Below are 121,896 nucleotides of genomic sequence, written 5' to 3' on the forward strand. Positions count from 1 at the left end.
CTCGTTCACACGGGGAGTGCTTCCTTTAGCATTTGTTGGATGGATTGCCCCATTGCATACAAGTGGAAAAATCAGAACAGCTGAAGCAAAGTCACCGGTCGATAATGGACGATATTTCTCGAAGCAGGAAGGAAGGATGAACATGCTTGATATACCATTGCTTTGGTATGTGGGTGTAGAATAATGGTGGGAATAAGAGTGTGTGTGTGGGTGCATATGTCAATGTAGAGTAGACAGATGTAGATGGCTGAACAGGGAGTTTCTGTAAGAGAGATTAAGGCTCGACTGTGTATGAAGCAACAGTTTCATGGTGACTGCAACTTGTGGTTTACCATTGACGATAGAGCAATAAAACAGAGCCGGACATGGGCAGTTAAAGCTCACACATTTCACACATTTTCCCCCCTATACTTGTGAAACTTTTTGCTTGCATTATACATATTTTAATTAAATTATTTTTCGGAGCCTCGCCTTCCTCCTGAAACGAACAAGCCGTTTTGCCATTCAAAGGTCAGACCTTAGCCACGATTGGCTAACAGTGTTTGGAGTGACCGTGTAGCTCTCCGCGGCTGCACTGCAATGTCACTCCAAAGTTGTAGAAAACATGGCTCTAGGATTGGTTATCCTCATATGTACGAGCCAGAATCACCAGGAGGTATCGGAACGGTAAGTTGAAATCTTGAACGACAAGCTTGTGCAAGAAGGCAGCTGGAGGTGAATGACGGTGAATGACGATTGGTCGATTTCAGCGAAAGCAAGGTTCTACGTAGAAACCTGCAGCTGTTCTGAACGGCCCATTTCAGAGGGCATCTCACTGTGTGTAAACTACAGGAAAAGATCAGGCATTTGTATATACCGTATTAACATGATTTGAAAAAGCTGCCGAAAAAATTGTCGAAGATTAGCCAACAACAGGTTAAGAAAAAGTAAATCGTCTGGCATTTGACTTGTTTTTGTGTGCAGGTTTAAATACATGTCATGCTTCTTTTGGCTAACACGTTAGCTTCCTAACAATTTCCAAGAAGGGAACTGATATGTCGCTGTCAAATCAAAGGAATGTTCCTGGAAAGGATTATGTAATTCGGTTCTGATAACAGAGAAAGTAGAGAGTAATTCATTCCAAATATGTCTGAGTTTAAAGCAGGTCCACTGAGCTATGAGCTTTCCAATCAAGATATTAGCAGTTATTACAAAGGAATACCCCTAAAGATGAGCCACTGCTTGTAAACTCAATGACACTAAGTAAACTTACCAGAGGATATTGTCCTTGTGTACCGCTTCTGTAGGGCTGTTGGCTACTGTACCAAGAAAACCATTCACAATATGTCACTGATCTCAAACCACTCATTCAGATTCATTATTTTATTTAGTCAATCCGACACTTTTTATTTTAGCTGAGACATGGCACATAGCTTTTAAGTGAAATGGCAAACATGTTCCAGAGTCGGCTCTCTGTCCTGCATGCTTTGTTTCTCTAGCTGTCTCACTGTGCTTAAGACCACCCCTTGTGTTAATGTAAACCTGTCTCCTCTGTCTTTCTCAGCCATTCAACCTCTTTTCTTGCATCATACCAACACTACACTACTATGTAGTCATCAGTTAATACGTGATCATAATACATGTTGAAACACGTGTATACTCAATAGCCATCAAATGAATGGAACTGAAATCTTAACTGTAAACTGGTGTCAATGCGTCCTCAATCAAACATTCAGTGATACAGGCTGTACCTCTGAACCACCGACAGACACTGGATATTCTCAATGTGAGGAGCTAGTGGAAGCTTGCAGTATCACCATAGAGTTCATTACACGTATAAATGTTATCCCAAACTAAACTGGTCTTGTCTGTGTGCTCGTTGTCCGGTGATTCCCAGTTTGTCTACGTGGCCTCTTCAGCAGATTCCATCTCCTTTCTTACATCGCACACACACTCACACACACACTCACACACACACACACACACACACACACTCGCGGATAGGGAACTGTCTGTCAGTGAGTGAATGATTTATTATAAAGCCATTCATTGAAAATATTCAGGATTTTAGGATTACAATTAATGTTTTTTTTTGCGTACAAAATCAGGAATCACGAATGATTATATGTAATCTGAGCTTTTCTTTTCTAAACCCAAACATCTGGTTATAGGTACATAGAGATGGTGCCTATCCCAGCATGCACTGGGTGAAAGACACCGTGAAAAGACTGGCAGACACATTCACACTTGCAGGACCTTTGAGCTGTGGGAGAAAAGTGTGAACTCTTGACAAGCTGCTGTCCTGCAATGAATTCACCTATATTTCTGTTGACCTCTTCTGCTTCACCCACATGTACATGAAACAGCCCGTGGTGTTTTTCTTATTGAGTCACCATACGACACACATGCATAAGTAACCGGGTCTCTGTAGAGAGGCTTTATCACCAAACGCACAGTGTATCAGTGTACTACAGCAGAACCCTGAAACCAAAACCAGACCTCGGGTTACTCTCAATATCTGTTCCAACTGCGTGCGTGAGATGTTCCTGATGAGATGATAACTTAATACCGTCCAGACAGCCAGAATGAGCCTCTTCCTGAGTGCTTGGCTCTGATGGACCGCTGTTAGAGGGATAAAAGTGTAAAATCGCTGGTTGTTTCCTCTTCGGCGGATCTGACTGGGGTGTCAGCGGGAGGCTTATTCTCTCACTCTGCCAAAGATAACAGGAGGCTGTTGTGCAGAGCTCACTTCTTTCTTCTGGTACACAGCTGGTTCAAAGCAGCATCTTTTCTGTCTCCTATACAAACATTCAAACACGGAGCCAAAAATAGAAACCGTGTACTGTATATATTTAGTTCTGCTACTGTAGGTTAGTGTGGGAAGAGGGATGTCATGAAATATTAAAACATACTGTCAAAGTAGTTCAGCTGTTTCTATACTGAGCCCTGACCTATTCAGTGTGACAAACATAAACATCTAGGTTGGGGGATTTCCTGGATGAAATTGTTGCACAGACGAGAAAAACTCTGGATCAGAACTATAGAAATGTAAATATTTCCTATCGCATGACAAGTGGCTTTAAGACAATAGTAGGCATTATATATATATTTTTTGGCTCTTTGCCTTTAATGGACGGGACAGGTGAAGATAGACAGGAAACCTTGGGAGGAGAGAGTGGGGGACGACATGCACCAAATGTTCGGCAGACCGGGAGACAAACCTGCTATCAGTACGACGAGGACTGTAGCCTCTGTATATGGGGCGCCTGCTCTACCACCTGAGCTAAACCAGCGCCCAGTAGCCATTATATATTAAAAGAACATTGTCATTATTATGACATCATCAAAGCATTGAGCATTATCTCAACATCCTGTACTTATAATCTCATAGTTAAAGGGGTGGGGGGGTTATTATGTTTATTCATATATATGTTTATTTGCTTCATTTGTCACTCTGTGATACCTGTGAAGTAGCTTAGCTTAAATGACAAAACTCATTGTAAGAACATTTTTCTCACACAGGTGCTCTGTGGAGGCCCTCATACAGTCTCTGAAACAACTCAATCAGCTCTGTCCCTTTAAGAAACCCGGCCCCTACAAGCCCACTTTCTTCTGGTTTTCCAGCTCTCCAAAGCCTGCTGAGGCTGCACTTTGTGACATCACAAAGTGCAGCGTGTAGAAGAAACTGTGTGAAACCTGGCGTTCACAGCAGCCTGCAGACTGAGCTGGGAAGCCTGGGGATTACTCCAACAGACTTTTACCCTACAGATTTGAAACGTCACACACATTTAGTATGGATATCCAACATTGTAACATTACCCCCTCTTTAAAGCTCCTGTGAGGAACTTTCGGTTTGTGTTGATTTTGGCACCCCCTGTGGACAAAGCCGTACCTCTTATTTCTTTGCTTATTTGGTCTTGTACATGCTTGTATCATTCACTTTAAATATCAAGGCAGCGTGCAGTTAACCACTTCCTCTGACACCTACCCCCCGCCAGCAGTTTCAGGCCTTTAAAATAACTATGTTGTCGCTGATGGTCTGGTTTGCTTTTGTAGCTCGTTACTAATTGCAATTAATTTCAGTCTGTTTCATAACCATCGAAAAACTCCTCACAGTAGCTTTAAAGCACAAGTGTTTTAGTGTTTCATTTGAAAAAAATCCCCAAAACTAGACATATGTTGAGTGTTTTAGCTCTCAACTTGTAAAACATTTGACTGTTCTGGCGTGTGTCACATCTTGCTGTTTGTTTCCAATATTCTCTGCATTTCTCACCATCTGCAGTCAAATACTGTATAACCCAAACTGGCATAAACACAAACAGGGACATTCTTTATATGAAACACAATAAACTAGAATTATGTCTGGTTTCAATAATGTATTGAGATGATATACAGTTAGATTGAGTTATTTCCCAGGCCTAGCTTTTTAAACAACTTCTCAATAGCATTAAAGTAAAGCAGACCTCTATCTGAGCATATCGGACGTCCTGCAGTCACCATGTGGGATCTGATTTCTGACTTTGACTGCCAGCCAGGTGCATTTGTTATGTATATGCATGTGCTTGATTTCAACATATTACAACAGCACATAATCAGTCCATATAAATGTTTGCATTGGCTTATATATCCATAATGTGTGTGTGAGTGTTTGGGTAAGTGTGTCGGCTGAAACAAAAGGCCGGCCTTATCTGTGCCAGACATTCTTGAAGAAAGAAGTCATGCTCTGTCCTGCAGTTAATAGGAACAGTGTCTCCTTGTGCTTAGTTAAGCCCGAGGAATTCAGCCTCAGCTTACCTGTAAACCTGGCTGTTAATATCTGTGTTACGTTATTATGTCGACATTTTAAAAACCGGTCGGAAACACTAGTGGTGCTGACTCATTTGATTTTGACAGGACTGTAAAGTAGAGTCATTCCTTCCTGTATATTCGCCAACGCAAGTTTTAACAGGAGCTCTGCAGAGGTGGCTCTAATCCAAATTCTTGTTTATTTTCATCAGAACTTGTGAAGTTTGTATCTGACTACTGTTGTTTTCAGTGAAGACTACCTCATGCTAGCATCTCACATGCACTATATCCTCTAATGCTTGTTGTGATGGAGGGAAAGGGCTGAAATATCCTAAAGGACTACGTGCACTTTCATTCTGATTTTAGCTTCTCTCTCTGGTTTCAGCTGCGGGCGTGTGGGGGATGTGATACATAGCTGGGTTAGTCATTGGCATCACAGCATCATAATATCTCTTTAGTTCTAGCAATGTAGAATCATCCCACAGTGGTGATAACATGAAGTGTGTGTTACACCATAAAACTTTTGGATGATATGAGCAGCAGGAAGCTAATAATGAAAGTGATAATCGTCCTTTTTCTGCAGCATTTGTTTGTGTGTGTTCCTGTGTGAGTAAGCTGACAAAAATAGGAGAATTGATGCCTCCGATGTGAAGAGGCAGCTGGATATAAATTCAAAAGACACACTGACTTCAATTCATGGCTCAGCTTTTACACAGATACTGATCCTGTTTAGAGCCGCTGAACCGTTCTTCTTCTGTGTTAACAATAGCCAATAGTGGGCGACTGCATCCGCTAGATATAGCCTCTTGTGTCTGTCTACTTGTAGGCCTATTTGTCACACATTGCCTACATTCATTGCCTCCCAGACTAATACACAGATGTGATGTCAAAATTAAGCTGTAGCCTCAACAAAAGAAGATGCCCAAGTCAATGATCGCCATGTTAACACAGCGCCATTTTCCTCCAAGTTCATGCTCTAATGCTGTTTGGTTTTCAGATCATATAATCATAGCATTTGTCATATTTCTATAATTTCTCTTCTTCCTGATTGATCATCAACTGAAAGGAACAATGGAAAGTCAAAAAAACAAAGAGACGCCATATCTTGAGGCAAAACAACTTGTTTCATAACTCATTAGCTTACGTCAGACAACTGCTAATGTTAGCATTCAACCATGTCCATGCTAACGTTACAGTTAGATACAGGGGTGGAAATGGCCAGTTTACTGGGGGAAGCATACTTGGTGATGGTGGTCTGGTTAATACTGTTGCATTAACTAGAATAGATGGGTAAAAGTTTCAGTCAGTCCTGGTTAGTTTTTCCACAGCTACCGGCATAGGCTACTTGTAGTCGCACAATGACAAGGCTGATAATGTTTTCACGCCTTCCCATTGGCTACGTGGGCTGTCGCAACACAAATGTGTTGCATTCAGGCAAAACCAATTGTGTCCAAAAAATGAATACGCTTTAGGAACAGTGTAAAACAGCTATATGCGATTTCCCCATATTAAAAGGAACATTGAACAGATTTTTGAAATCCCGAATTTTACAGCATTCCTGTGCGTTCCCCTCGTATTTCCACCAGTTGTTTGATAGTATTACAAAATAGCATTGGAAAAGAGTAATAGCTAAGATAAATGTTAGCTAGCTAATAGAACTGTTAGATATGTTACTGGTCTAGCTGTTAGCTAACAGTATTGTTAGATATGTTACTGGTCTAGCTGTTAGCTAGCAGTACTGTTAGCTAACGTTAAAACGATTTGTAAACCAGGACTGCAGTGTAACATTTAACCGCATTTACGCTTCCCATCCTCAGCATAAAGTCAGAGTAACATGGCCGCTGAGTAATTATAGTGAATGACTTGTTTCCTTTCACTCTTTTGCCTCCAGTATCTGTCTAGTCTTGTATTATCTTCCATTTCTACGCTCCACCACTCCTCCGTCGTCCTTCACTGTTGGTTTGCTGGATGCAGGACGTAAAGAGGACAGAAGCAAAAGAGTCCTGGGAACAAAATGCTTATGTACCACAGGGGGTCTTCTTCCTCCCCTGTGCTTCTCATGCCGGCTGCGTGTGTGTGCGTGTCGGCTGCTGCTTATATCCCACTGAGGGGTCAGCGAGGGTTAAAGAGGTTGGAGTTTGGGATGAGCTTGCAGTCCCACTTTCATGCTGTCCTTTTTGGCTTCCTGCTGCTTTCAGTCTGAGGGTTGAGCTTTGCTGTGTCCTTTAAATTCCTCTCAATTATGAACGTTTTTTGGTTTGGTTGCGCCTAATGGTGCTTTAAAATAGACACAGGGGTTGTTGCTGTCTTAATAAGTTCACTTTCATTTTCTTGATCAGGGTTGTAAATTCACCATCTGTCTGTCTTTCAACTATTTCTTTAACCCCCTAATTTAAGACTGAATTTCCCAGAGGGAGTCATCCCAAAGGGATCAATAAAGTTGAGTCTAAGTCTAAGTCTAAGAAGGTGAGGCCCGTCATGCACACTATGTGGGTAGTGAGTTTTTGAATGTACATTCCTCAGAGTGTGAGTGTGAGCAGGAACAAACATGCCCACAACTTTAAAGGGTTCAACACCAAAACCTCCAACTCCACCCAGGCCACCACTCTCTTCCCCTGGGAGCATAGACTGTATACAGCAAGTGGACACAGCCCCTGTGGCGTCACCCATTGATTTGTGAACCCCCTTTTAAAGGCACGAGTTAGGCACTTGGTTGTATTTGAAGCGGAAGCAAATATATTTTTGGACGATAAATGGTATACGCTTCGTCACGTCTCCTGATTGATAGGTCCCCGGGGAAGTGTCTTTGGTGCCGTGGAAACAGAAAAGACTCCAACTCCTTCATATTCAAATTTAACAGGGACTTTTGTCATTGTTATCATCATCATTTTTCACACACCTTTAGAATAAGCATGACATCACCGGTGTGAAGGTTTCTGTCTGCGTGTATAAACTTGATTTGAGATAAGTGTTATCGCGGGTTTGTCAAACCCTCTGTTTCTTTCGCTCACACAGGTTTTAGACTTTCTGGCGACAGAGCAGCCACGGTCACTTGATGATGATGTAACTCGCAATGCATTTCTCTAAGTCAGCAGAGTGGCTTCCTGTGGAAAACAGTCGCTGCGTTTTCCCTGTTTTACTCCCAGCCCCTCTCTCTTGGCAGGAGAGGGGAGAAAAAGTCCTACTTTCCGAGAGAAAGCAGTTCCACCTGGCTCGGTTTGCGGTTACAATACATGAGAGAGACATAATTCTGTCTGCTTCGCACTCTGAAGCTTCCAGCACACTTCCTGTTGGCCTGCAGCTGGAATGTACTCTGGAATGATATGATGACGTTTCCACATCACAGACCGCTCTACTAGAAATATTTATGGATGCGTCGTGTTTATAGAAAGTGGTGCAGAAGAGGGCTGCAGATGAGTAATGATAACAAAGAAACTTTATGTTTGGACTAATGTTCTGCTTTAGTGAAGCCAGCAGGCAGGTGGTCTGACAGCCGCGGGGAAGCAGAGAAACTATCTTCTTTGTAGTAGCGTGTTTGTGGAGATGCTTTGTTGGTTATAGCTACTGCACAGACAAATGTGCAGACACAGTAAACTGTAAGATTTGAACTTAACTACGTATCTTGGACGAATGCCCCTGCCTGTCTATTTAAATAGACAGTTAAGTAATACATTCCCCTCTGTCAAGGATCACATCTGTTTGTTTAATATAACACTACATCCGGCAGCTTGTTAGTCTAGCTTATTTTAAAGACCAGGAACAAGCTCACTAATTAGGACATTATATTTTGTTTGTTTAGTCTCTACACATGCCCAAAGTAGAAGGGCGACACTTTGTAGGGGAGTTGTTATGTGTGCGACTGTTGCTTTGTGGGTTTCATCACTTCCTGAAGTCTCCCCTGGTCTCCTGGATAATTAGTGAGCTTTAGAGGTGCCGGTAGGTGGATTTTGTGACCCTTGGGCAAAGCCAGGCTAGCTGTTTCTCACATTTCAAGGCTTTATGCTATGTTAAGCTAAAATAAGCTAACTGCCCTCTTGTTGTAGACGTATATTTAACGGTATGAGAGTGGTGGCCTATCAATCTTTTTGTCAAACTCTAGGCAAGAAAGCTGGGAGGTGCTGGGAGGTGGATTACTTTTGGGCAACCCACCTTTCAAGGCTTTATGCTAAGCTAAGCTAAGCTAACTGCCCTCTGGTTGTAGACGTATATTTAGCTGACAGATGTGAGTGGTATCAATTTTGTCGTCAAACTCTAAGCAGGAAAGCTGGGAGGTGGATTGCCTTTTCGGCCATGCCATGCTAGCTGGTTCTCCCCTTTCAAGGCTTTATGCTAAGCTAAGCTAACTGCCCTCTGGTTGTAGATGTATATTTAGCGTACAGATATGAGAGTGGTATCAATCTTTTTGTCAAACTCTAGGCAAGAAAGCTGGGAGGTGCTGGGAGGTGGATAACCTTTGGGCAAAGCCGTTCTAGCTGTTTCTCCCATTTCTAGGCTTTATGCTAAGCTAAGCTAACTGCCCTCCTAATGTACACGAATATTTAGCATACAGATATAAGAGTGGTATCAATCTTTTCGTCAAACTCTGGGCAAGAAAGCAAAGGATGTTATTTACCACAATGTTAAACTATTACTTTTAAGTATCATTTAAAGGAGTAGTTCCGAAAATGTACCGAGAAACCTTCCGACTGAGACTCGAGGACACAAGTATTGGTTGTCCTTTTCCTTAGCATCATGTTTGGTCTCTTTGTCTGATCAGCCGTTGGCGCAGTCAAATGTTTTTTCAGGGAATGAGTGTGATGTTTGTTGTGTGTAAGGAGGGGGGTTTAACGGGGAAGCAGTGAAGGCGTCTTTGTTAGCCTCACATAAGATACCAGTGTTTGGCTTGCCTTGTTGTTGGTGTGAAAAGGCAGCCTGTTTGGGCAAGTGTGTGTTTTTTGTAAGGAGATCATTTACTGAGGGATCTTTTTTAATAGAGTTTGCCACGTGCATGTTTAAATAGTGGCACAGAGACGCTAATCAAGTTGCCTTTAGCTTAAAATACATCTGGACAGCTTTAAGTGCCATGAAAACTGAGCTTAGAATAGTGTAGTGTAGTCGTAAACTATATACATAATATACATATGTATATAACCTCACCTAATTATTGTGATTCTTTTTGTTTGTGCTTTTGTGTGCATGTAGACAGACAATCCCTCTCAAACACACACACAAACACACACACATACACATGCCTGTTTCATGCCAGCAGCTAATGAAGGAGGGTTGCAGACAGACAGCAGGCAGACAGAGAGACTGTCAGATGGACAGAAGGAGGCGTGCACACAGGAAACAAAGAAAGATGGTGGAATAGATGATTTATGGGGGAGAAGGCTTGCACGGAAAACATTTTAAGGAAAGCCTGAAGATGATTTGAGAATATGATGGCGCGAACTCTTATTGAGAGACCTTTGACAGTGCAGAAGATCAATATAAACGTGACATACGGTACATTGTTTGCTTAGATTTGGATCTGCATGCGTGTGGTATGGGATGTTAGAACAAAGAAATGAGGGATTGGCTGCTGTTACTGTCCCCACCCTGAAACCACCTGCGCCTGCTCGCTGTCAGACAAAGCAAAATGAGCCGTCCTAACGAGACGTTTAATCTGCGGCTTTATTTTGAAATCTCCTCAGGAAACACAGAGAGACGGTTCTACATTTTCCATATAGTTTCCAATAGTCACCTATTGAAAACTGTTAAAAACTATTAAAAATAAGGGGAATAACACAAAAAAATCGATATTAATCAGTAAAATTAGAAAGATGTTAAACCAACTTGTTTTGTTTTTGCAGCGAGCAGGACTGACCGCAGAGACTTTGTCTCTTGCTTGGAGGGATCAGAACTCAAGGGCACTTTGCCCGTGGCAGCAGGCTCTGCAGATGTACAACAAGCTACAAACAGCCACACACCTCTGTAACACGCTGGCCTGTCTGTGACTAAGATTGTATCAGCAGGTTGTTGTCTGATTTTGAGCTGAAAGCACATGAATAGGAAAATGAGTATTTTGTCAAAGGAGGGAGCAGGTCCGACAGAGAGAGAGATGTTCAGGGACCGACACATCACACAAAGAGGAAATTGGTCAGTAAAAAAAGCGTGAGTAATGCTGATGCCTGTTGCCATGGTGATTGGGGTCAATGAATGGTTGCCATGGAGCTCGCTACTTGGAATTCTGGGAAGGGGATATTTTGATGTGAGTGTTTGTCTGTGCGTGTGTCGTCTGAAGATGTGATGATGAAAGAGTGTCTACATTATAAATGAGACTGTACAGTTTGGATCTGTGTGTGTGTGTGTGTGTGTGTGTGTGTGTGTGTGTACACACATACAGTACAGGCTGCTTATTAAGAAGAAGACTTATTCCCTCTCCTCCTTTTGACAATACATCCTGCAATAATCCTTATTTAATATCATATTAAATAATATTTCATATTACCGAAAGTTTAAAGTTTTAAATTTGCGTCAAATAAGCCTGAAATCGTACGATATTTAGATGTGTTGGATGGAAACCTTTAGACCTTCCAGAAACTTCTTTTCAAACATCTTATCAGCCACTATTGGCTTAGAATTTTGCAACAAGAGTTAATTATATGTGCGTTTCATGATACTACATTTCATGGTGTGAGTGATGTGCACATTTTGAGAGTTATAACTGGAAATAAATAGGATGATCAAATTATTTGTGCAAAGCCTTTTTTATACTTTTTTATCTGTGATCTGGAGAAATTTGTTCACAGTCCAAAGACATGCTCGTTAGCTTCATTGGTGACTCGTAGGTGTGAGCCTGAAACTTTGTCTGTTTTTTGTGTCAGCCCTGTGATTGACTGCCGACCAGTCCAGTTGCACCCCGCCTCTCGCCCAATGACAGCTGGGATAGGCTCCAGCCCCCCTTGCGATGATGATATTGTTATTACATTTCTGGACACTCCAAATCACAAAAACATTTAATGCTTATTACTGATACAAAACTCTCCCCTGTAAGACGGGAGACACATTTGCATAATTCTTTGCATAAGTCACGCTGCACTACATGTCTGACTATACTCAGTGATGGCGTGACTTACAGAGTCCAATAAGCCTATGTGGACTGGGGGCCATTAAGGATGCATGCATGCATAGAGACACCCGTAAGCTGTTGTTATTACAGTAAAATGCATGATGATCCTTTAAAGTAACTTTATTCATGCTTTTCCGCTCACTGCCGTTCATCTTCCTGGAAGCATGTCAGTGTTGTTTCAGATAAATCATCCAGCTGTCAGTTTGGCATATTGTACCTGTGTGTTTGAATGGATCTAAATTTAGCAGATTGAGTGTTTTACACATAATGTAGTTTTGGCTTTTGTCCCAGCACAGTTTTCTGATGAACCCATGTATTTAGTAGGTTTCTGGGTCAGTGTGTGTGCGTGTGTGGCCTGTCACATCCCGCATGTGATTCATTTGTTTGTTTCTGTCTGTCTCTTTGTGAGCACGCTCTGTCTGTCACATCCACATCTGGATCATTTGCAGACTTTTGATTATTTGTCTGTGACTGTGTGTGTTCGCGCGTGTGTAACTGCACACGAGACAACGGATTTGCTTTCTTTCCACTTGATGTCGGTATAAAATGAGGTCATTGCTCTGCACAGCCTGTCGTGCTGAGTCAGCTCACGAAAATAATGTAAAATAAGATAAAAATGCTGCATTTTTGGTGATTTAAAGCAGGTGTTTTCCACTTATAGCTTCTCCGCTGTGGCTCAAGCCTCCTTCCTAAACAGGTTGAGTTTCATGTTAGTTTTACTCGAGGCCCGTAATGTCTAACAGACATGTATCACGTCGTTTCCAGTGAGGATCTTTGCTAATGTCTCCCTGCATGTGAGTATTTAAGCCGCTGGGTCCAGGCTCGTCTGGTATCAGAGGACTTGTTGTCCCCTCGGCTGCTGTCCCTCTGGTCCTTGACGTGACGCTGATGTGGATGAGATGCCGTGTGACACATTGAGTCTGGAGGACATGGTGAGGGGGCTCGGGTCTTTGTGCTGTGTGTGTGTGTGCGCACTTCCCTCTCGTGTGAAGAGATGCGGGAGGAAAGCCACGCTAACTTCATGCTAGGGTAGACACACAGCGTGGGAGACGAGAATAGACTCCAGTATGGAGGGATGTTGGGGCTGATGGGAGTGCACGTGGAGTTTGTGCACGTGAGGCTCCCCTCCCCCGCCTCTGTCGTGATGTCAGACCTCGTACAGTATGCCACCACTGGCATGGAGTATGAGCCCATCCCCCCCTCCGGACTGGGAAACATCATCAGTGTCGTCATGGGTGGAGCGGCTTTAGGGTGTTCCTCCAGAGTTTAGACACACTCTGAAAACACACACACACACACACACACACACACACACATCTTCATGCAGCTCAGCGTCTTGCAGCATCACCCATAATTTAATAATCCTGTAACTCTGTGATGCACTCTGGAGGGAACACATTAAACGCTGATATGCTGCACTCTGTAGAGGGTATTGAAAGGGACAAATAAGGACAAACACACACTGGCACGCTCTTAAACGCACACACATGCCTCTTGGGTGCCATTTTTTTTAGTTTTTAACCTTGCAAGATTGATTGATTTTCAAAGCTCTGCACGCACAAACATGCATGCAAAAAAATAGTCCTCCAACATGTGCCGGAAAGCACCAAATTCCATCCCTTTTTTCAGGACCCTGCTCTGAACTTGCACTCTTGCATGTGCTGCACGAGACCCGACACGCCCGTAATGAGCTTATCCTCCACGCTGAACAGCTGTTTGACATTCAGCGTGTTTGCTTCAGAGTGACTTAATGGAGAACATGACGCTGCTGGGAGTGAACCTCGCACGTGTAATGTTGTATTTTTAATTGACACGCAGTAAAAGAGCAGAAACTCTACCTCAGTGTGATGGATTGCACTTTGCGTGCAACAACAACACTTCTAAGTGCATCAAATGACTCCGACAGCTTCATGAAAAGTCTGCGCTCCCGTCTCCTCCTCTCCAAGACAATATAAATCAGCTTTCCTCTGCGCAGACCACACACGCGCTGCCTGCTCAGTCAGTGTCATGTTGTGGTGGAGAGGAGTGCGGTCTGTGTAAACAGTGCGTGTTCTGGATGAGAGAAGAAGAAGACAAGACGGACGTAGCTGAACATCTCCCAGCTTTGTAAAAAAGCTCAGGAGCAGAAAGGAATTCTGGGAATGTTGTTCTCCGGAGCAGGTGCTAAAGCTGCGGCCCAGACATCTCAGCTGCCCCCTCCTCACTGAGCGCGTCAAGCAGAAACAGACCGAGTCATGACCTTTTCAGAATAAAATGTTTAGATGCTCGTCAGCTCAGCTGGAGGCGAGGGTGGGGTTGAGATTGTATGATGAGGTCATCATCACCTCCCAGGGTTTTTGGGGTTATGGTCAACATTTTCCAACACATGCAGGGTGTGACGCTGATCCTTGGCTACATCATCAGCAATGAGCTCCAGCTGAGTGCAGCTTCTGTTGCCCACATACAATGAGTAGCCATAACTACTAACCCGTGTTAGTACGGACATGTTTCTGCGTGTGTGTGTGTGTGTGTTTGTGTGTGTGTGCTTTCAAGCTAATGGAAGAAGACCCTGAGGGCAGGGGCGGTGAAGGCGCCTGCCCACCCAAACCACTTGCACACACGCCCTGCTGAGGACCCTCAAGTCCCATTATGTTCATATTAAGTGCACGTTTAAATAGCATGAAGTTACACCTAAATCTACTTTTATGCACTTTTGACATTGTTGTTTATTAAATTCACAGTTGCAGGTAGACAACATAAAACCTTTTGCATCTAACAGCTCTCCTTATGGATACTTAAGCAGCAGTCTGTGTCTCTGCATGATGTCATCCATTGATTTTGCAGCTCGGGCCGAGCTCACTAATCTTCCAGAGAGATGCGTTTGTCGATGCAGTCATCAGACTGTGATGTCCGCTGACTGATCGCTGTTTGATTTTCAGAGGGGGTTAAATACAAATACTGTAAATGCTTAAATGTACAGTACATTACACTTTACATGGCCGTCAGTTTGCACCTTAAAGATATAACCTTGAAGATTTTCATTTAAATAAATGTCTGTTAAGTCCGCTGAATGAGGGAACACAAGTGGCGCCCAGTTAGTGACGCGTTTTCCATCACCCAGCAGTGGTTGGTCTGCCAGAGAGGGTAGGCGGAGCTAAGCGGCTGCTCTCCCGGTCTCTGCAAGTGTTGCGAGTAAACAGTAATCTACTATGGCTGAACAAACAAAGAAAAGATCGATGACTACAGATACAACTTCAGAAATAAGTGAAAATCCAAAGAAAAGAAACATATTTGACGCTCAGATGAAGGCAAACAGTCTGAAAAGGAAAGCGACCGTCAGCGAGGAAAATCAAGAGTTACAACCGGAGCCAACCGTGGACGTCACACATGCAACACTGTCTGGATATCTGGGAAGTGTGCTCCCGCAATTAGTTTATCGCCATAGGTGCCGCCAAAGAGAACGAACCTGAGATCTTCGAGATTATAACTTTAAGTGTCTCACTCCCTTTTGCGTGCTTTGCATTTTATTTCTGCTGTTCTTCAAAGTTAAACGTTTTAAATTCTTTCATTGTTTGTTACTGTGTCATTGTGATATTGTGGTTCACCACTAATCCAAGAATCTAGTCCAAACAACAGCTCGAATCTTGTTGTGACTCTGATTTAAGAGCTTTTAAGCCAAATGTCTGGTTCCTTCCCTCGTAAACGGCAGTCTTCCTGGTTTTTACAGCCTCCGGACGAGATCTGATTAACTGTGGTTTTGTGTTTCTCTCTGCAGGGCTGGCATCGATGATGTGGAGACTGACGTGGTGGAGATTGAGGCGAAGCTGGACAAGGTATGAATCATGCTAAAACATTTCATTCTGTGTTTCTTCCAGCACGTTTCTGGTAAAGAATCACTCACAGACAAACATTGCGCTGTTAGAACACTAAAAGCTGTCTGGAATTGATTCACATTATCTGAGTGTAAAGAAAAAGAAAATAGGCTGATGTTGTCTAAACACTTCTTTAGACACAGCCTTTGTTTATCTCCTTCTGCCTGTCTGTCTCGCTCTCTCTCCTTAAATGTCAGGGCTATTTAAACCAGGAAACACTGCAGACAGGAATTATTATATTTAATGGGTTCATGCACTGCTAGATAACATACACACACGCACACACACACACACGCACACAAGCACACACTTAGCAAACACTGACTATTGTCACAGAGGCAGTTTTATATTCTGCAGCATGAAGCCTCACACAGAGCCGCTCTCTGTCAGTCGAGCATGTGATGTCTTTGTTTGACCTGCTTAAGCAGAGAAAAAGCTACATGCAAAACAACAACAACTTATCATTGATCATTACTGTGTGTAAGATAAGCAATCTGGGGTTCATTTTACACCAACAACTGTGGAAACACCATCATTTTTTGAAGGGTTTTGTTACTCTGAAACATCCATCCATCCACTGTCAGCTTATTGTGTTCAGGGGGTCATTGGACGAGAGGCGGGGTACACCCTGGACTGATCGGCAGTCAATCATAGAGAGACAGACAACCTTTCACACTGCCAGGAAATTTAGAGTCACCAATGAGCCAAACGAGCATGTCTTCGGACTGTAGGAGGAAGCTGGAGTAACCTGAGGGAGCCCACGCATGCACGGGGAGAACATGCAGAAAGGCCCACCGGGGTTCAAACCGTGAACCTTCTAGCTGTGAGGCGACACCCGATGTTTTTTTAAAACTGACCACAATATTCAAAAACAGCAGAATCGTATCTATTGAAACATGTATTCCATGTTAATAGTCTTCTAACCTTTCATAGCTACACATCCAATAAACATCCTAACTAAAAATAATACAGTTTGATTAAAGGCACTGTAGCCAATAGGAATGAATTTCCTTCTTGCATCTTTGTCCATTGTTCCCATTTCGAGAGAGCGCTGCAGGCTAACTGCCTCCAGGGAGAGTATGAGGTGAGATAATGCCTCTGTAGATAAAGTGATAGACTTGTGTGTCAGACGGCTTTTAGAGGATGAGATAGTGTTAAATTAAATTACACGATGACCGCACCTTCTTTCTTCTTCTCTCTCCCCCTGATTCAGTTTATTCTGTAGTTCTTTTTTACATCAATAAGATGTTCAGATTGAGGTCAGTTACAAGCGTACAGGCCATCTTGTGCAGGATTTAAAACACAATCATGTCCGTTGTATGTGGTTATTAAGATGACTGTTTCTAAGTTTATCAGACTTTGTTACAATCACATCTCTCAAATTACGCACATACCACATAAAACACACACACGCACACACACACAGATTGCTCCTGCCCCCAACAGGTCAGGACCCTCCGTTGAACTTTGAGCTCCATTTGAACAGCGCTGACAGATGACCGGGGGTTGGGGAGGGAGAGGTTTCCATCAGGGTGATTTGTTCTGTTCGGCAGGGGTCCTCGCGGTGCGTTGTTAGAACGCTCTGAAGCTGCCTGAGGACATTTAGCAGCTATGACGGCGAGAGGAGAACATTAATGAGATGAATGACAGCTGAACCTGCCTGCACAGCGTCGTTTCTACAGTACAGACATTTGTTTTATTTGCCAAATATTAAGAGCACCCATCCTACACTTCATTACCCAGCAGCACCTCTTTATTAAACTGTAACTGATTCGGTCTGTTAGCACAGCGAGGTCCTTCATGTGGTACCAGATGTGGCATTTTGACTCCGAGCGGACCCCCGCCGTTCTTCCAGCCCATTTATCAACAAACCCTGACACATATACTGTGCCTCTAATAGCCGTGCTCAGGCCCCGGGGGCTCGGTACAGCACTCGATGAGATCAGATTTCCCATATCAGCCAATTTGTTGACAGATATGTTGTCGGACCGGCCTGGGAGGAGCAGCAGCAGCGCAGGAATCATGCTGCCGTGTGTTTTGTGCGGATTGGTAACAGTGTCCGTCATGTGTACATGTATGATGCACATCAGAATAACTTGACATCTACACAAACTCACTTTTCACCATGCTGAGTTAAAAGTCTTACTCTCAGCCACCCAGAAAACCGCACTCACACGGCGACAACCTTGGGAACTTCTGCACCAAATGTGATAATTAAAGGTTTACTGCACTCTCTCTCTCTCTTCTGCACAACCCCTCACCAACACACACACGCACATGTTGTGGTTCAGTAGTACACACAGCTGCATCAGTGCGTTGGTAATGACAGTGTACCGCTCTGTAGCTGATCATATAACCCGTAAAGTTGGAAAGTATAGCGGCTGCCAGTTCATGTGGTGTTTAAAGGAGTACATACCATCGCTGTGAACTGTCTGCACCTGGTAATATGTATGTTTACAATTAGGCTTTTACTCTGACATCACACCCTGCTTGCTACATTACCTATTATATACAGTATGTCGCCTATATATCACTTCTATATTCTTAATATATACACTCTACAGCAGTGGCTCCCTCTTTAAAACAACACTTTAGCTTTAGTGCAGTGTGTCTGCAGGGATTCAAACACCTCAGCTGTTCGATGAATCCCCTTTAAAAATGTGTCCAAACATTCATGGTCCTCAGAGGAGGCCGCTTTGCCTCAAATTGTGGTTTTAATTAAAATGGGATGAAAGAGGATGCAGCTTTATGACTTTGGGGATCCTGACCTTTAATCTCGTGCCGCCATGAGGTTTGTGGTGAAAGGTCAACATTGAAATGGGATTTGATGCAGACATTTACATTCCCCTCATGATAATGAATTCTTGTTACTTTGTAAATGCACTGTAATTATAAAGCGCTTTTACACTACATGTCACATTCACCCATTTACGCACTGATGGCAAAGGCCTAAGTGCCAATCTCCAATCAGGATCTATGCATATTCATACTGCACACCTGCAGAGCAATTTGGGATTCAGTGTCTTGCCCACACACTTCGACATGTGACTGTAGCAGTCAGGGATCAAACCCCCAACCTTCTGATGAGAGACGACCGACTCGACCACTGAGCCACAGTCGCCCCCTGCTGTGTTGATCCCTGTACTCTTCAGTCCGTACAGGAGACGCAAATTTAAAAACTCATCATCTTATTTCCCCGCTTGTGTGAAATCAATTATTTCACCAAACTCGCTGTTTTTTAAATATCTTTGGGAAGCTGCATGCTAGAGATGCACTTATTGTTTGCTGTGAATCAGACAGCTATACCTAATCCAGCCTCCAACTACAGTGTCCTTAAGGAAACTTTAAACAGTGAATCCATAATAATAAATCCAACACCCTGTGTCCTCTTGTGATTATTTAACCATGTTTCAATGCTGAAAACTGTTAGCCGTCCACTTAGCCACTTACTGATGTCTTCTGTTGTCTAATGACCAATCAGAGACAGTGTTCTTGACTTTCCGCTAACCAGAGGCTCTGTTACTGACGTGTGTGTCAGCGCTGATCTTAAAGAGTTATTGTACAGTGAGACCGTAAAAAAAGTAACAGCTTAAATGTGATAAAGATTAGATTCTCCTGTACACACACACACATTTGGACAGCACTGAATGTGCATGTGCAGTGAGAAAAATTTCATGCCATTTACTTTATACACATTTTATTTGGCATCTTGACACAGAAATTGACCGGAAGTGATGTCAGAAGACAAACAGATGATGGCTTTATTGGAGCTTTATTGTCCCTGCTGCTTGCCGGAGAAATCCTGGAGGGACTAACTTTTGATGAAGTGCAATCATCAAGCTGAAATCAGCTTATGCTTTATTTTTCATGGACAAAAAACACGTCATGTATTAATTCTGTTTTCCTCCTAGTTGCTTTTAATATTGCTGCATAAGAAAACGTTCCTGCAGATGAGGCATTCTGGCATGTTTAACAGGGCTTTTATTGTTTATTGCTTGTTTTTTTTGTATTAACATGTACTTTTACATGTAAATTCCCTCAATTTATCTACAAAAAAAGGAAAATAAACTAATGTTTTTGAACCTTTGGCCAGTCAGGATTCAGTAACACCCACTAAAGTCTCTGCATTATGCTCAATACTTACATACTATACTGATTCCTACTTATACCTCGCAGTGAAGGTACAAAAAGGCTCATAAGTGTTAATGCTCACTGTTTTAGTAAACATCTGAGAGTCGAGTGAGTACAGGCTGAAAGAATTGGGACACAGCTCAAGTGAAAGTTAAAGGTCTGATGTCAAATGATGGAAGATAAAAACTCCTCGTTTGGAGACCAGACGCTCTCAGCTTTAATAACGCCCACAGCGTCCTAGAAACAGACACAGACAGCAGGATTGTTCTAAATTTGCTGCATGCTGCATGTGACGATCAATTCTTTGAAGCTTTGTTTCATCTACGTCATCACTGTACCTATTAATAAGCCAGCGGCGGCATTGTCTAAAACATGTGACTCTTTAAATAGATGCGTTTTTGTTTTGTATCTAAAGTGAGTGTTTTCATGCCCCCCACCTCTCTAGCTGGTGAAGCTGTGCAGCGGGATGATCGAGGCCGGCAGAGCCTACGTCAGCGCCAACAAGCTCTTTGTTAACGGCATCAAGGACCTGTCCCAGCAGTGCAAGAAGGAGGAGACGATATCGGTGAGCAGAAGTGGTCAGAACTGACCTCAGGTCGGGGTCTCAACAAACGCCAGCTCGTATCTGTCTCTGCGTGGACGTTCCTGCGATTCCCCTCAGGAACAGCGGAGCAGCATAAACAGGATTGTCCAGACACAGAGTCATGCAGCTGTTTTAAAGATGACAGATGTGACTGCATGCAGGCTGGAGATGTTTATGCTGATAGAGATCTGAAGCCTGCTTTATGGTTTTTTAAAGGAAAACATTTGGACTAGATTTCCTGCTCAGTGTCGCCCTGGTTGCTTTGGGATGAAGATGTAGGGACGAAAATGTGTCACACTCCACATCCGGATCTAGATCATGTTGAATGGACAGTAAAATACATGTAGAGACAGTTTAGAGGTATTTTAATGACTTATTTTTGTCTACGTGCTTAAATAAATGTGTGTGTTTGTCATCCACCTCGCAGGAATGCCTTGAAAAGTGCGGAGAAAGCCTGCAGGAGATCGTCAACTACCACATGGTAAGACACTTACGCTCACGAGTGTTAGCCACAGGCGAGAGGTCGAGGTGGAGCTGCTGCTCCGACACGCCCGGCTCCTCTTGGCATGTTAACGTCTCTCAGACATCCAGTCCCTGCTGGGTCCAGTATTGCACAACACACACACAACACACTCCGAGTATGACCTCACTGTGACGGTGAATCTGTCCACACAGGCCGCTCCACATGCGTGTGTCTGATTCAAACCACATGCTTCCCCTGATGTGAGCGGCAGATATTATGAACACACATACGCAGGTTGTATCGTATGACTCTCTCTTTAAGGCGAAGCGTGATTCAGAAATTCCCGTTTCTGGGAATTTAGAACCGGTTTTGAAGCCTTCAGGGAATTCCACATTAACAGGAATATTATGACACTTTAAACTTTTGGATGCATAAGGGTTTTAATTAACATGCGAGAGTGTGTTACAGTTGTGACGAGGTGTGAGGGTGCGGGGTGTTTTGAGCTGTTTGATTGTTTGTGTGAGTGTGTGAACAAAAATAGCAAAAAGGGAGTGTGATTAGGATTAAGAGCCAAAAAGAGGACCGATGTCATGAGTTATCATGTTTAGTTTATTTATTCTGTGTTTCTGTCATGATGTAGTTCTAGTCTAAGTTTGGTTTTGATTTGTATTTTCTGGTTCACATGTCCTTTCCTGGCTACTTGGTCACCTCGCCTCTGGTGTTGATCCACTTCCTGCCTTTGTGTGTTTTCCCGCTTGTTTGATAATGTGCCCTGCCCTTATTGTTTTCACCTGCTCCCTTGATTGTCTCACCTGTGCCCGATTAGCCTCGCCTCCCAAGTTTATTGTGTTCCCCTTTTTCTTTGTCGGTTTGTGGTATGTCTTTCATGTCCTCCGTGTGTCTTTTGTCCTCGCTCCTCGTGGCTCCCCGTGTTTTTTGCCCTGTCCTTTGGATTATTTGTTTCCTGTTTCCTTTTCTGCACCTCTTGAACTCAGCAAGCCTTTTTGTTTAGCATTTTGCCTTTTGTTAAATACATATCTGCTTTGTCTGCATATGGGTCCTCTCTCTGTTTGTTGAAACCCTCAAATGGTGACACAGGAGGGAAGAGAAGAAGAAAAGGGAGGCAGGAAAGGAAGGGACACAGTTGCGACAGTCTCTAGTTTCCCTTTTAGAGAAAATTTTCAGGATTTTCAAAATAAAAGCGTTACATCTTTCAACAGTTTTCAAAGATATATGGGGGGACATTTTAACAAGATTATATTATTTTCCTAAAGAGCTCTGGTACCAAATATGCAGGCTGTAATCCTGTTTTTGATATAGAAAGGTTGAATGGCTGCTGGACTTCTCCTTCAGACAGTGCAAAGGGAAGACTCTTATCTTCCTCTTTTTACCTGTCCATTGTGCTATGACCTCATTAGAGACAATCAATCTTCCCCATCTCCTGTCATTCTGAAAATTGTTTAACGCAGGCTCTCTTTTTCTATATTTCTTCTGTTTAAAGGACCAACATTTGACTAAACAAATACGCAGTACAGCACCCTGACTTAAGTAGTCGAAGGGCATTCAAACTCGGCCTTCAACGTTGGTCAAATAGAGCAATAATTCACGCACACAACATATAACAAAAGTTGATCCTTTGATATGCCCCTCTAATCCGTCTCCTTCTTTTCCCCGTGTATTTCATTCGTGCCGGTACTTCACTGACCCGCTCCATCAAGGTCAAGCCTGTTCAACTTTAAATCCCTTTTTAAATCAAAGCGCTACACACGAGACGGGATCCGTCGGCTGCATCTATCCAGTGAAATCGTCTCCTGTCTCTTCTAAAGGCCACCTTCTCCTTTCTTTCCATCACTTTTAAAACTCCAGATAATACGGCTGATCGGCTCCAGTCTGCGTTGTGTTTTCAGCACTTGTTTTTTTCCTCTGCCCACCAGCAACCTCTCCATCCATCCATCCATCCATCCATCCTCCTCCCTCCCTTGACATACCCTTCACCACAGGCGTCCCACTCCTCCACTCTAACACCCAGGAATTACACTAATAGCTTGTCTGGCAGACAGTATGAATGAAAGGATGGAGGGAAGAGGAGGAGGAGGGGGAGACATAGTGGAAGAAAATCTATCTTTGTTCGACCACCCGCTACAGGCCTGTTACTCCACCTTCAGGTCTCCGTCAGACACAAAAGAAAGCATCCAAACCATCTCCCTGTAAATCCCCACGATGAGCAAATGTGTGCAGTTTAAAACAAGCATGAATCCAACTCTTAATCTCAACAGAGCGAGAGTGATATCACTGTAGATTTTGACTACCACTTTCTCTGCTGGGGGGGAATTTGTCCTGTGAAATCACCTACATACTCGTCTACAGGAGAGGTGCATGATGGGACTTCCCCAGCAGCAGAGGTATAGCATCTTGTAGACACTAAAGAGTGCTGGGAAATGAGTGTAGACATGCTGCAGGTCGGGTTGGGTCAGACCCCGGGCACTGTAATCCAGAGCAGGTTTGGGTGGAACATTTGGATTAGTTTACATGCGGGTCTAAAGTCGATCTGATGGAACTGATTCAGTCTTTAATTCTTTCCTCTTGAACTGGATTTCCACCCTGGAAAGTACCAAACAATCACTTTGCACGACACACATTGTCCGCAGTCTGTTGACACAATTGGCAGAGTCATATAAATATTGTAACAACTAGCGACTGTTCATTGTTTGCCAGCTTTCAAAACTGTGATCACAGTGTATTTGTGTGAGGAATACTTAGACATAAAGAAGAGGGGCGCTGGTTTAGCTCAGCTGGTAGAGCAGGCACCCCATGTACAGCGGCTACAGTACCCCACTCTCTCCCCCCCATGTTTTCTGTCTCTCTTCAGCTGTCCTATAAAATAAAGGCAAAAGCCAAAACTTAAAGTTAGTGACTTTCTTTTAAATGCTGCTCAATTAAAACGTACATATTTGTTCATCTTACATTTCTAATTGCGTGTAAACAAAATCATTTTGGGATCTTTAGCTTATTAGCTGAAAAAGCTAGCTTTGCATTTAGAAATCACTTGGTATCATTAGTGTTCTGGTTTCTGTTTGTAGTGCGTTTGTAGTCTGAGTAGTATCGACCAATCACGTATCAGCTGGCTCATGTTGCATTCAGGAAAAGTTGTCTGTTTGGAGCGCAACAAGCGTAACGGCATCCTATTTGTGGTCATTTTAGGATGATTTAGCTTCTTATTAATCCCTGTTGTGCAAGTGTAACTAACAATCCGCTCTCAAACATCGTATCTCAACTCCATTCTCTCTTCTCATGTTGCTACTCAGACTGTAAACAATACAGCACACAGATCAGGAAGTCTTGGCTGGAAGTCCTTTATCACTAACCGCTGGCTGCACCGGCAGCCCTGAAAAGTTGGCCGTTGCTCCCAGAGGCTGTATCATCATTACATTTGTTGTCATTTATTTCTCGGGACATGGTTGTTAACACGAACATGTAAAGTGTCACCAATAAAAGGGGGGATTTTTGTCTGATGATTACATTACATTAAGAATAAAAGGTACAGGCTTTATAGAGAGGGACTGAATCTGAACAGACATATATGAAGGAGTTACGTGTCTGATATACCACTTGTAAATTAGTGAACTGTGATCTGAAGCAAAGCAAGCAATCTGAAAGAACCAATCTGTGATGTCAGCAGGCTCTGTAGGAAGGTCATATGGATGGAGACACACACACACACACACACACACACACACACACACACACACACACACACACGCCCAAAGACTAAGCCTGTAATCCTCAATGTGTATGTTTATTAACTACGGATTCTATAGAAAGTTTAATCCACAGGCGGCCAACATTGGCTGCTATATACATTGTTTGTGTGTGCATGTACACACACAAACAATCACAGTCTAATCTCCCTGTGTGTGTCTGTGGTTGTGTGTTTTTAATGTGCATTCACTGACGTATATCCATTGTCCATTCACACACATGTATCAGTAAAGAAGAAAGCTTTCTGTCTGTTGAACAGCAGCCAATCTTTGGTCATTGTATCTAAAGTGTGGTCAGAAAATATAAGATATAGGAGGGGGAAATACAGAGGTGAAAGAAAGAGGAGTGTGAGATGAGGGGAAGGGGGAAGAGGAAGAGCGGGAGTCCCACTGTGAACAGGAAGAGAAATCTAGGATCCTGTAAGGCTAAAAATCTGTTGAGGCAGCAGATGAGTGTAGGCACATGTGTGTGTGCATGTGTGCCCTCATCCTTCTTTTCTTTCTCCTCCTCTGCCTGTGGAGTTATCTACAACAGTACTAATGTTAAAGGGCTCGCGCTGCCATCTTGTGGTCAGATGTAGCAACTACAGATTTAATCCAGTCCGTCTCCATGCTGTGGCTCGTGATAAAAACAAATGTCCATGTTTCACACCTCCGCCTCCCTCCCTCTGTGTGCACAGATTCTGTTTGACCAGGCTCAGAGGTCGATCAAGCAGCAGCTTCACACCTTCATTAAAGAGTGAGTATCTCAATAATGAAATATATTCCTCCTGCTTTTAAAGAAGAACGACATAATGCATGTTTAGGTTTGCAAATGATGAGTAACGTCTGGTGCAGTGGTGAAGATGGACTTCTTAGACAGATCACATGTGCCAGAAGGATTAAGTCTCTTAATTGGTCTGTTGAGTAACATTTTGTAACCACATGCAGAACAGACAGACATTATTTGACCTCTGTGTCTCTATTTCACTATGCCTCCTTCAGGGACGTGCGTAAATTCAAGGACACAAAGAAGCAGTTCGACCGGGTGCGTGAGGACATGGAGCTGGCTCAGGTGAAGAACGCCCAGGCACCCAGAAACAAGGTGCACGAGGCCGAAGAGGCCACGCAGGCCCTCATCCTCAGCCGCAAAGCCTTCAGGCACCTGGCCCTGGACTATGTTCTACAGGTGAAATGACACAGATTATAGTAGGGTTGTCTTTTTCGATGCCATATGTTTTTAAATGATACAATCTCCGTTATTTAACATTCGATAGAACCAAAAGGTGCCGTAGCTTTAAAACAACAGCAGATCTACAGTCAGATTTTCAACCCAAAGCTGCTGAGAGCAAAAGAGAGGGATCAGCTGTGGTCGAGCATCATGGACAGGAAGTGAAGAAAGCACGCGCCGTTAATGTAAATAATTGTTACACGCTAAAGAACAAACTAACAAGTCTACTCCTCTGTAAAACAGGAACAAGGAGGGTACATGATTTTGTTTTTATAGGCCAGAGTCACGCTTCATCCTGCCGACTGTGTGTCTGTCTGCTCCGCCCTCCGTCACACTTGGAGCTCTCATACAGCAGCGACACAGCAGACTGCTCTCTTCTCCCTTTCACGTCTCATCAGGATGCAAAAGTTACGATAGTTTCTATTGCAGACAGACAGAGCCATGTCAACTTGGCGCTACGTTTTCTTTAGTCCTGTCCTGCTGGCTGTTGGCTGAGCTCCAGATCACTGCCCAGTGATGGACGTCCAGAAATGTCCCAAACACAGACACCACCTCACACTTCCACTGGATTATTAGAGGGAATATTTTAATATGGGTGTATAAAATATTTTCATTAAGCCTTTCATTACTATGAACAGTACAGCAATGACTTTTTCTGCACCAGCAATGCGGGAATGTGCAAAATAAAAACAAGGAATTTACCTCGTTTTTTGTTCCTTGGACTTCTGTTTTTGTTGACGTGGTATTAAAACTGGTATCGTGTATCAAAGTTTGAAATCACAGTACTGTGACAACTCTAGATTAGAGTACGAGTGTTGTCCAGTAGATGGTGCTGACACTCAACAGAAGCAGAATGACACACATTTACTCAGAATGCAGGTAAACAAACACACAAACATGCTGTCTAATATCTGTATTTTCTTTTTCTTCTCTGATTTTCTCAGATTAATGTGCTTCAGGCCAAGAAGAAGTTTGAAATCCTGGATGCAGTAAGCAACACAAACATGTCCACTCTTATTTCTGACTGACAGCTCAGCACTGATGTATATATTTTGTATTGTAACCATCGTTGTCTCTGTGTGTCTCCTGCAGATGCTGTCCTTCATGCGAGCTCAGTACACTCTCTTCCAACAAGGCTACAACATCCTGGACGAGATCGACCCCTACATGAAAAAACTGGCTGCACAGGTGAGATGGAACAAGGAGAATCATGTGCCGACACACGCACCAAACACGTGCACATTTTCACATGCAATCGTTGCATTGTAGTGATGCTTTTGTTACTGTATTTGCCTTGTGAACGCCGACTCTTTTGCAAATAACACACACATTGTTTGTTTATTTAACGTAAGACAGAGTATTCGATTATTTTTCATTACGTGAAAATACAACAAAAAACTGGGACTTTGTAGAAGTTATCTTGTAGGGTTTTTTTTATCTTAAAAGAAATTGTTTCCCTTGGACATAACAATAAATCTTCACCCTTTATTGGCCTCCGAGGTAAAATTGTCTTCTTCCTATGAACACGTTATCTCAGTGGTCATCTGTTTCCTCAGAGTTAACTCTATTTCTGTGTTTGTTTTATACCTCATAAAGTTGACTCTGCTGTCGTTTGCTCTCTGCAGCTGGATCAGCTGGTCATCGACTCGGCCATGGAGAAGAGGGAGCTGGAGCACAAACACGCCATCATCCAGCAGAGGGTGAGACAGCAACACAACCTCTTTACATCCCCCTCTCATTGCCGTCAACCCTTTTATGTGCAGCAGTTATAAAATAGGAAAGAGAACACTTCCTGGTGCTTTTCACGTGTCCCAAATTAGATCAAAAGTGCCAAAACCTTTTGCAGATTTTGCAATTTTGATTAGCACAAAAAAGAGCGAGCAGTCGTTACTTTATGAAACTTTCAGTAAAGAATGATTTAAGTTTTTCTTCTCAGATTCAGGTGACTGAGGCGCAGTTAAAGACTTCGGCCTAGATTTATGGTTACACACATGACCTTAACTTACTTTACCTTGAACTACAGGTCTTTTGAGTTCACTAAGTGGTTGCTGAACTACATTTTTCTCCTTGTTCAGTTCCACTTCGCGTGACAAGTTCCTGGTTGTTCAGGTATCAAATAGGCATAATGGAAAGGGTATTTTTCTGTCTGTCTGGAATCACAACAAATACATATCTTTTGTTATCATTAATCAAATTCCTTTGTTGGAAAACGCTTTACATGGAAGCTTTTGAATTATTTTTATGTCAACTTTGTTTTTTTTGCCTCAAGCTTGGCGTCTATTCCTGCTTTCTTCAGTCCATCTCGGCTCGAAGAAAGCTTCTAAAGTAATAAAAACAACTTTATGGGCGAACTGTTTTCCCTTCAGGCTCAGAATAAAGACAGTTTGATGGATTTACTGTATGGGTCATTCAGCTGTATAAAAACAATTATTTCAAACCTTTGCCCTGCTACACAGTCGCACCCATGCGCAGATGCGCGAAAGTAATCCATCTGTTACCTGAAGGGATGCCAAAAATGTTATCTGCCAACAGCCCATTCCCTCAGAGTGCTTTACTTGTCTGGTGCAACCGTCCTGGCAGATACAGCTCAGGGCTTTGTGCTCAACCTAATGACCTTACAGCAACCAAATCTTCAATCTGAGAGCTCAGAGTGACGTCACCTGACTGTATTTTCAACACAATACAAGTCTTAGGTGCTTAAGCTATAAAATAAAAGGGACCCTCTCTTAGGATAAAGATACTTCCTGGACGTCTTGTGTGTTTCTGTCCTAAAGGTGCTTTTTGACCAAAAATACCACAAACTTTTAGTTCCAGGAACTTCTCTGGGAACTAAATGGTTGCTGTGGCCCTATTGTTGTCTGCGTTTCCACAGCGGCCTAAAGTCCTGGGATGATGAAAAAAATCAGGTTAATTACTTATGAAGAAGCAATAAAAGTAAGTGCACTACACCGCCAGTGCAGTAGGTGACGGTAAGAAGAAGATGAAGGCCATACAACAAAGATGACGCCCTAAAACGCGACCAACGGGCCGGTATCATTATTTGTGCGACACTACAGAGAGCCTGTTAGCATGGAGGAGATTCAACTTGTGCTGTTTTTGATCGCGCTTTATTGCATTGCATTTTTGTCTGCTCCATCTCAAAGCACGATGATAACAGTGAGCTTGCCGCTGCAGTCTTTTTAACATGGCCGGCGAAATAAAACGCTGCGAGTACTCGACCAATCAGAAACGATCAGCACTGCAGGCCCTGCCCTGAAAGTTCCTGGACCTTTGGAAAGCAGGGACTTTTCGGGGGTAAATCAATTACCCCTGAACTTCATCTAGACCCTGGTTCCTGCTATTGAAACGCACAGTTCGTCAAAAGGTTCCTAGTTCCTGGGGAAAAGTTCCTTCTGTTGAAAAGCACCTTGTTAAAATGAAAGACACAATGTCTCACTTCAATTAGTGTTGATTTTGCATTAACACTTTTATCCCTCTCTCTCTCCTCCCCTCGCCTGACCGTGTTCTTCCTCCAGACTCTGATGCAGGTGAGTTCACATTTTTCATTCATCTGAACCATTACATTCAGCCACAACCTGCACAATACACGCACTGTACTGCTGTAAAAACACACACATCTTTTGTTTCAGAGGTTCGAAATGATGAGTATAGTGCTGAGTTGTGAAATAATGGTTAAGGTGAAACTCGGCAGCTTTTGGGATGATGTTTACCTAACCTGCGCTGGTAGTTAGGTTGGATTTCTTTCTTTCTTTCTTGAGATGATTAGATTGACAGATGCTGATGTTTCATGTGCTCTGCTGTCAACCTACATCACAAGATCTGTAAGCAAAGAGCACTGCACGCAACAAAAGCACAAGTCTGTTCATGTTTTTTAACGCTTCTGTGTTGACATCAAACATCCTGCCTAAACTTGAATATATGATCGTACCTCATAAAATGTGGACCTGTTTGTGTGTGTGTGTGTGTGTGTGTGTGTGGAGTAGTTGTATGTCAAAGTACAACAGATTGAGTGTCCGATGTATGTAGAGCAGTTTTATGGTCATCACATGCTGACTCCTGTTGCAGGAATCAATAGGCTGTTTGGACGGTGTGTGTGTGTGTGTGTGTACAATGAGCCCTTCTGCCCCCACATTAAAGTATAAAGGTGTGTGCGTGTGAAGCATCGCAGGAGGTAGCAGACAAAACATTGTCCTCTAATGTTACTCGGCGCCGTTGTGCGTTTCCACTGAACTTGTGTGAGTGTGGCCTTGTGTCTGCCTCACTAAAGCTTGTGCCCTTCATCTCTCAAATCTTGTCTCCCTGATACTATTCTCCACACATTCCTGAATTACTCATCTAAGCAGCTTATTTTTATCTCTTATATATAGTTGTCTCTTGTCCTGATCTCTCTTCCTTTCTCTTGTTTTATTTTTCTGTTTTTCTCCATCCCTCGCATGCACAGAGGCAACCACACTCTTGTTTATTCCTAATAAAACACACGCACGCTTGTGCCTCTCTTCAAAGAATACAGCTCTCCCAAATATCCTCGTTATTTTTTCTTGTTCTAATTTGTTTCATCTGAACCCTTAAGGGTTTTCAACATGTCAGAAAGCAAGTTATGAGGATATAATTGTCAAGAAGAAGCCTTTAAATAGTTTCCTCGCTGTGATGTCTTTTATTATCATCTTGTCTTGTTCTTTAATTAACTGTAGATGTTCTTGATCTTATTTAAATGGAAGTACTTCCTGTTTTCTTGCTTCCTCACGTAAATATAGACATCTAAGCTTTGTGTGGACACTTTCTTACTGTAACATGTCACATTTGTGTGCGCTACTTGAAGTAAATAACCACAGCTTGCTCTAATATTATATATTAGATGCTAAAGTATTTAAAACTAACCAGAATGTCCGATAACATTTTATTTTGAGTTTTATCCTATTTAAAAGTATGATAACGGAAATATTAATTTTATCCAATGAAGTTAAAGTAAGCATTAAGAAGGGGAAGTAAGATCATGTGAGCAGAGCGTACATGATGCCAGCCTCCATACTTCTCTCTTCTCCGACCGCTGCCAGCTCCAGCCAGTCAACAGATGGCATTACGCTGCACAGTGGTTGGTTTATTGCGAGGGCGAGAACCAGAGAGGACAAAGAGCAGACAGATGAAGAAGGAGGAGATCAGACACAGAGTATGAAAGAGGATAAAACTATGATTTACCGATTTAATATGTTATTTGTTTTAAACTACATGCGCAGAGTGAAGCCACTGAAGGGAGATACACTTTATCCCATTAAATCACACAGCTTCTTTCACAGCAACTTTTTATGCATTACGCAAATTATTGTAAAAAATTAGTTTCAATTTAGGATAAATTTAGTCTTTGTCTTTTTACATAACTACGTGCACCATGAGGGGAAAAAAGCACCACAGAGACTCATTAGCAGGTGAAACTCAGCACACAGGTTGGCTGGAAGATTATCAAAGCCGATCATTGATAATGCACGCGGTCACTGCGTCAATAAGATAAAGGAATTCTTCTGTATCCAACCATCTTACCTGCTAACAAAACATTTAACAAAGTATGCCTTTAAAATGAAAGGAATGAGTCGTCGTCATCTATTTTCACATTCTCCGGGCTGTATGCAAATGTAGCAGAGAGGAAGCAAAGCTAGAGACAGCAGAGATAGTGAATTATAGATGGTGTACATGCTTTATTAATTGGACATTAAGTAACTGAAATAGTCACACTCACAAGAGAGAATAAGATACCTTTTTAATGAATGTGGTTTAGGCCAAATTGGATATTACTTTGGACAAGTTATTTTTTAGAAGAATGAAGATGGATTGATAGTTACATTTAAACTCCCAACATTACAATGTCATCTATAAGAGCTATTATATTGTAAATCTGTAAACACATCCCCATCCAGTGTCCTAGTTTTTCGCTCCTCTTCCTCTTTACTCTCAGTTTTTCACTATAAATATGCAACCCCCCTCCCTCCACAGATCACACGCTCCCTCTTTCTCCCCTCTCCTGTCTTTCACAGGACTCTTTCACTCTTTTATGTGTGCAGGACTTCATTGTGGCTCCCTGGGGGATTGTTTCCTCTGCTCTCTCCTCCTCCATTGTTACAACATTTGGCTGTACAACTTTTTTGAGACGTAAACAGAGAGGGACAAACACAGAGAAAAATGCGGCAGTGATGGGAGAGAGAATATTTATAAACTAAATGTATTACAATGGAGATTATGTTCAATCCAAATTATTTAACCAAACTATAACCTTAATCTGTATTCACAGTACCCTGATTGTAGTGTGTAAAAATATGATAGGCCAAAATATGATTGAAGCTATGGTAGCCCAACAGAATCAGGGCTTTTAATGCCTTTGCATTCAAACATGGCAGCTACAGAGGCATCCCTGTGGTCTAGTAGTACAAACATATATTTACAACATCCTTAGTTGTATTCAGTGTGAGTACCTTGTTGCATGCAGTCACCCTTTGGTCTCCTCAAGTCTGTTTCTCCAGTCGAATATGCCAAAGATACTTTAGATATACTGTATTCCAAACAGAAGCAGCAATCTCACTTATATTTCACGTTCTTAAACTTAAAATGACTAGTAATAGACACAAAGGCACCTGTAAAACGTGCCGTAATTCAGTGCAGCACATAGGCTACCAGTGTTAGCGTTGACGTTTCTGGCATTAGACTGCAGGTGTGTCATGTTTTTCCACACAGTGCGCTAACTAACAGACACCTTGTATAAGGCAACATAAACACGTTTTGTTGGTCCCTGGTTTTTATACAGGCACTTATTCAGCCGCCTGTGTGCTAAAGTCCTCCATGGTCCCGGCTGATTTAAGGTGGGAAGAGGGGGCTCCGGGCTGGTGTTTGGGGAGCAATAATGTCAGCTTGATTAAGCAGCAATAGTGTCCAGACAGATGGAAAGCCGAATCCTCTAAACTGAGGATGAAACCCCGGGCTCCTGGACAGCTCGAGGGGAGCCTTAAATCGCGGTGTGGGACGGGGAGGAGGCACGGTGCTGCAGTGAAATGAAATGTTTGATCTTCGGCAGCCGCGGCGGGGTCAGCGGGGCACGAGGACCCTGTGACAGCTGTATGCTAATGAGGGCTCGCGCCACATCCGAGATGCCGGGGGTGTAAAGCAGGTGGCGATGAGTGAAGGAACGCCACGAGCGCGCTGCTGCTGATAGTCTCATCTGGACTCGCGTGGGATGCGCGTGTTTCTCTAGGTTAACCTGTTCGAAGAGATGCTCTCTTCTCTCTAAAGATAATTATTTATTTATTTATTTATTTATTCTTCCGTTTTTAATATTTTATTCTCGGGTTAGAGATGCTGTTGGATATCAGTGTGGTTAAGATGAAGATATTTGGCAGACTGGACTATACACTGGTGAGGAACGGTATTTCTTTCGTTTTCTCCAGCCTACATCTGTTTACCTGAATGCCTTAGTTGGACACTGGTCGCACTTAATAATAATACTTTTAAAATGAATTATTATTATTATTTTGCATATGAGTTTTTACATAATTAGTGTACAACAACTGAAATGCTAAAGGCTCAAAACAGAAGCATATTACCACCAACTATAAGACACCTGACAGGGTAGTAACAGCCTGTATGTATTGCTTTGTCTGTCTACATGTTGACATTGCTTTGTTAAATAGTCTCCAGATGAAATTTGACACAGAATTAATCTTCATATTTTGTCTTGTCTTCTTGAAATGAACTCTACAGGCTTGTGTATCAACTTCATTACATTCTCGTATAGCAGTGTCACATGTTGTTACTGTCTGTAAGACTCTAATCATTCATATTGATCTATATCAAGCAGTCAGTTTGATGATCAATATGAATTTAAAGTTCTTGTAGACATTTGTTGTTTTTGTGGCATCTACGAGGATCAATGAACAGGCATTGATACTTTGTACATGATGACATCAGTGTGCAGTTATACAGTCATTTATCCTTGAAAAGGAACACACAGAAGTATTCATTGATAAGGGAGTGCAGAGATCCAGCACAGACAGAGAGCATGGTCCTGTGTGCGTGTGTGTGTGTGTGTGTGTGTGTGTGCATAGTCATGTGCCATATGCCCAGTATTACCTTGCCCCAAACCAAAGGCCTCCTTTACAATAGTGAAACCTAACCTCAGCCTCTGCTCTCATTTGAATCTGTGTCCTTGTGTTTTTCACCTCGCTGAGCAGATGGCACCTGGCTTTCAATGTCTTTTTGGGAAATACAACTCTGTCTGCACAAAACTGATAAGAAAATGGAGACTTTTTTTTATCTGCCAGGTAGAGAGGTGATGTACTCTTTAAAGGCAAACTAAAGAACAGATGGCTGGCGTGGAGAGGAAGAGATTGAATTTAGTGGAGTAAAAGGTAAACACAACAGAGGAAAAGTTCAGCAGGAGCATTGTGTCGGAGCTGCTACTGCATGTGGCACTGATAAGGCGCTATCTCCGTTTCCCCTTCTTATGTTTAGATGGACTTTTACACTGTCAATATTCCCCGGCTGCTTACATTGAAATCACAGTTAGGACAGGAGGAATGATTACAGCGACCAATAACTATCTCACTGTACATATGAGCATGTTTCAAGACAGATGTGAGAAAGGTGGATAGAAGAGAAAAGTTGATAAGATGACAGCCATTGTGTTTGAAAATGACACTTTTTTTCACACAGAAGCAGCACAGCAAAGGAACAAATAAAAGCTTGATTTACAGAACATTGTATAAGGCCATTCGTATCTATTAAAAATCAAACAAACAGAGCCTCACATTGATCTTGTGCACTGATGTCATCCCCCTGCAGGACTTTTCTTATGATGACCCTAAGCTGGAATTCAACGTGGATGCACCCAACGGTGTGGTCATGGAGGGCTACCTCTTCAAGAGGGCCAGCAACGCCTTCAAGACCTGGAACAGGTAAAAGAGAAGTGAAGAGGGGGAGCATAAAAGAGAGCCAGAAGTCTGTCTATTTAAAGAGTATGAAACAACTAGGACACATGCAAACACACACGTGCTTGTTTGTTTGTTATATCTCTTCATACCTTCTCTCCTCTTCCAGGCGGTGGTTTTCTATACAAAACAGCCAGCTGGTCTATCAAAAGAAACTCAAGGTACTGTTTGATGTTCTTAATTAAATATTTGTGTTTTCTTTGCCAAGATTTCTATTATCTCTGACACTAATAAAACAAAGCAGTTTGTATGACAGTTAATTTATATTGCCCTCATTATTGATCGTTTTCATACCTGTGCCATGTGCTGACTTGTCCTCAACTTACAGTCATGAGCAGATGAACCGGTTTTATGTCGCTACCAATAAATTACTGTATGATAGAGTTGTTGTGACGGTGCTCTCTGCCAAAAGGACTCATTGACCGTGGTGGTGGAGGACCTGAGGCTGTGCTCAGTCAAACCATGTGAAGATAACGAGAGGAGGTTCTGCTTTGAGGTGGTGTCACCCACCAAGTAAGTGTCTTTGTTTGTCCCGACACAACATCTCTAAAAACGTCAGCTGTTTAATTGTAAATTTTTTTCACTTCTAATTAGTCGTTATATTACTGACTAATATGTTTGGAATATACAAATTAGCCAAACAACACGTCTATTTATAGCATTAGACAGTTATTGGCAGGTGTAATATAACCGTCATCTACCTGCCTGTAGGAGCTGCATGCTGCAGGCTGAGTCTGAGAAGCTGCGATCGGCATGGATCCAGGCCGTCCAAGCCAGCATTGCCTCTGCTTACAAAGACATCACCGACAATTACTACATTGAGGTACGAACCCACAAGCAAACACCTACAGCCACACCACATGAAAACATGCTCCTGTGTAGCCTCACTATCTCTGACCTGTCCGCTCGTCTCTGCAGCGCTTGGACCGCACAGCGTCGCCCTCCACCAGCAGCATCGACTCGGCCAGCGAGCCCAGAGAGAAGGGGGAGAGGGCTGACAGAGGAGTTCGGGCAGGAGGTGGGGAAAGCCTCCTTCAGAGGGTGCAGACCCTGCCGGGAAACGAGCTGTGCTGTGACTGCGGCCAGACGGCTCCCTGCTGGGCCTCCATCAACCTAGGGGTGCTGCTGTGCATCGAGTGCTCCGGGATTCACAGGTAAACTACACCTGTACAAGACATGTTGTTTGGAGGCAGACATAAAACAGAGAGAAATAAAGACATTTTTCTATAGTGGGTTCTTCCAGGAAATCAGCTCTACTGTGTGACAATATCCAAAACATTTACTCAATGTAGAAATGAGAAGAAATCTGCAGAGTCTCTGGACTGAAAGTTATAAGACAGGATGTTTAAGTCATAAGACAGGATTTTTTTTAGCTTTCTCTTGAGACTTTTAAGTGAAGAGAAATTAAATTCTCCCCCCTAAGGCAGTTTTGATGAAAGGAGAAAAAGTGAAAATGTGCTTGTAGATTTATAAAAAGTCTTAAACCATTTTCCTTCTTCTTTCTTTCAGGAGTTTAGGCGTCCATTGCTCCAAAGTGCGCTCACTGACGTTAGACTCATGGGAGCCTGAATTGCTCAAGGTGCGCCTCCTCAGCACTTTTGCTTGCAGCTTCTCCTCCCTGTGATGTGCTTTTTACAACCAGAGCCGCATTTATAATTCTTTTTTCGAGCTTCGCTAAAACGTCCGTCTCATGTCTTTGTCCTCCTTCCCTCCTCTTGTTCAGCTGATGTGTGAATTGGGGAACACTGTGATCAATCAAATTTATGAGGGAACCTGCGAAGAAGCGGGAGTGAAAAAACCCGGACCGTCCAGTTCAAGGTCAGTCTTTAACTCCTGCAATGGACTGATATTTAGTAGAATTATTTGCATCTCTACAATTATGTGAAATTGTTCGTCACTATCTGCCTCCAGACAGGAGAAAGAGGCCTGGATCAAGTCTAAATACGTGGAGAAACGCTTCCTGAAGAAGATGAGTGGGAGCGAGGCCTTGGTGGAGGGTGAGAGGAAGTCTCGGCCCTGGACGGTGAAGAAGTGCCAGCGACACAACAGCTCCGTTCGAGCCCCAAACAAAGCCCGCAGGAAATACCATCGCTACGAGCCGGGCAGCGCTTCACCTGCAAACCTCTCAGCAGGTCAGAGCAGAGAATTAACTCCTTATAGTCCTACACATCGGCACAGAGCTCAAGCAGTTAAGATACACAAAGACTGTACGAATAGCTCAGACTTAAATCTTGTGATATTTTGTCGTTTGGCAGCAGCTGCAGCAAAGTTTCGCCGGGACTCCCTGTTCTGTCCAGACGAGCTGGATTCACTATTTTCCTACTTTGACACTGGCTCTGGTCCTCGCAGTAAGTCCACAACAACACAGTCTGCACATACGAGCACATGTTTACTGGAGACTTTCAACAACTCAAACTGAAATTCATATTCCAACTTCTGACATGTTTGCTGTTAATGGTACAATCCTACCTGTCATGCTGGTGTGTGTATGAGTCGTACAGTATGCGTCGTGTAATGATTAACGTGTCCGTGGCTTGGCGATGCTTGGCCCCGCAGGTCTTAGCAGCGACAGCGGCCTGGGAGGAAGCACAGACGGCAGCACAGACATCCTGGTGTTTGGCTCAGTGGTGGACAGTGTTACAGAAGAAGGTATAGATCATGATCATAGATGGTGGAGAAGAATACCTGTGTCAATAACCGCGCTCATAATGAAATTATAATACATCCATCAAGAGAGTTTTAAAAGTTAAAAATGCTAAACAAAAGTGTTCACATCATTCTTGTTCTTTACGTACCTGCAGAAGAGGAGTCAGAGGAGTCCTCCAGCGGCGAGGTTGAGATCGAACAGGAAGTGTCTTCAGACCCCGAAGACCCGAGGGAGCTCCACCCCGGGGCGCTCCTGCACCGCTCCTCCCGTCTACACAACCTGCCGCTCATGGCCGAGGCATTGGCACACGGAGCTGACGTCCACGCTGCGAGTGAGGAGGAGGGGAAAACGCCCCTCATCCAGGCCGTTGTGGGGGTGAGAGACTAATTTTCACTGTGTTTAGATTTGGCAGGAAGTGAACAAACAATGACTGATATACAACAACAATATATGGTTTTAATCAGATACTACATCATTGTGTTAAAAAATAATAAGAGATAAGCTGCTGAAGGTGCCAGACCGAGGTGTTATGGAAGCAGTAAGAGAGCTATAAACTCTCCATTAATGATCAAAAACGAGGCACAATCTTGTCCCTGAACATATTGTCCAATGTTATGCATTGCTTGACTTCCCCGAGAGACTAATTTCCACGGTATTTAGATTTGGCAGCAAGTGACGAAACAATGACTGATCCTTTTATTTGATTTTAATCAGATAGTACATCAATATGTTAACTATCCATGTTAAAGATTAATAAGAGATAAGCTGCTCAAGATGCCAGACTGAGATTTAAGAGAGCTATAAACACTCACAGCCATAAATGATTAAAAATACGGCATGATCTTGTCCCTGAACATACCGCCTAATGCTATGAACTGCTTGACATCCTCTTCCCTTAAAGTGTTGGGGGGTACTTTTTTAAACTAACCCAGACGCACACATTTTTTAGTTATGTGAACATAACAAATAAACTGCTATAAACAGCCCTCTCTGTCTGTCTGTCTGTGTCTCCATCAGGGCTCTCTGATCGCCTGTGAGTTCCTGCTACAGAACGGCGCCGACGTGAACCAGAGGGACATGAGGGGCAGAGGCCCGCTGCACCACGCCACCTACATGGGACACACCGGGTAAGAAACACCTGCAGAGCGTGAGGAACTTTCCATGACCTGTATTCATGATTCCGTTCATGGCAGTTGACATGAGGAATTTTATAAAATAACTCACCTGCGACAGATGAGGTAACCGTTTCTCGCTTCAATACTAACTGAAACTACTCACTGCCAATTCTTTTAGCAGCAACACATCTTGATCTTTGTTGGGTCGTAAATGAAGCATGAAGCCTAACAACAAAAAAACCACAAAGCATGTTGGCGTTGAGAGAAACAAATTATTTTTTGAGACGCTTTTATTGAATGCCACGTATTCTTGTCTTGCTGACAGCTAAGACAGATCATATCTCTCACTTTATTCTCCCATTATACAGTGTCTTTCTTATTGTGTCAATAAAACAAAATCCCAGGTTCAGATTGTTAATTGTTAATTCACCCTTCATCTCTGTGTCTACATCTTATTTTTGTACAGTCAGGTGTGTCTGTTCCTAAAGAGAGGAGCATCACAGACGGAGGTGGACGAGCAGGGTCACGACCCCCTCAGTATCGCTGTCCAGGCTGCCAACGCAGACATCGTCACACTGTGAGTGATCTGGATTCTTCTAAACTCACTTTTTAACCCCTTAAGAGCAAGTTATTTAATTGCAAGACATTCTTGCTGAAGAAATGCTGGTTGAAAGGACTCGTGTACAAAAGTAGTTTTCAAACAGAACCAAATATTCTGCTGTGACTTTAATTCTATTCCATGATGTAAAATATCTGGGGCTGTCTGATTATCTGTTCTGTTCAAATATTAAAGTCAACATCCATTGTTATTGCATGCATGGGACATGTCCAGACATGTTATATCAAATGCACTCAGATAGAATTAAATAGCAGTCCTAGGCCTTTACTTAACGTCTGCTTACAACCTTTTTCTGGAGCTTAGCGGAGATGTGCATGAGAGCTCTGGAACTACAATTTCCATGCTCAAGAATTAACTTTCTTACTTTAAATATATACATTATATATATTTGTTAACAAGGCATGTGGTGTTTTTTTTAATTGTGTGAAATGTAGTCCTAATTGTTGCTTTCACTCTCTCTCCTCCTGACCACCACACCACACTTTCATCCTCACCGTCTCCTCCCTCCTCAACATCTCAATCCTGTATCTTTCTACCTATTCTCATCCACCTTTTGTCCTCTTATTATCCCATTTCTCATCTCTGCTTCCATGTCTGTCTTTTTTCCTCCTCTCCTCCAGATTGCGTCTAGCGCGGATGAACGAAGAGATGCGAGAGGCGGAGGCTCCCTTGGGTCAACCAGGTCAATACTCCAGCAGCAGCCCCACTGAGCAGCAGTATAGGAAGTGCATCCAAGAATTCATCTGCCTCAACATAGACGAATGCTAGTGGCCACTTCTGCACCCCGAGCGTAGCTTGCACTCCCTCTTTACATATAAATATATAAATATTCCTCCTGACTGGGAAGCTAAAATACCTGGGATAGGATAGAGGAAGTTGCCCCGAGACGTTGATCTCAAGTTACTTTTAAAGATCAACACATACGGGCAACTTCCTGTGATAATCTGAGGAGAGAGGAGCGTACCACTTGCTCATTATGGGGGTGTTTTGTGTCATAGGGAGACCCCTGATGGACTTTTTTAACTCTACTGACAATGCAGTCACCACCTCCATTTTTCTGCATCACCACTCTGTTTCTGCTCGCCATTACTTGGCACCACCCATGCTATGCTAGCTACATGACACACACAGTAAAATGACATCTGCTTTTTGGTGTTTTGCTAACAGGGTCATACTCTAACTTATCATAACCTGGTGTAACCTCATATTTGAGGGTGTGGGTTTACTGTTGCCAACAGCTCTTACCTCTGAAGAATCCGGCTGCATTAACCCCCCTTACACCTCATATTTATCCAGACCACCTGTATAACATCCAGCTAAACCCGTCTCTTCTTAATCAGAGATGTAAATATACACATGTAGAAGTTATATGGGTAATCTTTAAACTATGTGCTGTGGCATGAGGTGACAAATGGTATTTGTTCCATTACTAAAAAAGAGTAGCAGACACGCTGCAGTAGAGGTGAGCGAGGGTGTTTACTGTGTATAAAGAGGAGTCAGGAGGAGAAATTAAATGTAAAACTGTGACATGAATACTGAAGGGCTTTTGGAGAAAAGACCCTCGCCTGCTTTGTAAGATACTTTGTGACATGATGAGTGAGTGTGTGAGTGAGCGAGTGAGGAGAGTAAATGAGTGCATGTGTCAGAGAATACTGAGCGACAGAGTTAAATCATATGATATTATGATACATTATGTAAAGGAAAAAAAGAAACTGTGCACTTTTCCCATTTACAGTATTATTATTTTGTTTATTTCGGTTAGTTAGTCTTTACATTGTTCATGTCTAGTTATTGTCTATCTTTTGTCTATTTTATTTATGTAATCTCCCCAGAGGATCAGTGCAATGCATTCTTGGATGCAGTTTACTTCTGCTCTGCGTAACTGTTAATGATTGTCATTTTAGTCTAAAAGCATTACTTGGAATTTATGACGCAAAGTCTTTAGGTTACATCATGTAATAGCACTCATGAAGACATTTTGCTTTCATTTTCCCTTTGGAATGGCCTTACATTGCTACGAATATGATTATTGGCATCAAAATGCACCACTGAAAGAGATTTACAAGCTTATTTAAGGAAATTATTGTCACAATGTTCAATTTTTTTAGATTAATTGTTGTCATCTGTTGTTTACTTAAGTTGTGACAAACCAGAGCAGGAAGTGCAGCGAGGGAGTGTTTCAAACTGGATTTATTCGCTGCCTTTTCCAGAACATAGGTGACTCATGACACCTCCATTTAGTTGTAAATACTCATCCATGTTACAATATCTGTGGTGAGATAAAAGGGGCACATTTAAGGACCGTTTATACACTTGTGGGGTCAAAGGTCGTATAAATATCTGGCTTCCCTCACTGGTCAATGCTTACAGTTTTCTCTGCATGCTTTGCCAGAAGTATTTTTTGGCAGGTTCAACATCGTTTGCATTCTGAGCATGATAAAAATATCTTTCTATAGTTTGATCACATTGTGCCGTGCAGTCCCGTGGAGTAAGCATGTACCACCGTGACCCCTCTGGTGTCGGATATACTTCTTACTTTTTGCACCTCTGTGCCATTCTTCTATCCACGGACCAAATCTGTGGCAACTTCCTCATTCCTGTATTTTAGTTCTCCACAATAACAGTAATTTTATTCTTATTTTTTTAATGTTGTGGTTTATTTTTCTCTGCCAAAGACTTTTTAAAGGGAAAGTGTCTGACATTGTATGATATCACCGTTGTTTTTTTTTTAAACTGTTCAGAGTAGATACAGCATAGTCTTACCATACTTTGTGAAGTGACAGAGTGGTAGAAACACTGTTGGTGTACTCACATGTTCAAAAGAGGTTACAGAAATGTGACAGACCTGAGAGATTTTGACATGGCAGGTGATATTCTGCGATAGTTCAATGTGTACTGCAAGTAGAACCAGTCTAGGGGGTGACGTGAAGCTACTGTGACCAAACTGTAAAGGGCCCTCGCCCTAGCGAAGTATTAAATGTTGTGTCTATTGTGTGTATTGACATAGGAGTGGTTAAAGGTGCTGTTCAAAGCAAACATGCTGTAAATAGTACACTTGTGTATTTTAACTCGACGCAAACTGCCTGCCTCTCAGCGTTCAATCACGGATCCTGACTGTCTGATCTGTTTTATGTTTGTCTTTTTATTCTCTCAAAAAAAAAAAAACCTGTCAGGCAGAACTTTAACACACTTCTGCATTACTCTGAGGTGTTCTTCTGTTCACTGACATTTGGATATCTTTGGAATACTTTCTTCCTTGTCTTAAGAAGCACTGAGGAGAAAAAAAAGAGAAGACGAAATGCATACAATAAAACTGAGAAACTCTTGATGAACTAACCCTGCTTACTGCTTGTTGCTCTCATTTCTGTTTCCTGTCTCATCTCTCGTGCATAGCATTCTCTCAACATCGCAGCAACATATCTGAAATTTTTCAAGAAAATAGTTGCTTTACGCGGTCAATTTTCAAAGTAAAAGTATGCGTAGACATTGTCAGATGTTGGGAGAATGCTATTTTTACAACCCGGTCTGGTATGTCTTCTGGTCTAACAACTTTTGGGTAGCACTTGGCTTATTCAAAGCAACAAAACAGTTTCCTTCATCAACACAATTAAAGAAGGTGTACACATGGGCTTCTCCAGACTGACAGGTCAATGTTTAAACATTTTTGAACAGTGACGTTATTGTTTTAGGGTTCTTACACTTTCCAAAACAATACCTTAATTTCTAGTCTGCAGGAGCAACACTGCCTTGAATAATTCATTGTCTCCAGGGTTTAAAACATAACTGTTATTGAAACACCATCACTGAAATGTCTTCTCACATGCCATAAATGTCTTATTACTCACAAACGGCACATGTCGACTTGGTGAAATAAACACTGACCTACATATCACTGCTTCTGTCACCACAGGGGTTGCAGCAGGCAGCAGGAGAGTTAAACCCAAGGATGCTCGGGATAGAGTGAGTGAAGCATCCTGGGCCGTCTTACTATAGGGGATCAGTTCAATACTATAATTCTCTCTGCTCTGGTGTTTGTGGGTGATCTTTAAGGTGTCTGGTTCTCTCTGGGGATCTTTTTTGGCTCTTGGGGAGAAATTAAACACATAGACGCACTCAAAAATCTTTGGTTTAGAAGTGTTGTTTCCTGAAAAATTATGTCTTAAGCTTTAATGCAGCTTTATATTTGGGAAGGTGTAGTTTTTATGCCCAACATAAGTATGGTAGTTTCCAGGACACAGAGGGCGGGTAAGTAAAACAAACTCAAGACTGAGAATATTAGGGTAAATAAATCCATGTATCATCACTTGATATGTAAGAAAGGCCAAAGAGATCCCAGGATAATGTACAGGAGTGACATGGACAGGATGCTCACCTCTCTTTTAGTGCAACTTCCTGAATTTTCTATTCTGCAAACTAGAAGAGTAGTATTTAAAAAATGTGCATAAAATACAAATTTAGTTTATGGTTTAAAAAGTAATTTACATATAAAAGAAATGATGCTTTAAAGAATTATGAGTCACTTATAGGACCCTGAAGGGATATTTATATGTACCACTGAGCTAGGAGCTCCTCTACATCTTGGGGCTACACGTTCGGGCTTTGCTCTTCCGTGCAGAAGTCTATCTGCTCTTTACTATACCTCTATATACCTGTCTGAATACTTAAATATTGGTTCCTGGAGATTTCAACATATGCTGGCTTGCTCTCACTTACGTTGAAGCAGAAACCAGCAGTCTCCACACTGCCCTGCCGCGGGACAACACCCCCCTCTGATTTTAGTGTCCCCTGTTGCAGGTGACATCTCCAATGTTGATGTCTTTCGCGAGTTTTCTATCCTGGCGTCTCTCCAGCCCGAGAAGTTGAGGAGAAGAAGCTTACAGTTCAGCCGCCGTCAGAAGTCGCACTGACCAAGGACCAACACCTTTTCTGACCAGTCCTCTGTCACTTTGACAGCCACGTGCCTGTAAAAAACAAAAAAAAAGACTTTTAATGATTGGGAGTGAGTGCAACAGGTGCTAATTATCACAAACCTGCAGGAACGTGTTAAAGCTATTTTTAAATAAAGGTTTGTAAATTCATTGCTATTTTATACATGTTTGGTTAGTCGTTGTAGCATGTCAGTTGTTTTAAAGGGGCACGCCAACAATTAAATATTGCACTTCCATAAATAGGGAGACTTTAACTCTTAATGTTGTTATTAAAACATTGATTCCTACTCTTACAACAATGTAACATAATCGTGTATTTTATTGTATCCTTCTTGAAGGGTAAATACCTGTCTTTCCAACTCCATAGCCCCAAATGTTGGTGGTCCCCAGGTCCAAGTCAAAGCAACCCTGATGACATCATCTGGGTTATTTTTAAGACAGAGCTACAGAAAATATTCCATTTGTTTCCATAGGCTTCATTGTACTCTCTATGATGAGTAAAGTAACTATTGTGTTTAAAATCAGTGAAGTGCCCCTTTTATGTTTTGTATAATTTTATTTCGTCGAACCGCAAAACTGTTATGCAGCTGTGGCTGAAATAAAGCAAATAGCCTAAAGAAAAAGGCCTTATAGAATGTTTTTGAGCATTTCAATCTATATTGTCTTTTAAACGTTGGCGAACAAATACAGTAACGAGAGAGCAACACCAACAGAAACATCTTATTCGTTGTGGAGACTGCAGATGCAGAAGAGGTCCTCAAAACAGACACAGACGACTTCGTAGTGTGTTGGTGATTAATAGGTCATAAACGTGAGTATGGATATAATGTGTAAATATAATTGTATTCAAGTGTAACAATATTTTAAAGACACAATTGAACTTTTGAGAAATTACAATTGACGAGATATGCTGATGACAGTAGAGTGCTTTCAATATCATTTTTCAACCGATATAACACAAACGAAGAAGAAAACCGGAAGCGTTGTTGTTCCTCCTGCTGGCGATAGCTAAAGCTACGTTGGTGACATCGTCTTATCGGTCTGGGGTTTGACAACAGAAACAACAGCCTTATTTCGTGTCCAGCCACGAATACCTATTTTCACTGGGGTCTCTGGAGAGGTATGTCTGTACTACTCGCCCTCTAGTCATAAATGGTTGAGTTGTGGGGGTCAGCTGTCGTTAGTAACATAACTGTCCATGCTAACGCTATGTAGCCAAACATAGCTGCGGCCTACGTTAGCTAATGTTAACCCTCGGTAGCTAACACAGTACACAGGGATTCTCACTAGCTGACCTGCTACAGTTAGCTTAGGCTAGCCATCGTCTCAGGTGAGCTAGCCTGGGCGGACAGTATTGATACATTGTGATTTTTGTAAATGACAACGCATGATGTCATGAATCCGTAGTTTTATATTAATAACACTCCAATATTGAGCTAGCTTATCGTGCTGTTTAGCTAATGAGAGATTTAACATGAACGTAGCTTGCAGAGTAACGTTAGCGGATTAGCCTAAGCTAACGTAAGTTGATTTAACGCCAGGTAGCTTGTTATTTATAAGGAAGCGGGGCTGACATGATTTCAAGACTGTTACAGTTCACTAATTACTGGTGTATTATCAGCTATTTGATTCATAACACTGGTTCATTAGCCAGTGGTGCAGCTGGTGGGAAGAGACATAATATAATTGAGATGAAGTGAAAGTACATTTAATTCCAAGTCGTTTTGTCCATATTAAAGTGCAGTCTCAAAATAAGTGTACTTCATGTGTTTACCCTTTGATACTTTAACTCCACTCAGTTTTTGATTGTATATGATGTTCCATTTGTATTATCAATACATGGCACATTTATTTTTAGGGCTCCAGTCAATAACAAAGCAATTCAGGATGATATGACTTAAGGACTTAACAAGGTTAAAATAGACACACATTAGTTGGATTTTCAAAGAACATAAATTTTAACATGGAATATAATATAAAATAGATAATATTAGAAATGGTGAAGTTCAGATGCAGATTCAAGAGAGGGATAAATAAATAAATAAATAGCCTCACGTTTTAAATACATTTTGGGCCAGCTGTTATCATTTTACAACTTTGCAGATTTTAATTATAAAGCTTCAGCTTTTGCTGGGTACAGCCTCTCACATTCAAGAGGTTTAGGTATATGGTTGTTGTATTATTGTTAATTGACTGTTTTTGTGACTTTTGACTCTGGCTCAGACATTGAGTAACACCGCTAAACCGCCCAGGCTAAACAATTCACTGATCAATTAAATGCTTATCATAGGGCTAGGCTATATGGCCTAAATCCTATATCACAGATTTTTCATATCTCGATAAATCACGATATAGCATACTTTCTGGTAATTTAACAAATAATTAGTCTGAATGAAATAACCACATGGTAAAGCCTATTTTTGGATAATCTTGTGTGAATTAAATACTTGACAAATAAAAAGTACTGAGTTTCCATTGTTGCTTGTGTTGAGCCTGAGCTCTTTTCTGCACGTTAATGTCCATGTTAATAAACAGCGCCTCCCTCTATGGTTCACTCCAGGTTCTTGCACGTGCAAGAATAAGAAAGTAAAGCATTGTCAAAATGACGTTAAAATAGCCGTAAATCAATTCGGCCGCTGGTTTTGTGACATCACAATAGAGATGATATAGAAAAACACATATGATAGACATTTTCATATTGTTTTAACGATATGTATTGTCACATTGCCCAGCCCTATAGAGGGCATAAGTTTGTGGTTCTTGTATCATTATTAATTGACTGCTTTTGTGACTTTTGACTCTGGGTCAGACTCCATTTATTGTCATTTTACAGGCTAAACAATTCACTGATCAGTTAAAAGCTTATCAATGCAGTAGTCATTAGTTGCAATCTACCTTTACAATTAAAATGTCTCTCTCCTAAAGGGAAGAGGAGTATTCAGAATGAGATTATGTATTTATATAAGTACAGTTTCTCTGTGATCTAGATAATTCACAGCTCAACATGTCAGTAGTTTTCATCGAGAACTAGGTCAGGGACAATTGCAGTGTTACATCAATACTGTGGTAAAATTATCCCTAATTGTTATTATATTTATGAAGTTTTTAAACCACTGTATTGACCGTGCACCCACTTATCTTCCATAACAAACTGTCCCAGCGCTGAAATGTCTGCGGTAAACAAAGGTTACACTTTGACCTACTATTGGAAGGGAATGTATCCACACAGACACGTATCACTGACTGTGGATCAAATTTAAGTAGACAAAATCAAGATGCATTTCAGTGTGTAACTTTTCCTCTAAATCATCAGATGAACAACAACGGGAATAAGAGAGCTCCAACCACAGCCACTCAGCGACTTAAGCAGGATTACCTCAGGATAAAGAAAGACCCTGTGCCTTACATCTGTGCAGAACCTCTCCCCTCCAACATCCTAGAATGGTAAGATCTCATCCTGGCAAGACGCACAGCCGCACAAACCTGTTCATTATCATTATCATTAAAGGTGCTCAAACTTGTATAGGTTTAAGTTTTGAACAGATTAAACAACCAACACCTTGTCACTAAGTTAATTGAAATCTCAGGTTAAATTGTTATTAGTCAAAAAGAGGAAGCAAAAAAAAACAAACATCATTTCTGGTCATAAGAAACAAACAATTTGAACAAATATTTGAGTCAGTGGTTTCCCACTAATTAATTTAAAGCATAACAAAAATTAGAATTTTATGTAACCTATTGTTTTTGTTTATATTCCAGCTACTTTTCCGTGTTAGTTTTCTTTCCACTGAACAGTTACACAATGAAATTTACCACCAACATGTTTTTCCAGGTTGAGCACTTTTAGCTGTGTATGCAGTTTCCTTGTAAGAGAGCGCTCTGATGACTCTGTGGACTGTAACAGAGGCATTGTTCATTGGTATTTTAAAACGTAACTTAACTCTGCCTCTTACCTCCCTCAAACACAAACCACACATTAGTTGTTAAACTCTAACTAGAACTTGTCAGGCAGTAATATTTCAATCCTGATCAAGTAATAAAGATAAGCCGAAGTTAAATATTTAGTCAGGTGATGGGGAACCTGGCAAACTCAGTAAAACGATGGAGAGAACAACAATAAAGATAAACCTCTACATAAAATCATTTGAGTGGGCCAAGAACTGATTTGAGCAGTTTAACTAATAACTTTGGAGTCGCTTATGTCTTCAAATGTCACATTAGTAACAGTAATAATTTTAAATATTGTTACCACGCCCATGTGTTATATGAACATGTGGTGTGGAGCCAGAGTGCAGATGTTTTTTTTCTTTTTCATTGTGCCTTTTTCCAAATAGCCTTCCATGGCTCCAAAACATGATCTGCATAAAATAAATGTTTCTATTTCAGGTGTCTAGAGCAGAAAACATAGTTGTGTGTTATACAGGAAACTGTCACTATTGTTAAATCTTGTTCAAAATGAAACCTCAGATCCTTTGTTCGTAATATAATGCCGTCTGTTTTTCTCAAAGTTGCGGTCAATGACAAATCTTCCTGTCTTCTCTAGGCACTACGTAGTCAGAGGTCCTGAGAAAACCCCATATGAAGGTAAAAGTACTACACACAGCATTGCAACATATTCACATTGTTCCAGTTAATGACGCCATTATGACAAGTTGATTCCTGCTGATCAGTGACATACTTAACAAAGGCACAGTTTCTGTTTCAGTGTTAAGGTCACGATCATATAGAGCGAGAGAGTAAAAAGAAAAAGAGCAGCTCATTGCGCCTTTTTCTACTGTTTTCAAGGCAAACACCTGCTCATTAGCTGTCATTAACTAACCCTTATATTGTAAGCTGACAGAAGGCCCGTCTCTACATTCATCCAATTGGACAATGAGAACAAACCCGAATGACATTTCTCTGCTTTGAGTGGACGTTTTTTCAACTAGAGCCACACCCAGCTGCTAAAACGCGCTCTGTCTGATCAGACCCTACATCCTGCTTTTTTTCTTTCTAAGGCATGTGACGTCATTATCTGCTTTTCCTAGGAGGATATTATCATGGAAAACTTATATTCCCTCGGGAATTCCCCTTTAAACCACCGAGTATATACATGATTACACCAAACGGGAGATTCAAGTGTAATACAAGGTACGAGTTTAGTTTTAATTAACATGTTTTAGAAAAATACATTTTCCACCTCCTTTATTATAATGTCGCCTGTTTCCTCCACAGGTTATGTTTGTCCATCACAGACTTCCATCCAGACACGTGGAACCCCGCCTGGTCCGTCTCCACCATCCTCACGGGTCTGCTCAGCTTCATGGTGGAGAAAGGCCCCACCCTCGGCAGCATTGAGACCTCCGACTACACAGTGAGTAGAGACAAAGTGAAAGTACAGCAGTGCGTGGTGATAGACCACCTCTGATGTCTCAAATATCTTATTTTTCCCCCCAGAAAAGACAGCTGTCAGCCCAAAGCCTGGCCTTCAACCTCAAGGACAAAGTGTTCTGTGAGCTGTTTCCTGACGTAGTCGATGTACGTATGAGATGATCTGTAACTTTGATTCATTCTTCTCTCTACTCTTTGTTGAATTAATATTCTCTCATTTCCACCGCCAGGAGATGAAGCAGAAACAGAAGGCCCAGGAGGAGTTAAGCGCCCGCACTCAGCCTCTCCCTTTACCCGACGTGGTGCCTGATGGAGACCCTCAACACGCCCACTACGGCCTCCCTGCCCTCAACGGAGGTCCCATCCCTCACGGGGGAGCCAACCCTGCGCCCGGCCTTCAGCAGGCCAACCGCAACCATGGACTTCTAGGTGGAGCTCTAGCCAACCTGTTTGTGATCGTAGGCTTCGCGGCGTTTGCCTACACAGTCAAGTACGTGCTGAGGAGCATAGCCCAGGAGTGAGAGGAGAGAGAGGAGCGGGCGTTGTAGGGCTACGCTCCCCCCTGCAGGTGAGCCAGCTAGTGGACTCCACATTCGACAAAACACACTACGTGGGGGAGGGATGTTCAGTCCTGGGTTAAACCCCTCCACGACCACCACCACCACAACCACCACCACCATGGACTTTGGCAGACGGAAACTCAAAGCCGACCCACCCAGGAAGGACTGAGAGCAGGTGGAAGAGGAGGAGGAGGAGGTGGGGGTGTGGACGGGAGTGGCAGTAGGGCCGGGGGATTGGAGGGGCTTATTAAAAAACGGTTGTGATCCACTCTGTGCTTCAGTGGTTTATGTCAGCAGTAGGAACAAACTTGGCTCATGGGTTGTGGAAGTTAAGGAGGTCGGAGTTTGCACCATCAAATATCAGATAAAAGCTTTTGTTTTTAAAACATTTCAGAGTCTGTTCCTCTGCCCATCAATGCTAAGAGAAGTGTCCCTCTCTCCGGTGCTCTCTGTCACAGAGACTCCTCAGGGTGGACTGGATGCTGCTGCAGCCCCAAATGGCTTTAAGTCAAAAGAGAGGAATGCAACCTGTTTTGTGCTTCCCCTCATGATTGCACATGCAGGGTCTACAACTTAATTTAAATAACAGTTGTTGGCAATGGAGTAACATTTTTTTAATAGCATCAGGTTAGTCACCCTATGTCTGCGGCTGCAGGAACCTGTTTCTCTACCTTTAATTTTACTTAGTCACACGTTGCATTCAGTCGGTTTTCTTGGAAATGTGTTGATGGAAAAGAACGCTCAACCAGACGTACCACAAACACACAGGATATTGGCAGAGATTGGCAGGCCTGCACTCTTTGACTTTCCATGTGTGCTAAAATGTGTTTATCTGCTCCGCTAATGGGACTTCAAGGGAGCTGCCTCCTGGACCACGTAGAGGAAGAGGAGAATGACCTAATGTTGGTCCTTCAGACGTCACTAAGCTCGTTGGAAACAGCTGACGAATATCAATCAGTAAAACTTGTATAACTTCATGTATACAAAAAGGACAATAAAAAGTAATAAGACCAAAAACAGTAGGCAGAAATGTGCAATATATAGAACCTTATCAGTACTTGTGAATTTCATCGATGGGGACTACTTTTTGCACCAGAGCTTACATCACCAAGAAAGTAGGTTTCCTGCAGCAGAATATGGACGTGTGTTTATTTCTGGTTTTATATAGAAATCAAAGAACCAAATACCAACTTAGCGTGTTGTAACTGCTGATCTATGGTCAGTCTGATGCGAGTCCAAACGTTCTCTCCCGTCAACCCATGAGCCAAGCAGTCTGCACAGGCGTCAACAGAGACCTTTTTAAATTGGCTAATATGACCAGTATAGCACCACTATATATAGGTCCAAGTAAGGAGACACGTGAAGAGAACCAACATTTTGTTTCTGTATATTCTTTTCTTTTTGATATTTTTTTCTTTGTGTTGTTCTCTTTATTTATAGAAACGGCCTCGGCTTGTCTTAGTTCGGAGGAAACGTTGAGTGTTTGCTGAGCCCTTCAGTGCGAGCAAACACACAGACAGGCCGCGGCCCAGGCTCACATAATTGCTGATAATTTACTGTTGTGCATTGCATTTAGTACAGATGGTTCTACTGTGTATCTAATGTTTCAACAGAAAAAGGTCTGAAAGCGGAGGAGTCGCCTCTCTATTGCTCTTTTCTTGGCACCATCTTTAAAAAAAGACAAACTGCTGATAATGGGAGTGCGTTTGTGTGATTATACAGCAAATGCCCAAATTTCCATGCTTCAGTTAATCTTGTGTGACATTGTATGTTTTCATAGTAAATGCAAATAAATTACCCTGCTTTGCAGGGCATTTTAGCAAACCTTCCTTTACATCTGCTTCTGTGATCATATTCATATTTTCACATGTCCATAAACATGTATTGAGTTGTGTTATAAAATAGGTCAACGTTTCACTTTCTTCTGAATAAAAATGTTATTCAAATGAAATCTAGATTGCTCACAGAAGCTATAACCTTTTGATTAGATAATGTGCTCGTGCATCCTGTACTCATGGAATTCCACAGAACGTTGTTTGATGGAGGACGGTGCTTCCTTGGAATTCTTTGTTTCGACACGTGACAGGTTCACTCTTGTCTGCGGAGACAGCTTTTAAGAGCGCGGCTGTTGAGCAAACAGTCACAACAGAGTTCACTCAGCCTTTGGCACAAACTTGACCTTCAGCAGTAAAGCCCGGGAATATAAATCCTCAAAGTGAGTATTGTTCTGAAAGGCCTGCTAGATGCTTTTATTTAGTAGATAGATTTAGCTGTTTGATGCTTTATTTCTTTTTATTCCACTTTTTCTGATGTTTTTGTCTACTTCATGTTGTGTGTTGCAGCTCGTCTCTGTCAACGTTCCTCTGTCAACATGTGCATAAATGAAGAGCTGGAGTGTGTGGTGTGCTGCTACGAGTACTCCCGCAGCGATCGGGTCCCTCGGCTCCTCCACTGCAAACACACCTTCTGCGCTCTCTGTCTGGAGAAGCTGTCCAAGCTGGACGGCATCATCCGCACCGTCTCCTGTCCTCTGTGCCGCTGGATCACCGTCACCAAAGCCAGCCTGACCCTCCCCGGGGCACTGTGGGTCAACACCGAGATCTGGGACCAGATCACTGAGACGCAACAGAGAAAGAAGAATTCATCAGTGGAGGATTTAAACGACGCGAAGACCCAGATCATGACCACAACACTGTGAGTTACCCCTCAAAACCACCTCTGTTAGATAAAACCTACCCTGTTTGTCATTTATTTATTTATTTATTTATTTATTTAAGCCTAAAATTAAACTGCTCTCTTCCTCTCTCTCTCTCTCTCTCTGGGTGTACCTGGGATTGCAGACCATCTGGTTTCATGTCCGCATTCCACAAAATGTTCAGCTGTGTGCCGCTGCAGGGACGACAGAGAGCGAGCTGCTGACAGTTTAACTACACAAAACCTGATTTTCTCCTCCTTTTTTTACTGCCGTGCGTCCACAATGCAAAACTCCTGCAGTTTACATCAACAGGGCTGCATGAAACGGACAGATGACAACACTGGAAACACTGTGTGTGTTTAAAGTTGTTTTGTGTTAGATTAGAAAGTGGTTTTAAAAACACTGAGCAGAAGGTTTGAATTGTGAACTGTGAATTTGTACTGTACATATATATATTTTTTACTACATTAAAAGTTACTGTGAAATATCAACCTATCTACTTTCAGTCGATTCGACCCAGCTTAAGTTTCATTATGAAGATTTAGTACAAATTTCATTTCTTGGTGTATGGGGCATTCAGTTTTTATAATGTGTTGTAAAACATTATGAGATTATTTATATTTATATCTTTTTTCTCAGTGTGCCATCTTTGTTTCAGAACAGCTGTTGTTGTTTTTTAATGTTAAAGATCTGAGTGTTTTGACTCTATGCATCTTCAACACGAAGGATACAAAGTCTCATAGTTCCTCCTAATTCATGAGCACAATTTCTTTTTTAAACTTTGATAAAGTTTAAAGAATGAAATGTATTATCTCAGACATCTGCAAATGTCCATGTCAATAACAATCTGTGAAATGTCGCTGAAGATGAATCTTATGTTTTAATAAAAGTTGACATCCAGTGTTCATAATTTGCAGTCATCTTTTACTCTCTCTGTCTGGTTTAAATATTGATTTATTTACACCTTTACATTTATATTATATATATATATATTTTTAAAGTTACCTCATGAAGACCAAAATTACAAGAGCCAGAGAGAGACTGACTTCCCGCACTGTTTAAAAAGTGCAGCTTAAAGCCTTTCTGAAGACTGTGCGGCTGAAAATGAAGTTTGAATTATTTGCAGTGTGATAAAAAGATCAAGAGAAGGAAAACATTTGGGTTTTTTTAGTGGAAAATGTTTCCCGCAGCTGCTTCATAAGAAAAAAAAAAAGTAATCTTGATTATTTTTTAAAAACATGATAAAGCAGCAATGACATGAAGTGTCGGGTTAAACATTTTACAGAGAGCTATTAAACCAGTTTTCTTTTGAATATATTAAGTGATGTGTGAATATCAGAAAACCTGAAAGAATACAGTATATTCAACTTTCATACAACTGAAAAAGATAAAGAAATTATTATTGGAAAAAACATTAAAAACATTTGTACATTTTTTGCACACCATTATTTAACATTCAAGCAAGCCGTTTTATGTTCCATGATCTGCTTAAATATGATTCTTAAAAATTGAATGTTAAATGTAAAAATTGTTAACAGTCAAATTAGGAAATATTTTCTTATTTAACACATATTAATTAATACGCATGCACCAAATAGCAATAAAACATTCCGCAGCCTGTCCTCGTAACGTCTAAAGCTGCTGTGAGGAACTTTCGGTTTGTGCTGGCGCCCCCTGTGGACAAAGCCGTACCTCTTATCGCTATGCTGATTTTGTCCTGTACATGCTTAAGTGGTGGTTTTTAACAACCAAAAAAAACTCTCTTATCCTGTCTTATGTATCACTTACTACAAATCTTTTTGCCCTGGAAAATGTTAACAAACAGTTTCAGGCATTAAAATAACTATATAGAAATACACGACATGCCTTTTTTATGCTACATTTAGCTGCTCCAAGTGCGACAGAGTGGTAGAAATGTGAGTAAATAGCGCTACAGTAATGCGTACAGTAGTTATGATAACGTGTAAACTATACTATCTTACTTTTTAAATCGATAATAACAGTACAATTACTTTAATGAAATATGAGTTAAATTTGGTTTGCTGTAATTTTAAGATTATACTTCTGTATACCTGTAGCCTAGTTCGGCATTCATCTACAGCCGGGTGGGTAACTAATAATAATATATATACAGTACCGTGCACAAGTTTTAGGCAGGTGTGGAAAAAATGCTGTAAACTAAGAATGCTTTCAAAAATATAAATAATAATTGTTTATTTTTTTTATCAATTTACATTTACAATAATTTCACATGTAGGTTGAAACACAGTCATTATCTGAAACAGAAACAGCTGTGTCGGAGGCTTAAAACTCGGTGAGGAACAGCCAAACTCTGCTACCGAGGTGAGGTTGAGGAAGGCGGTTTCATGTCACATGTCATACACCATGACAAGACTGAGCACAGCCACAAGACACAAGGTAGTTATACAGCATCAGCAAGGTCTCTCCCAGACAAAGACTTCAAAGCAGACTGAGGGTTCAAGATGTGCTGTTCAAGCTCTTTTGAAGAAGCACAACGAAACGGGCAAAGCTGAGGATCATAGATGAAGTGGTCGGCCAAGGAAGCTTAGTGCAGCAGATGAAAAACACATCAAGCTTATTTCCCTTCGAAATCGGAAGATGTCCAGCAGTGCGTTCAGCTCATAATGAGCAGGCAACGGTGAAGCACGGTGGAGGTTCCTTGCAAGTTTGGGGCTGCATTTCTGCAAATGGAGTCGGAGATTTGGTCAGGAGTAATGGTGTCCTCAATGCTGAGAAATACAGGCAGATACTTATCCATCATGCAACACCATCAGGGAGGCGTATGATTGGGCCCAAATTTACTCTGCAGCAGGACAACGGCCCCAAACATACAGCCAATGTCATTAAGAACCATCTTCGGCGCAAGTCCTGGAAGTGATGGTATGGCCCCCACAGAGCCCTCGTCGCCTCTTTTTCTCTGGTAATATTTACTTGTGGTGTTTTTTCTTATATATTTACACTATGACAAAGATGATGTGAAACGTGTGTGCTTTGTTAATCTTTAACTTAATCTTTAACTTAGGTTCAAAAGGTAAAACTAGTTTCTCTCTATAAAACAAGACGACCCAACATAAACACTCCCAGGTGTGTTCTGCGTACATTTCTTAGGAAGTGCTTTGTTTCGTGTGCAGCGGATAAATATACTAACAGTTTATGTACCCTGGAAAGACCTAAACATCCTTTTATGTGCAGTTTTATCGTCTTGACTGTGCCAGACTGATAACTCAAGGACCACGCGGCACCGCTATCGGCAGTGGTAGTTAAGGCATCATTTCATGCGTAACTGTTGGAACAGGGGAATGACAACAAACCATTTTGAGTTTGTGGTTATTTTATTGAAAACAGTGACAGTGGATTATTTGAGTTGAAACCTTTTTCCCTGAATTAGTTCTACCAAATAGCCTCTTAACTATACTATGTTAAGATGAAATACAGTTAAATATACAGACAATACAACACAAAACTGATGCAAACACAACAGGGAAGGATTTACTGAAAAAAAAAAAAAGCTTTCATAACCCGCAGAAACCATCCCGAGAATCAAGACGGCGGCAGGAAACAGAGCGGGTCTGTTCACACAAGACTCACAGCGTGACTGTTGTAGCCACATTGTAGGGATCTGGAAGTGAAAGGGGGAATAAGCTCCACTTTTGATGCTATATCACTGCTAAAGTAGCCTCTCATTAGACACTGAGATTGGACCAGAGGACTGTTTGCTATCAGATTGCATTCTGTTATTTTCATCGATTAAAATACAGCAGTGTTAAAACTTCCTGGTGAGCATCTCAGGCTCCAGAGTGTCTTGGGGATAAAACAAGTCAGTTTTTTTTTTTCATATAACACATTAAAAACTGGCCATAACTTCATTATAATAATTAGAGGGTTCTACACAATCAGGGGTCACAGATACAGGATATTTTTCTATCCATGTGGAAAATATTATTTCATATATTTAAAAAGGAGAGAAAGAAGGGTTGAAAGGTTTTCTTTTTTTAAACATTTTCAAACAAAAGCTTTTCACGTCACTCGTCGGGATGGTGAGTCCACTCCTCTCTACTTCATAAATACATTCAGCACTCAGTTGATGCAGTTAAAAAGAAGATTCTATTGCATAAGGACATGATGACTCCTGCCTAAACACTGTCACTACATTAACAGACTATCACATGTGCACTTAAATTAACATGAATCCATCACAGTTTTCACCTCACTCCTCTCTCTTCATGGACCTTCCTCTTCCTGCCTCACACTGACCATAATTTAAACATAGTAAAAGACATATTTGTGAGTAAACACATGTGTGGGTTAGGTACAGTCATTATTCTGTTAGCTAAAAACACAGGGCCTCATTGGATTAGTGTAACTCTGTAACTCATTAAAAGCTCTTCACTAGCCTCGTGAGTCGGGTGTCTAAAAGCTCGCCTAAAGTGTCAGCGCAGTTTGTGACAGGAGGATAATCTCTCTTCACACATGATAAACAGGAGATAAATACAATTACCACAATGCCTTAATTGTATATCTGGGTACAATGGGGATAAAATGTGGGCTAAAAACAATATTTTTAACTGTTACAATATCAAATAATACCAAAGAACATCTCAAAGACACTAAAAACTGTTCAGATGAGCATGTGAGTGAGTTGGAGGTGAGATGCCGCCTCTGAGTCAAAGCAGCAAACAAATAAGTGACTGACAGTTATTCTACTAGAAACACAGTTTAGAGTCCCTTTGTGATGTCACGAGGGGGGAGTAGATTTGTGTGTGCGGCTCCCTATAGGTACGGGTACTGTGTGAGGCGGCGTGGGCTGAGCTGGTAGGCACTGTACGCCTCGGCCCGCGGCGTCACACTGATGTAGGGAGAGCCGGTGGCAAACTGATGCTGGTAGGCTGCGGGGAGGCCGTGCAGCAGGCTGCTGACGGAATCCTTACGACTGGCCGAGTCCCTCCTGGAGGAGGATGATGAGGTGTATGTTGCTGCATAGGCGGAGGGGGAGTGGCCGTGGCTGCCGTGACCGCGGCCCAGCAGCTGCTCCATGGCCTGAGAGGCGGAGGAGAGGGCGGTGGAGGCCGGGTAGGTGTACAGGCTGGGGCCGGGGGCCGAGGCAGAGGCCAGGGCCGACACGTCGGGGAAGTTGTAGTGAGATGCGGAGACGGCCGGAGGGAACGTCTGCTGGCGACGCAAAGATGAGTCACTGTGGGAGCGCTCCTGAGATGAAGAGACCACAGGCTGAACCTAAAAACAAACAACAGTCAGTAAACAGACGACAACATGAGAGAGGAGCCACTCTGACAATATGTTAACTTTCTTCTTTTTAAAGTATTTAAACAGTTAGGAAATAAACTCTTTAAATACTCAACATTGCTCTTATATTTTACCTCAAGTGGCTGTTATGTTGCTAAATCTTCTTTGCCGCTCTGTCCTACATTGTATATATATTCTGAACCAGCTTGTTTAAACTCTTAAAGGAAGCTATATGACATGTACATTCAGGGGAAGACTCAACCCTTAGACTACATGTTTGTAAAAGCTGCATCACACCTATAAATGAAAATATTAAACGTGTATCGTGCGTCGCTTTCGCCTCATTTCAGCCAAGCAGTCAATGCATGAACACAACTTTGAGTCATAACTGTTTCACAAGAGCTCTTTCAAGCTAATTCAGGGCTATTTATCATCTAATAGTGTTAAAAATATTCCACTATTTCACAAGAGCGAGGAGAATGATGATGATCTATTTTTTTCCTGTCTTGTTAATCATCTCCCTGAAACTCCAGTTTTGTAACAATGAAAAAAAAAATTTAAGCCCCGTTTTGAACACGCAGAGATGTACACGTTTCAACATGTAGGCTGGCTGAAGCAGAAATAAACTGCAGCCGGTAAACACTGAATGTTTGCTTTAGGGCATTTACAATCTCACCTGCTGTTACACTGACTGTCCAGCAGAGAGCACTGTGGACTCAGCCACAGTTTGACTTTCAACCGTAAAATCCTCTGCTTCTCTTTCGCACCAAGAGTTTAAGAGTCCTTTAATGTAAATGTATGTTTGTGTGTGTTAAAGGTAAATAAACAGCCATGGTTCAGTGTCCTACAGGTGCAAACATCACATGGCTTAAACAACAGTATAAGAGACACGTCTTATGTAACTTCTGCGTCTCTTGTTGACAGATCTTAGGCGTCAGTTCCTCTTTACATAATGCAGCTCTGGTTTCCAACGAACCTAAAGTTTGGATACGGGTATTTAACCTTTACGTGTTCTCTCACATTGCTCACATCAATTTGGCTCCATTGTTTATTGCGGAAATAGAATGTAGTAATGTGATCAAGCTCTGCAATTAAGAAACTGAAGCGTACACACCCTTTACCAAACAGTCAGAATATAAAGTCTTAAGAGGAAAGCTCACCTGGCTGAGGTTTAAGGGGTGTGACTGGCTGGGCACCAGCCCATGACGCTCCATGCTCTCGCCTGAGCTGCAGGGCTGTCTGTTGGATGATCTCTTAGGCTTCATGTAATTCACTGTCAATTAAAAAGGTAATTAATATAATTGAACCAAACTTCATGACTCACAACACAAAAGGTACATGACTGATACTCACCAGTGTCTAGGCGTCCACGTGAAACTGCTCCTCTCTCTGAGCCCTGGGTTTTGACCGAAGGTGCCACCACTGCCAGAGACTTAGCCTGGCGTGACGACACGGCACCGGCTGGGTTCAGCGTGCGGGGCAGAGGAGTCAGGGGGCTGGCTGTAGAGGAGTCCGAGTCGTGCACGGTCACACAGCTGATGACGTTAGTCCGCTGGCTCAGACCCACGCTGCGTAAACACAGACAGTGTCATTTCACAGAAAAACCCCAGAAGCCCTGAGCAGGCCTCATTTTTCATCAGTCCCCTTGCAGGAAACATGCTAGTGTAGCAAAGCGCCAGGATGTAAGACGGTTTTTTTCAACTAGAAACATTTTAGATAGAAGATACTTTGGAGACCCTCAGCTGTCCCACATCTCCGTGAGAGAGGCTTAGCGTATCTTTTCCTCACCTGGCGGGATGGAACTTGCGCTCATCCTCCGTGTCGGTGTCACTGTGAATAGTGATGATGCTGACGGCCGGGCTGGGTGTGTCGGAGATGATGATTGGCTGGGACAACATGGCGCTGGAGCTGGGTGGGGTCACACCGCTGCTGCTAAGTAGTGATGCAGTGGATATACCCCTACACAGAAAACCAAAAGAAAATGTTGAGTTCAGCTGAAAAAAAATATATAAAAAGGAAAAACACTTGGAAGATTTGTCCTTCTATGATATCAGTGATTGCTGCCTTTGCTTTCGGTGGGTATTAGTGCTTTTAAGCCCTCTATAATTGGGTGTTAAGACCTTGATGATGGCTAAAAAATGAAAACATAACAGAAAGAAAAACTGCAGGGCTGTGCCGACCTGTTTCTGTTCTCTCCACGTCTGGCTTTCACCTTCTTCCTCTCCTGCTGGCTCCTGGCTTGTGTTGTGCTCCTATTAGGGTCAAAGATGAAAACAAGTCAGTGGAGAAGAACAAGAAACACAAACACAGAGAAAGCGTACTTTTCTGATGCTGTGTTGAAAATATCAATAAAACCAGTTAACAGTGTTTCGTTTACCGAGCTATTAAAGCTGTGCCTATATTTACTTCTCTTTAACAAGGGGAAATAAGTCGCATATGATGAACGTGATCATTTATATCTGCCGAACGGATGATTAAAGTGTTAACAGACTGGATTTAACATTCAGTGTTTGACCCACCTCCAGCTGTGTCCCTGCTGCGCGGACGCATCGTGCGTTTCCAGCGGCGATTCAGCGACAGCGGACTGGTGGGCGGAGCTGTGGATAGCCACGCCTGGAACCTGCTGCCATGACGATGGTATGAGGATCTGTTGGGTGCCAGTGGGCCAGGCCTGCTGAGGAGAAAAACAACAGACACTCACACTTCAGTGCATGTAATAAGGCTCGGGTATTAATGAAACGTGACTGTTTGATTGCTGCGGTGGGCCAGACAAACTGAGCCATGCTGAGAAATAAATCCAAAGACAAAGAGGCAAACCAAGAGGCCGATCTCTTCGACGATTAAAGCACAAAGCCAGATAAGCGAGCAACCTTTCCCAAGCCATTCCCTTATGATTGCATTGCCCTGCAACAAATGCACGAGATGAGATCATGCAAAGCACGGACAATGAGGCACTGTGAACAGTCAGATCAGGTGTAAAGACAAGGAGACACAGAGCCATGGTGCCTGTTAAAGAAGAAACACTGAGGAAAGAAAACTCGTTTAGTTCGCGGAGGCCGGACAGCCTGCTGATAAGCCGTCTCGGGGGGGGGAAAGGCATGCCACATGTTCTGGGGCTGAAACAAAAAGATGTGTGTCAGAGAGTCGGGCTGTTTTAGTGGGAACTGTAGCTGCAATCTCCTTTTGCTGAAACCAAGGAAAGACAGGACAAGAGAAGCTGCAAGCAAAGCGCAGACTAACTCAGCAACACATGCGCTCCATGCCCTCAGCATAACCTATGAGGAGAGACTGTGGGGGAGGGGATGTAAGAGTGCATGAATGGTGGGGGGAGGGGCGGTCCCTTGGAGTGGAAAGAGATCACAAATTTAGATTTAATGTCGGAAAAGGGAATTTAAAAAAGAGGGATTATGATACCAAACCAAAAACTGTTGGATGTTCTTACAAAAAATAAGAGTCTGCATGTGAAAAAGCAACATGAAGGAAGATGACGCACAAAATCAAAACACAGAGGGAGAAAGGCAAAAGGAAGTAAAGAAAAGGGAGAGATGGTATTGTTAGTGGGAGAGGGAGTGTGCATGTTGTTCTTCAGGGAGGTCATCGTTGCTTTACCAGCACTGTGGCTGTGTGCTCCAGGAGCGTGGGCCGACCCACCCCGCCGCCCAGCCCGAGGGGCAGAGAGTACTGGGGGGCTATGCCTGCTGAGGGTGGGTGCAGGGTGGCAACCATCAGGGGTGTGCAGGAACCCTGGAGGAGGGAGGGAGGATAGGGGAGGGTGGGGTTAGGGCATGAGTAACGTCCTTCAAGCCTGCGTATGATTTAGACAAAAAGAGAGGACAGAGCTGATCAAAACAGCTGCACGGCGCCGGCCATCTGGACACCTGACCTCTGCAGCGTGCAGCAATTACTTTAAATTTGGCAAACAGCAATAATCTAGTTTTGCGAGCCAGATGAGTCTCCACATAAAACATCTGGCCTCCATCCCAGACAGGAGACTGGGAATAAGAGAGGCCTGGCCCTGAGTGGCCGTCCAATCAGTCCTGGAAGCAGATCCAAGGCGAGACGCAATCAGCAGAAACACAAACAACAAAAACAGCAAGGATGGACTCCGTTATTTCACAGGTCAGAGGTACAAATGTATTTAAATAAATATCTCCACTCGAAGCAATTCTTTATTACTGAAGAAAATGTCTCAAACCTGGTCTCCGCTAAACTTTGGCTCGCTCTACTTGAGGATTATGAAAGAAAAGCCTGAATAGGGAGACTTTTTGGATGCAATCAGTGTATCCATGAATGAGCCAAGCTGAGCAGCATTGTTCTCAGCTGGGTGCTAATGACATGATATCATTCATGGATGTTGCCAGATTTTTTTTCTGCAACCCTCAGTTTTAGGTTTCTGAATGACAGATGATCAAAACATGTGCTCATGTGAGCTGTGTAAAGCCAGCTGTACTGAACTGATGAAATTACAGTCCCAAAAAGTGGATACTTTCTGAGGCTCACAGAAGTTTGTAGTCCAGTAAAACAGACCTAATGCATCAAATCTACAAACTTCTCACTGAACCCAAATTAACCTTTGATCCCTCTTGTGCATATGACACAGGGCATCTTGGTGAATAGTACAGTCCACTTTCAAATCAGTGGAAACAGCCGTCACTTTGCCGCTCACTGTTGGCAGAGGGATCCAGTCTGAAGTGGACACTGCAACACTGAAATTAACCAGAGCAATCACAAAAAATAACACCAAACATTCACCAAATAACAGCTCTGTATCAGTTGCAATTTTTTCCACTGAAACAGACGGACACTTCCCTTCTCTGTTACAAAAGGACACTTTCTTTTTCCATCACTTACAGAGAAAGCGAGCCAGAGACGGGATGTCACAAGAAAAAAACAAAGTACAAAAGCTGGCAAATACAAGCTCTTAGTGAAAGGCGGTAAAATGTCATTCATTCATTTATTGAAAACATTGCAAAGAAAAATCTCACCGACATCTGAAACTTTTGACGCCACACATGTACAGCTTACAATCTCTTACCTGTGTGAGCATACTTGGCTGGATCTGCAGCGACTGAGCAGACTGGTTCTGAGGTACTATGGGTACAGAGTTCTCCATCCTCACAGGGAAACTGGAGCTCTTACTAGATGGCTGTAGCCCTGGAAAAGTACACAATAAGAGTGAGTTAATGGGTGGGAGTAATGGGAGCAGGAAAATATGCAAAGCACAGAGCGAGACATTTGATCAGCTTTATTTTTTTAGTCTGAATCCAACTTTATTGTCTACCTTGAATAGTGGAGGGTGGGCAGACGATGAGGGTCTGCTGGAAGGGTTCTGTCTGGCTACACAGCCCAGCAGGACGCGTTGGGATCGGGACACTCTGTTGAGTCAGCCCAGGAATGTTGATAGTCGCCTGCTGATACAGCGCTGGCTGGTAGTTTAGCAAAGGCACCGCCCCCCCCGCAGAAGGCACCTGTTGGAGAATTAAGAACCAACACTGATTAATACAAGCAGACTTAAAGGTCCACGAGGGAGCGTGAGAACCTGTGGTGAAGTTATGAGTCAAACCTGGTTATGCTGGTTGAGTTGGCTACTAAAGGTAACAGTGAGGTTTCCTGCTGCAGCGCTGGGGACTGCATTAGTGGAGTACAGGGATTTGTTGTTATCGTAGGAGCTCCGGCGCTTGCAGATCTCCATGTTCTGGAAGCAGGACTTCACGCTGGAGAGGATGGAGCGTTTCAGTTATTATTAAAACAGACTCGAAATCAAAATGTGCAGCAGTGCCTAAAAAAAAAACACATGTTCACATCACTTACTGGGAGCTGTGGGGGTAGTCCATGAGGTGGCTCATTGTGACAAAGGGGTGACCCAGAGTTTTTGTAGGCGTGATTCTCTTGTCAGCATCCAGGCGCAGCATCCGCTTCAACAGGTCTATAAACTCTCGTCTGTCTGCCTTCTCTGCCAACATGTCCGTCCCCTCCAAATGAGAAGACAGGTTCACCTGGAAAACAGGAAATGAAACCAAAATGGATGTTACGAATAACTTAAGGTGATGTGATTTATTGAGGGAGCATAAGAAACTGCTGCTACCTACCTGCATCATATCATCCAGACAGTTGAAGATGTACTTCCTGGCCTCCTTGGACTTGATGCCCATCTCCATCTCATGCTCTGAAGGGGTCTGGAAGAAGAAAGCCATGTCCGTTATCATCATGTGCCAAAACAAGATATGTGGGAACATTTAAAATCTAATAATGACATTTAAAAAAATAATCCCTATAATCGTTCAGAGCCTACTAAGTAAGCAGATCTCCAGTAGGATAAGAATGAGGTGATCTTAACCTTAAGCCTCCAGAGTGGGTAGCTGGAGTCAGGGCCTCGATTGAAGAAGCGGCTTGTCTTGGTGCCAGCGCTCAGCAAGTACTCTGCAGGGAGGCCTTGAGTCTGAGAAATGTAACGGATCTGGAAACAGAAAAAAACAGAGTGTACATTGATGTCTCTTGACTTAAAGCAAAACTATCAGTGCTTAATTTGAGGTGAATTTCACCACCTGCTACCAGCTAACACGTCGGGCCGATATATTTTCATTCCCATATAAACCCCAACACACCAACATTAGTACTGACCTGGTCGTACTCAGAGGCCCCGGGGTAGAGAGGCCAACCCAGAAACAGCTCAGCAATCACACAGCCTAACGACCACATGTCGATGGCCTCACAGAACGGCAGACCCAGAATGATCTCTGGAGCCCTGGAGGGAAAAGACAAGATTAAAGGTCTCTTACTGAGCTGCAGAGTTGTGTCATTACAGTAAATTACAAGTAATCACTTATCCTCCTAAGATTACAAGGAGAGATGTATTTATACGTACAAAAACATAATGGGATTTCTTGTTACCAACCTGTAGTAGCGAGACTGTAAGTAGGTTGAGCAGACAGCTTTGGACACATGACTCGCTGAGCCGAAGTCAATGACCTTAACCCTGTACGGCTGTCGAAGAGGGTCCACCAACATGATGTTCTCGGGCTTCAGGTCCGCGTGAATCAGACCCAGGCTTTTCAGTTTCATCAGCGCTGTGGCCACCTAAAGAAACAACGACATAAATATTAATTAGGTTTAAATATTGAGAATAAAACCAGGCCGCTTTTGCATTAAAAACCAATAGTAGCAATATTAAAATAACATAGCAGGAACATTTGCACACCTGCTGCAGGATGGGTCTGATGTGGCGTAGAGGGAGCGGGCTGAACTTGCTGTGCTTGAGAAAGTCGTACAGGTTCTGCTCCAGCATCTCAAACACCAGGCAGGTGTGACCTTTGTGCTGGAAGCATTCGTACGAACGCACAAAGTTGTACTCATCCGCGTTCTCGGCACTCAGCCGGTTCAGGATGCCCACCTGTTAAACAGAAACAAACATATAAATCCATGACACAAGGTAAGCAGGTATGTTACAGTGTTTGCTGGTTTCATTTGGCATGTTTGCCCACAGCAGCTGACAGGGACTTTAACAGTCCAACCAATAACAAACTCGTAGCGACTTTGATGCATCTGCAGTTAAGGTGGAACTGAAGTAAGCACAATACTGTGATCCTAGTTTTATAGTGTAGCTGACAATCCACAACCTAAAAGGAGACCATGACACAGGGGATCCCAGTGTTAATAAATTAGTTTTGATGTTAAGCTCCCTTTATGCTCCTCAGAAGTGCTTGTCAAATGGTGGAACAGCTTCGGAAAGTCTTTTTCATTCTTCACACAACCATTCCTGCCACTTTTCATGTTAACAACAGAGAGCAACACGATGAGATTCCCTTCCAGGAGAGACTGTCTGAAAATGAGCGCTGTTTTCTGTCGTATTTCACAGTTATGCGTCTCCCTCTCTCTGTAACAGCTTTGTCCTCTCCCTTCAACTGTGGCTGCTTAGAACAGCCATAAACACTTTCAGTTTCCAATGGGAACATAACATTTTCAGTAATAAAACATGGGAGTGAGTAAGCCAGGTTAAATTTGGCGTAGACAAAGTGTTGGGTGTTACAGGAGCATTTTTGGATCATAAAAACCACATTCTGCACATGTGGGTTTGCTATCAAAGCACAATATGAATGTTTGAACAGCAAAAAGGTCATTTTTACCTCAATCTGGCCCTGACGAGCATATGAAGGATGGTTTTTCAGGATCTTGATGGCCACAATCTCATTGGTGCCCCTCTTCCAGCACTTGGCTACTTGTCCAAACGTGCCTCTTCCCAGGAACTCCAGCACTTCGTAGCTGCAGGACACGGAGCAGAGGATCTCGTGCTGCACCAGCTGATAATCCCCCTCCCCATTGGAGCTGCTGCTCTTGGTGGTTGGAGCAGAGTGGGGTATAGACTGGCCTGTTACCCCTCCTCCACCACCCGTACGGGTGGAGTAAGTTGCTGCAGGAGCCGAGAGCTCCTCCAGTATTTGGACACTGCCACATCCACTCCCGCTGCCTTCGTTGGCCTCCTCGATCTTCCTCTTCTGCCCGTGCCGGTGCCCCCTCGTTTCAGAGGCGGTCTCGGCATGAGTATAAGAGGATGATGTTGCCTGCTCTGTGACACGCCGGCTGGATCCACGGGGAAGACTACCGGTGCTGTCGGCTGCTCGCACCACCACCTGGCCTCTGGAGCCAGGTGCTGCAGGGGGGAAGACCAGGGATGGTGCAAAGGGCGGCACAGCCATGGCGGGGGTAAAGGTGTATGCCGACTGGCCTGCTATGGAGCCGTATGCTTCAGTGGTGGACACGTCCCATACGTTGCTCTCCACTTTCAGCTTCTTAACCCGGCAAAAGGCACTGGAGGAGATGGAGGGAGGAGAGAAGACCTGCAGCTGGGAGCTCATAGCTGGAAAGAGATTGATAAGAATTAGATGAAGGCGCAATAAACAAACAAGAACCTAAATCCTACAGAAATAAGAACAAATCTTACAACCATTGTTAACTGCACCGCTCCAGTGCTGTTCCTGCTCTATATTACTGTGTATTTGTAGCACTTAGCTACAACTAATGCATCCAACAGTCCAACCCTTTTATATCAGTGATGGTAGACTCAATTTTATACTGTAATTCTGTAAAAGATGTACAACATATAATTTAATATACTTTAACAGTGCCTAAAACTAAAGAATTCCACATTACTATTAATTACCATTAATTAAGAGAATTCTAGACACTTTAAATGACAGTAAATAAATCTGCAACTATTTTGATAAACAATTTACAATTTCATTTTGTGTCAAATTTCAAGGAAAAATACCAAAAGTTCTGCCGTTTTATCTTTTAGAATATGACTTTCCTTGTCATAACTGGTACTGATCTTATTGGGTTTGATTTCTTTTTGAACCAAACAAGGTTTTGAGTCACCTTAGTGCTGAGAAAATGTGATTATTAACATTTCACAGGCTAGTGACAGATATCCCAATAATTATTATGTAGGATTGTAGGCTTTTGAAGTTGTTTTTAATAATCCCCATGTCTCTCTAATTATGTTAACTGTTCAATAAACAGTTATAAGTAGGCTTATTTGCAGGATTTTATCTGCAATATGTGCAATTATCCCCACAAACTGGTGGTTGCATGTATAATCCAAAAACCCATACAAATTCGCAAATGCTCATTTAACCATCACAGCTATTCACTCTTACAGTATGCTGTTAATCTGTTACATAACAAAGAATGTATGGTATAATCCGTTTTCCCAAAATCCCATTTTTACCATAAACTGTAAGAAACCACAAGAACATTGTTTCGGTAAAGGGTGACAAAGTTGTGGGAAGTTGCTGCATATGAAATAACATCAGGTAAGATGTGTTACTGACAGGGAAGCATTTCCCTCAGTCACGCATGTATCATTTCTTATAAGTACAAAAGCAAAAGGAAAAGAAGGAAGCGCATTTTTATTTACTTGTTACTGGGGTTATCTTGAGTCTCTTTTAGGCAAGCCAAGGCAAGTTTATTTATAAAGCACCATTCATACGTAGAGCAATTCAAAGTGCTCTACAGAGTTAAACATAGCATTATGACAGGCGTAAAATACACAATACAAAATATAGTAAAATATAAAAACAGGTCCGGTCAGAACAATACAACACCATATGCTTCTACTTGTCAGTTATCATTTTTCTTAGTTATTAGAAATCACAGAATTAGTATCTCTTGGGTCCCGACTCCTTTATTTCTCAACACTTATTACAACAGTGCTGGAAATTTCTAAGTTAGTTCCCTGAACTTTCCTCTTAATGGATCCCAGACCCTTTTAGTCATATCTTTTTTTAAGAAAGTACATTGGTACTTTAAATGAGGCCTGTTTTTCCTGTGGGAGGTCGGGATATTACTGATTCAAATATGCTATATTACAAAGTGTATAAGTCATGCCATAGAAACCAGGAAGAGATAAAGATTTATGGCTTACAGTAAATCTGTATGTAATGGCAACATTAAGACAGCCCTGAGAGTGTTTCTATGACAAGCTGGGATCTTAATATAAGGTGGACCTGACATTAAAGGTCTGGTTCACTGTGCAAAAACAGCGGAACTCTTGTTAGGAGACAAATAAAGCTAACGTGTTTCGACACTGAATGTTCGGCAACACCGAATAAGTATTGTGTATCTATAAGAGATAGGAGCTGACAGGCTGCAGTAATGGACCATAATGGACGTCAAGCTGTGATCGCCCCTTTCTTCAATAAGGACGTATTACTGACCGAAAATAACATTAAGTTTACGTTTGGCACTCATTTTATTGGCAGTCGACATCTTTACTCCTCTGACACAGAGGATCAACAAGGCACTGTTACTTAACCCGCTAATGCTAACAGGCTATCATGTTAACTTTGTGAAAATATGGCGTTGGATGATCAGCGGCTTATCTCACAGTAATAAAGTTAAAGTCGATTTCAAAGACTGCACGAAAGCAACATTAAAAGTAGAAACATGTGTAACATACCGGATTGGATGTTGTTACAGCGTCGAAAAACGGCTTCATCCAAGGTTTAAATCCCTCTGCAGTCTGCTGGACCAGCGTTATCCGATTAGCTTCCGCTAGCTCGCGTTAGATGGTCGCTAGGCCTGCATTGTTTCTTCAGTCGATAGAGAGCTAGGCAGCAGGAGGAGGCGTTATAGCGCCCAGTTACCAGACAAAAAACACACTGGCCTCATTGTATTATTGAGTTATATCATACAAGCCTAAAAATATATACATTCGGGGTTTAAAACATAATTATTCTATATTAAAATGGCCTGTCTTGAGGCAGCAAATCCACTTTTCACCGGAACAACCACGTCTTTATATCAGCTCAGCTGCGCCTGAGAAATCTACGTCATTTCCGATAATTACCGTAATTACCGCGGATTTGGCAGACACACTCAGAGATTAACGCTATTTTTAGTAGAAGTGAGAAATAATAGTGACGTTCAGGAGCGAAAATATGATTGACAATAATAGTAAAAAACCTCAGTTGTCGAGAGATTTAGTCAAGTCACATTTTGTATCATTTTTGGCTTCAAGGAAAAAAGGTAAGCAACATTTTTACGGTAAAAGAAATGTCAGTGACGTAGGTAGAATGTACCAGTAATATTCCAGCTGGACTAAAATGTTCCACGGAACTTGGAAAAACCCACGACTTGCTGTAACGCAAAAAGACAGGACAAACTTCACTTAAAGATCGTTTCTATCAACTTTTACAGGCTTTTAAATCCTTGTCAGCCAAAAGCATGTTACTAAAGAATCACTGATTGTTGAAAAACGAATTTTGTCCTTATGTTATTAAATGTAAATAACAGTGGAATCAATACTTTTTGTAAAGCAGCTTAAAAAAATATTGTATGTGAAAAACGTAAATTAACTAAAGGCTTCAATTAGATGAGAAATCTGCAGACTTGGTTGAAAGAAACTAATGATTATTGCTGAAAGTCTACTAGGCCTGTCAAATGACAATGGTTTAATTCAAAGATAAAGACAGATTTTAAATGTATTCAGTAAACTTGATTTAGGTCAACATTAGCATAACGAAATAGTTCTAGGATAATAGCTGAGTTCAAGAGATGGTGATTAAATTAACTACAACACCTATAGAAAAATTTGATTGAAAATATCACCAAACTTGCTTAAAAGGTAGAAGAAGAAGTTATAGTCTGTGGAGATTTATAATACACATTATACAATATGGGTGGGACTGTAATTATAAGGTTAAGCTTGTTTCTCTGACATTATTAAGGCAATATTTTGTCTAGAAGTTGTATTTATTAATAGTTTAATCACAGCAAGTTTAAAAATTATATCCTAAGGAACCCACCCAACAGCACATATTTTAAACTCACTGACATGACTGACTTCTTACCCTGCTTTCAATCTTTTACTGTGAATAATATTGTTCTGTAAACTGTATTTAGTTATACTGGGGATATAAATTATAAATGTTTGTTTATAAACCCAACTTCTTAAAATGGCTTAAGTATGTTTTGAAATTGGCTTTTATTTTGGACATGTATAGTTAATAGCTCATAATCTACCTCCATGGAAATATTCAGAAGTATTCTGTAAACTTCAAACTAAAAGACCACTAAAACCACTGCTTTTGCAGCCTCTCTATTGTCTAGTCTTCCTGCCTTAATCACTGTAATCTTATTCTGCTTCTCAAATTTTAACACTTTGATTTCCTTTGGGAAAGGCATTTTAATTCAGTGATATCAGATGTATAAAAAACTGTAAGCCATTGAAAAATAACACAACAAATATGTTCTTACCAACTAATCTATCTAAATATATTTGTCACTTCACCTTGGACATATTCAACACGATAGATTATAACTATGGGAGAAATAAATATCAGGCAAAAAAAATAAGTTAAAGTGCAAATTTTTCTTTTTATTCTGATTTCATTTTACAGCAGAAATTATGTAAAGCATTCAGAAGACATTTTCCACATATAAGGGCAATATTCAAAACACTTTGCATGGCCTCAGCAACAAAATATTCTTTTAAAAACATCAACAATTTAGTGATGCTTGTGCATGCACGTTTGTAAAACAAACAAAGTAAAAACTAGGCTACAAAAAAAAAGAGGAATGAAGGACTGAGATAGGCATGGAGAACACAACGGCAGGCAAGGTGGGAATACAGCAGGAAATGAGAGAGAGAGAGAGAGAGAGAGAGAGGGAAGACGGGGTGAGAGAGCAGGAAGGCAAGGAGAGGTCTAGCCATAGATTATCTATAAGGGTCTACCATTCTAGCATGCAATGTGGTGTTTGGCCACGCCCTCTCAAAACAAGGCCTGAAAGGTTATACCATTCATTTCTAGGCGGACTTATGAGAACAGAGGCCGTCTCTGCGCATGTCTACCAGCTGTCTACTATGGCAATATTTCTCTTTTTTTTTTATTTTTCTACTCTACATACTGTTTTATTTTTACAGTCACCATCCTCTCCCAAAACATGATGGATTTTTGCAATCTGTGTGTCTAGTTTCATGTGTGTGTTTGTTGTTAAGCGCAAGCGTTTGGACGCCGGAGTGTGTGTAGTATACTTGTCTGTGTGTGCGTACGTCATATAAAGGAGTCCAAAGCAGTGTCCTCTGTGACTGTAGTTGTGCTGATGTGAGAGGAGGGGCAGTTTAAAAGGAGGTTCAAGTGATGTCGTAGCATGAATGCTCCTGACAGCGCTGTCCTGACCATGGCTGTCTCTCAGTATGATGAAAAGTCAGAAAAACATGTCAAACACAAATAATAGACATCTTCCAATTGTAAATCGTTCAATATTCTGTCTCTCACAACTTGTTTTTTCCTTAAGAAAATTGAGGTGATACGTGGCCGTTACCTATTTTTGCATTGTTTAAGAATCATTTGTATTAAGAATCTTGTGCGTTTCAGACAAGAGCAAGTGTATAAATAGAAATATCACTCCTTACTTGCTTTGAATTTAGTTTATATTAAAAAAAATCCTATAAAATACGGGATCTGGACATTCTTGTAGAAAAAGTGATGCAAACACAGCTTGGATGAAGCAAACTGATGACATTTGCTGCTTCACAACATGAGACTGGATTTTTAGAAGAAATGCGTCAATCAAGAACATGACCTTGGCGTTACTTTAGGGAATCCCTAACATACACAGATATGTACACATACATATGCACACACACAAGTGTACGCAGTCACCACCAGCAGTGGTACAACTCAGCGACTCTCACGCTCCACATACCATCTCCCTGTTCTTCAACCCTGAGTAAAATCTAAGGGAGAGATTTAATTTGTTCCCAAAGACATAAGCACAGAGAGAAAGAGTGTGGCATTGTTTCCGTCTGAATGTGTACATTTGTGCGCGACTTGTGTATGTATGCGTTTATGTGCGCATCTATCTGAGAGAGTGAGTGACAAGAGAGAGAGACAAAGAAAGAAAGAAGGTGTGTATGACAGCTGTTTTGTCCTCTGGAAAACTGTTTTGCTTTTGCTGCGAGAACATTTGCGAGGAAAGACAGGAAGTGAATCAAAGCAAGAGAAACAGACGTCTTCCTCTCGCTGAATAGACTAGTTATGACAGTGCCCTTCATACACTGAGGCGGATTCTGTGGTTCTTTTGTTCAAATACTGCAGGACTGACACACAAGTAGGGCAAAAAGTGATACTGTAATTACTGGTTCGTCTCATAAAGCAACACATAGCATCAATCAGGCCATGAGCGTTCATTCATACCAATGACAAATTAGAGCTTCCAGCTTAAGACTCAAGTTTCACACTGTCAAGTTCATTTTTAACACACAATTTAGGAAAATAAACAGGTAACTGGCAACCTTTTTTTCTTTTTTTTTTTGGAGGACATACAATAGATATTTCCTGATATTCGCTTTCTGTTATTGAGCAGGCACTTTCTAAACAGAGCTTTCCAGAAGTACACGTCGTACAATAATGGCAGTGACAATGAGGAGAAAAGAAGGAGTTAATCAAATGATATGTAAAACGTGGGGAGGAGACATTCTGTTTGAAGATGGAGAGCTTTGACTGGAGGCCAGGCTGGATCCGCTGTAGGTGTGATTAATGGTCGTAATAAAAGCTAGTATGTTGCTGAAGCACAACCACATTGTCAAGAATGTAGCGCCCTTGTCCCTTTTTTGGATCATCATTCATTGCATTCATATTAAAACAACCTTCAACACCATTAGAATCATTTACATACTTGCATCATAACCATCATCTACACGTACTGTTACTCTGCCTACGGTTGAGCTAGATCTAGATCTCTTCTACTGTTTATTGTCTGTGTGTGTTGCCTCTGTGGATCTTACTGATATCTTTTGGGTGTTGGTTTCCCCAACGTAACATATTGTTAGGCAAAATAGCATTCATAATAGTTGGCACTACTGGCAAAAAGGGTTTAGTTTTTGCTAGCCAAGAAACAAAAGCACAAAGTGTAAATGTTTTGTCTGAAAGATCGTTGTTGCAGCTAACTTTGTTTTCCCACTTATAATTCTAACGTTAGATTTTTCAGTTGCATGCTTTAACAAAATGTTCTTTTCAGTAACACTTATACTGGATACTCTTAAAGTGAAGCAGTTAAAATCCTCTCACAGTCCATAGCCACTAACATGTTCTTTTTGCTGTTTCTTTGTCTTAAATCTCATGCACATTACTCCGTTTGTAATATCTACATTATTTACAAGCAATACAGCCATCCTGTGTACCCAGGTCTCTGTCTTAAGTTCTCATTATGGGAGTAAAATAATTTATAATCTTAAATACAGTCCTCTTATGAAAAAGTTTCAGGGTCCTCGTATCCCCTTACCTCGTCAGTTTATATACAGGAATATGCAATAGTCCAAAATATGGATTTGATCGCCCTTATGGGCTAATATGGGGACCAATGCCCTGTATAGGGGCAGGTATAGGACCCATGTCCTGTACAGAGCAAGCATAGAGACCTCTCAGAGTCAAGAAGAAGTCAAGGCAATGGTATGTGACTCTCTCCTCAAAACCACAGTTAGGATTTAGAGGTTCACGCAAAGAACAAACTAACAGAGACATTTAACCATTGGAACATGTCATATTTTACCACACAAGGGGGGAAAACCAGTCTCAAGCTTAACTCACTCTTGAGCCAATTAAATAAATAATTAGACCCTTAAATAAATAAAGTAAAAAAAGCACCCAAAATAAGACATTTGTCCTTACACAGTTCACATTACACAGGGCAAGGATAAGTTGATGAGGACGTAAGTGAGACACAACTACACATAGAAATACAAAAGAAACGACACTAAAGCAGTTTGGCAAGCATGCAGGAGCTCGTGGCTCAAACACATGCATTGAATTGAACAAACACGGACACACCACGGCAGGCGAGCAAAGTGCCGCCTCTGAGAACGACTCCATACAAAGTCCATGTAACAAATTAAGACATCGTTATTCAGACCCCGCCCCTTATCTAACAATGCCCCTCTTACATTCAAGTGCAGTTCCTCCCCTTTTGGTCGGGTGACTGATTAATAGGTTTCTAAGCCTGTGAGTCAGAGTGGTTGGTGGTTCTGTGATATACTGAATTAGCTGAATGATTTGCCACTATAGCTCTGCGGGATGATGGAGAGGAGGAATAAGCGAAAAAATCTTGCATGCAAATGCAACATAGAAGTGAGTTTTTTGGTTTATGTTTTCTTATTCTTTCATGGATCGCTGTCTGGATACAAAACTCAAAAAAGGTTTTGTAGATTTTTCTGCATGTCGAAGGAGCCTTCATCTTGAGCCAGCTGTTCGTCGTCGCTGCCTTTCAGCACATCCGGATGCCGCCGTGAACGGCAGGATGATGGCGTCAGGCGCTTCCTCGCGTCCTCTCGTTTGACTCGTCGACTTGCTCTTGCAAAGAAACATACCCATGAAGAGTGCAAAGAATGCCATGAGGTTAATGTGATGGCCTCCCAGTGAAACTGTGGAGGAGGATCAGTGCTGTGGGCAGAGCCAGGTCCCTGGGCTCTACCCAGCAGTCTGTCTGTCTGAGCTGCCATGATGGACACCTATCCTGTCCTCAGTCTGTCTGGGAAGAGTTTTTGTCCCTCTTGAGAGAAGAGGGGAGGGAGGGTGAGAGAGAAGGAGGGAGGAGAGGGGAGATAAGGGCAGGGAAATGGAAGAGGGAAGGAGTTTTTGGGAGGATGGAGTAAAGGAAAAGATGGAGGGAGGGGAGGGGTTATAGATTGCTCACAGGCTGAGAGGGCTGTGTGTGGGGCCTGACGGTGGGCTCTCAGGACCCCTGGCCTTTCTCTGCTCTCTGACCCTGCAGAAAAAACAAACACACATAAGATACACACTCAGAGAGGGAGATTTGTGTGTGCATTTTTGGTGTGTTTTTCCATTTTTTCCAACCCCCTGCAACTCCCACCCAGTGCATACACACACTCTCCATCCAGTTATTATTCCCACCCATGAAGGCAAAAAAAGAAAGACTGGCAGGCCAAGCAAGACACTTAAAAGTCCCCTAGTAATGTCAGTCAGAACATGCCCCCATGAAGACCATACGCAGGAGTTGCATCTCTATCTATCTGTCAATCATGCACAAGTACCGACGTCATTCAGCAGTCCTCGGGGAGAGACAGAAATAGAGAGAGAGACAGGGAGATAAGGAGGGAAGAAGAGAGAGGGAGGGGGAGGAGAGAGAGGGGAGGATGCTTATCCAGGACCTCCTCTCCCCCTCCCTCTGCTGACATGCAAACAGGCATCAGCCAGAGAGAGGGAGAGAGAGAAGAGAGAGAGAAGACTCACCCGTTTGAGAGGCCTATGGTCCATCAAGGGGCTTCACAGGAACAGTAAAACAACACCAACTATTAGCACCAATGTAGCGAGCGCACGTGTGGCAGTGGGTTGTAAGTTAGTGTGTGTAATGTGTATGCTTGTGTATCCTTAGATGTGAGTGTGTGTGTGCGGTGGAGTGACATTTTGTGCCTCACCTGTGGCGGCATCGGAGCAGGAACCTCAGGATCTTGCGAGCAGCTTGGTTCTGTTTTTTCGTTAGGAGGCTGCTGCAGGCGAAAACACAGGAGTGAGACAGACGTTGACATCATTTTACAGATTGTGTGTGTGTGTGTGTGAGTGTTAGTGTGGATGTGTGTGTGTGTAAGTGGAGTACCCGAGGGAGTGTCTATAGGAGCGGTAGTATTGCTGGATGAGGACCGCTGCTCTACGACTTTGTTGGAACTTCCTCTGCTCATGGAAACTCCGGAAACGGCTCTGGATCAGGATGGCTGCCAGGGTCATCCTCTTATAAAGTGCATACTGAGAGAAGACAAAATCACGTCACAAACCCCCATACATCATAACATATGTACATTTTGAAAACTCAATCCTTTATATAGAGGAAAATGCATTTTAAAATCAATACAAGTGGAAAAAAAACACCAAAAGTTTGGAAGAAAATGCAATAAAAAACACAGAAAAGGCAGCTACTTCCACTTTCAATAAACAATACTGCTCTAACCATGTGTGTGTCCCTTTAAATGTTGAAATCCATTATGTTCTGAAATGCTCAAACTCTGGCGAAACTTGGCCAAACTTGTGAGAGCATTATTTGAAGTGTTTCCCTCTGCAATCTCAAATCGTGACCAACAGACTGATGAAAGCTTAAGAGCTTGTACACTAATCTACACACTTGTACAGATTAATAAATGTCCCTAATAGATTATGTTAAGCCGTCTGAAGCAGGAACAAAAAAGTTTAACGACTTGTGTTATTGTTCAACAATAAACAGAGTTTGTGATGTGAACAACTTTGATGATTCCAACTTAAACAAACAAGCACAAAGTGAATGACATGGCTGTGTGTTTCATTATGACAGCAACAAGCAAGATAAGTAGCAAAGTAGCGCAAGCAACATTTATAATTTAACTTAAGTATACTGTAAACCTCAATACATAAAAATGTTCATGTCATTTAGCAAAGGTTTAAGAAGGAAACAAATCTATTCAAAGGGGGGTTTATGCTAATTTCAAGCTTCATATGTCACTCTGTGATACCTGTGGAGTAGCTTAGAATAATTCACAGTTTAAAAAAATCCTCATTTTTCTCACACTGGTGTTCTGTGCAGGGCCTCATACAGCCTCTGCCTGAAACGACTCAGTCAGCTCTGTCCCTTTAAGAAACCCCACCCCTAAAAGCCCACTTTCTTCTGATTTGCCAGCTCTCTGAAGCCTTTGTGACGTCACAAAGTGCAGCATGTAGAAAAAACTGTGTGAAACCTGGTGTTCGCAGCAGAGACTTATTTAGCAGGGGATTACTCCTTTTACCTACAGATTTGAAACTTCACCAACGTTTAGTATGAACATCCAACATTGTAACATTATATATATGTGTCTTAAAATGTGAAACAGCATAATACCCCCTCTTTAAGCTATAATTTATTGCATAACTCATTCAGCATTTAAATGTGGGCCCTCCTTACATGCTCGCTTTGTGTTGCTAACTCTTACCTGCTTGTATCTCTTATAGCAGCGCTGAATCACTGCTGCAATCTCTTTGCGTTGTTCCTGAATGGGACCCTGAGAGGAGTGACATAAAGAGTTGGTTTGATGTGTGCATTTTATTGATAACAGTGTATGTGCTCATGAGGCCTACTGTATGTGTACCTTGTGTTTTCTGAGGGAGTGCAGAGCATGCCTGATGGTCTCATACAGCTCTCCCTGTTCGGCCTCGGTCATGGCTAGACAGGAGGGGTCATTTTTCAACCTCTCCTCTTTCATAGCTGCACAGAGGAAGGAGCTCCAGTCGAAGGGGGAGGGGAGGGCTTGCCTAGCCTGAGGACTCTGCTGATCCTCAGGCCCTGAGAGAGAGTTTGGTTTGGGGATAGGAGTCTGGGACTTGGAGTTTAGAAACCTGGAAAAGCATAGAACAGAGCAAAGGTTTTATAGTGAAAAGGATTAAAGCTATTTGATGAGTGAGGTGAAGTAAACCTGGAGAATTGAGGAGATCTTAGACTCACCTCTCCACCTCACCGAGGTAACCAGACAGCAATCTGACATCACTGCTGATTGCCAGTCTCCCGGAGTCGGTGTCAGTCTCCATATCCTCCTGCTTTAGCCTACCAGTCGAAGCCTCCAAGATGTGATCAGCTAGCATCGTAATATCCATCTGCAAGACATGCAGAGCAGGCGTTACCCCAGATTCTATTAACCTGATTTCCTCACAATGAAAATTGATTGGCGTTTATGTTCATCCACATGCTGACGACACTCAACTCTATGTACCTAATGATCTAAGTGAACTACTTCTTCCACTTTTATACTTAAAGCTGGGTGATTGAAAACTAGGAAGAATGTGTTTTTCATCACATACAGAACAAAAAGTCTAGTTTTGGTTAGGGAACGTCTCCTAATACTCTGCTCCCCCTACCTGCAAGTCCTCCATGTTATCCTGATAGGTCAGCAGCTCTGTCTCCTCTCCCCTGTCAGACAGCACTCTTTGGCGCAGGTGAATGGCCAGTCGTTCTTTTCCCAGAATCCTCCTGGCTAGGCTACGCTGCCCGAGAGTCTGTCTCAGGCTCCACCTGGTGCCCCCTCCAGACCCCCCTATCCTGGCCTGCAGGTGGGAGAATGGAGCGCTGGGGAGCTGAGGCCGGTTAGGGCTGGAGCTGGCAGGAGGTGCGTTCTGACAGCTGAGGTTGGAGGGTTGAGTTTGTGGGGCGTTGGGGAGGAGAGAGCGTTGAGGGTTACGACTGGGGGAAGAATTTAGGAGGGAGTTGAGGGTTTGGGTGCCGGAGTTAGCAAGCTGTTGCTGGGTGTCTGGGTTTGGTTTGAGTCTCTTGGCGGGGGGCGGGCCTCCTTGTTCTCCTGGGGTTCCCTGTTGGGCTCTGTGTCCTGTTTGGCTCCAGCTCTGGTTCTGGGTGTCGGGCTGGCTCTCTGCCTTGGTTCTCTTCAGCTCTGGGGAAGTAAAGTTGGTTGAAATAATAACACTGAAAAGATTGAAGCTATTTTGAAGGCAACAGGCTGTAGGAGCTTAACATCAGGATAAATTAGATACAGAGGAAAACAGCAAGAATGTCTTTTTCGGATGGTAACTACAAGTACCTCGACAGCTCAATTATAAACTCATTATATTTTGTTTGTTTTATCAGAATAAAAAAAACAAATTGCAAAAACATTCAGTTGTTATTTTATGAGGAATACAAACTGGATGATTTTTTTTGCCAGGAGCAAGTGCCAGAAAACCAGCTGAGACTCCAGAAAGTTTCTGTTTCGAGCTAATTAATCGTCTGGCAAAAATGAGAATTGTTATTTTTTAACAAAGACGATATAACACATTAATTTGCAAACTTGCTAGATACTGTTAGGACAAAGAAACAGCTTTTAGTCTTTATGGAAAGCTAAGCTAACCAGCTATGAACCAAATCTCAGCGGTGGATATGGAAGATGGTTTAACATGAAACTAATTCGTTCCAGGCTTTCTAACCTGAGCTAGGGTTTGGGGTAGAGTTGTTGCTTAATCCGCTGGTCTGTGACTCTCCTCTCCACCTGTCCATCCAGTTGTCAGCAGGCTGGCCCTGAGCTTGAGGAGTCTGTTGCAGCTGCTCTAAGAGCTCAGCCAGGCGAGTGTGGCCCCGGGATCGGGCGATGTTGAGTGGCAAGCGTCCCAGTGAATCAGGAATAACCAGAGCTCTTGGGTCCCACTGATAAAGCACCAAGGCTGCCTCAGTGTGGCCCAAAGCGCATGCCCACATCTGAGGAGGCCGAAGGAAAACACGGATCACACATTGGCATGGAAAGAAAGACACAAACACTTGAAAGACTATTTAGAAATAATAACCACTCACCAATGGAGTGCAGGAGAAGTGGTCTACGTTGAGAGGGTCCACCTCCAGCTCCAGGTCAATACTGTCGGCGTGCTTTGTGCTGCAGGGACAACAAAAGTGGAATTAACTGGTGTGGTCTGTGCGCTCACAGTGGTGTGTTATGATTGTGTGTTACTTACCGCCAGCGAATGAGTGTCTGAATGAGCCCTGCATAGCCCTGAGCTGCAGCCAGATGCAGTAAGGTCATTCCTCTGGAGTTCTTACTGTGGACAAGCTGATTAGACGAAGCCCAGCATGGCTGAGACATCATCTTCTCACACACCACCACCACACGACCCTCAAACGAACCCTGATCGGTGGAAATCTGGATGATTGGAGACACAAATAAAACGACCTCATAAAAGAAACACCTCTGCAATAAGATGAAATCCAGAACAACAGTCCTGCAAAGAACCAGCTCTGATAGGCTTACATCCCATGTCCTATTTGATCCAATTATATGAAAACAGAAAGATTCAGAGTGGATTCAACATAATCTGAACTTGTTGTTTGTTTTGTTCTTGATTGCTAAATGTAGTGCGTGTTTTGCTGTGTTTCTATTGAGTGTAAGGCCTCATACACTGTTAGAGTTTGAACCATTTCACCATCATCATTCAATTTTAATCTCATACAGTTTTAAAGACTTGCTTTAATTAAACTTTTATACCTGAAACAGTTCGTTTTGTTTCCTGTTGTTTACTTGTTCAGCTCATTTGATAATGTTTCAGATTATGTAGCTGGAAAGGAAAATGCCAGCCAAACTAAATCACTTCTTTCTGCCTTACTTGAGACTGCTGATCGCTGGCTCCTCCTCCTTCCACTCCGCCGCCCTTGGTTGCCATGGTTTCTGAGCTGGGGTTCTGATTGGTTATCTCAGCCATCCTCTGTTCCATCTGCTCCAGACGCTCCAAGATGGACATCCTGAACTGGGTATCTGCAGGAATGACAGTAGGACATAAAGAGCTGTGAGCATTGGCTAGTTGTTTGTTGCATTGAAGCAAATCAATATTACGTTTTAGTAAATCCTACTTAGAGCGGCTTAGAGAGACAAGCTCTTCTTTGAGGAGCTCAATAAATCCAATCCAATAAATCCCTTCACCAACAATGGGAACTTGGGAACCAAGTAAATTGTGTGTGTTTGCGTGTGTAGAGTATACCTCTAACAACACATGGAGGTTTTGTGAGACTGTGGCGAGGCTGTGTGTGAATGTGACCCTTTGTTTCAGAGCTGCTGCAGTTTTGCTGCAGTGCACATTTTGTCATCCTACCTGCTGCTCTCTCACTCAGTCTCTCTTTTTTACTCTCCTCTCATTTCACTCCTATTTTTCTTTCTGCAGCATGCAAAAGGAGCTGAAAGGGTGGAGCCAAGTGAGTGACACAAAGGCTCAGGCTCCTCCCTCTGCACTCAGCCAATAAGAAGCCTGGACGAGTTTGTTGGAAACACTGCTTCTCTGGAAAGCAAAACACTATTTAAGCTGCCAAAGACATAAGAATCAGCTGGTTTCACAAACCAGAACTGCAAAAACAGATGCATAAAGACACATATCCAGAAGAAGGAAATGTCCAGTAGATTATAAGGCTTATAGACATGCAACACTTTAAAAGAAAAGGGTCATTTAGATGGCTTCAGGGATTTGCACCTGCTTTAAGGACATTTTTAAGGGAAACTATGTGAAACATATCATATACAGTTTACAAATAATTCGGATATAAACGATAATTTGAGGAGCTTCCATAACAGACAACATGTAAATTGCTGAAATTAAAATGTGAGACAGAGCCCAGGAACACTGGAAACTCCAACTTAAAAAATAATATAAGTTATATGTTTTTTTCAGCATGTCAATAGCATGAAAATATGTCTTTGGTAATTTTTTAGCTAAATAATTTTAATGCAAATGTCAGACATTGTTTTGTAAACAGTTTTTGAATGTATAAATAAAGTAAATGGACTGTAACTGACCACTGAAAACTGCATGAGTATTGTGTTGACACACTCATGCTTCAATAAAGGCAGTGCCTCATTAACTTTAAGTAATAACTACCTGAAGAAGTGTTATGTACATATGTGTATACTGATCAGCACTGGCCACATATTCTGTCCTGCTTTAGGGTTATTTACCCAGTGAGTAATTGCTTCCATGAGTTCTTAATGAGGTAAACAAACTCTGATAAAAATATGACTTTAAAAACAGGCCAGTGAGACAAGCTTGTGTTTGTGAAGGTAAAATTAATATATGGTTTTACACCACAAAATCAGTGTTCTTTATGTTGATTTTTTCTATTGTCTATTCAAAGCTAATTTTTGCTTAGTTACAAATGTCTCTGTCGAAAACAGATCCTGTTTATTTGAAGAAAATGACTTCCATAAAAGCACATTATAGTACAGGAGTAAATATAGAGAATATTTTTGTATTGACACTAACATTTAAAAACCCATACATGAACACAGAGCTCTACAGGCCTGTTATTATGTGGGCCTCTACAGGAGCAACATTAGCTTCCTTTCATGTGTTTATTAGGAGTTCAGTGTCGCTGTCCACCCCTGGTGGTGCTGAAACTGAACAGGTCGACAACAAGTCTAAACAAGCTTCTAATCATCAGATCTAAAACGTAAATCCAGCAGGCTTTGTAGTTCAAACATGTACCGTGTAAACAACACGAGGACTTGTGGCATCTCTAGCGCCCCTTTGTCTGACATCGACACAGACTGAGCCTCACATGTAATACACATATTTTGAATGAAACGTGAACTGCAGAAGTGGCTCTAAGGTTTTACAGCTTTAGAGTCGACATTCAGACAAGCACATCAATGTCCATCTACAGCAGCATGACAAAAAAAAGACTTAACCCAGCTACAAACAACACAGACCTGAACGCCGCGCCAAAAGAGCGCGTTTTGAAGTTATCATCAGCTTAATATCAAACAAGCTACGAACCCAAACAGCGAGTGTCTCTATCTGCTGCTCTCTTTGTTCCCGCGTCAGCTCAAGCGCGTTAGTTTGAAGTGTGCGGCTCACACATTGCTACTCCGAGCGAGCAAAACACAACTAAGTGCAGAGAGAGGAGGGGGGAGGGAGAGAGAGAGGGAGAGAGATAGAGAGAGAGAGAGAGAGAGAGAGCACGTTGTCTCCGGTAGAGCAGCAGACACGCTTCAAATCGGCCCGCCAGACTCGGAGCTGCGGGAGGCTCGCTCGTCATCGGCACAACAATAGACTGCACACAAACTAAACTGGAACAGTGACATGTGACAAAGTCGTGTGCTGACGCATATTTGCTAAATATTATTTATATCTGTCTATTTTTTCAAGCAAACGAGCCTTTGATGTACATTTAGGGCCAAACAAAGGACCGAAATTAAAATAACCAGGGCGCAGATCCAGCTCTCGCTATCATCGCTGAAAGTCAAAGGCAGAGCCTATATATAGCGTCACTGCCAGGGGTGCCCAACATTTTGACTGTCAAGTGGATCAAGTCGATTGTGTTACGATGTCCTTGCCCTTCACTCCAGCAAACAGCCAGCCTGCTGTGACTGTAGAGCCGCATTGCCGCATTGCGCAACGCAGAGACGGGGGCGAACACAGAGTAACCCAGGACATGCCTCGCTGAGGAGACCCGTGTGTTTCCGAGCTGCAATTGCATCAGGAGATATATTTGCACACAAAAGCTAACCCCGCGGCGCCGTGCGGATATTAGCAATCCCCCAGAGCTGACTCAAAGAACACTTAATTGTCCTCTAACATCTCACACAGTATGCTTTAATTTGATTCACTATCAATGAAATCTCACAAGAACATCTACGCCTCTAACACAATTATTTGATGGATGAAATAGATGTATCTCCAACATGCAGACATTAACAATGAACTCTATTAGATGACTGTGTCATTAACAAGTCTAGGCACTGTGAAGGTGAAAGGTACAGCTAAACACCTTCACCTTTTGTATAACATGTGTTGAAAGTGTTTCACAGATTAGATTACTTCTTGAATTATCTGCATGCAGGCTTAAAAACAACTGCAGCAGGCACAGAGGCACACAACTCAGCTGAATATCACACAGCCATGAGAACACACTGATCTGAAATAGATAATACATAAATAAAACATGTCATAACAGCAGCACAATGACAGCCACACACACGCACACACATCAACAGGTTTTCTCAAAGTTTAAGCAGATCTTAAATGACTAGGGCTACGTGTAAAACATGTACAAGAAGTTATGCTCTATATCGAGATAATAACACCAGACAATAAGAGTGAAACTGTGCATTCACGCTTGCTCCAAAAAGACAAACAAATGCTCTCACCATCGAGGGACAGCCAGTCGTGCTGAGAAGATGGCAGGGCAGGAAGGTCGCGCGCCTTGTATTCAAACACCACAGAGGAAGAGATAACCTCACCGCCCATCGCTACCTGCAGCATCACCAGGCCTGTGTCATGGGCTGGAAGCAGACAGCAGGTCTTAGATTAGACAGCATGTTAACCTTTAAACACTCCGAATGTCTGGTTTCGCTCTTGGTCTCTTGTACGCGCCTGCAAGAGACTAATGTGTTTGGTACAGGGTTTAATGGGATGGTTGTTAAGGCAAGGTTTGAATATAAAAATAAAGGTGTGAGTGTGTGTGTGTGTGGTGTGTTACCTGGGCAGTAGCAGCGCAGCACCCCGGGCTGGATGAGGGCGGCAGGGACACTGATGTGGTCAAAGAGACAGCTGTACTCACTGCTCGACTCCAACCACGGACCGGTGATCAGCACCTTCACTCCACCCTGCGGCACACAAACAGAGGCCTCAGTCTAACATCGCACACTTTGTCCACATAGTTACCAAAGACCATTAGTGTGAAACTAAGACACACTGTCTACTACTAATAGCTTGTGTGCGTCAGTGTTTTTTACAGTCTTGTTAATGTGCCTCGATTAAACATCTGGATTCAGTCCCAAAAACACACCTCAGAGACACAGTGGCCTAAATTTGTGTTCAATTATATAAATCTAAACTGATAGATGTTATAACTCGCCTCTTTAGGAAGTGCGTATTATTTTGTTAATGAGAAATCTATGAGGCTGGAAGGCCTGGCAGCATCCCCTAGAGGCTGCGCTACTCCTTACATCCAAGTAAAACAAAGCTGTTTGAACCATCTGAACAACACAACATATGTTTCCTCTAGTGGAGCTAAAAATAAAACATAAACAACATAGTTGGAGTCATCAGGAATAGAGCACACAACAATTAAACAGTTTGATTATTTAAAGCCATTTAAAAAACATTTGGTCGAGTTTTCTTCCTCTTTTTAGTTAATATTGCAGCATCACACTTCGAGCCTTTGGAGGAAAACTTTGATGTTTTTTTCAAGAAACACAAAATTGTGGAATAATCAGTCTGATGCAACACTGACGATCCAGGAGGAAAGTTGCGGATAAGTATTAGCTGATCGTGTGCACACGTTCGGGTGTTTAGTTAATGAAGTTCTTCGTCTTGTAATTGTTTTAGAAAAACTTGTGTTTCTAAACGTTGTAAACATTATAACTATGTTTCATCATGACTCTACGACAGAGCTGGTGTCTGATGTATTATAAGAGGTACATGGGTAAATTAATGAAGCCACACAGGGGAATCTGTGTAGTATTGAAATTTCATCAAAATCCAATCAGCTGAGTCTCTGATATTCTGCCTCCTTAATGACCACACAGCCAGGCTGCCGGTCTTAGTACAAATTGTGCGTTTAACATCAGTACAAGCCGCCGTCAATCACGGCTGGGTGGTGGAGGGACTGATTTCTTCCTGTAGGGAGCGGCGATGAATAAATAATGAGCGATAATCATGTTGGGTTTACTAACCTCTGGATAAGACCACTCTGGGGAGTAGTCTGTCACACCAAACAGCCTCCCAGTCTCCTGCAGCAGTCCCAGAGCTCCCTGCTCCACCTCCGAGCTCTGCAGGTGGCCTGCTCCTGTGCCCTGCTCCTCTCCTGCTGCCCCCTCCTGGGGCATCAGAACCCCAGTGACTGCTGCCCCCACCCCCCCTCCAGAGCCCTCGACTGAGATGAAATCATTGATGAGATCAGAGAACTGGCTTCCAAACGAAGCCTCGAATCCCTCCAGACTGATGGCTGCTCCTGCCCCGGCTGCTGTGGCTGACACCCCGCCACCCTGCTGAGGGAGAGGAGAGCTGTAGATGCCCCCCTCCATACCCCCACCAGCAGATATAGACTGAGGACTGGCCACCACTGAACTGCTCGCCCCTGACAAGCTCACACCATTACAGAGAATTTCATTTTCCCCACCTCCTCCTCCTCCACCTCCCCCGCCCTCCTCTCCTCCTCCATTGTCATCTGTGGGTTGCAGGTAGTGCTCGGTGTCGACGCTCGTGTAGGCCTCGTGCGGATCCCCGGGCTTTATTAGTAACTCTCCGTTCTCAGAAGCCTTTTCGACCTCTCGCTGTCTCCTGCTGCCTGACTGCTCGGCGGTTGTTTCCTGTGGCGTGAGGGGAAAAGAGCCCACTGCCCCTGCTTGTCCATTTCTTCCACACAGGTCTGAGCTGGCCTGGTGGAGGTGTGTATGTGGGTCTCCGTTGGTGACCGGAGAGTCTGTTGGCACCGTGGGCAGGCTGATGTAAGCCTGAGCCTCGCCTGAGTCCTGGGTCGCATCAGCACCATTGGTCTGCAGCTGGGAAGGCTGGTTTGTCTGTGGGGAGGTCTGGAGGAAGAGGCTAGGGGAAGGGTGGTGTGCAGGTTGGCTCAGACTCGGGACGCATGCTGATGACATCACGGCACTGAAGTCCATCTGCTCTAAGGTGGTGCTCGGACTGAGGCCTGTCCCCTCTCCCACGTAGCTGCTCTGAGCGGACAGCGGCGGCTCCAGGGGCGTAGTTTCCGTCTTGATGTTGTTGACGAGGGCCGGGTTGTAGACAAAGCCGTTAGAGGAACAGTGGAGTCCTCCATCATCGCCGTTACACCCCTCATTCTTCCCTCCACCTCCTCCGTACGTCTGACCCTGCTTGGGATTGTTGAGGAAGCAGTCGGGGTCAAAGGTCATGGTGGTCTCAGGAAGGCTGACTCCTCCACCAGAGTCAAGAGAGCTCGACAGAACCAGCTCTCCTCCCTCCCCTAAGCCCACGCCTCCAGGAAATGACGCAAACCTCTGGTTTTCAGGAGCAACAGCCAGCAGGATGCCGGCGGTGGCGCTCTCATGGGTGGACGCCAGCAGGTGGGTGTGGCCAGCAGAGTAAACCGAATCCCCCGTCAGAGTGGTGACCTCAGACATGAACACAGCTGTGCTCTGAGACAACCCGGCTCCGATGGCGAGAGCGGGGCTGTCGGCCATGTCGCTGGTGATTGACAACGGGGAGCTCTGGGTGGTGTCAGGGACCTCCACCTGGTTGGTGGAGGTGGATGAGGACACTTCCATGCTGCTCTGTGGGAGGAGAGAGGGTTTTGTTATTCTGCCATTCCTCCTCTCTGCTCCGCCTGCTCTGCTCCTGCCCCCTCCTCCTCCAGGACTGGGCTCTGTCTGGCCTTCTGACACGTCGCTGTTCTGGACCTCTGTGCCATCTGCTTCTTCGACTCTCTGCCCCGCCGCTACGCCCGTGCCCACTGCAGCTCCGCCGCCTGCTGCTGCCCCTGACTCCTGCTTGGATGAGATGATGCGCTGCTTGACGCTGGAACATTTCTGATGCAGGCTGCTTCCCGCACCTGGAAGAAGAAAGGAAACATAAACCATTTTAGAAGATGCATATAATCTTCTTTTTCCTTATTCTTACTATTAGCACTGTTGCATATAGTAGCACATACATTTGACAGTGAGTAATGGCGCCCTCTAGTGTTCAGTTTGCACACTGAACAAGATCATGAATAACCTGAAAACACTGCTTGACATCTTCAAAAGCTTTTTATATATATATTTAAAATGTGACTTCTTCTTTTAAAGACACCTCCATTCTAATATGTGAGAGTATTTCACATTCTACATAACATGTCTTTATTAAATGTTTTGGTATTTAGCTGATTCATAATCAGAGGGAAATAACAAATGCCTAACAAATAACCTAATGCCCTTAAAATCCCCTGTATGACCACAGAGGAGTCGCTTCAGTGATTAAAGAAAGCAGCGCTATAAAAGGAAAAAAGCAGAAAGCTTTGTTGTGAGAGCAAATTAGGGCAGGTATACGAGCGAGAGGGAATACGATTCAGCGGGGAGCCAGAAGAGAGGTACTACTTTAGTCAACAAGCACTTAGTTTTGGGCAGCTGTCCTTATTTGCCCTTCTGAACTAGATCAAAAGACGGGTGAAGAAGGATGAGATTGGTGAAGAGTGTGTGTGTGCGCGCGTGTGTATTAGTGAGTGTACTTCAGTTATCTACTCCCTGATGCTCATTTATGAATAATACATGCTGGATATTTCAGGCACCTCTGTCTCCCCTTCCATCCCCCCCTCCTTTTTTTTCTTGGGTGAATTGTGTATCTGCCTCTAGGTGGCAGCATGGTGCTGACTGTCAAAAGCAACAAAAAAAACACAAAATGTAACAGAAAAATCTGATTCTGTGTGAGGAGGACTGGCTGAATGGGAGTTAAATACGCTCTTAAAGGGATGTCTTTTTAGGGAACAAAATATATCTCGACTTTGTGCAGCGTTGTTATGACTACAGGGGCAAATGTAGATAAAGCTAAGGCCTCTGTTAGCGCCTGGAAACACCTTTTAGTGAGGTGAGTTGTCACTTTAAAGCTTAATTATACAAATTAACCGATAAATATGATGTTGTTTCTGAGTATTAACACTTCAAGATAAGATATTTCTCCTTCATACAAAACAGATTTATTCATACCGTCTCCTCTGAACTGCTGAAACCTGTTGTCTCATCTGATGAGCGCTGGCACCGCTCCAGACTGCACCCCGTCCTGCTGCCAACTTGTTTACAAAACCTCCGAGCAAGCCAGTGAACCAAATTAACTGTGTTTTATATTTACTACACTGGTTTCCCAAGGATTAATCATGTTGCTTGGCTGGGATACGTCATCATGTTGTTGTTTTTTTTAAATCATTACTGCACCATGACAGGAGGTATTGCTATTGACCCAAGGTGACTCACAGCCCCAGGTTTAGGGAGAGTGTGCGGGCTGAAACATGAGAGCTGTAGAGTGTAGGAGGGAGGCGAGCGCTGAAGTGACGGTAAATCTAACTCACACATGGGTTTGAGTTGCCCGATGAGCTCCTCCTTGCTCCACTTGGCCCACTCCTTCCTGTCTGTGTTGATGGAGCAGAGGACGGGACCGCATGGCTTCCCGCTGTCGTCCACTGCCGGTACATTCAGGTAGTGCACCAGCACGATGTCTGGGTTCTACAGCACACACACACAAAGACATGCACACACATGGCATCAGTTTAACATTCTTCATTAATTCATTGTCATGTTCTCCCAGCATACGGGAGGAAGAGAATAAAATGATAAGAGTCTATTTACAGAGGGAAAGGGGGGGAGGGATGGAGGAGGAAAGCGAGAGGGAACGTGGAGGTCAGGGAGGAGGTCGGACATAGCGTGTCAGATAAGATTCCCTCACCTGCCCATAAAAGATTTAACAGCTCGAGCCCACTCATCACTCTCTCTGACCCTGCAGAGGCTGTGGAAGCGTCTGTGTTTGTGTGTGTGTGTGTGTGTGTGTGTGTGTACACAGAGAGGGAGAGAGAGTGACTCGGGGTAGTTCTCACTATACCGTGGGCCACCAGTGGACCTATGGAATTTCTACCCCATGAATGATTCAACAGGTGCGTTCACATGCTTCCCTGTGAGCGCGCGTGTGTGTTTGTGGGTATGTGTGTGCGTGAGAGAGAGAGAGAGAAGCTCCTCTTGATGAAAGATTCAGTAGACAGACTCAGGTGAGGGGGAGGACCTGCTGAGGTGGAACACTTTTCTCTCCAAAAGAGGATGGCACAGTGGGCTGCTACAGCCCCACACTGTGCAATGCAACAGCACTCACAGACTGATTTATGATCACATTCACTGATGTGTTTTGATATCTGCGCAAAGAGCAGAAAATGGCACTTGGCAGATAAAGCAGGTGGATTTTCCCTTCATAGTTTCAGTCTGCATGAATCTAACTAGTCGGGCATGCTGGAGAAGAAATACATTGGGTTAGGGCGAATCCGATTTACGCTGGCTGGAACGTCCTTGTAAATTCCATGTGACAAATTATGCAGGAAACTCTTGCGAAGAATACATTAATGTGTGTGCATTTCCATATTTTAAATGGACATACTGGGTATGAAATATTTGCTTTGAAATGAACAGAGAAGGAGGCAATGTGAGATGATGATGTCCTGGTGACCGGCTCTTGCACGGCCAATAGAGTGAGAGACGCGCCCGTATGTGTGTGTGTGTGTAGCTCCTGCTCTCAGGTGTCTCTCACAGGAGCGATAGAGTGAGTCCAACATCTCTATGAAAAACAACATGCTTTTATACACAGGGGACAACCTGTGCTCGCGTGTGTTGGTGTGTATTGTTTGTAGCCCCGGGGTGTTTTCTGGGAGAGGACCACATAGAGAGCAGCGCCTGAGCTCTTGATGCTGTCTATAAGGATGGGGAGTCATGGTTCGATAGCACACTGTGCTGTGCTGGAGAAGTTGCAGTGACAAAGAAATGTTTTCAATACTCTGCACTGTACGTTATACGAGCCCTATAGGCCTGGAATATTGTAGAGATATTCTAGTGTTCAATCAACAGTGAGTTTTATTTGACCCTCTGGCTTTTTGATAGTATGTTTACAATGTCTGCATCTATTTAGAGGATGTAGGTGGTCAGGATTTAGCTTTTAGTGTTCTGTGAGACAAATATAAAGTTGGCTGGATTTAAATGGAAGCCATGCTAATAATAAAGTATCAACACACTATAATTGCTGTCAGAACCCTGATTTGCACGTGTATACATGTGTGAGGAAAAAAGGCAAGGTGGGGGGAAGGGGGGTGGGCTTACCTGCAGCAGCCAATAGCATCTACGATGGAAGGTGGGGATGATGGAGGAGTGGACGTAGCAGCCATACAGACACTAGAGAGAGGAGAGGAAAGGAGAGGAGATTGCAGGGGGTCAACGGGGGAAGAAAAAGGGGGAGGAAGCAAGACAAAAAGTGAAAAAAGGAGAAGAGGGGGAAGAGGACAACAGACGAGAGAACAGGAGAGGAGGTTATACCCACTTAGGTCGTATTGATCACGCTGCTAAAACTTAATCGCAAACATCCTGTTTGTTTTGTTTTTGTAAATACCATAAATCTGATTGTGAATTTTACTGCCTCAGCAGGACTAGAGACACAAGCCACTTGGAATTCACAAAAAGTCACAATGTTGTCAGCGTACAGACACGGCAAGAGAGATCAGTTACAGTGAGGAGGGCAAAAAAATAAAAATAAAAAGAGGAGGAGGAAGCGGGGAAAGTACAGAGGTAGACGACATTAAGAGGAAGACTCCATCCAGCAGAGGATGCTTACACACAAAATAATGTACGTGTGCGTGTGTGCGCGAAGATCGACCAAGTGTGCAGGCTCCAACAACTTCAGAAAGTCGATCATATTCTGGCTTGTTGTGAAGTGTGCGTATGGGACATGTTTCATGCCACATGATGCAATACTGTACCCAGGTTTCTGAAGTTTGACTTTTGACACCTTAAGTTGAAGAATAGTAAAAAAAAAATTGCTGCAAAAGCTTTATTTCCTTTTTAAAAAGTAAGCTAAATAAATCCAGGTCCTTGACAGATGTTGATGCTCTGTGCGACGGAAACTTTTTATACAGAGGTTAGACACCCGCACTCCTAATGAAGTGTGTGTTTGTGGTGTCTGACACAAGAGGGGTAAAATCATGACAGCGACGCCTTCTGTCAAGGTCATCGGCGCCACTTTCTCTGCCTCTTTCCAATCGCTAAAATCAGGGATAACACACACACACACACACACACACACACACACACACACACACACACACACACACACACATATTGCACAGAAAAACACAGATACTCAGCAATCAGGTTGTATATAATCAAAGCTCACAACTCCTGTTCTCTTTCTCGTAAACGCTCGCGCACACTTGTATTTTCTCGCCATTTTGCCTCTTCTCAGAAGTAGCCCGCCCTCTATCTAAAGTGTGCTTTGCCAAAGGCAGAGTGCATTTCCATATATTTCCATTCGATATGAGGAGGCTCTCCATCCAGGGTTGTGTTTTTTCTCTCCTGCTTCCTGCCTCTCCCTATCCTCTTTCTCTCCCTCTGCTCATCTCGCTCCTGCTCCGCTCCTTCCCTCGTTCCCTTGCCCTGCTCCACACACTGCTCGCTCGCTCGCTTGCTTGAGGGGGTCCTGGTGAAGACGTGCACAAACAATTACTGAGCAACTACTAGGGAGAGGAACCCTCGCCTTTGTGTGTGTGTGTGTGTGTGTGGGTGTGCGTGAGTTTGTGCATTCATCCATGATTGCAGAAATATTGCATGTGAGATGAATGTCAATGTGAGTGTGGGCTTGTAAATAATAGAGGTGCAGATGGGAATACTTGATCTCAATTATTCCCTCTACCTCCGTGTGTCTCCTGCTCAACTTTAATGCAAAATTATTGAACCCTCTGCGAGCATCCATGAGCCTCCTTCTCTGTCCCTCCTTCGCTCTCCCTTCTACCTCATTCTTTCTGTTCCTGACACATGCATGCTCGCTCCTCTCACCTCTTGGTATATTCCTGCTGAATAATCAATTTTTGAGCTGGCTGATGTGACTCAAACACACACACACACGCGCGCACGCACACACACACACACGCACAGACGCTGCCTTGAGACTGGATCGATACCTCTCTCTGTTCTGCTGAAGGAGGCATTGACATCATTCCTGGCCTCGAGCCAAACACACTCTTATCCTTCAGAAAGAGGGAGAGAGAGGGAGGCTGAGAGAGGAAGGGAGACAGGGACACAAGCAGGGAGGGAGAGGGGGCACCGCTCGCTCTCTGGAAACACATTGGCCTGTAGCGTCAGCGTGTGTGCGCATTTGTGTTACACGTATGCGTCTCCTCGGAGTGAAGTTAAGGACAAAGATTGGCAGCGAAACCGAACTCAGCGCCAAGCATGTTCATCGACTTGTTTTTCCGCCGCAGTCTCTCACCTCCACTCCCTGGACTTTTAGCTTCATGTGATCCTCTCGGGTGGTCTTCCCGTCTTTCCTTTTCTTCCAGCAGTAGCCATCTTTCCTGTACTTCACCTTCTTACGGTTGTAGAGGATCATAGAGCCATTTTGAGGCCTGAGGGAGGACAGAATAAAGAGTTAGCGAGAGTGTAGCTGTGCACAGCGCTAACCTCTTTAAAAGTGAAGATTCTACTTCCTGGAGCCGGACCAGAAATCATTTTAACGCTGTTATTTCAAACTATCAAAATACGTGTTGCATTCATAAATATCGACTGAAACAAGAAGAATATTATTGATTTCCATGGTTACGTCAATGTTACTCTCCCACAGTCAAGTTAGCCGCCCCTCCCCTCTTATATGTAGACTCACACTCCTACGTGTTAATATTTCAGTAGGGTGATTTATCAGCGCAGCAGGTACATCGGCCTCTAAGCTCCAATTCTACTTACACCTGGTGGGATAAACACGCACACACACGCACGCACACCATACATGCAGAAACACAGAGATGCTACAGTGATATCAAAGATGGCAGGACCTACTGCCGTGTGTTCTTCGGGCTCAATGTCAAACCTGCTGCGCTGCAATCAATCATTACACTTCTAAAACGTTCAGGACAGGTGTGTGCGTGTGCGTGATCCTGTGTGTGTGTGTGTGTGTGTAGGTGGAGGAAAAATGCTTCTCGGCCTTATCTCATGACAACAGAAAGAGAACAGGCCCGTTAACAATCAATAAACTGACACATACTCACAAGTGCTCTCTCCCTCACACACACATACGTAGGACCACACAAACATTTACACACCTCCTCTCTCTGCCCTCCTCTCCTCCATCAACCTCCAGTCTTTATCCCTCTTATCGTTGTATCTCTTTATTTTTCTATTTACCGCCTCTTCAGATCCTCCACTCCCCACTTATTTACACTTCTTTCTCCTCCTCTCGTGCCGCGTATTCCTTCTCCTTCTCGTCTCCTCTCTGCTGGAATTCGACGCAGACCCCGCTATATGGACTGAGATGATTGCAATCTACTCAGAACGCCGTGTGTAGTGAAATTGAATTTGCTTTGAGCTGATTTTCTTTGACACCTTAAATCTGCTCTGTTTTGGGGCGAGCCTGCCAGTTTCTTAGCGGAGTGGAGACCCCCACCCTCCGATCAAAGCCGAGTTTAGTCTCTGTCTCGAGCGGTGTGAGTCATCTCGGAGCTGCTGATTCTAATTATGTTATGGAGAAGATGGATGAGATCAGATGTGTGCCTGCCTGTGTGTGTGTGTGTGTGTGTGTGTGTGTGGGTGGGTGGGAAATACGTGCGTGTTCATAGATTTGTGTGTGCGTGCGCGCGCGTTGATAATGCCCGTGTTCCTCACAAACCCTCCGATTCAAGCAGACATAAATGCTATTGATTGTAACTGGGCTGTGATGTGTGGGATATAAAAAGCTTTTCCACCGTTCCGCCGTGTAGCAGAGCGAAAACAGAGAAGGCAAGGGGAGGAGAGGAGAGTGGGAAAAAAAGAAAAAGAAAGAGAAAGACGGCAAGATAAAGAGACGGAGTGGGCGAGCGAGCGAGTGAGTGAGTGAGTCCGGTAAAGGGAGGAGAGGAGGAGGAGTAGAAAAGTGAGCGGAGAGAGGAGGTGATAGTCATTACTTTGAACTGATGAGGTATTTCACTGAAGGGAGAAATGAAGGTCATTGATTGTTATCTTAATATCACCCCCCCCCCCCCCCCTTACACAAGTGTGCATACGGATTAAAACACACAAACACGCTCGCGCGCAGCCACACATAAATGTCATTGGCTCCGTTAGCTGAGCTCCTTTCCATCTGATGGGATTAGGTGTAATCTGTTCTAATCGTGCCTCGTGTCATGTGTAAATGGGATTATATCTAACTGCTGCTCAATAACACCAATATGACTGCTGCTGCTGCTGCTGGGAGGCCGAGGCTGCACGGCAGCACAACCAATCAATGAGAAATCCATCCACAACATAAACCGTGCAGCCGGCCTCAGGCTGCTCCTGAGAAGAGTCCTTCAGCTGGCACAATGGGAGCGCGCAGGCATCACCTCGGGCTCGCAGCGCTGTCGGTAATCAGAAACAGGCCCGGGAGGTGACCTCTTCACTTACTTTACTTTCTTCTTTTTCTTTTGCTCTTCTTTCTTTTCTATCGCAGCTACATCTGTCTTAACTAAAGTAAATGTCATTAAGGTGACGTATCAATAATTCAAACTGCCCTTTTTCTCCAATCTGTCTCTTTTACTCCTCGTCCTTCCTGCCTGGCGACAACCTCTCCCCGTTCTCTGAACAGAGCTTCCTATGGTTCATTCAGATCGATGAATATTCAGCTGAATCCCTGTTCACACCCCGTCTTATATACACACACACCCCTCCCTATTTAAACCCCCCCCTCACCCTGCTCTATCTGAATTATACATCACTTATCCTAATACATTTACATTCATTATTACTCCATTTCCAGCTGACTAGGTGCTTTACAGTCCGGCCATATTCTGGAGCGCTCTCTACATGTAGAGCGGGCCGTCAGCGGGAGCCCTTGGAGATAGTCGAAGTACATCACTAATGTTTTAATCAAACACGGGCACTCAGTCATTGAGATTAAACCAACGTGACTCACTGGCTGATTGAGCGATGCCGTGTTTGTACGTGGGCGGACGTGAGTGGAAATCTGCAATCTCCTCACCTGGTTTTTGGCGATGTCGTCAGCCACTCATCGTGTTTCTCAAAAGTGATGAGATATGCAGCAATCTCCTGGAGAGACAAAGACAAGACGGAAAGGTTATTCTGCTGTGTGTGTGTGTGTGTGTGTGTGTTTGTGCGTCACACGGAGATAAAACATAACAGGTATTTCCAGATGACCTGCTGATGCCCACAGAGAGCGTGTCACTATCTGATTGCCACGGTGAGGTCCGGGCGCCTGATTGGTCACAGAGCAGCCAGTCAGGAGGCAGATACAGAGGACAGACCCCGAGGGCCAACAACCAATCACGCTCACCGACACACCGATGTCTCTCTCCACTGGGGAGGAAAAGCTATCTCCTCAATACACAGGCACACGCCATATAAACACACACACACACACACACACTCGCGCACAGCAGGGGGTGCAGACCCATACACCAGCTGAGAGAGTTGGCTGATAGGAAAAGTTTTCTTGTACTTTGCAGTTTCACAGTTTCCCGTCAGATAAAGCCTGCTCCTAACTTGATTCTTAATTCCTCCGGCTCTCTTTTCATCTCCTCGGCTCTCCTCTCCTCTCCACACTATTTCTATTCTCCCTCCACACTCACATGAATCCAATAAGGAAAAAAAAAGAAATCATACAGGTGCATTCTTCCGAGAGCAAGGGAAAACAAAACGTCCGCGCACGCACACGCAGACGCGCCGAGACGCAGCCGAAAAGAAACTTTTGTTTATACCTGCTCACGCAACAGCGCCTTTTTCCCTTTGCTCGCTGAACTCTCTCACCCCTGGCTTCCTCCTTGAAACATCACTCTCTCTCTCTCTCCCCCTATCTCTGACTCCTATCTCACCCACTTGTTGTGAAAGACTATGAAATGTAAATTGTCCTCTTAAGGCAATCAGTGTTTGAAATGTGGCACAAAGCAATAGTGAAGAAGACATCAACACTCCAGCACTCCTTCATCTGCCCCCTCAGATCAACAGCCTCTACTCTCCAGACCTCCTCTCCCTCCCTGTCTCTTTATGTGTGTGTGTGTGTGTGTGTGTGTGTTTTTAGGTATTTGTCCCAGTTTGGCATGAGAGCACTTTAGCTCCACGCCGATCAGACGCGATGGAGGGACAAAGAGGAAGAGGGGAAGAAAGGCAGGGAGAGACGAAAAGAGAGAGCAGCTGGAGGGAGCTGGCACTTAACTGGATTGTTTTTTTTTAGTATCCTCCATGCGATAGTCACGTCCCAACCCCCCACTGCCTCGCTCTGTATGCATGTGTGTTTACATGTGTGTGTGCTGCGGGAGGAACTGTCATCACACCCTTAATAATTATCACTATCAAGCTGGCTACTGTTAAAGTCTGTCTGGCTTAGGCACATAAAACGCTTAAGCCATAGCTGGGGACACCAAAACACACACGCGCGCGCGCACACACACACACACAAGCAGTGCCTCATTCACTTATGCATCTATTCATTAGCTGTGACAGGCAGCCACCTCTCCTCCTCCCAAACCACTCCGCAGCAAGTCAATATCCTATACGGCCTCCACAGCCCCGGCAAGGCACTCGGGCTCCCCTAGTGACTGTCAGCCAGTGGGAGGCGGGAGGAGCGAGGAGACGCAGAGAGGAGACGAGGGGCCGGGAGAGACAGAAGGATGGGAGGATTAAGAAGGAGGGAGAGAGAGACTTGCAATTAAAGGCCTGCCCCATAAGAGCCATTAAAAAGCCAGAAACAGAAGAGTCAGCTGAAATGGCAGCCTGACACACACTCTAAAACACACCCCCACACACACACACGCTCTGAGTGCCGACACACACGGCTGCTCACACACACACACACACACACACACGCCCATGTGAAGAGTGACAGAAGTGAGATGGTGAAGGTCGATCCTCAGGAAGTCACAGTTATTGTCCCAGCGGAAAGCAGTGATGGAGCGCTTTGAGCATGCCTGGCGACACACTGACCCTTCAGGAATACTCCGAGTGTGTGCGTGCATGCGCGCGCGCGTGTGTGTGTGTGTGTGTGTGAGCATTAGCAGTGCCAGACGCAGCGACAGGGACAAGTGTCTTTCTCCGGGGATCTACTCTAGAAACCCAGACGTTCTGCATGTCTACGTCACACATGTCTGTGTGAGTCTACGTAATAATACATTACGACAGACAGACACACTTTTCCCAACACGCACCTCTTCCTGTATGTCTGTGCGTGTGTGTGTTTGTGTCTGCGTGTGTGTAGAGAGGTAGAGTTACTTAAGAAATATCTAACAAAGCAAGGCGCATGAGTGGGAAGTTAGATTGGAGCGAGCGATGCAGTTGGGGAAATCAGCCTCCCACTCACGCATCACTGAGACCATCTCCCTCCAAGAAACTGGTGGCATGTACAGAAAAGCAGACAGACAGACACACACGCACACACACACACACATACACTTACAGGCCTCAGGGAGGTTTCCACAGGAAGGAGGGGAAAGGGAGGAGGGTTGGTGGGGGGGTCGCCTACACTGCAACAGACTTATCCAGGAGCTTTCCCCAGGGAGATTCCGTTATAGGGTCTCGCCAAAGGCTGCTGTGTGTGCGTGCGTGTGCGTGCGCGTCTGACGTCTAATGATGAGCATCACCCCGACAGAGATCTGGGGGAAAACAGAGTTGTCTGTAAACTGGAACTGTCACATCCATTCGCGGTGCCTGAAATGAAGGCTGCCTCTGGTCCTCACCGCAGAAATCATTTGGCGCTGAGCGCTTTATTTTGGCGGTGCGGGGAGGTAGCGAGCTGAAGTGTCCTATTCAACTACAGAATCTGCCTTCTTCCTCCACTGTGGTAAGCCTTGTATACATATATGGAGGGGGGGAAAGGACTGCATTAGCATTACCCGGGGAGGTCTGCTGATGCTGTAACTCGCTCCTGCGCACCTCCACAGACTCTCTTCCTTCCCAGAACAGCCCCCGTCGGTGTCTGACGTTGATAGACACTCCATCCCAAACTGCCTCCTGGTGTTATTATTTCATGTTTCTGCAGACTGCTCACTTCTCTGAGGTGGTTATTTTGATCCAGAGCGATGCACTATCTCAGCCATTTGTTCAACCCACTTCTTATTGATCATGCTCTATTTTTAACATGCCTCCTTCAAGGACTCGTCCTGTTAATTAAGACTAACAATTTCATGCTAACCCTTTTTGTTGTGCATTGGATTTGCGCTATGATAATCAATAATAGATTAGAATAGGGGGTGCCTGTGGGCATGTATCCACGGTTGATGACAGGGATGTAATCTCTATTTACAGGTTCTACATAGAAATGTAGAACCTTGTAGGCAGGGATGTGGATTTCAAGGATGGCAAGCATTCTGGTTTTAGTTTGTAGAACGATTGTAGTCCGACTAATATTGACCAATCATGTATCAGCAGGCTGCAGCGTATGTAGGAAAACAGTCCGTGTAGAGAGCAGAAGCAGGCAGAACATAATCCGCTGTAACCACATCCTGGCTCCTATCAGCGGCTATCTGACGACGATTTACCTTCTTATTAATCTCTGTAAACAGACATCTGCATGCTAACAGCTAACAATCCGCTTGAGACAACTTCCCTTGACGCTGTGTCACGAAAGCAGTTCAGCATTCAGATTTCCCAACTTCCTTGAATGCATCAGAAATGATCGATCCGACCTCCGTTCAACAAACAAGCATTTTAAAAGTTTTCTTCTCCTCTTGAGGACAGACCTGACAAAGCTTCATTTTTACTTTTTGCAAATCTGCGTCATGATGTTGAAATTTCGGCAAAGGTAAGACCCGCAAAATAAATTAAAGTACATCACCAAAGCACCATGCGGAAAAGGAAGTTGTTTATCGCTAACCGCCGGCTACATGGCCCGACATGTTCACCATTGTGCCCAGATGCTACATCGTCGTCAGACTATAGCTGGTGGGATCCGAGATTGACAGGAAAGTGACAGGGTCAGCCTCTTAAGGTGGCTGCACACTGCCCAGACAAACGCCAACCAACTCCAACCAACACCGACTGTCTGGTCAGTGTGCGCCAACAGTTGGTGTTGGATGGATTTTGTCATGTCCATTCGGGTTTGGTGGAGTCGTGTTAAGTCGGACCAAGGTGCGCCTTTTCCACGCACAACCTTGGTCCATGCACAACAAAGCAAAAACTTAAATAAGAAAAAGTACGCAACAAAAGTCTGTCCTGTCAGCTGGTGTCTGGGCAGTGTGGAGCCGGCAGTTGGTTTTCCGGAACATTCTAAAGAATGAAACCAGCACCTGCCGACTTTAGACTGTTGAGGTGAGCTGGGCGTTGTCTGGGCAGAGAGCAGCCACCTTTAGAATGATGAATCCTGAATGACCTCTAAAATCCTCAATGTCACAAAGCAATGGCTGCTCCTCAGCAGACTGTGAGCTAATGATTCATACAGATAGAGACTTAGTTATGTAAATAACGTGTCTGCTGTTGTTCCAGACCTGAAATGTCTTGTTTGCACTCTGTTCATATAACCTGGCTAATTAAAATGTTTGGCTCTCACATAAAGCGCGCCCGACAATGACTTACAAAGGATAATTCTGTTCTGTTGTAGCCACACAATGAAACTCCATCAAGTCAATTGTAAAGCGAGCAATAATGTGTAGTTTGTATTATATTCCCAAACTGCCGCGCTCCCCGCTGTGTGGTACTTTGAACAGCCTTTATATTACCTCCACTGGCTAATACAACTGCTTAATGCTGTTTCCATAACAACTGTTGCAAAGCCCCTGATCAGAATTCCTCTCGAGCTCGCCTCGTGTTTATCATATAAACACCTCATCACACACTGGGCAACACACACATGCACACACGCGCGGACATAAAAGACTTGTACACACATGCATACAAATGGGCCGTCTATTAATACATGAAGTCGCTTGTGTGGGAAAATATTTAAAGGAAAAACTTGTCCTGGCTTTTTCTATCTCTCCTCCTGTTTGACACACACGCGCACACACACACATTTAGCGCTGGATTATCATTGGAGGACACGGTCTGACCTTCAGAGGGGACCCGCCCCCGTCACCTGGTTGGGAGAGAGACGCGCGTGTTACATCCATCTCTGTCACACCCCGGCTCTCACAGCATTCACCGCACTTGAAAACACACACACACAAAAATGGTAGGACGCATAGGCATGAATGAGTGTATATGCACACACACACATGCAGACCCATAGAGACTGGGTCTCAGAAGAGTGTGTGTGTGTTGGCTGCTGCCCGCGTGAGTGACGGCTTTATAATGAAATAGTCACTCTCCCCTCTCCTTCACTCCCTCACTACCTCCCCTCTTGGTTTGACCTCTTTACTTTCTCCCCCCAGCTCACCCACTTCCCTCTTTTTTTTCTGGCCCTCTCATCTCCCTTTCACCAATATTTAGAAGTCCAAATGTTGAAGGTGGCTACACACACACACACACACTGACACAGTGTAGAAAGTAGCACAAACTTCTTCGGAAGAGACCTGAGAGCGAGGACGAGTCAGCTCCAATCCACTGAGGGAACATCAATCATCCTTTTCTAAGACTTCCTCTCTGTTGCGTACCTTACCTGTCCTCTTCCCCTTGCCTTGTATTTGCATTTGAGGAGACGGCCCCCTCTCTCGCAGCAGGGGGGCCAACACTTCAAAGGCGGCAACAGGTGTGTGGTGTCAAACACAATGCCAGGACCCCTGCTGCGCCAGGGCGTCTTGGATAAAGCCTGTCAGAATCCTCAAAAACTCCCACAAAGTTACCTGAGTAAAGACACGCACACACGCACACACACACGCACACGCACGGAGGTATATTTTAAATCTCTAATGACAAATGTCTGTTTGCCAGTGGGAGGCAGGAGACGAAGTTAGAGAGTGATAGAGACACTAGTGGGGGTCTCAATGAAGGAGTCTCCAGCGGCTGTGTTAACCCCTGATTCCTCGCCGCTCTGTGAGTCATTGGGCCCGCCGAGGCTCGTTGCTGCTCTGCTATTGTTGATGCTTTTGTGTTGAGGAGGTTTGGTTCGCTAAGGAGAGAGAGAGAGAGAGAGAGAGAGAGAGAGAGAGAGAGAGAGAAATAGTGTGTGCCACCTCTCATTGACATAAATACTTGTTTACAACAAGACATAAATTGGCACCCTGTCAGTCAGTCTCTCTATTTCCCTCTCCTTTAACTCCCCTCCTCTCTTTCCCTCCACGTCTCTATCACTCTCTCTCTCTCTCCGTCTCTCCCTCTGTGCTGCTAAGCGTATTACAACACTCCCTGGTTCAGCCCTCTCTCATTACCATATTCTAATTACATTCGTTAAGGGGAGCATTTGGGAGTTTAATGAATAAATTTGAAAGATGGGTCTCTGTGGCGATCTTTAGGTTTGTCTCCTCCTCACCAGCACGCTGAAGATGGCAGCATATGTGTGTGTGTGTGTGTGTGTGAGCGTGTGTTGCAGTGCGAGGTTACGCACCTGGTTGGTGTGTGTGTGTGTGTGTGTGTGTAAATATCACCGTGGCTCCATTTCAGCAAGAAACAAACAAATCTAGTTAACTGCCGGAGCTCACGTGGAGTCCTCTCTCAAAAAAAATCAATCCAGAATTCTGTTTGTCTCCCACAAATAAAGATTTCATGTCATTTGTTTGTTGTTTTGGAAAAAATCTCGGAGCCACCCATGTTGAAGTCATGCATATTTAACTCTTCTCAAGCCTCAAAAACAAACTGCCAAAGACAAGCATCAATTTATAGTTGAACAAATTGTCTGCAATCCCGGATTCATCTTCTCTCCCGGCTTCAGATGTACAGGCCTCGCACCAGGAGACAGGCAGGTGGAGGTAAAACGATCATAAGTAGAAGTAAACATTAAAGGTTATCCACCCACTGCTGTGCAGTTTGATGTGTCTCTGCCTGGAATGAAGCCTTGGGCTGTCGACCTGAACACGCTGTTAGTGCCTCGCAACCACTCTTTCAGGGTATTGCAAAATGAGATGTATCTCTCACACGCTTTAATAAAGTAGTCTCTAATGCATTGATTACAAATCCTGATGATTGACAACTTGTTCTTCAAAAAGTGAAGGAGCAAAATCCTCTATTGCTCAGAAATTACACTTTAAAACATGTTCAGCTCCCATTGATTACTGACAATTAAAGAGGGGGTATTATGCTGTTGCACATTTTAAGACGTATTTATAATCTTACAATGTTGGATGTCCAGACTAAACATGTGTGAAGTTTCAAATCTGTAGGTAAAAGTACGTTGGAGTAATCCCCTGCTAAAAAAGTCTCAGCCAGCAGGCTGCTGTGAACGCTTGCTTTCAGACAGACGCCTCCAGACGCTTCACTTTGTGATGTCATAAAGTGGTGGAACTCTATATTTGGCCATTTGCCCGAGACACAGCAGAACTTCCTGCCCCTGGCACAGTTCAAGGACACGCCCACCCAGCAGCTCAGTCTGCCTCTAAATTTTGTTTTCACTCCACTGCTCTGCTCAACGGCTCTGCTCATCAGGTTGATGTCTAGAATGTCTAGGAGAAAGTATTTCTTTCGCTGTGAAGGAAAGACATCAGTGTTTACTTTTTCAAAGGACAGGAGCAGCAGACATTCATTTCAAATCGAAACAGTGAAGTTTACTCTTTGCAGACAATTCTGTAGCATGGCCACAGGGTAGGAGGCGTGCCTCAAACACTGCCCCTCGGGAAGGCTTCAAAGAGAGCTGGCCAATCAGAATAAGCAGGCTTGTAGGGGCAGGGTTTCTTAAAGGGACAGAGCAGTCGTTTTAGGCAGAGGCTGTATGAGGGCCTGCACAGAGCACCAGTGTGATAAAAATTAGGGTTTTTTTAAACTGTAAATTATGCTAAGCTACTCCACAGTTATCACAGAGTGAAAGTATGAAGCTTGAAATTATATGAATACCTCACCTTTAACAGTCTCGTCTAAGAAAACACTTTTACTGCAACTGCACTAAATTAAAATAATGCTTCTTCTTTTTGGCTAAAAACATTTTTGGAGAAAGATTTTCCACAAATCTGGAGTCAGCTAAATTCGGGCAGCGTCAGGAACTTCTTTATTGCATCTATGATGGATTTGTTTCACTTTGAATTCAACCATCAATTGTGAAATTCCTCCATTACTTTCCCTCGACTGTAATCGCTCCGTAGCTCACGAAACACACGGGCAGTGATATGATGTAAATGCAAATATCCGATAAACACAATCCATGCCATTAATAGTTTATAAGTGTACGGTAAAGTGAATCAATAGATCCAAAGGGACTCCTCTTCACTGAGGCTTCAGTGTATTTACAGTGATGATGCACTGTACAAGGTGTCAGCACCTTCTCTGCAAACACTGTGACTCATGCAGTGGGCGCAGTAGTATGTTAGCTATCTTTAAACTTCTCTATAATGTAAGATGCATGTATATAAATAAATAACAGGGGGAGATGTGGAATAAAACAAAGCTTTTTATTGTTTAGAGTAGGACAGCAGCTGTTTCTATTTGTATCCCGCTTAAAGAAACTATCATGATCGTTGGGAGACTTTAGTTTGCTTAAATACATAAAGTTGTGCCAAAGCGCTTTAATAATTGTTCTTATTTTATGCACTTGAGCCTTTGTAGGCGACAGACATCAGTCATTGCCTGCCGTGCTGTCTGTGCTAACTTTCCACCTCATATGAACTGTAATGGACTGTGACTTTCTAGTTCAACACGGCAATGGCACCTTAGAGGAGAGAGGGACCGCAGCTCGCAGCCTCACTCAGAAAAGTGATGTTGATTTTGTGTGTGGGACATTGTTAAGACTTGCAAGCTGGCAGGCAGCATATACAAACATACCGCCAGAGCACGCATGCTGCCAACAAGAGGCACTCAAGCAGATATAGGCTTAACACTCGGTAATACCTGAATCTGGGCTGGAGAATCTTGCCATGTTTGTTCCTGTTTGCTGGAGTCGTGAGCTTCCACGGGATAACAATCACATTTTGGGAGTTATTTTGCTTCAAGTTCGACGGAGGAACTTCAAAGATGGCTGCATTATTGTCAGCACAAACTTTCCCTGTTAAACAGCATGAATGAACACTTTCTGAATCTCAGTTGGAGACGCTTTCCTTTCCATACGAGGTGTTAATCAACCCCCAGCCAAGCGCTTTATATAAACTGTACAATCAAACAATTAAATATATGCACTGTCAGTATGTAAATGCAGCATCAGTGTCCCTTTAAGAGTTGCCTCCTCAGAGAACAGCATGATGGATGATATATTACAGCTGAGCCGGTCTTCGACTAATGACACAGCTGCATTACAATACACAACGTAGCACACAGCTAATATTGCGTATGCACACTCACACACACACACACACACACAAATGCCACCTTGTTTAATCCCCCGGGAATCAGTGAAATTTGATTAGTGTGACTTTTACAAACACACTCCATATGAGAGTAGACGTTCCATACATCAGCAGGAGGGAGGAGGGAGGAGGGAGGGAGGAGACGGGCGGACGGGGAGGTACGTGATGCCAGGTAGAGCTGCAGTTTGGGAGGACAAACACTCCGTACACACTGTGAATGAAATGCAACACACACACAGACACATATTGTACACACACAGTGCACCCTACGTCTATTACGGTAAATGTGGGAACTGGTGTATTTACCAGTAAGCGTGCACATCTCCCATGGTAAATCTTGTGAATGTGTGCATTTACAGGAAAACGTTGCTTGCCGCAGCGCCGTGACATTCACTGTTCTCTCACACTGTTTTTGGTGTGTGTGGATATTATGTACAAGAAGGCCGATTTTCGTCCATAGGGTCGTGTTTGAGCATGTCTGTATTCCGGGCCTATGTGTGTGTAGCATGTTTGTACTAATAACAGAGTAAAAGAGGTGAATTTCCCCTCGGGAAATAATGACTACATCTTATTCTTTATGTTTGGTATGTTTTCATACATGCCTAAACATTTAACCTGCACAAAAGTAGGATAAGGAATGTATGAAATCGAGGCAATTGCACCACTTTTATGGCGTGTATGCCTCTTTAAAGTAATAATCTCAAAGATTTTCATTTAAATAAATGTCTGTTAAGTCTCTATCTATCGCCGATTGAGGTAACACAATGGTGATTGAGCCTATGGACCACTGATGAAAGCCTTTGCATTTGCAGGATTACAGACTGGGTGCAACTTTCACGGAACAAATCACAAGCGGCGCCCAGTTAGTGACGCGTTTTCCATCACCCAGCAGTGGTTGGTCTGCCAGAGAGGGTAGGCGGAGCTAAGCGGCTGCTTTTCCGGTCTCTGCGAGTGTTGCGAGTAAACAGTAATCTACTATGGCTGAACAAACAAAGAAAAGATCGTTGACTACAGATACAACTTCAAAAATAAGTGAAAATCCAAAGAAAAAGAAACAAACTCGACGCTCAGATGAAGGCAAACAGTCTAAAAAGAAAAGCGACCGTCAGCGAGGAAAATCAAGAGTTACAACCGGAGCCAACCGTGGACGTCACACATGCAAAACCGCCGGATATCTGGGAAGTGTGCTCCCGCAATTACAGTTTATCGCCATAGGCGCCGCCAAAGAGAACAATTTAAAATCTTCAAGATGATTACTTTAAATGAACTTTTATAATCAGTTCACGTTCTAGGACAGAGAAATTCCTGCCTCGTTAATTGCAGATTTACAGGAAACAACTTGTGCAATTACATCCATGTATTAAACATGTGGCTGCCTCAAAATTAAAATCATAATTGTGAAACTAAACTCCATGGGGCCAAAACGCAGTTGATGAACACTGATCACAGTGTGCAGTAAACACGACAGGAGAGCTCCATGATAATATAACCTCTCAACTCAACAGGGAGACACATATGAACTGATTTACCTTTAGAAATGCTGCCAGTGAATGTTAAACACTCTATGGTTGATAGTTCAGTTTACTCCTGAATATTACTCTTCCCCATGTTCACATAACAGATATCAAATGTACAGAGAACGTTTGATAATGGGTGGAAATAAATGAAAGTGTTCTGAAGCAGCAACAGCTGTCATTTGTTATCATTATATTGTATTTTTGCTCTGCAATAAACAACATTGATTTTTGCATTACACAACAACATAATCTTACATTTTTAATTAAAAATACAGCCGCAGTCTGAAAGTGGCCATCGGTGGGTTGAAGCCTGTGAGGCCAACACATTCATCCATGCAAAATCACAACAACAGGTCTGTCTGTTGGACTTCACAGCAACTTTATAGAGCAAACAAATGTGGTCTGCTGCACTTGTGCAAATAACGCTGTGAAGTTTGATTACCTCGTACCCTCACATATTCTCAGCCACATTCATTTCTGTGTCTTGCAAAGGTTATTATGACGCAATTGTCTGCAGCCACATGGTAATAACGGTGTGTTACGTTCGCAGAGGCAGCTTTGCATGTAAAACACAAGCGCTTACTTATTTGAGAACAACTTAAGTATGTGTGCGGCTTTTTTTAGTCTCTAATTTCATGCGTATAAATATTATGTTGCCCGAGAAATAAGAGAGCCATAACTTTAAAACACCCAAAATAAACAGTGTGGGGAAAATTCTGCAGAGACTGAATCAACATTTTGCAGGCAACAGCAGAAAAAAAACAACATAAAATGTAAAATAGCTAAATGCTATCGCTGCAGAAATAAACCAGTGAAATGCACTTTGGATTCATGAGGAATTTGGGGGCGAGTTTACGATTCACAAGTCAGTAATCAATATGTTAGGATTTCTGGGTGGAGAGCAACCGTCTGATGTATTTTCGGAGAGGTTTAGCCGAGTGGTCAAGACAGCATTTGTAGCAGCTCCCTCCCACTGTTACTGTTAGGACAACTCCGTATCCTTAACCGTTCTAACTCCTGTAGGTTTCATGCAGTCTCAGTGCGTCATGATCGCATGAACTTGCAGTGAAATATTGTTTAACAAGTGCACGATTAGAAAAAGCCACAGAGTGCATCTGTTAAAATTGAGTATCAGTTTAGGCCTTGACATCTTGCTCACTATTGTTGGACTTGTGGGCCATTATTTGTTTCAAACCAGACTCCGAGCTGGCGTTACAAGGGCAGAGTAAGAAAAGAAGTATGACTCAATCGGCCTTCGTAAAAGATGAGCAGAGACTATGAAACACCCAAATGACCTGAAAAATCCTGAACTACGCAGATCTGTTTAGAAGTCTTTAAACTCCTGACACAGTAAAGTTAGAATGCACCAAGAAGCTAGAGAAAAACTTCATCAAAACCAGCAGGGGTCGAGCTCCTGCAGTGCTCGACTGATGCTTTCCTGACATCTCAATGTTGTTTGGGGATGTTAACGTGCAAAACGGGCTCCTTGAGTCCTGTAGCCCCTGCTAAGTCTGAGGAGCAGAAAGTTATCAAAGTTAAATAGAGTTATAAAGTAATCCCTACACATGCAATACAAGCAGTGAAAATAGGAGTACAAGGACCACCTATGTGTGCGCACACATTTTAAAGCTTTATCTGTCTCCAGTGAATTAAATCTAATTTACACAGGACTCAGATATTACAGAGGTTCTATGTGGGGACGTTTAAGGACACAAAAAGTAATGTCTCCGCTGCACAGCCTGCCTCCTTATTACAGCAGACACTGCCGGCCATTCACTTCTTTTTGGTTGGAAGTTAAAACACAAAGACACACTCAAACACACACACACACACACGCAGGGCAGGCACACATTAACGAGCTCAGGCACACACGCACACAACACCCCCACACTCACAGCCGCACATTCCCACTGTTTAATATATTTCTGTGTCTCCAGTTAACAATATTTTGTGTCAAATTATAGTGGGCAAGATAAATAGTGGGTCTGTGCGACATGGAGAAAATAGAACAGGAGGAAATGTGGGGCTCTCGCAGCGAGGAGGAGAGGAGAGAAGAGGAGACTCTAACTCCTGCCTCAGACACCTGGCTTTCCCTGACTAGACTTGTAAAAGCTGGTTAATCCCGTCCCCTTGTGAACGCGTTTGCTGAAATATCTGCATGAATAAAACTTGCAGAAATACTGATCCCGACAATCTATGAGGCATCTTCCCACATGTCCAATTTACAGTCCACAGCCCCCATTTGAAAATGAAAGGCCCGCTGGATAATTACATGTATTGACTCGGAAATTACATTCATGAATGGAACGATTCTAATTAATTCTTTGCATTGCGGCACATTTGCTTCGTATTACCAGTTTCGGTCAGCGGGACAGAATGGATGTCAGCAGCCTGAGCAGGAAATGGAAGTCACAACAGTCACGGAATGACGTCGGGTGTTAATTGGGCTAGGCTTGGCTCAGAGAGGAGCGGAGAGATAGACAAATAGGAGGAGAAAAAGAGAGAGAGGGAGGGCGAGAGAGCCTGGAGGACTAATTAGTGATTATAACTTGGCGCTCTCCAAACATAAAATATCTCTCAACCCAAAAGACAGAGGAATGATTAAAGATAAAAAGAATAGGAATCAAATATAAGGAGCTGTGAAACACCCCTCTGGTGCTGCGTGTGTGTGCATTTCTGTGTGTGTGTGCACATGTCTGTGGGCATGTGTGTGCATGTGTGCGAGTGTGTGTTGGCTTCTTTGCCCCCTCATTAAACCTTGCTTTACTCTGGTAAACGGCAACAGCACGGAGCTCAATGTCAACTGGAGAGGTTAGAGCCATAGGCAGGCTCTGGGACACACACACACACACACACACACACACACACACACACACACACACACACACACACACACACACACACACTGACACAGATACACCAACATGTTATCTAACAAATGCATGAACAGCACACCGGCTTCATTTCAGAATTTAAACTTTAGGTAAGTTATTTTTGTCTTTGTTCTGATGCAGCAGAGGGGGTCAGTCTGTCCTGGACTCATGCCATGATGGGTGGGACGTCATCATATTCATAAATCAAGGGCACCATTCAGTACACTAGTAGAGGACCAGTTTGCCGATTTTCAACCTCAGTCCTATCATGCTATTATGGGGAGCTAATGCCATTATGGTAGGGAAAAAAATGGGCCCTCGAAAACCTCCGGCAAACTACGTAAAACGCTTCATCTGGCGGAGGCCAGGGAGCTCGCTAAACTACACTTCCTCAATCTGTGACACCCGCCTCCGATGTCATGTCTCGTTCAAAATCGTCAGGTTTGAAATGTAGACTGCAGACCTGAAGATTTTTTAGACGATTCACCGGTACATTCTCGTCGTATTTTTGGATTCTGTACCGCTCTGAGCCATTGCCTGCAGCGAAACGGTAGTATTTCACTCCAGCATCTCTCGCTGGGCCATTCCTTTCAGAGGGAGGGCCGCAATGCACGCTGGGTGTTGTAGGAATGTAGAATGGGTGAAATGAAGAGCTTCCAGGGGCTGTCTGTTAACTTTAGTATTTCTTCATGTAGTCTGACATTTAACATCATCCCTCCTGTGTAACTTCTCCTCCAGACGCTGCTGCTGTTTAACCTACAGGGAGAAAATGTGAAATATGGCTGCGAAGACACGCAGGAACGGAGAGCATGCATATTTAATTCAATGTATCTATTTAATGGCTCGCAAACAACAATAATGACTGGATTGATAAATAAAACATAGACGGAGAGCTTTGTTTGGGCTCACACAAACTGCACAGCACGCACAGGTGAGTGTGGCTGTGTACCTGAAATCTAAAGCTTTTGTCCGTCGCAGATTATTATTTTTTTTTTTGTGCATCATCAGGCGGACTGACTGTGTCACGTCTCTCTTATCACCTTTGATGTACTGAGCAATCACAAACGACACATTCGACATCGATCCCGCCATTAGCAGGAACTTGCAAACACACACACGCACACACCCAATCTGTTACCCTGGCAACACCTACCCTTGATGCACCCGCACACACGGAGGAGGCAGATGGGGCAGCGGTCTAAAATGTATATGCTTTTTGATCTGCTTCTCATTCAGGCAATCATGTTAGTGTCATTGCAGCAGCACAGCCAGACACGAGCGTGTGTGAACTGTTAACTAGCTGCCTTCGCACCATGCAGCTGCAGATACATCACTGCATGGCATGAATGGAGTTCAAAAATAAAACACTGCATGTTTCATGTCGTACTAATTCGTATCATTAGTAGCAAAATATAACCATCTTCTCTACACTTCTTAGGGACACGCGGGACAGACTTGCATGCAGAAGCATTGTGGCACAGACGGCTGTCGTCTGTGTGATGTGCCGAAGTCTGTACCAACACGTTTGACAGTTGCGTCATTTGGATCGCTGTGGGGGGGCGGCTCTGAAGTAGAAGCCTTTAAAATGCACATGAGAATCATGCAATGAGGTGCATATTTGCATGAGGTGCTTGCACATTTCCTGGTTTTAATTTAAGCACCTAAAAGAGAATTTTACCCAGAATTCATCTCCGGCTCCCTGATATATGAGTCAGGATGCCGGTGGTCCCCATAAGAGTAATCATATCTTTCATGAGCCGGAGTCCCAGGCTCCAAAGTTTACATTTGAAAAGTTTGATAGCCTCCTTAATTCAGCGCTCCAAACAACAAGTCACTCCCGATGGGTGGATAAAACAGGCTCCAGCATCAGCCCGTCCACCTGAGTGTGGTTTGTTATCTAAAACTAGTCTATAGTCTATTACCATGGACAGATACACATACACCCCCAATCTATTATTGAACAAAAGGCTCACGCCTACGCTCAGCCCTTCAGGGAGGAATCCATCCCTCCATCCCAGAATAATTTCACACATCAGTAGATACACAAAAGAGAGAAAGAGAGAGAGGAAGAGGGGGAAGGACAGAGAGAAGGAGGAGGAGGAGGAGGAGAAGTGGACAGGGTAAAAATGTATGGGTTCAGCTCAGTGCTGGTGGGAGGCCAAGGTGTCGGGGGGGGGGAGCCATGCATGACAAAAGAGAGATCAGAGGATCATATGCAATCACACACATGTGAAAGAAAACACACACACACACACACACAGTTGTGAAGACACACTCAGGAAAAGGTGAATATAAGGACATATCAGATAAAGACTTGTAAAGATTGGGCCTGACTTCATCAGAGGCATCCTCATGCAAACACAGGAGGGTAATCTCTTCATCTATCACACACACACACACACACACACACACACTACAGATGATCCTAATTCTACATACAGACGTGTAACATCCAGGGTGATGAGGTAACGCAAACCCATTCTTGATCTCTGTATGCGCTAGCGTATGGCAATGAATAGTCCTACGGAAGCCCAGAGAGGCAAACGTGTACCTACACACCCAAACACAGACACACAAGTGTTAACACGCCGAATAATTACCGAGTGTTTTCAGCACAACATTTGTCGATAACACATCAACACACTTCATGAGCCACGGACCACAGCGGTGTTTTAACACACACGCAAACTAAAACACACATCGAGAGGAAGCGGGTGAACAGATAAGTCAAAGTTTCTCGTGTGACCATGTAACTTGTGTTACCCTATAATCAATACAAACAATATGTGTGTAAAATAACTTTGACCAGTGATGAAACCAATAAAATAAAAAAATAATTGTATTGTTGCAGCAGCTCCAAATATAATCAAGCACAATAATCTGCACATTCCTAACAGACGTGCTCACGCACATGGGCAGAAGCACACTGAAATACATACATGCACTGGAGGCACGGCGAGCACACACACTGCTCCCCCTATGAAAGCAGCGAGCAGAGAGGAGCAGCAGACACAATGGAGTGTTTAAGTATGCAGGAAACTTTATGCCTGGGTGGAAGAGGAGCTTTGAAGGAATCCGCTGAGGGACACCCAACCTCCCCCTGAACTGAGCCTGTACCTCCTCATCAGGAAGAGAGAGCCATGGAGAGAAAGAGAGAGAGAGGGGGAGGAGGAGATAAAGATAGAGAGGACTAGATGGTGAGTTGGAAAGGAGACGGATGGAGAGAAAGAGGGAGCAGGAGAGGGGGCAGCAACAAGGTGCTTCGGTCTTGTCGTGGCGCTTGTGCACAATTGCTCTTGGTTAAGCTGATGTGTGGAAGTCCCTAACCAGCAGCGGTCACGTTGTTCTGAACCGCACACACACACACACACACACACTGCCTCTATTCATGAGAGCACACTGTTCAGTAGGCGCCGTGCTTAACTCCCAGTATGACCTTCATTGAGATGGATTGCATGAAAAATGTAATGACTTTCCTGAGAGAAAAACCACAGGCCAAATCAGCTTTGCATTGCATAATAATGCCGGACTTGGTAATCAATAACGCAAACACACAAACACACATCCATAATGGAGTGCACAGCCTGCACATGGAGAAAATGTCTCAGCAGAGGCCGACCACATCACAATGGATGGAGCAAACCACCAGTGGAGAGCTGTGCAATGCATAAACAAGGAGCTATTGACGATAAATGTCTGCGTCCGTTTGCAGCCATCAAACACTTCCCTAAGCTAGCAGCTTAAGTCTGGAGCAACATGCAACTCTGAAAAGCTTTTCACACACAGGATGTTTCGCCCAGGGTTATCTTTAGCCCTGAGTAAAGGGTTGCCCCAACCTGATTTGGCCTCATTTTACACTGTAACACTTAGCAGCAGCACATTTTGACTCATCTATTGTTCATGCTGCAAATATGATGCTAATTTTGGCTCAGAGCGGGGCAAAAACTCAGCCCGAGCAGCAGCCACGAGTCTGTGCGAAAACCTTCAAAGTCAGAGTGCACTAAAAGTTTCAAAATGTGGTCAACACTGAGCAAAATGGAGAGCAAAGAGCCGTCGAGTTGCTTCAGTGTCCCTCCTTCATGATCAAATCCTCCGTGTGCAGCTCGCTGCGTTTGTTGTGTATACCTCACAGACTGCTTTTCATTTTTTGCTCTGCTTCTTATTTTGAAGGACAACATTACACAATTCAACTCCGGCCTCATTTCCAAACAAAGCTGCAAAAAAAAAAAAAACTCAAGCAGAGCAGAAATGTGCCACACATTTCACAGCTTTCTATGGTTGCATAGCAACAATGTTAGCTTCAGATAACAATCTTTATCCCACTGACCACAAGATGTTTGAACCCGGCAACAATCAGCAGTGGAAACATTCAATCTTGCTCCTCAGCCTGTGAGCCCTGTATAGTTTCAGAGGCAGGCACCCGTGATTCCTGCGCCTGAGCACAGAGGTGTTTGGATTACAAAGAGAAGCAAACAGCGAGACCCTGAATGTAACGTACAGTCAGAGGGATTTTTAGGCTGTGAGCTGTTTTTTTTTTTTATTTATTTGTTTTTTGGTGTCACAGTTTTTAGGGTCCCATAATAAAAAGCTGCCATTGTGTTTGTTTACCTCCTCTTCATCTCTCAATGTGACATTAGCTGGAGATGAGTCACCGGCAGAAAACAGTGAGTTCGTCTCACTGTCACAGATATTTCCCTCTCGAGTGTGTCTCATTCTCACCTCGTTGGTGTTCCAGCGATGGCGCTCCTTGGGCAGAGAGGAACATTTGGGCAGACACTCCAGCAGCTTCTTCGGAAGGTAGATCTTCAGCTGGCCCGGCTCATCTGGGGCGGGGGGAATCAGGAGGTGGGGGAGGACAAGGGAGGGGAGGGGGGTGAAGATAAAGGAAGATAAATGAGGGATGAGTAGGAAGAGGAGAGAAATTTTTCATCAGACGCTGAGACATGGTGAGAGGAGAATACAGAAACACAGCATCTCTGGGATCTGTGTGAATGAATCATAGCAAACTTTCATTTTGTGACATTTTTACAGGCTTAATGTGACCATAAGAAAGTTAATTTGCATAAAGATTTGTTCAGGCCGATTTTTCATTACTTGTCCTGATTTAATTTTTGGCACAGTGCTGAAAAGAGACGTCAGGTTGATGCTTTTGTGTCAGAGTATGTAAATCAGTCAAACAGGAGAAATCCAGCAAAGCTCACACACACTATGTTTCTTATTTCCACCTCATCTTTATGAAAGTGTGTCTTATTAAATCATACTCACTTATGGCAGACTCACAGTAATGGAGACAAATGAAGTTGATAATGTTTTAAATCGAGGTACATGCTAAAATCAACAGCGCGCAGAGGGATCAGTACTTATTTTTGGACAGCAGGTGGAGGTGCACAGAGCACCTGCGGCCCACCCGGAGACAGGTTTGGATTAGGAGGAATCCATTATCATACATTAACAGTGCATTTGGGGTTGGTAACAATGGTGGCCAATCACCTGGGCATCTTTTATCCCCCCTTTAAAAGCAGTGCTCTCCCTGCAGTGCTGCACAGACAGTTTGGTAATGGAAGAGAAACTGAAGACGAGCTCCTCCTGAGAGGAAACTCTTGTATGGGAGCTGAAGTCCAATATAAAGCAGCCAAATCTTGATACAAGCAGACGAGGGCTTAGGTCAAAGTTTAAATCATGTTTCCGGCCATACTGAGAGTCCTTAACGTTTTCTGTCTGCAGTTTAATTTTAAATCAGATTGATTCACATGCTGACCACACATCACCCTCTGGCATAATTGATTTCCAAGAATAGAAAAAATAGATCCCCCCTAAAAAAGACGGAAACAACAATGCCTCGATCATGCTAATAAGTACTGCCTGTGTAGCCATCCAAAGTCTTACAGAGCTTATTCCTCTCTGCCATGGACCTCTTTGGTACAAAAATCTTTATTTTTTCACATCACTATGAAACATAGTCACACTGGGTTTCTTCATTATGTCGGTGTGTCGTTGAGTCATTTCCACATATACACTGTCCTCTTCCTGCTGCTGGAAGCGCTCACAAAATCCACAGCGGTAAACATTCCCTAAGTGTACTTTTTACAGCTGTTTGCCTCATGTTTGCTCACCTTAGTTAGTTAATAGTTATACCTGTGTCCTGTTTTAAGACATATAAGATGCTCTGCTTGAAATAATAAATTGTGTCTGGTATGTTTTTTTCTGCAAAATATGTTTAATTACCCTGTAAAAATCCTCCCAAAGCATCTCCTCCTTCTCCCTCATTAAATTCCTGAATCTGCATAAGCCCCGCCCACTATGCAAATTAAAAACTGCTCCTCTGTCACGAAAACAAAACACATCATTGTTTAGTGACGACTTGTTGAAACGTAGCTTGCTTGAGATTTAGTCTTTGGCAGTGGTTGCCATAGGTTACACATAATGATATGCATAGCGTCACCCCGTCCGTTTACGGGGTTGGCTCCTTAGGTTTGTGACGTCACAAACCTGCCAATGTGAAAACGTGTTGTTCAGCCTGTCCTTGGTACACTGCACACTTGTCCCTGATATGTCTTGTAGCACATGAGGAACACCACATGGAGATGTTTACAAGGTTAAACACTTGATTTTCACTGGAGGGGGTCTTTAAGTCTTCAAACCACTCATAGGAAAGCATTCATTAATGTGAAAAACACGTTGTTGGTTTTGGTTTGTTAGCTGGATTTGTTGACAATTGACAATACAAACTTGTCCTGTTCCTTGAATTGAATTTTCTTCCGGTGTAATACGATGTGTTTGCTGTCAGAAGAATGTATAACAGACCAGACAAGCAAAGCATGAATAAAAGGTGTGTGTTGAGTTTGGGAGAGAGCTTTAACAATGTGCCACCAACCTAAGTATATGGTGCTGCTGGAAAAACCATGAAACTGCTTCTTTCCTCCAACTGTGGTGTGCAGAGAATCACCAAAACACTGAATAGGAGCAGGTGAAGAAATAATCCCACAGCGCCTCAGGAAAATACCACTTCACCAGCGGATAGCGTCCACACAAAGATAGAGCCCCTGGTGTGTGTGTTTGTGCGTGTGTGCGTGTTTGTGAGTGCGAGCCCAACGGGTGTGCCGCTCAGAAGTCAAAGAGAGCAAGCACTCAAAGGTTATTGATAAGCATTTGAGTAGAGGGCGTCCATTCATGACTCCCCTGGGAAGATAGGAATTATACTCTACCTGAGGGCAGACGACAGAGCGAGGGAGAAAGAGAGAGAGAGATAGGTGGGGTGGGAGGGCCGGAGTGGGAGACAGAGCGACGCAGGGAGACAATGAGCCAGAGACAGACGGTTAATGAAGAAAAAAAAAAAGAAAAGAAAAGTTAGGGAGAGAGAAAGAAGATTTATAAAGTGAGAAATTTACAAGGACAAGAGATGGAACAAGGGAACACAAAGACACACAGAGCGGAAAGTAGTGCAGCAGGACAGGAGTGGGGGCCTACGTGTGTGTGTAGGTGTCTGAGCATGTGTGTGATTGTGTCAGTAGGAAGTGTGTTCAGGCACGTATGCTCCCCCTAATCAATTATGCATTTATTAATAGAAGGCCTGAGAAGACAAAATTTCAAACAGCTGAACGGTGCAGCAGCTTAGTTAAACAGCTGAATGGTGCAGCTTAGTTAAAGCCTAATTTCTTTTTTAGCAGCACTCCAGCCGCTCTGCTATGAATGCCAATCAGCGTTTAGACCCCTCCCCTCCCGGCTATACCCCCCTCCCCTCCCCCTGCTGTTCTGAAGAATTCTCATCAGAGCCTCGCCTTTGAAATGTACCAGAACCAGCACATCAAACAAGCCCGTTGCACATGCGAAGGCACACACGCAAACACACACACACACACACGCGCTCATACATGCAAACAGACGTACACACACAGAGCCTGCCGATCAAAGAACGCACATCACAGTATTTGTCCAAGAGTGGCGTTTTTCACCAGTGACCTTGGTGCCGAAATCCCTTTCAAAGCACACCTCCATGGACACGAGCGTCATCTTAACCTCACTCCTCTCTGCGCTGACGAGGAATAGAAGACCAACTCTGCAGATTTGTTGAATGCTGATGAGCTTTTACACCCCAAAGGGTTGTATCTTGTATTTCTAACAATCCTGAACCGGAGAATGTGTCCCTGTTTTAAAAAATTCAGCCTGGGTACTGTCGCAATCGTCTTTTCCATCTGCTCCAAACGGCTCTCGGCGGGGCCGTACTGTGGTGTGACATGGGGCAAAAACTTCCCTTCCTACTTAGAAAAGCGCACCATCCTGGGACATGGGGGAAAACATGTCTAAATATGTAAATTCAGAGCTGCTCGCGTTTATTTTCAAAATAATAAAACAGTTTCAATACCTGCGTTGCTTCATGCGAGTCCCTCAGCAGTAAGCTGCAAATTCAAAGATCACTCACTCACTCGCTAATCTTGTAAAAAGAGTCGAAATGAGCGCCAAAGCCTGAATGCTAATGTGGGACTGCTGGCTCATTAAGTCATATAGAGGTATACGTGCTCCAAAGTGAAAGTGTAGGACTAAAGTGAAACATTGCTTTAGTAGCCTATCAAATGCCGTAATTTAGACTGGAATCACACAGAAGTGCGGCCTTCGACTGATGAATATTTTACCTCATAAAACTGTCATCTCCATATTTAACACAGAAACAAGCCAATGCCCTTGTGAGATGGCTGTCAGTTAATTATAAAAGTCTCCTCAGTAAGGAGAGAGAAAAAATGCTCCAAATGCAACTCTTAACTCTCCCCCCTTCTGATATTAGGAGGCGTCAGGGGAAATTTTCACATTTTCCCCCCTTTTCGGGATGAAATTAATGTGACAGAAAGAAAGGCTCATTGCACAGCAGCCAGATAGAGGGATGGGAGGGCAGGAGGGAGCCAGGGCAGAGAGAAAAGAAAAAGGGGGGAGCGTAGCATGGGATGAGCGAGAGTGCAGGAAGAGGGAGGGAGAGACGACAGAGAGAGAGAGAGAGGGAGGGAGGGAGGGAGGGGGAGCAGGGGGGGCGGAGGGAAGAAGGGGGGGAAGAGAGATGGGCGTGCATGCTAATTTTATCATTCTGCTGATAAACTTTTCCTCCAGTAATCCTCCAGCTGGGACGTGAGAACAGATAGGAGACAGGGATAGGCTCGGGAAGTCTCAGCTCATATTAAACAGCCATCCCAAACAGAACTCTCTGTTCTATTCTCCTCTATTGTTTTCAGACTCTCTCTTAATTCTTTATTTGCTGTTATGTGACAGTCTGGCTCGTCCCTCTTAACAAAATAAGAGGGTCTGGTGCAGGTATGAAGCCATCTGCTCCCTTTGAAATGAAAAAAAGGTTTTGGAGTGGGCGCGTGTGTTTCCACGTACCTTCCCCCTCTATACCCGTAACCCCCGCCGTCTCACTAAACAGCATGTCTGTCTGCTCCTCCTCACATCTGTTTATTTTCCTCCAATTTGTCCCCCTTACACACACACACACACACACACACACACACTGAGGAAGAGACATGCATCTGCGTCATGTCCTCTGAAATCAATAACCAATCAAAGCAATCATTGCCTTTATAGTCCCTCTAACACACCGCGGCAATCACACACAGGCCCGGGACACAACCGCACGCACACACGCCATGCGGCGACCCCAGATTACACACTCCATCTCACTTCTAGTTTAACCAGGCCCATTGAGGATTATAGATACATAATGCCATGTGTACAGATTAGGTATGACAATAAACTACTGATAGCCAAAGTAAGCCCTGCCTTCTCTATGGCTATGTGCAGCAGTGTATGTGCATGCACCCCTAATACTGTACTGGCATGCATGAATAAACATGATGTGTAACAGAGCTGAATTGGAATGACGTCTCAGCAGAGACACACAGAGATAGAGTGTGTGTTTGTTTTGTGTGTGTGTGTGCGAGTGTGTGAATGTATGTGTAAGTGTGATCTGTAACAGAGCAGATGAGAAGGAGACCTCAGTTCCCGCATCGCATCATTCTGCCAGAAGGCTTTTATACTTGCTCCCAGAGTCACCCTGTGCTATAGACAAATGTGCGCGCGCACGCACAAACAGTGTGAAGAGTGTTTGTGTGTCTCTTACTGTTGGCGTCAGTGTCGTCACTCTTGGGAGGGGTGTGTCCTGTGTAGCCAACAGCGATCCTGACCATCCGCTCTGGATTTCTTATCTTCTTCAGTCCTGCAGGGAGAGAAAAAGGAGCGCACAGGACATGTTTAGGAGTCGCTCCAGACTTTGTGCTTCTTGGCAGGCGCACACCTCACCTCTCTCTCCTCCTCTGAAGCCCAGAAACAAAACTCCGAGTGATACGCATGTGGGCCGATCCATTTTCTGATCCACTAACTTGCGTCCATTGTGTCCCCTGATCGATTGGCCATGGTAGAAACACTTCCTCCATGTGTGTGACTAACTTGTACCCAGCTTTAGTTTCTCTTCTCTCTCATCATTTCTCTGTTTCCCTGACCACTGTTGCTATGATACAAAGTAGACCAACCAGCGCGGAGGGAGATGGTCCTCCATGCTATATGGTGGATGTTGTTCTTATGCCCACTAGTGTACTCTGCCACGCACATCTGCTACAGAGAGTGGAGAGCTGTCTCCTGCCTTTGATTCATTTGGCTTCCATTCAGCGCGTCTGAGGCTCGTAAATTATTTCATCCTCCCTGCACAAACACTAAGGGGGCGACGGACAAAACTCCTCATACTGTTAATTCATGATTCGGTTTGCGTGTGTGTAGGTGAAGCACAGTATGGGCAGGGGGATGGTTTTATATTTATGTGGTTCAGTGCATGCTGATCAGCCCATGGGCCATCTGTCTCATCTGTAGTTCTACTCTTTTCACGCAACGGGACTCTCAACCCACGGCCTTCCCCTCGCCTCTGGCAACACTCCGCATGCTCGCCTGCACACTTCTGTATCTATATATATATATGTGTGTGTGTGTGTGTGTGTGTGTGTGTGTGTGTGTCTGACTTTGAGTGTGGTACGCCTGAAAATGTGCTTCACAGATGTAAGATACTGCTTGAGTAGTTCAAGTTATCCAAAAATTGCCCTTTCGAGAAATCTTACTCAGCATCGCTCCCTAGTGGACAGAGGGGTAAAGACTCCTCCTGTTCAGCATCACATCACTGAGAAAGAGATCAGAGGGATCAATAAAGAATAGATATTTCAAGCTGGATGTCATTTTTACTCTTAATTATCTAAGGAGCCGCCTGCCTTTAGTTTATATCCATCAGTTCTTTTAACTAGAAAGAAAAGAAAACAATACTTGGATCAAATCCAAACCAGGGGATGTTTATAAACAAATGTCAACACACTGAGTAAGAAATAAAGATTTCATTGACCCATGAGTTAAGACAAAGATAGTATTGCCATGGTGATTTTGGTCACCACTTAAATAATTCATGAATGAATGAATAACAGCCTGAACAGTGTGTGTGTAACAATAATGACCCCAAGAGTTTAGCTGAGGGAATTTAAACTAGATTCATACATAATATGACCTAAAACTGACATACACACACACACTCTACCCCCCTCCTCAAATGCAGCCTTATTCTCACCTTCACTGCCTTAGCAACCATAAGCACACATCCACACCAACATAAACACACACACGCGCGCGCACACTCGCACGCACGCACGCACACATCAACACTGGATTGTGACTAAATAAAAGCACAGCTGGTCTGCGAGGTTGCGTGCCTGTCAGGCGAGGAAATCTTCGATTCAATGGTCTATTTTATGCTTAAAGAGAGATTCAGAGACTGATAAACACACACACACACGCACGCACACAAACACGCGCACACATACACACAGTGAAAGCATCTGAATTCCTTCAGCGTGAACCACTCTCATCCTCTCTCATCCCCATCCCTTTTATACTAAACGCTTCAGAAGCACTCAGAAAGCAGCTGCTCGGGGGAAACGCTGGCATGCGTTGTACGGTGAAAAACTGCCCTATCCCGTTTCAGAGCCCACCGACAGGACAACTCTCCTTCCGTTATTTATCTGCTGTCGGTTAACCGTGCTCCACACAGTCGCTGCTTCAGCACCAGCGTCCGTGTTTTCGGGACGGGCTAGCAGAAAGGGAAAGCCCTGCCGTTATCTCTGTGTCCCGGTATGCCTCCGTCCCTACATCGCCTCGACTGAACCCCGAATAACCGGACTCTGACACCTCAAATAAAAACCGTTATTTCTCTCTTACCTTCCGGCTTGTTTTCGGCAGCCATTTCCCCTCCGCCGCGCGCCTCATCCCTCCTCCTCCTCCTCTTCCTCCTCCTCCTCCTCCTCGACTCGACCTAGTGGTGGTGGAGGTGGTGGTGGTGGGGGGGGACAGCGCGCGTGCACAGAGAGGACAGCTCAAGGAGGGGGGCGGGGCTGAGAAGAAGGGGAGGGGGGAGCGAGCCTGCCGCGTTTAGAGATACTATTGGACCAAACGGTGTGGATTGACAGCGGGGATCCGTGATGGTGACTCGCGGAATTCTCCATCCCTCCGTTTTTCCAGT

At 43.6% G+C, this 121,896-nt stretch overlaps 5 protein-coding genes across 8 annotated transcripts in view; 3 read left to right on the forward strand and 2 right to left on the reverse strand.

Annotated features, from left to right (window-relative positions):
* LOC138605464 (arf-GAP with coiled-coil, ANK repeat and PH domain-containing protein 3-like) overlaps positions 1 to 41,326 on the forward strand; it is a 53,199-nt gene extending 11,873 nt beyond the window's left edge. Inside the window, exons 2-24 of the mRNA XM_069677736.1 lie at positions 15,609 to 15,666; positions 20,282 to 20,401; positions 20,847 to 20,900; positions 25,321 to 25,379; positions 25,625 to 25,808; positions 26,795 to 26,839; positions 26,943 to 27,038; positions 27,476 to 27,550; positions 29,366 to 29,377; positions 34,671 to 34,783; positions 34,926 to 34,977; positions 35,229 to 35,329; positions 35,528 to 35,639; positions 35,735 to 35,970; positions 36,326 to 36,395; positions 36,540 to 36,634; positions 36,728 to 36,948; positions 37,072 to 37,164; positions 37,373 to 37,465; positions 37,618 to 37,838; positions 38,481 to 38,590; positions 39,045 to 39,155; positions 39,818 to 41,326. Coding sequence (XP_069533837.1) covers positions 15,609 to 15,666; positions 20,282 to 20,401; positions 20,847 to 20,900; positions 25,321 to 25,379; positions 25,625 to 25,808; positions 26,795 to 26,839; positions 26,943 to 27,038; positions 27,476 to 27,550; positions 29,366 to 29,377; positions 34,671 to 34,783; positions 34,926 to 34,977; positions 35,229 to 35,329; positions 35,528 to 35,639; positions 35,735 to 35,970; positions 36,326 to 36,395; positions 36,540 to 36,634; positions 36,728 to 36,948; positions 37,072 to 37,164; positions 37,373 to 37,465; positions 37,618 to 37,838; positions 38,481 to 38,590; positions 39,045 to 39,155; positions 39,818 to 39,965 — 2,479 coding nt within the window. The 3' untranslated portion in view covers positions 39,966 to 41,326. The remainder of the gene's footprint in view (positions 1 to 15,608; positions 15,667 to 20,281; positions 20,402 to 20,846; positions 20,901 to 25,320; positions 25,380 to 25,624; positions 25,809 to 26,794; positions 26,840 to 26,942; positions 27,039 to 27,475; positions 27,551 to 29,365; positions 29,378 to 34,670; positions 34,784 to 34,925; positions 34,978 to 35,228; positions 35,330 to 35,527; positions 35,640 to 35,734; positions 35,971 to 36,325; positions 36,396 to 36,539; positions 36,635 to 36,727; positions 36,949 to 37,071; positions 37,165 to 37,372; positions 37,466 to 37,617; positions 37,839 to 38,480; positions 38,591 to 39,044; positions 39,156 to 39,817) is intronic.
* A 3,793-nt stretch (positions 41,327 to 45,119) lies between these two features.
* ube2j2 (ubiquitin-conjugating enzyme E2, J2 (UBC6 homolog, yeast)) lies at positions 45,120 to 51,957 on the forward strand. The gene is made up of 7 exons (XM_069679109.1): positions 45,120 to 45,245; positions 47,439 to 47,569; positions 48,669 to 48,709; positions 49,153 to 49,255; positions 49,340 to 49,478; positions 49,562 to 49,642; positions 49,726 to 51,957. Exons 2-7 carry the CDS (start codon positions 47,439 to 47,441, stop codon positions 50,014 to 50,016), a joined length of 786 nt encoding a protein of 261 aa, XP_069535210.1. The 5' UTR covers positions 45,120 to 45,245; the 3' UTR covers positions 50,017 to 51,957.
* Positions 51,958 to 52,185: 228 nt separating this feature from the next.
* Positions 52,186 to 53,660, forward strand: LOC138606197 (RING finger protein 208-like). Its single transcript, XM_069678659.1, has 3 exons — positions 52,186 to 52,270; positions 52,398 to 52,749; positions 52,896 to 53,660. Exons 2-3 carry the CDS (start codon positions 52,427 to 52,429, stop codon positions 52,972 to 52,974), a joined length of 402 nt encoding a protein of 133 aa, XP_069534760.1. The 5' UTR covers positions 52,186 to 52,270; positions 52,398 to 52,426; the 3' UTR covers positions 52,975 to 53,660.
* Positions 53,661 to 56,084: 2,424 nt separating this feature from the next.
* On the reverse strand, positions 56,085 to 69,285 carry hipk1b (homeodomain interacting protein kinase 1b). Of its 3 annotated transcripts, none has more exons than XM_069678184.1 (18): positions 68,967 to 69,285; positions 66,136 to 66,866; positions 65,211 to 65,402; positions 64,908 to 65,089; positions 64,634 to 64,757; positions 64,350 to 64,469; positions 64,102 to 64,188; positions 63,824 to 64,008; positions 63,576 to 63,726; positions 63,294 to 63,480; positions 63,048 to 63,166; positions 61,622 to 61,756; positions 60,532 to 60,683; positions 60,193 to 60,264; positions 59,801 to 59,971; positions 59,366 to 59,580; positions 59,173 to 59,285; positions 56,085 to 58,003 (listed from the first exon to the last, which is right to left on the reverse strand). In XM_069678184.1, exons 2-18 carry the CDS (start codon positions 66,862 to 66,864, stop codon positions 57,542 to 57,544), a joined length of 3,396 nt encoding a protein of 1,131 aa, XP_069534285.1. In that variant the 5' UTR covers positions 66,865 to 66,866; positions 68,967 to 69,285; the 3' UTR covers positions 56,085 to 57,541. The 3 variants fall into 3 exon arrangements, with proteins under 3 accessions (XP_069534285.1, XP_069534283.1, XP_069534286.1); XM_069678182.1 differs by having other exon boundaries at positions 60,532 to 60,686; XM_069678185.1 differs by lacking the exon at positions 61,622 to 61,756 and having other exon boundaries at positions 60,532 to 60,686.
* Positions 69,286 to 70,865: 1,580 nt separating this feature from the next.
* LOC138605757 (calmodulin-binding transcription activator 1-like) lies at positions 70,866 to 121,690 on the reverse strand. Of its 2 annotated transcripts, none has more exons than XM_069678181.1 (22): positions 121,596 to 121,690; positions 119,470 to 119,565; positions 114,087 to 114,190; positions 95,653 to 95,720; positions 92,938 to 93,073; positions 90,780 to 90,851; positions 88,997 to 89,150; positions 85,656 to 87,508; positions 84,458 to 84,584; positions 84,126 to 84,260; positions 80,599 to 80,747; positions 79,954 to 80,138; positions 79,796 to 79,874; positions 79,435 to 79,702; positions 78,379 to 78,905; positions 77,969 to 78,117; positions 77,616 to 77,862; positions 77,460 to 77,528; positions 76,124 to 76,269; positions 75,945 to 76,013; positions 75,760 to 75,790; positions 70,866 to 75,274 (listed from the first exon to the last, which is right to left on the reverse strand). In XM_069678181.1, exons 1-22 carry the CDS (start codon positions 121,618 to 121,620, stop codon positions 75,242 to 75,244), a joined length of 4,722 nt encoding a protein of 1,573 aa, XP_069534282.1. In that variant the 5' UTR covers positions 121,621 to 121,690; the 3' UTR covers positions 70,866 to 75,241. The 2 variants fall into 2 exon arrangements, with proteins under 2 accessions (XP_069534282.1, XP_069534281.1); XM_069678180.1 differs by having other exon boundaries at positions 75,945 to 76,016.
* Positions 121,691 to 121,896: the final 206 nt, after the last annotated feature.

This window comes from Semicossyphus pulcher, unplaced genomic scaffold (assembly GCF_022749685.1).
Source record: "Semicossyphus pulcher isolate SPU_LCO1_2020_fin unplaced genomic scaffold, fSemPul1.0.p SCAF_3, whole genome shotgun sequence".
Taxonomy (NCBI): domain Eukaryota; kingdom Metazoa; phylum Chordata; class Actinopteri; order Labriformes; family Labridae; genus Semicossyphus; species Semicossyphus pulcher.

Bases quoted from the DNA above. Each gene is read 5' to 3' on its own strand.
- ube2j2 (XM_069679109.1), top strand. From the start codon at position 47,439: ATGAACAACAACGGGAATAAGAGAGCTCCAACCACAGCCACTCAGCGA. The intron at 48,710-49,152 runs GTAAAAGTACTA...TGCTTTTCCTAG, and splicing joins TGAGAAAACCCCATATGAAG to GAGGATATTATCATGGAAAA. The intron at 49,479-49,561 runs GTGAGTAGAGAC...TTTTCCCCCCAG, and splicing joins TTGAGACCTCCGACTACACA to AAAAGACAGCTGTCAGCCCA.
- LOC138606197 (XM_069678659.1), top strand. From the start codon at position 52,427: ATGTGCATAAATGAAGAGCTGGAGTGTGTGGTGTGCTGCTACGAGTAC. The intron at 52,750-52,895 runs GTGAGTTACCCC...CTGGGATTGCAG, and splicing joins CAGATCATGACCACAACACT to ACCATCTGGTTTCATGTCCG.
- hipk1b (XM_069678182.1), bottom strand. From the start codon at position 66,864: ATGAGCTCCCAGCTGCAGGTCTTCTCTCCTCCCTCCATCTCCTCCAGT. The intron at 64,189-64,349 runs GTTAAGATCACC...TTCTTCTTCCAG, and splicing joins ACCCACTCTGGAGGCTTAAG to ACCCCTTCAGAGCATGAGAT. The intron at 59,972-60,192 runs GTCGGCACAGCC...TTTTCTGTGTAG, and splicing joins CGTGGAGAGAACAGAAACAG to GGGTATATCCACTGCATCAC.
- LOC138605757 (XM_069678180.1), bottom strand. From the start codon at position 121,620: ATGGCTGCCGAAAACAAGCCGGAAG. The intron at 87,509-88,996 runs GTGAGTTAGATT...TTCTTCTTCCAG, and splicing joins CGGGCAACTCAAACCCATGT to GTGCGGGAAGCAGCCTGCAT. The intron at 75,791-75,944 runs GTGAGGCACAAA...GTTCCTGTGAAG, and splicing joins CTGCTCCGATGCCGCCACAG to CCCCTTGATGGACCATAGGC.